Source organism: Salvia splendens, chromosome 6, assembly GCF_004379255.2.
Source record: "Salvia splendens isolate huo1 chromosome 6, SspV2, whole genome shotgun sequence".
NCBI classification, from domain to species: Eukaryota; Viridiplantae; Streptophyta; class Magnoliopsida; order Lamiales; family Lamiaceae; genus Salvia; species Salvia splendens.
In genome coordinates, this window is record NC_056037.1 from 6,925,858 (window position 1) to 7,041,022 (window position 115,165).

Below are 115,165 nucleotides of genomic sequence, written 5' to 3' on the forward strand. Positions count from 1 at the left end.
TCTCTCTTACTTTACCAAATTGTGCATTAAAACTTGTGTCATTTCAAATGTTTCTATTTTTAAAAAACGGAGGGAGTAGTATATTAAAATTGTCCAGAGACCTAAAATGTAGTACTGTTTACTATTTAAATAGGTTTATGTCTTGCTTTCATTTTAATTTTTAATTATGTTTTTTATATAAATTATTTAATGAAATTATTAATTTTTATTTTATTCGTAAATCTTAATTTTAATATTGGATAAAATATAAAAATAATAATAAATGCGAATAGGTGAAATGAGAAAACGAAGATGATGGCTAAGTACTTCAAATTTATATAATGTGTTATGTACTGGTATGTGCATGCTCATAGAGTAATTCAATAAAATCCTTGACCAATTCTTACGAATAGTTTTTACTTTGGACATTTAAACTTGGCAACAAAATCAACACTCTCCTAATAAATCTGAATTAAATTTCAACCCAAAATTAACCTTTAATCAAATCGGAGCGTCTGATGTAGCCGTTTCCCATCCCACGGCCACGATGGAGCGGACTACTCAATAACGTTTATTTCAATCCCCAACGGTCGAAAATCCAATAATAAACAACAAATATTCCGCTCATACTGTACTGCATTTCCCCCAATTCCTAATCATCGATTCCTCTCAAGAGATAAAAATCCCCAAAAATCAAGATTCTGATCCCAATTCCATCTCTGATCAATAGAAGCCTATTTGAGAAAGAAAGCAAAATGAGCGTGGCGCAGCTCCCAGACGCCATGGATTCTTCCGAAGATGTACAGATATGGAACAACGCCACCTTCGATTCCGAAGAGTTGGCGGCGAGCAAGCAGTCTTGGGGCTCTCTGGAATCGATTTTCGGAAATCCTAAATCGTCTTTCGATTCTGTTTCGGGTAAAGAAAATCAGGGTTTCGCTTCGGAGAATCAAAATCAAATTCCCGCTCTTTCGCCTTTTCCCCAATCCGCCACAACGACGCCGTTTAAGCAGCTCAACGCTGTCGAATCAGTTCAGAAATCGAAAATCAGAGGTTTCGAGAAAATTCGAGTCTTCAAGATCGACGAGGAGATTGAAGAAATCGAAACACAAATTGCGCGATTGAATTCAAGGTTGGAGGTTTTGAAGGTGGAGAAGGCGAGTGTTAGTGCTGTGGAGAAGAAAGGGCGAGTCATCGCGGCAAAGTTCATGGAGCATAAACAGAGTGTCAAGAATGACGAGATTTCGAATTTGAACGCAAGAACAAAGCCTAGCAGAAGAGGGATTAGTTTAGGTCCAGCAGAAATCCTCTCCGCAGGGCGTAGAGGGATGAGTTTGGGGCCTTCGGAGATTTTTGGGGGGGCGAAGTCGAGGCAGATGATGATCAACAGCACCCCTCTGCAGAGTAGAAGGCAATCTTGCATGTTGAAGTTGCAGGGGATTGATGAGGAGAAGGTGAAGAGCTGCAGTTTGAGCCCGAAATCGAGGAGAGTTGCTGCAAAATCTAGGCAAGCTGCGACCACCATTGGATCAAGAAAGACTGTAAAGAAAGAAGATGCTGTTTTGAGCTCGGTTCAGCCCAAGAAGCTGTTTAGAGATGGCGAGAAATCCGCCCCAACAAAGAAGGCGATGAGGCAGGGGAGGGTGGTGGCGAGTAGGTATAATCAGGGTGCGTCTCAGGCTTCAGCGGTGAGGAAGAGATCTCTGCCGGAGAATGATGGTGATGCAGGGAAAAGGGTTGAGAAGAAACGGTCTTTATCCATTGGGAAGACGAGGGCTAATGAGGGAGAGGGGCGGGTGAAGAAGAGGTGGGAGATTCCGAGTGAGATTGTAGTTCACAGCAGCAGTGTGGAGGGAGAGAAGTCACCAGAGTGTGTTGTGGTGGCGCCTTGCCTGCTTCCGAGGCTTAGGATTGCCCGTTGCAACGAGAGCCCACGTGGCTCGGGGCCTGCAAAGAAGGTTGCGGAGCTGGTTGGGAGGAAGTCATACTTTGCTAGTGATGATGGTGTGTGTCAAGCTCTTAGTTATTGTGAAGAGGAGGAAGAAGAAGAAGATGATGATGAATGATGAGTGCTGGGTTTTGGTTGGATTGTGTTTTTTGCCTAGTTATGGTAAATAGAGAATAAGGAGTAAAGTATACTTGTGCCTTTTTCTTGACTAGAGTGGTGCATGTTCCTGTGGCTTCATCTGTGCACGTCATGTGTGTACAGTGTATTAATGACGACGGCTTTTCTATCATTTGAGTAATGAGATTAAATGTTGTTAAATTTGAATGAAAGCATATACTAGTACCTTTTAAATATTGTGTCCAACTAGCAACGTCAATTCACACACACTAAAAATTAGAGATGCAAAAAACGATTAACCTTGAGTCTTTGTGCACCTAAGAGCATCCACATCGGCGAGCACAAGCTCGTCCGTCCGTCCTTATCAGCGGCGCGGATGAGCTGTCCGCCGCTGAGCTCTTGCCGCTGGCACGGCGCTCCTCGATACATCGAGCACTTCCGTGCCAGCGAGAAGGCGACGTGCAGATTCCTATTAGCCGTTGGCAATTTAAATATTTTTTTTAAAAAAAATGGATTTTAATTAAAAAAATCCGATTAAAAATAAAAAAATATTTTCTCACTTTCCAAAAAATTATATCCGTTTCTACCGACTTTTAATTTATTCTTCAATTTTTTTCCCCCAAAATACACATTTTCATCTATAAATACCCTCACTTCCACACCAAAAATTCACATCATACTACACAATTCTCATCTAAATTCCCTCATTTCCATTCTCAATTCTCAATTCTCAATCTTTCTTTCACTCTTACTCTTACAACAAAACAATGTCCGGCCACGGCGATCACCCCCCGGCTCCCACAGTTGGAACCCCGATTGGTTCGGTTCACAACCGTTTCCTAGTCCGGAAACGGAATATTCAGCCCCTCCTCAAATCCAAGGTTCGGAAGTTCCGGGTGGCTACCGGCCTTACCCAATCGACGATCAAGATGCCTCCGAAGGGCAATACGGGTGGACACCCGAGCCTAGAGCGAGGTCGAGCGCCCCCTCCCAAACTCCGACTCCTCCTACTCGCGGTGTCCGCACACCGTACACTCCGGCGGAGATGGAGCAATTGTTCAAAGCGTTCTTGTCAATCTCCGAAGATCCGGAGGTTGGCACGATCCAATCCGGCGATCATTATTGGTGGCGCATCTGTCGCCGGTACAATGAAAACCGGCCGGCTGAAACAATCGAGCGCAACGAGAGTATGATGCGCAACGCCATATACAAAGCCAACGAAAAAATCCAAAAGTTCCAGGGGTATTACCTCCAGGAAGAGCGGTCGGCGAAAAGCGGCCGGAGCGAGGTTGACATCATCAGTTCTGCCTTGTCGACCTACCAATCCATGAACTACAAGCCGTTCAAGTACCTCAACATTTGGTAGGAGAAGCGGTCGCATCCGAAGTATAGGGGAGGCGTAACATCCTCCTCTAGCGGCTCATCCAAACGGTCAAGGTCGGTATCCCTATCTGACGCCGGCTCCGAAGACGTGGCTAGCCAACTTGCCGGAGCTAACTTCGGTAGCCCCGACACCGGCACGAGCGGTTCCCAACGCCGACCGCAAGGAAGGAAGAAGGCGGCCACCCGCCGTCGCGCCGCGACTCCATCCGCCCCCGCTCCCGCTCCCTATGTGCCACCTCAACCCCCCACCAACTCGTTGTGGCGGGTTTTGGCCCAACTCAATTTGGCCGATAGGTCAAATATGACCCCCGAGCAACTTCGATCACATGTGGCGATGATACGGGGTCTCCAAAGAACGTTGGGGGTATTGCTGGATGATGACTAGTCTTCCACGCTTAAATTACATAATTTTTATTTTATAGGAGTTTAATTATGTAATTTTTATTTTTTAGGATTTTAAGTATATAATTTTTAGTTTTTAGTATTTTAATTATGTAATTTTCATTTTTTAGGAATTTAATTATGTAATTTTTAATTTTTTTGTAGTTTGTAATATTATTACGAGTATTTTTAACGTATTTTAATTTTGTGAAAAATATTTTTATTTAAATTGAATAATGGAATAGTGGGACCTTGTGCTCGTCCTTGCGGAAGAGCACTGATGTGGGTGTTCTGCTCTTGCCTAAGAGCAGGCAGAAAAAGTGGAGCCAAGTCCACATCCGTGCTCGTTGGCAAGAGCACGGATATGGATGCTCTAAAGCTCAAGTGCTCAACAAATAAATCTTATTCTAAAAACATACTAATACGTAATGTCACAAATCATTTTCTAAATATACATATATATATATATATATATTCAGAGTTGTGATCATATGATAACCCCTAAATCACGTAATAACCCTATAACCAAATCTGAACCACACATATTTTCTAATCTTGTGGTTGAGATTCAAACTTAGATTTACTTCATAAAAAAAAGGGCGGGGGTAAATATGTCATTTCCCTCATTTAATTTCTGAATTTCGCCAAATATCACGTAAAATGATAAAATGATATATGTTAGGTTTATTGCATAGAATGATAGTTTTGCCGGATAGAATGATACTCTGAGTTGATAAAATGATAATTTTGACTGACTGATAAAATGATAAAATGATATATGTTAGGTTTATTGCATAGAATGATAGTTTTGCCAGATAGAATGATACTCTGAGTTGATAAAATGATAAAATGATATATGTTAGGTTTATTGCATACAATGATAGTTTTGCCGGATAGAATGATACTCTGAGTTGATAAAATGATACTTTTGACTGGCAAAATGATAAAATGATATATGTTAGGTTTATTGCATAGAATGATAGTTTTGCCGAATAGAATGATACTCTCAGTTGATAAAATGATACTTTTGACTGACTGATAAAATGATAAAATGATAGTATATGTTAGGTTTATTGCATAGAATGGTAGTTTTGCCGGATAGAATGATACTCTGAGTTGATAAAATGATACTTTTGACTGATAAAATGATATATGTTAGGTTTATTGCATAGAATGATAGTTTTGTCGGATAAAATGATACTCTGAGTTGATAAAATGATACTTTTGAATGATAAAATGATACTTAAATAAGATTTTACGTATTTAAATGAGCGAAATTTGTATATCATGGGAAATAAGATTTTACGTATAACTGAACCTCATACATACGTGTAACTGAACCTCATACATCTGTATATCATGGGAAATAAGACTTTACGTATTTAAATGAGCGAAATTTGGATACGTAAATTTTATCATGAGCGAAATTCAAAAATTAAATAAGCGAAATGACATATTTACCATCTGCGCTTTTTTTATGAAGAAAAGCTAAGTTTGAATCTAAACCACGTGATTTTAAAAATGTGTGGTCTAGATTTAGTTATAGGGTTATTCCGGAAATTGAGGTTATCATTATAATGCACCCCTATATATATATATATATATATAGGTAGATGATCAAAATAAAAAAGCATTTAAATCCAGAAATGCAGCTCAAATCTTGGCCCTAGGATTAGATGATGTAATGATCAATAATTAACCAAAAACACGAAAGATCATAAGTAAGCAATTTTAAGTCATATTATAATATTTTGTTTTAATGTCATGCTAAGATCATTTTAGGTCATGCTTTGTTAGCATGACCTAAAAATTAACTAACTATGACCTAAGAGCATCTCCAATGGCGGACGTCCGGTCGGACGTGCGCGACGGGCGACTGGGACGTCCGCCATCATGGCAGGGGGGGTCGGATACAGACGTCCCGTGAGGACGTCGGGTGTCCTCGGACGTTGGCGCGACGGGCGGGCGGACGTCCGCCATTGTGGCGTGGGTCGGACGTCCGATTTTTAATTTTTTTTAATTTTTTTTAAACTCTATATATACGGCTCGTTGAATTTTATTTCATTCGCACCACTTGTGTTAACAAGTTTCTCTCTTTACATCTCTAATTTCAAGTATATCTAGAATGTCTAGTGACAGTGATAGCGAGAATGAATTGGAGGTCGCTGTGGAAGGTGCGATAGATAGGCTGCTACAGCAGAGGGCGCAGCGGCAGCAGGCTGCGGTACCTCGGCCGATCCATCGTCGAACTACAGTACCCCGTGACCACATTGATGCACATATTCGGTTGCATGCAGACTACTTCGCTCCGCAACCGCGTTTTGGGGAAGCCTTATTCCGGCGACGCTTTAGGATGCATCGTCCGCTGTTTCTGCACATCGTGGGTGCTTTAGAGAGAAGATACTTGTATTTTAGGATCAGGGAGGATGCAGCTGGCAAACCCGGACTCACGCCCTTGCAGAAGTGCAATGTCGCAATCAGACAACTGGCATACGGAGGCGCGGCCGACATGTTCGACGAGTACCTCCACATTGGCGAGTCGACAGCCGTCGAGTGTTTGCAGAATTTTTGCGCGGGCGTGAGAGCGATATTCGGTGAGCGGTATCTTCGGAGTCCGAGCCCCGAAGACTGTCAGAGTCTGGTAGATATGCATGGGTCGGTGCACGGGTTCCCTGGGATGTTGGGCAGCATAGATTGTATGCATTGGGAGTGGAAGAACTGCCCCGCCGCCTGGAAGGGGATGTACACTACTGGCTTTAAAGCCAAGCATCCCACGATGATCCTAGAAGCTGTAGCTGACTACCGGCTGTGGATATGGCATGCTTATTTTGGAGTTGCCGGGTCGAACAACGACATCAACGTTCTCCAGTCGTCGCCCCTGTTCAATGCTCAGTGCAATGGCGTTGGTCCCGCCATCAGTTTCATCGCCAACGGCAACCAGCACAATATGGGATACTATTTGGCGGATGAGATATACCCAAACTGGCCGGTCTTTGTGAAGACAATCAAGCATCCGCTCGGACAAAAGAAGTCATACTTTGCGAGCCGTCAGAAGCAGCGCGCAAGGATGTGGAGCGGGCATTTGGTGTGCTCCAGAGTCGATGGGCGGTAGTCAAGGGTCCTCCACGGCAGTGGCATATTCTTGTACGCATGTATCATAATGCACAACATGATTGTCGAAAATGAAGGTGCGGAACTGACTGAGTGGACCAATGAATATGATACAGGTGCAGGTCCAAGTCACGGCGTGGCCACCGCGAATGTAAATATGGGGGTACCTCATGCAGAGGCCGAGCGGATGCGTGCATTTGCTGACATGCAGCAAACAGATGCCCATGTTCGACTTCAGAACGATATTATCGAAGAGGTTTGGACGCGGAAGGGTTGACGTTGATGTTAGTACTTTTTTTTGTTTTGTTACTATGTAATTTTTTTTTCAAATCATGTATGTTTTTTTTTAAATGAAGTTGTTAATTTTTCATGTTTGTATTAGTGTTGAAATTTTATTTCCGTAAACGTAAATTGTTTTATTTGTGAATTTGTGATTTTTTTATTGCGGGAAGTCCTAGTGGGAAGGGCGATGGGAAGGGCGGATTGTGAAGGGGATGTCCTAGTGACGTGGCAGTGGGATGGGAAGTCCTAGTGACGTGGCGGGAGGTATTTTCGGGATGTCCTAGTGGATGTCCGAGTAGGACATCCGCCCACTAGAGATGCTCTATAAGTGTTATAATATTGTTCTGCATTTCTATATTTAAATCTAATTTTGCTTAGATAATATATATAAGTCATTCATTCAAATGCATATTTTCTTCTTCGCGTCAAAACTTGATAAACTCATTACAAGGAACAAAGAATTTTAGGCAAAATATGTCCTTGGTCAAAGTAGCAATTCTAGTTGAAAGTTTAAACGAAAATCTATTCAAATGTATTATTTCAATTCTCAACCTTTGTTTTTTCGAATTTGTATACTGAGGTGGTATTCAAAACTTTAGGCATAAAACGTAATGCTTGCAGAAAAGTAGAAATTTTTAATATAAACTGTGAACTTAGTTTGGTGTTCATTTCAGGGTAAAATTTCATATTTATTTGAGAACTACAATTGATCAGAAATCCAAAATTTTAGTATTGAATAAAGATTATTCCCAAATCTGGAGTTCTAATGACAAATGGTGATCCATCAATATGTAGAAGCAATCAAAAACTGAAAAGGAGTATTAGATTAACTAACGATATTGGCACAAAGAGGAAATGTTGTAAACGAAAAAACTGGTTCTGAGGGACAGGAAGTTAGCAACTATAAATTGAGCCTGTGACTAATTTAATTGGGCTACAACTCTAAAGAAATTCAACAATTTGAAAAACTTCAAAAACAATTTGAGAAACTTCAAAAACAATTTGAGAAACTTCAATCTTTTATACAAATTAAGATTTCCACAAAAATAATAGAATTAACATTGAAAATAAAGGAATTAATCAAAGATTGTTGTGCTGTGATTTAACTCCAGTCTCGTAGAAAAATCGAGAGAAGAAGCTGATAAACAACACATTTGATATATGAGTTTTTCAGACCGTCGGCCAAAAAGGTTTCAAAAACATGGCAAAAAGTATAGTAGAAGTGTAGAACACTAAAACTCAATATAAAAACAACTCAAAAATTCACAAAGATTAAACTTTTACCAAAAAAATTATTAGCCTCAGCATGTTAATTATAATCAATAGCAACGTAGATCAACCGAGAGGTTCCCCTGCATAAGCAGGACTCGGCTTCACTACATCTGATATACTATCCAACAACCATCACAGGCAATAAATTTAATCCAAAATGAATATTAGAAAATTCTCAGTTATTTCCAAAGTTTCATGGCAAGATGAAGCAATATCAAGGGGTTCTCCCTTTACAGGGTCTCAATATCACAACACCTCAAAAATGGAAGTTTCATCATTGATTAAAAACCTAAAGAGCTGTGAAAAAGATCGAATTAGGGTAAATGAAAAACAAATTGAAGAATCAGTGAGGTTCAGATAATTATACAGCTCTATCGATCATAATTTTCTGAAGCAGAACTGGCGTTAAGCTGATAAATGATCATCACAACCATAAATTAAACAGTAGAAAAACAAATTAAGAAATTTTGGCTCATATTAAGAAATTCAACCATCATTATCAATCTACTTCATCGATTGGAAACCTCGGAAGCGCGGATAATTGTTTAATCATAGCCAAAAACCTAATTATTTTAAAAAAAGGTTAAAATTTGGGTGGCTTTTTTTTAAATTTAGCGGGCATTTTTAGAGGTACAACAATGGATAGTGTAAACCCCCACGTGAAAGCCGCTGATTCTTTGCCCCTATGACTAGCTCTATTTTTCAATGAAAATCAGAAAACAAGCTAAAGGTGTGGTGAGGCAATCGGATTTGGAAAAAAAATTAAATAATGAGAATGTTGCCGTTTTTTTGACACAAATAAGCCGTGAAGAAGGTACAGCGGCATACCTGCAACACTAAACGGCATCGTTCTGGCACGAGCTTTGGGACTTGTTTCTTCATTGGAGAATTTCAGAGGAGCCCGGGTTGCTACATGCGTAAAATGCAAAGGATTTTATCAAATTCGAGCAAATTGATGAAAAAAGGAAGAAAACGATACATGAGGATTTCTGAAATTGAGATCTGAGTGAGGAAGAGTTGAGATGACCATGGTTTTATAGAGAAACCCTAATCACAATTGGGTGGGCCGTAGAGGCAAGATTTCAGAGGGCCGGACAATATTGTGGAATTATGAATTTTGAGATGTAAACTATTTTCCCAAACCGTTTTACAAATAAATGAAAATATTTGCATTTTCAATAAGTGTGATTTCAGATTTTCGACCGACAAATTAGAGCGACGAATCCACAAATGTGTTGGTTTCTGGATTACAAGATAGCAAAACCGGGCGTAATATAACCCAAAATAAGGAATACAAAAGAGGAAACTGAACTAGAATGAGATTACAAATGCAAAAACGAAACAGTAACCGTGAATAATGTTTAAGCCGAGTCGAGGAGGCCTCTTCCCGCAAGACGAGATACGCCCCGGTAGTGCTCTTCGGTTTGGCGTGTCGTCCCCAAAGGTAAAACGATTACGTCTCTATTGATGCAGCACCGCAATCAGCAGAGCTCCGGCGAACTGGATGGAGGAGAGGGCAGAGCTTCGACAGAAAGACAATGCAGAGAGGGAGAGAGCTTATGTTGTAATGCTTGTGAATGATGTAGTAGCTAATGCAGTGGAATGACTAGCCTATTTATAGGCCGAGCCACCATGCAGGGTCAACCAAGCCATGAAGGCTCATCATGGTAGATCCGTAACCGCCGACGATTACGAGCGTGTGGCAGGAGTGTGCCATTCGTGTGTGGAGCGTGTGGATTTCTCACGTGGCAGCCGTGACTGTGCCTCGCTTGACGACGTGTCAAGCCACTTGGATTGCTGACTCACCTAAAGACCACCCAAAGACCAAGTCCAAGTCCAAGTCCAAGATCGAGATCGGGCTCGGGCCCTAGGCCCGAGACCCGCGGCCGCGACCACGGGCACGGGCACGGGCTCGGGCTCGGGAGGGCGGTGGCGCGCGTGTGGGCTCTTTCACCCATCTTGGTCCACTATAATTATTAAGTAACATAAAGTCACTTAATTTATACACATTAAAAGATGTGTTAATCCTCCAATGTGGGATAATTAACACTAGTTAATTATTCCCTAAGCTCCAACTTCAAGCTTTAATTAAAAGCTAATTATGCCCAACTTTAATCCACTATTTCTCACTCACCGGAAATCGGATTTGAGAAAGTGAATATACTACATTTATCTACGTAAAATGTAGATCGACGATATGTCATTTAATTTCACAAAATTAAATGTCTCGTCACATTTATTATTTGGTCAAAATTCATTGACCGGACATATTTTAATACATGATTTTTTACAATCATGTGTATAAACCTCCAATGTGGGATAATTAACACTAGTTAATTATTCCCTAAGCTCCAACTCCAAGCTTTAATTAAAAGCTAATTATGCCCAACTTTAATCCACTATTTCTCACTCACCGGAAATCGGATTTGAGAAAGTGAATATACTACATTTATCTACGTAAAATGTAGATCGACGATATGTCATTTAATTTCATAAAATTAAATGTCTCGTCACATTTATTATTTGGTCAAAATCCATTGACCGGGCATATTTTAATCCATGATTTTTTACAAAATGTTTATCCACTCTTGCTATCTTGGTGACCATACTGATAAATAGAGGAAGGGTCTCTTTTTAATATACATATATTATTTTTTGAATTTTGATTCTTTATGTGGTTTTCTAGAAAAACAATTTATATTTTCCATAGTACCATTATCTCTTTAGGGGGAAACTCAACTTATTTGGTTTATGCAATTTGCACACAAGTTGCAAATTGGTATTTTGATCAAAGTTTATTTTCTACAAATAGATACTAAAAGTTACTTGCTGAAAAATTGTACCAATTCCTTTTATCAACAACTCTGTAATGGTGCAATAAGATTTTTCATTTGCTAATCTACGTATCAATTTCGGGCTTAAACGAATTTCGGGCTTAAACGAGAAGAGTGTTTTTATTCGGTATCAGATTCCTATTTTTCAAGGAGATAAATTCTGTAAGAGATGAATATGTTGAATTAGAATGGAGGGGAAGGAAGTGTATTTATGGAATTTGATTTTTTTTTAATAATTGCAATTCCAACCCATCCCCGAAAACTAGCTCCTACCCCGTTCGCAGTCCCCCCCCCCCCCCCCCCCCCCCCAAAACAACGGGGTCGTACGGCACTCGTCGCGACCCCTCCCCAAACATCAAGCCAGTCTCGCCCGCCCGTCCCGAACCCCTCACAACGGAGGGGGCCTAGCGTGTTGCAACTCTTCCTCTACTTACCCAATACAAATGCTCTAACTGTATCTTCACCTAGTTGTAATATTAATTGAAAATGATAACTTGATTCGAAATAAATATGGGTAATTGTCCTTTTGCTTTTCACCCCTATTGCTATATCTCCAAATGTACCATCACCTAATTGTAACATTAATTAGGAAAGAACTTGATTTACCTGAAATGAATATGGGTAATTGTCCTTTTACTATTCACCTCAACATATGTTTGTGGAAGTTCAGAGAGCTTCCCAGTTGGCAGTTGCAACGACATTATGGACGTAGAGTAATCTTAATGCAACAGACAGTCAACCATACCACGTCAGCGAGCCGACATCGAGTGGGAGCCATCCGATCCGACGAGCCCTAAAGCATAAGGCCATCCACAACGCTGTCTCTATACCGTCTCTTAAACAGTCTCTTAACTACTATTTGAGCACTATTTGAGGGCCACACTGTCCTTTTTTCCTCCATCTCTTAACTAAGAGACGGAACCTGCAACGCTCCGTCTCTTAACCGTCTCTATACCGTCTCTTAATTACTATTCATTCAATTTAATTTATAATTTTTTTTTAAAACCCAATTCAATTTAAACAAACACACTTTATTAAAATTAAAACAACATTACAACTTAACATTAAAAAACGAAGACATAATTAAAATTCTAAAAAAATAAAAATGACATAATTTAATCTTCTCCGCCAAAATTTTCCCAAATGTGCTCAATTAGATCCTCTTGGAGTTGGGTGTGGGCGCTAGAGTCGCGTGTCCTTGCCCGAATAGCCAACCGTTCTTGTATAGATGGATGCGCTCCACTTCGCGGCGGACTACTTGCGGTTGAGCTTCCGGGGGATTCGGGGTCGAACCAATTTCCGGCATCGGGTCCTTCGTCTCGGACAATCATGTTGTGCAAGATTATGCACGTATACATGATGTCGACCATGCTCTCCATGAACCACGAACGAGCCGGGGCTTTGATGATGTTGAAGCGCGCTTGGAGAACCCCGAACGCCCTCTCCACATCCTTGCGCGCAGCCTCCTGCTTCTGCGCAAAAAGGGCCTGCTTTGGGTTCGCTGGCCTGCCGCACGTCTTCACGAAGGTCGGCCACTTCGGGTAGATGCCGTCGGCGAGATAGTACCCCATTTTATACCGCCGGTTGTTGGCGACGAAGTTGATGGCCGGCGCTTTACCATCCAAAACTTCGGTAAAGAGGTCGGACTGTTGGAGCACGTTTACATCGTTGTTCGAGCCAGGGACCCCGAAGTACGCGTGCCAGATCCAAAGTCGGTAGTCGGCAACGGCCTAGGGTACAACGGTTGGGTGGGTGCCTTTGTGGCCGCTCGTGTAGGAACCCCTCCAAGCCACCGGGCAATTCTTCCATTGCCAGTGCATGCAATCGACACTGCCAAGCATCCCGGGGAATCCGTGCACTTGTTCGTGCAGGTTGAGGAGGAACTGACAATTCTCCGTGGTTGGCCTCCGGAGAAATTCGTCACTGAAGGCTGCCCGGACGCCTCTGCAGAAGTTGAGCAAGCACAAGCGCCTAGTGCTGTCTCCGATGTGCAGGTATTCGTCGAATATGTCGGCCGTTTGTCCAGTCGCAAGCTGCCGGATGGCTGCAGTACATTTCTGCAGCGTCGTGTGGCTGGGACGACCGACCGCGTCGAACCCTTCTCGGAAGAACTCCTCCCTGGCCGCCAAAGTATTCGCTATGTGGAGAAATAGCGGTTTCCGCATGCGGAAACGGCGACGGAAATAGGTATCTCCCCAAATCGGGTTATCGCAGAAGTAGTCGAGTACTAACCGTGCGGCGGCTTCCTCCCGGTTCCGATTGATGTACTTCCGGGAGCGTCGTGGGGGTGGTGCGGCTTCCTCCGCCTCTCGTCGTCGATCTTCTTCGAGTGATTGTTCCATTAATTGACGCATTTGCTCAAAATGATCCATTTGTTTGAGTTGATTGAAGATGGAAATTGGAGTGATAGAGATGATTTGAGAGGAATAGATGTGTGTTTGTGTTTGAAATGAGTATGAAATAGAATTATTTATAGAGTAAAAAAATTAAAAAATTTAAAAAATGAAAATAAAAATTTAACGGTAATATTACCGTTTGAAAAAAAAAATTTTAATTAAAAATCGTTTTTTTTTAAAAAAAAACGAATTATTGGGTCATCAGTGACGACGCCCACTCGCGCCAGCGAGTGGGCGTCACGCACGCATGAGGACGTGCCACGTGTCCCTGGCGCGTGACGAGCCATCTCGTCTCGTGTCTCGCCGAGACGAGCTACGCGACGAGACGGGCGCGAGATAGAGACGAGATGGGCGCTGCAATGCGTCTCGCGGGGGTCTCGTCTCTCCGAGACGAGACGCGAGCCCGGCGCGAGACGCATTGTGGATGGTCTAAGGCGAAAGGGGGCTCTCCAACGAGTTTCCAAGTTGTCCTCGGAATTGGATTATATGTGTGAAGTAATTTTAATCGATATCTACTACAAAGCATTGTCCAAATATGACCGGACCCAACAACTTGATTACACAAACTTTATTGAAATACTTTGATACGAATTAAAATTTAAGTTATTTGTAGTTTTATTATTTCATTACGTAGATATTTTTAAATTGAGATTTTATTCAGGGATTTTCAATATTTCAATTATATAAATTTTTTTATTTAAATTATATAAATTTGAATGGTTAGTTGTGTAATTATTGACATCTTAACTATATTTTATATTAAAAAAATAAATTATTTGATTATATCCTTGACAATTGATATAAAGAAATATGGTTTCATAAAATAATTAAGCATGTTCATAATTATGTCGCTGTATTGGCTCCCTCACTAATCAAATCAAATCAAATCAAATCAAATCATCCGCATCCATCCTCATTCCTCCAGTCTTCAATTCAAACGTCTTCTCTCCCACCGCGATACGAAGAGGAAACCGAATCTACATGAGCTTCGAATTCCACCGATCGAAATCAACCAAATTTCCAATCGGAGTCAGCTGAGTTCGAATTGATGCTGCTGAGAACCGTCAATTCAGGTTATTATCATCTCCTAATTTGGCTCGCCGGCGAATATTCGACGCCTATATGGGCAGTTTTGATCGCCGGAACGTTTGTCGTCGTCACTCTCACCCTCTCCATCTACCTCATGTTCGAGCATCTTTCCGCCTACAAGAATCCCGAGGTCCATTTCAGACAATTAGGAGTTTTTCCGAACTTTCAGTTGTTGGGGATTTTGTTAATTTTGATGGCGATTTAATGATTGCAGGAGCAAAAGTTTTTGTTAGGAGTGATACTAATGGTGCCATGCTATGCTGTTGAATCAGTAAGCCTTTTGATGTTTTTTTTGTCCTTTTCTGTTTGGTTGAGCTGATGAAGGAGAATGATCGTGAGCTGTTTTTGTTGATTTTGGTTGGTGGTTGTGTTACATGAGTTGAAATATAGTGTGTTGGAATATGTTTAGGTTTAATTGAGTTTGTGTTTAGTTGAAACGAGGAGCTAAGAGAACATATATGGTGAAAGATGAGATGGTGTAGCAGTGTTATTTCTTAATTCATTGTTCACATTTGGTGAAAATTTTAGACGTTATTGAGTTTGAGAAGTTTCTATCCATATTATGGTTACTGTGTGGTGACTGGTGAATCACCTGAGATTAGTAGATGATTCTCATGTCGAAGCACCATGTTGCAACAAGCTATAGTGTATGTGTATCAGTATTTATGCCAATAGTAGCATTGGGAATTTATTCACCATTTTTTCGAAATGTATGTGTATGTAGCACCTTTGTCAAATTTTTGGTGTTTGGGAAGCTTGTGGAGTGTCCTATAATTTGATGTTTTCGTTGACCATTTATTATCACATCTCTGTAGTGGAACTGACATCGGAGCTTAGGTTCTTTATTGTTTTCAGCACTCAAGTCACTCTGTAAACTTCTTAAAATCCACATATGTAAACTTAAAAACTGTGGAATTTAATGGTCAGATGAGAGCGTGTTTTTAGCATATAATTCAAATATTCAGTAGATCTCCATATTGGTTGTCATGTAATGCTTATAATATTCAACTCTTGAAGGTTTTATCTATTTTCTTTTTTCACTTGTGCGGTCTCTTCCCATATTGATTCATCTTATTTATGTTCTTATTTTTTTGTGTGAATGATGCTGATTCTGTTAATTTGCTTTCCTTAAGACAACATTTCTCATGGGATCACTTCTACTACAGTTTGGTAGACAGATTAATGACTGATGATATCAATTAATTTCATGGGATACTTCTATATAAAGTACATCTTCCTGACTGATAGCTTGAATCGCATCACATTAGAAATCTGTTTGGCTTCATTCTTTACTAAGATTTTGTGGTGATGAAGGTTGCATATGAAAAGTTTAATAAAAAAATCCCTTATTTTACTTCTTCTCAAGCATGGTCCTCTGTTTGCAGTTTGTCTCAATGGTACACCCAGCAATTAGTGTTTATGTTGGGATTGCACGTGATTTCTACGAGTCCTTTGCCATGTATTGCTTTTGGAGGTATCTAATTGCTTGTTTAGGTATATCATCAAGCTTACCCCTTTTAATATCAAAGTTCTTTAGTTAGAGTCCGTTATTGCACACTTTATCCTTTTTTCTCACATAAATTAGTAGATTAATAAAGGCTTCTGAAGAATTTGTATAAGATTAAGCTAGTTGATGTCACCCCTGGTCATCAATTTTTTGCTAAACTAGAGTAACTAACTAGTTTGTCAGAACAAATTCATCCTATTTTCACATGGTGGATTAGGCGGAGAAGAGGGGGCAATTGAGTTTATGAGAAGGGAAGGACGAGCAGGTATGAAAGCACCCCTACTAGATGATCATGGTCATGAAAGGGGAATCGTAAAGCATCCTTTTCCACTGAATTATATCTTGAAGCCTTGGAAACTTGATCAGTGGGTTTATCAGGTTATGAGGATTGGAATTGTTCAGTATGTAAGTTCCATCCTCTGTGAAATCCTTTAGTATGTTTTGTCACCAACTATTCATACTCTTTAATCTCGCTATGCCTGACCAAGTTTGGTATACTTCCATGACAGATGATAATAAAAGCATTTACCGCTATTTCAGCAGTAATTCTCGAAGCTTTTGATGTGTATTGTGAAGGCGACTTCAAATGGAACTGTGGGTGCGTTACTTCCTTTGAATATTTTTATTAGCTATCTTGGAACTTGTTTAGGATTAGCTGTAGCTCTTCAGGACTTGTAGGAGGTATTTCAAACAGGAAGGTGGTAAGCTGAAATAAATGGAACATAGTAACAGTAGGCAATCATGTTTTTCTTGGTATATGCTAGTCGCTAGAGCGAAAAACTTATGCTACGTTTTGGTGAACCACTCATTAAAGTGAAATTATACTTACAAGCTAGTGGGGTGATTCAACTTGTTTTAATGACTTTGTACTCCTTTGTGTCCTATTTATTGAAAAATTATTCCATTCATAATCTGCATACACAGTACACAATATGCTACTTCTGTTTAATCTCGATTCATTTGAAATTTTTTCTGTAAGATTTATTTCAAAGTGAAACTTTGAGTACTATTTGAGTGGCTTAAATGGATGTATGAGAAGCCTAATTATTCTTACACTTCTTTGTTTTATAGGTACCCTTATATGGCCGTGGTTTTAAATTTCAGTCAATCGTGGGCTTTGTATTGCTTGGTTCATTTTTATGCCATCACAAAAACTGAATTGGCACACATTAAACCACTGTATAAGTTTTTGACATTCAAGTCAATTGTGTTCTTAACTTGGTGGCAAGGTGTGGCAATTGCTCTATTCTACACTGTTGGCTTATTTAAAAGTCCGATAGCTGAGTCATTGGAATTTAAATCAAGTGTTCAGGACTTCATCATCTGCATAGAGGTAATTGTTTTAAGTTGACTTATTATTTGTTTTGACAGCAAGAAAGAATCTTGATGGGGCTTCCATTGCTGATTACAGTTATCTAGATTTTGATAGATACACAATCGCTTCAATAGTAAATTTCATTTCGTATTCTAGTTTGATGTGTTCTGTGCAGATAATATATTGTGTTATTAATGTTTGCATATTCATCCAGGACAGATGGGTCTTGCTTCTGCAGTTCACCTTTATGTTTTTCCGGCAAAGCCTTATGAGTTAATGGGAGATCTCTTTTCTGGAAGTGTTGCAGTCCTAGGAGATTATGCATCCGTGGATTGTCAGCTGGACCCTGATGAGGTTAGGGATAGCCAACGTCCCACAAAGCTGCGCCTTCCTCAACCCGACTATGAAGCCAGGAGTGGAATGACCATCAGAGAGAGCGTTAAGGATGTCTTACTCGGTGGTGGTGAATATGTAAGTTCTTCCCTCTTAATTTAATACACAACTACTGCCCAATATCGAAATTATTAATAAATGTGCGTATCTAGTTGGATTGTTGGAGACTAAATATATAATATATATTCATAAACCTATGCTTCCTCCCAAGTTCTGTGACAATTATAGGGCTTGATAAGGTGTCGTTACTTTCGCCTGCTGTCCGATCCCTGCTGGATGTATTAAAATAGGCTTTCTGCCCTTTGCTCTGCAGATTGTGAATGATGTGAAGTTCACAGTCACTCAAGCAGTAGAGCCAGTAGAGAAAGGAATCACTAAAATCAACCAAAAGTGGCATAAGATCTCCGAGAACATAAAGAAGGAAAGGACAACCAAGGACGACACCTGCATTTCCTCGTTGGCACAGCCAGTGATCCGTGGAATCGACGATCCCCTCCTAATTGGGAGCTTCAGTGACAGCAGTAGTAGCTCAAGGAAGAAGAAGCACCGAAACAAATCCGGGTACACCAGCGCAGAGAGTGGCAACGAAAGCATCATCGACACTACGTTTGGTGGTTACAAGACTCACGGCCGTCGCTGGCTTGTCAAAGATTAGTGAACGAGGATTAGACCGATTGAATTTTCGGTGAGCCAGCAACGTACCACCACAACAATTGTAGTTCTGATGGCTGGGACGATGCTGTTTTGTATCTGGTGCTTGATGATCAGAGCATCTATTGCAAAAAGGCAGTAGATTTTCTCCTATGTTTGAAATTATTGTATAGACAAGAAAAAAATGAAAAACCTCTTCTATTTGCCACTCTACATAGAGAAGAAACCATTGTTTGGTCATGAAAATTTTAATTTCTTTGTACAATAAGTAGAATAAGTAATTCCATATGGGTGACGTAATGATCCTATTTTTCATGAGGAAATTATGTGTTCTACTTGTAAATTTGATCATGTCTTCAGTGTATTAATAATCAACTCAGTATGATTTACTAACGTTTCTGCTTTTCATATATTCGAAACTCGAATACTATAACTTAGTTGTGGTGTGCCCATGCGCTTCGTGAGATACTCGAAAAGTTAAGTGTAATTGAGATATTAATTTTTCTTTTTTCATACTCCTCTTACTTAAAAATTTTTGTCACTCTAAAATTTATCTACCAATTTTTTTAATTTAACTTTATTAGTAACTTTTTAATAAGTACTAGTACTAATTTATATTTGGCTTTTAATAAATGTAAACAATATAAGTGATTAAAATAAAGTGTTTTTGCATATGCATGATTGCGAGTAGTAGATATAGTTATATATGCACTTAAATAGGGAGTGCTAGTGTTCAAGATTTTATTATGATGTGGATGTCTGTCAAAAATTTAGTAGTACTATGGAATTCCACTTTTATACTTTTATAAATAAAGTGGTGCCAAGAAATAGTCGATTGGTTTAAAATAAACGAACATTGTCCCAATTTTGGTTTTGGCAAATAGGAGTGAGTAGCTATTAAATTTTGTTCACAAATACGCATACGCTAAATTGTTTAATCTTACTCTTAATTTATTTTTTTAATATAACTGACTCGACGATTTAAATAGCCAGTTGTATACAAGGCTCCCTATGCCAAATGGTAGTTTTATTTTATGGAATTAACAAAGTCGTTTTTGTATTTCAAGACATTCAATTATTTTTCAAGTCAATTTCAGCTTCACCAAAAAGTGAAACTGGGAGAGTATTCCACACAATGTAAAGTCTGTGTTTGAAAATAAGATTTCTAAATTACGTGCTGAATAAAAAACAGAGCAAAGTAAATGTATGGTAAATCAAAATCAATTCTTAAAAAAGAGATAAAAAATAATTAAACTATAATTGATTTTACGTTGTTCCTTGTTTTTTTCATGTAGATATGATACTCGATGAAAATTTACATTGTATGTGTTTAATTTATTCTTTATTTTTTAGATTATACTTACTAGTACAAGATAATATGATCATGAGATGAAATGGGAAAGTAATTCAAAGTAAAATCTTGAGAATCTTAAGGGATTACTCTCACTAACAAGCATTTGAGTCTCTAGATTACATAGTATTTCCGTATCTCACGAAGATTTACGAAATCTCAATTTTCTGAAATGGAAATATTTTTAAAATATGGAGTATAAGTTTAGATACAGTTCAAACTTCAATGTATTCGAGATAATGAATATAAGGTAAAATAGTATTTCGTATAATAAAATAACTCAGTGAAATTGAATGTGTCAAAACAATCAGATTCAAATTTGGACATTTTAGAGCAGTTACCGATTACCCAACACTATATTAATTTTTTTATTTAATTTACTCGATGAATTGAAAAAAAATTAAAATCTCCTGCATATCGCCAGTTGCCATGAAATCAGTAGCTTTAAACTTAAATACTACACCAAATGAAAATGTTGATAGAGTAAGAGCCAAAACGTTTAATATAACTACTTCGCTCAAATCAAGGTTAACTCTTGGCAAATTCCCATTAACCCGAGATTAACTGATTAAATCACACTTAATATACTCATATATTCTCAAACTAAAAAGAATTTTAAAAATCCCCACTTAAATCTGCTGCCGGCTAAGCTAAACAACTAAATCCTCAAACGACACTCGTCTCTCCACATATATATAAAAATACATCAAATTTGAATAAATAAATCACAAAGTGTCATTGTTATTAGTACCATCTCTTACTTCTAATTGACTCAGTTACCTTCTAACCAGTAAAAAAACATGGATTCCCTAAACTACCCCTCGAATCAATCCAATCCAATCCAACCCAACCCATCCTTTATTACCCCTAATATATGGCCCAAATTTCTTCATCTCACGAATAAATTATGTAAATGAAAATCCAATCCATCCCATCCTTTGTTACCTCATATGGAAAAATTTTCAAATTCAAAAACAGAAAAAAAAACCATATAATTACTCCATTTTCCATGCAAGGGCATTCCCGTCATTTCATATATCGTCAACTACTATATAAAACTCGCCGGCTTCCGAATCTATATTGCCGCCACTTTTATAGCAACGTTTGTTTTACTTCTCTTCACAAAAGAAGAAGAAGAAGAAGAAAACTCTCACCCTCACTGCGTGTTACGATATGCAGAGCCACGGTGGCGGCGACTCCACTTTGAAGAAGGCGAAATCGAGAGAAGTGAGCCCGAGATACCTCTCACCGGCTTCTTCTTCATCTTCATCAACGATCGATTATTACCGCGGCACCCATGAATCCCCAAATAGCATTCTCTCTCCAACAAAACAGAAGCCTGATCAATCGCGAAAGCCTAAAACCCTAGATAAAAAATCATCAGGCTTTCTCCGCGGGCTTTGGCCCTCATCGTCGGCGCCGTCACCGTCCAAGGCGAAGAAGAAGAAGGCCGAAATGCTCGCCGATCTCATCAGCGACGAGAGGCTCCAAGAGTCGAAGCATCGGAGTAGTAAACCAAAAAATGAGCGGAATCCGCCACTGGCTCTCGGCCGGCAGCGGAGCTGCACCGAATTCAGTCGGTTCGGGAGTCAGAGGGAGAGTTCGAAGGAGAATCGCAACCCAATTTTGGGCGGATCGATGCGATATTTGGGGAAATTCAAATTTTCCGGTACATCGCAGTCGTCGGAGGAAGACGAAAATATCATGCCGGGAAGATTATCTGTTGATGAGGTGGCGGTGAGAAAGAATTCTTTTCCAAAACACCCCGAATATTGCGATTCGGGCTCGGAATCCAGTGACACCGGCCCGAGTTTTGATTTCTCGCCGGCTTCGTATATGGCCCCGACCGTCAGCTCAAGAAAGCACGGGATCAATGTGCCGTCTCGATTCATGCAGGATCGGTCGCGGTCCCGGCGATGGAGTGACGGCAGCAAATATTCGTCGGAAAATATTTATAACGAAAATAATAATATTAATAATTCTCCGAAGATTTTAAATATGAAGAAGGGGAGTGGAGGTTGGGCCGGCTCACCGGGCTCGGTGAGAGGTCCGTTAGGTGACAATAAGGGGAAGGTGGCGGAGAAGCCGCCGGTTAGCCCCTCGAGGGGGAAAGGAGTGAGGAATATTTTGGATTTGGGGATTGAATTGGTGACGGGGAGGAAATCGTCGCCAAGTTCGTCGGTGCTTGGGCCGGGCTCGGCCGAGAATGTGCATCAATTGAGGTTGCTACATAGTGGCTTGGCTCAATGGAGGTTTAGCAATGCAAGAAGTGATGTTGCTAATGAGAATTATGTCAAAGAATGTGAGGTATACCAATATTTCAATCTTGTATTTTATTTCATAATTGTCTTTGTTGGTAATTTAATTGTTGATTTGTGGTTGTTGATTGTTAATTTGTGATGTTATCTTTTTTTGTAGGAAAAGTCCGGACATGTTCAAATTGCCCTTCACAAGCTTCAACAATCAATCATACAAAAGAAATTTCAGCTACAAAAGGAGAAGTTGGAGATGAAATTGGATTACATAATACGCTCTCAGGTAAATTATATAGTGTATATAATTTCATTAAACCGTTAATATATAAGTTTATGTATGTGACCTATTTTGAAATTATATTACTTATATGAAATAAAAGAATTCAACAGATTAAGGCATTGGAGGCTTGGGCAAATATGGAAATACAACATTCAACAGCAGTGTCAAATACAACAAATTGTTTGCATTCTGTTGTTTGCAAATTACCCCTCGTTGATGGAGCAAAGGTTATATTTTTTTATTTCTAAATAAAAACATGATACTATGAAATAGGATATTGAAACTATGAATAATTTGCAGGTTGAACCACAGATGACTTCAGTTGCTATGTGTCATGCATCAAATATTGCAACAAAAATCAACATGACGGTTGCTACTTTTCAACCTACGGTAATTAATTAAGTTTCTATTAGTTTTTGTGTATGTGAATTTATGTTTAGAAAAAATTAACTTTTTATTGTTTTAGGTTGAGAAAACGGTGGGAGTTGTAGCTGAGTTAGCAATGGTGGCTATACAAGAGGCGCAACTGTTGGAAGAATGTTTGGAGCTTTTCAAATTCATTTCTGCATTGGAGGTAATTAAGACATTTCTATATAATAATTAGTTGTTATTACTACACATAGTTAAAACTAGTAGTAATTTTTTGTACGACGTTATTTTTGAATTTGATTGCAGTTGGAAGAGAGGCATTTGAGGGGTAGCATGATGCAGTTAAGGTTGATGGAGCAGCAACAGCTAGGGGATGTTGGCGTAACATCTTGTTACACACACTAGTAGATTTAGTTAAATTTGTAAAAGTGATGAAATTTCGTTTTAGAAGAATTTGTATTTTCTATTAGAACGTTAACATGCATACAAATTCATAGATAAATTAATTCGAAATCTGCAAATTCAACACAAATTATATCGGAATCCGGCAATAGAATGTAGATTCATTCATCCTCAACCAAAGTTACAAAATCCAAATCCAACAATTACTTGCTAAACAACAAAATTCTCATCTTTCGGAACGCTATCAAAATTCGATCATTTTGAAGCTACCAAAAAAGGGAAAGGAAAAACCATAACCTATATGAATATATATATAGGGAGATGATCAAAATAAGTATGTGTTTAAATCCAGAAATGCAGACCAAATCTTGGCCCTAGGATTAGATGATCTAATGGTCAATAATTAACCAAAAACACGAAAGGTCATAATTAAGCAATTTTAGGTCATATTATAATATTTAGGTTTAATGTCATGCTAAGATCGTTTTAGGTCATGCTTTGTTAGCATGACCTAAAAATTACCTAATTATGACCTAAAAGTGACCTAATTATGATATTGTTCTGCGTTTCTGTATTTAAATCTAGTTTTGCATAGATCAAAACCCTTATATATATATATATATATATATATATATATATATCTTACACGATTAATTAAATTACACACAAAAATCACAATTAATTTCTATATCAATTTCGCCATCACAAGATTAGACCATAGCGGGAATGTTACAAATATAATGAGGATTATAACTAGCAAAACGGCGTAGTAATACCACTTTCGTGACTCCTTTTGGATCTCACGTGCGTCCTGCAGCTGCTCCGTCCCCCGCCGCACAAACGAGCTCGCGTGCGCCACGTGGCTCTCGATGTCGTTCAGTTGCTGCCCCTGCGCCTCCACGAGCTCCGCCATGTCGAGGAAGATCTGGTGGAGCTCGATTAGATTCTTCTCGATCTCCTTCACAGCATCGTGCCACTCCTGGATCTCTGAAATTGCGTCCATTATTTGGCATCGCCCTTGCTCTTGGATCACCTTTTGCATGAATGACTCGCTCTCGCCGCTTGAGATTAGGTTCTCGATAAGATCTTCATCGGCCTTTTGGCCGGTGACGGTGAAGTACCGCCGCCCAACGGTCTCCTTGTACTCCTCATTCATGCGTGCCCGGAGGCCTTGAAAGTCGTCCATCATGGTCTTCAGCTTTTTCCCCAGTCCGTTGACCACTCAAGTCAGGGGCGAATCTACATTATGCCTAGGTGGGGCATTTGCCCCTCCTCATTTTCCAACACATGTATATATATTACCTATTATAAATTTTATTTCATTCAATCTCTTACTAAATGCCCCTCCTCAAAAATACTTAAAATTCCTTCGTATAAAAATTTGCCCCCCTCTCTACAAATTTCTAGCTCCGCCCCTGACTGAAGTCCGCGTCCTGCCAGCTGATGACCCTGGGCCACAGCCTGGGACCCCTAAACCTATCTTGCTAATCAAGCAAGATAATTAAAATAAAAGATTACAAAAGATATGGAAAATAACTAAAGATAACTAACAAAAATAAGAGATGCTAAATCAAAAAAGATATGCCATGTATTGTTGAGGAGATATGGCTGAAGATATTTGGTGATGAATAAGGCAACGTGAGATCCCTATCAACTCTCCCATCGTTGAAAACCACCTTGCCCTCAAGGTGGAAGTCAAAACAAGAATAGGAGTGTCCCGCCTCATTACATTGATTGCATCGTGTTGCCCCGTTTTCTTTCTCCGTCACCATCACCTCCTTATGAACCATCAATCCTACTGCGGCAGCCTCTTTAGAATGTTGATCTGCAACGTATAGAGCCAAAGATGATTTAGCAAAGTTAGCATGAAGTTGAACCTCCTGCAGCCCACGACAATCAACGTTACTATCATCTCCTTTGCAATTTGGGACTTGCAACTCAACATCTATGCCCAAATATCCTAATTCAGAGTATGACTTTGAATTATTGACACAAAGGAAGAAATCAACATCATTTATCTTCCGCATCTCCAAGGCAACAACTAATGTCCAATAATCAATCGCAATAATAACAACAATATATCCATTAGTCGCGTTCTTGACAGTTCGGGCCAGCAGAGGATACCTTCTACACATCAGTGCTCTTCGGGTGCGTGTCGGGAGGTCAAGTATGCAATGTGTACGCGCGCCACGACTGTCCAAGGCACCATCACCTGAGATCAACAAGGTTTGCAGCTGCCAGTGCATCGTCTCCACCGCTGAAATCATGGCATACACCTCCTTGATCTTTGTATCGAAAGTAGAAGATACCAAACCAATGTGAATGTCGACTCCCACACCCGAAAACCGTTGTCGAACAGCAATCCAAGTAATGTTGCAAAGCATACAACGGATTTTATTATAATCAGCATTCACATATATGCAAGAATTGTTCCCCAAAAATCTGCTCCGACACTCATCTACCCACCGAGAAGCGAGCTGGTGTGCAGAATCCAGCACCTTAATAAACAGAAGCCTAATAAATTCTTCTCCTTGAGTTCCACCAGTTGCATATTGCCAGTTATATCCAGAATCCTTATCTTCTTTGTCAACAAGCTCGAACGCTCTCCCACAGGAGCCTATAGTTGAAGCCCGAATATCACAGCCCCAAAACGGTATACAAGTCCCATAAACATCACACTCATTGGAAGTAGCTAACCAAGTAACGTCCCAACTCATCTGTTCATCAGTCACCAACTTCACTGTGCAATTCCAGAGTTGGAATTCCACATCCACACCCATTACTAAGACAATAGATGGTTGCTCATATTCAAATGCCATAATTGTAGCAATATTTCTTGCTTTAGATGCGTCCTTGCTCCGATCAACATCTTCACAAGAGGAGTGCACGTGTCGAAGTCTACTTGAGTTCTCACCAACGGAACTATCACCTGGCTCAAAAGCTCCTGGATCAAATACGTGAACTCCATTGTTTGCACCAAATTGAAGGGATGCACGGCTCCAATCGCAATCTCCACACAAGGATGCTTCCATCGTCTTGGAATGCATCAAATCCAAGAAGCAACCCTCTACCCCAAGGGCGAGATGCGGCTGCTAGATCGATGTGTCAATACTCTCACTCAATTGACTTGGACAAGACATCATATCATCACTATAAGATAGCGTAGGAGTTGCCCCATCTACGTAAATTCTGACATCACTTCCATGGGTGACCACTTCGCTATGAGCATTCACAAAAAGTGAGCCTGTTACAAGTTTCGATGCAACAGAAAGAACAACTACATCGTCGGGAGCGCTCGGTGGTATAGTGCGAGCATCACCACATCGATCAAGAAGGCCCGCTGCATCTCCGAAATCCCCTCGAATGTGACGTGCCCGAACCTGCAAAATACAATCATTCACTCTACAGTTTTGGAATTGCAGCCCATCTTCCACACTCAAACATTCAAATTTCGAATATAAGTGTGAAGTATCAACGCATAGGAAAGAATCAACAACATTTGCTGCATCCATCTCAAAAGTAACATCTGGTTGCTTGACATCAAATTCAGAATTGACTATGATATCTCCAACTACATCATGCATAATTATTTCTGAATTCTCACAACAACTCAGTGTACCAAAACCAATTCAATTAGAAACAATATTGTTGGTCGATTCCATAATTGGAGTCCGATCAACCAAGTGATTATCATCAACAACATGTGAAACATCATCCTCGGTTAATTCCGGAGCAAAGCAGTGGTAGACCGCCAATAGAAAATCGTCCCAACCTTTTTCGACATTATTATCAGCCATCCATTCCGACGTCGGGTGATCGAACAAGTATTGAGTAAGGTGCAGCCGATCAGATAGAGGTGTATAGTGGTGGTTGTAATAATTCTGCATATTACAAATCCACTCGACTGAATTCTCTCCGTCAAAACGGGGAGGAACGACTCTTAGGCACGACAAGGCTGCCTGTGCTACGCCGGGAGGTGCCCGCGTAAGCGACGGCGGTAGTTGCCATCCCCGTTCCATGGTCACCGCTGGTGGAGGGTCGGGTGGCTCCTTCGTAGCCATAAAGCCGGCTGCTGCAAGTTTGGCCAAGGCTTCATCTAGCCTCCGATTCAGCGCATCATGTTTCCGTGCGAAGGACTCCTGCTCAAGCCTGTGTGCCTAGAACTTTTCATCCTAGTTGGCGAATTGGATGTTCATATCGAACATCTGACTGGTGTCGTAGAGAAAATATGTGATGGGAGAAGAGTAGATCAATGAAGCACCAATTGATAGGATTTTGTATCCTATCGATCAGCAATAGAGCACTCGAACGATTACGAAGAACAAGATAAACCCTAGTTGAGGTGCTAGAGCCGATTTTCGCCAGAACCGGGAATGAGAACAAGTAATTAACTTTATTTCTCAATTGAAGAATTCTATAATTTATAGAATTCTAAACCCTAAACCTATCTTGCTAATCAAGCAAGATAATTAAAATAAAAGATTACAAAATATATGGAAAATAACTAAAGATAACTAACAAAAATAAGAGTTATGCTAAATCAAAAAAAGATATGCCATGTATTGTTGAGGAGATATGGCTGAAGATATTTGGTGATGAATAAGGCAACGTGAGATCCCTATCAGACCCACCTGTTGGTGGCATTGGACTTTTCCAATGCCTCCAACTTACCTTTAATGAGTTTGACCCGCTTCAAAACCTGTGCCACGTCAGCATCCATGCGGGCACGCAGGTCCTTCATGGTCTTGGCATTATGGACCGTTTTGCACGCAGGTCTTTCTTGACATTCTCGACATCGTCAAAGAATTTATCGAGGTTAACGCCCTCGACGCGGCTATCACCACCAGCCTCGAGGTCGTTGCCTGGGCCTTTTTGAAAGAATTTGAGAAGAGATCGTTCATCTTGGCTGCCTATTGGGAAAGCCGATCAAGCACGGTGGTTCGTGAGTGCTTGTTGCGGTTGCGGTGGCGTTGGAGAAAAGTCAAGATTTCATGTGGAAATTATTAATAAGTGGATTTGTATTTTTTTACTATTTCAGTAATAAATTAGGGAAAACTTATTTTAGTGGTGTTGAGATGGTAAGGGTCCACTATGGTTAGGCGCGGCTATAGCCGCAGGTTGGGGCGACGGAGGGGCGGTTTATAGTGTGTGCGACGTCTGCCCCGAGGCGGACGAACTTTCCGGGGCGGACGGCCATCCGGCATCTTCGGGGCGAGGACGCGCCGGTCCGGCGGGGGCGGGGCGGAAGCGGGGCAGCCTATAGTGGGGGGCGGGGCGGACGTTCTTCATTTTTTTTGTATTTTTTTGTAATTCAATTTAATTTACCTATAAATACACCTCATTTCACTCATTATTTTTACATCATTCCAATTCTTCACTCATACTTTCTCTCACTCAAATTTTTGGATTCCATTTGTATTTAAAATGGACGATTTCTGGAACGACGCGTGGAATTTCCAGCACTTTAATACGACGAAAATGTAGTGTTTAATTTTAATTTCTTCACGTATAGCCTTTTTCTTCTAATTATATATAGTACGATAAATTTAATTATAATTGAATTAACATAAATGAAAAAAAAATTGGGGCTATTGGAAGTGTCCACCATAGCGGCGGAAATAAATTTTTGGGGCTGTGGACAATAAATTTGGGGCTATGGATAAAAAAATGGGCTGGGCTATTGGAGTGTCCGCCTAAAGTAGATAGTCTAATGGACACGGGACACCCTAATGTTTAGGTCTATATTGTAGGAGAAGGATGTGATTGTTTTCCTTTTTTTCATTTGGTTTCTTGCATTTCAAATGGGTATAAAAATAGCATTAGGTGTGGTATTAAAATTCTTGCATTTCAAAGGCTTATAAAAATAGCATTAGGTGTTGTAAAAATTACTCTAGTAAATTCTTAAATATGTACACTGCTTTATAAAATCGATAGTAGTACAAAAAAAGTGTAATAGGAGTAGATCATATTCCACTTTATGTGTGCTACGACGTCGTTCCTTCTGAAACCCTTTTCCATACTCAGTCGCATCACAAATCTGTCTCCTTTCAACATTCTCAGTTGTGAAAACTGAAAACCTTCGATCTCCGCAAAAACTAGACGCGGTAACAAGCAATGGCCACCTCAATTGCCGCCATGACGGCTCGCAGAGCTGCTACTCTTGCTCGGCTCTCACCATCCACTCGACCCGCTTCCCTCGTTTCCCGCCGCGGCCTCGCCGGCACTGCTGGTACTGTTCTGAAATCTTTACGCTGATTTGTTCGTTAGTGTTAGTCTTGCGATTGGTGATTGTGTAATTTGATTTCGAATCTGTTTGGGGTAAATTAGTAGTTTTTTTTTGTGACGATGTTTTCGAATTTCAGACCTCCATGGGCCACCGAAGATTAATATTTGGGAAGACCCGATGAGTCCGTCAAAGTGGAAGGAAGAACATGTAAGTGAATGCATATACCCGCATACATTTTGTACCTGTTTTTTTTGCCAAAATTGTCAACCAACTATGTAATTAGGGTTTCTGGGTTTTTCTTTTTGATTTAAGATGGATGATTGTATGCTAAAATGAATGTACATATGGAGATTGGAAACCATAGGTTGTGCTTGGATTGATTGAATTAAGACTGTTATAGAAGAGTTATGGAGGATCAGTAATTGAGTAGTGTTGCTTGCTAATGTCTGAATTGTGTGATGGAAATTGGTAGTTACTCTTTGCTAGCTGCAGTTTTTATTGTGTTTTACGAATTAATTGTGGAAGCTTCAGTGTCTTGATAATCTGTGCTTGACAGAATGATGGAAATAGTAGCAAAGATGTGCAATTTACATATCTAGGCACAGAATATTGAACAGCATTGAATTTTCAATTCATCAGGACTAAGTGATATTCTTCATTAACCAGAAGTGTGAAAAGTAGGATTGCACCGTTGGCTTACACTCTGAAATTCAGCATTTCCTGAACAATGATAAAATACGTTTTCATGAAAAGGGTCAACGGATAAGAGAATAAGTCTTTAAGTTAGTAAATGCACATAGCACACTCCTGAACAGTGATATCAGCCCTTATCTGGATGATAATTGATTTTTGGGACTGATTGTAGGTTTATGCTAGGAAGTTCTTATTAATTTAGAGGAATAGGAATGTGCTGGTTCTTTATCATTGACCAAGATCCTGTAATTATGATGTGCTAAGTCCTGATTCCAAACTCTTATGAACTCTCTGGTCATTCCAAAGGCCACCTTGCTGGTTGACCCCCCTCAGTTTATGGATTCTTTCACAAAAATATTGAGTTCAACAGTTATCGTGCAGACTAGTCCACACAAAGTGCAGGTTATTGTTTCACGCGGATAACTTGTCAAGTTTTTGCCTTTTGACTTTATGTCAAGATCACAATTCACAAGTATCTTGTCTCATGAACATGAGTAGTGTTTACTAGTAGGTTTCATTGAGTCTCTGACCTCTGTCTGCTCATGTCAAGTTTGGCTTTGGAAATGTTTTAGTTTTTGTACTCGCAACCCGGGTCTGTAACTTTCTAAGTTTGCTGCTTAAAGATTCGTTATATATTTACATGTCCTTCTGATTTGTAGTTTGTGATTGCCTCTTTAACTGGGTGGTTTACCCTTTTCTACGGAGCTTACAAGGCTTTTAGTGGAGGCAAGGACAAAGGAGAGGTATGTTTCTTCTTCTAAAATTATTAGATATTGCAGCGTTTAATCGGAACAAAGCATGTTTATGTATAATGTTATATGTGTGTGTGTGTGCGCGCGCACACGCATCTACTTCGTCATAAGTATAACTCATGTTTCTCCCCTGTTTTGATTTTTTTTTCCTGACTTGCCTGCAAATATAATACATTGATTTTCATGTACTCTGCAGAAAGTAGCAGAAACAGCCCAATAGGCCAGCGGTTCAAGTTGCTGTTTTTTTTTCTTCTAATAATATGCGCTTCAACTTATTGTTTGTGTGAAGAAAGTTCATCTCCACCTGATTTCTATAATGATCATTAAGAATATTCAGCCAATGAATTTCTCGATGCGTTTGTTTTTTGGTGGAAGAATGGGTCTCCTCTCATACCCTAGTCGTTATCTACTTATCTTGTTCCGGCTACATCTTCCAGTTGCTTGTGAAATTTTCTGATAATAATGAAAACCATAAGTTTGATTTATCATTGCTAGTTTATCACTCTTTTTTGTATGTTTTACTACTACAAATTTAGGTGTGAAATTGGATAAGTGAGGCCAGGTTCGAGATTTTTTTTATCTTTAGACATCTAATTTCTTTATGGTATCATGTCAAAAAAATTTCTAAAATGATTGAAGTTTGTTAGATACTAATATTTTCGGAAAAATTGCTGTACTTGGGCTTTCAGAATGCCGGAAGTATTCTGCCATCATATGACTCTAGATTCAAGAAATGGTGATTCAAATTGGACTAATGCAACATGAAATTCTAAGAACAATGATGAACCAAATGTGTAACTTGATCAGTAATTTGTCTCTGAATCTCGAAACTTTGTACTAATAAATTAATAAATGCCTAGAAATATATCTTTCAGACACTATTTCTACTTCAATATTTGTCCAAGAGTTTTCATACAATAAATTAATAATTGAGACAATCAGACAATTAAGTAAATACTAGTTCCATTTTGCGACATGTTCATCCCAACTAAAAGAAAAAACAAATTCTCTTTTAAGTTCATGATCTAAATTCTTGTGAAAATTTATGCTGCATGGCAAAAGGTGTAAATAAAATATGGATTAGTTGGAGCAAAACTTGAAAATTTGTGGAGAGTAAAGCTCACATGAACCAAAAAGGTGTACATAAAACATGATTACATATTATACAACATGTAACTACAATAAATAAAAGGTTCGCAAAGGGAAGAACAAAAAATTGACAGAATAACTGGGATAAAGTATTTCTCACGAATGCCTGCCCCTGCCACCACCATTACGCCCTCGGCCCCTGTGATGATGTCTTCTTCCACCACCACGCCCTCCATTGAAACTCATGGACGGAGGCGGTGGCTGCAAACCTAAACTATCTTGGGATCCCTGAGACTGGACTGCTTGCTCTCCGCCACCATTCAGCGTCTGTGGTGGACCTTGCTGGCCTTGCACTCCAAACTGAGGCGGTGGTGGATCTTGCTGGCCCTGCACTCCAAACATAGGCGGCGGTGTCCCTTGCTGGCCCTGCATTCCAAACTGCGATGCATTCTGATCCATAGGCCAAGGTGGAATCATCCCACCAATATTTTGTACTCCAACCATTGGATTAAAGTTTGGTGGCATCCCGGTGATCATACCAATTTGCTGTTGAAATGGTGCACCTGCTGGGAACAGGTAAGGTATGTTTTGTTGCATCCACAGCATCCCGTTTGGCGGCAACCCAGCAAGAAGGTTTGCATTTAGTTGCAGATGTTGCGGAAACCCATTGTTCCAACTTCCAGTCGGAGCAGGAAAGACCGGTGCTTGAGGGCTTTGCTGGAATGGAGGAGGAATGGCACTTTGATCACCAAAACCCTGCCTAGAGCCCGATGAACCCTGGTGATGACTGTCTTGGTTTATTGGTGTTCCAACACGAGGAGCATAATGTTGGTCTTCGCCACCTGGATGAGTTTGTGCAGTAGAATTGCGGTTATTGTTCCAGCTCCCGTTCCCTTTCTGATTATTCTGCTGACGTTTCTCCTTCCTCTTGTTTCCGGGCTTGGAATCGTTTGTTCCCCTTTTCTTCATCTTCATCATTCTCTTGAACTCAGCCTCTTTCTCGTCATCCGAGAATTCAGCATCCTCAGACAGCTCTTCGTCGTTCTCATTAGACGCATCATACCCTTTCTGGTAGAGATTCTTGTTATTTAGTACATGATCTGCAAACTCTGCAACGAACGAGATCAAGGTGCCTTGTTGGATACCAGTTGCAACTTCCTCCTCGGAGTTGTATCTCACAATGTAGTAAGGGTTCTTCACAGGCCCAAAGATTTCATCAACAATCCCCAGCGGTGATCTGCTATCAGTAATCCAAAGAATTGAGCCTTCATTGAGAGGATTGTGTTTCTCGACACCTTCCACAATCACTTGGGCGCCAATCATCTGTTCAATGTTAATAATACTACTCAATCCAAGAAAACCAAATCAAGAAAACATTATCATTTAATGCAACATAGCAAAGATGTTTTACCGACAAAACTGTTCCAACTGGAAGGGTTTGATGATGTGGTTCCAAGGTCACATCAACAGAAGGAACAGGAGGGAGATCCTGCATAATAAGAAAGAAAGAGTAGAACAACATAAGCTTTGTTTCACATTAGGAGCAAATCTGACTACAGATTACCGAAAGCAAAACCATGAAAATGCATCCATCATAAGATAACTATGAGCAGTCATCTGTTGACAAATGACTGATATTGAATGAATTGTTGGTTTCAAAACAACTCGTTGCATGGTAAAGGTCCTTGCAGAACTTAGACTTCCATTAGAGCTTTGTAGCTATATAATTCCTCCTCATTTTTGCTCGAACATAGGGCATGGCAACTTTCGTTGCACAAAATGAAGGTATTGCACATAACACAGATATCAAGCATCAAAGGGCACAAACAATACCTTAATTACCAAATGATCCTTTTCTTAGTTCAAATCTAACTCAAATATTTTGACATTTTCTAAAACTTGAAGACTAAAATACATTCAACAGTTCCCTCGTACTCAAATTATCAATGTTTCATAAGTTAAGCAGAGCATTACAACGCCAAATTGCACACATTAGATGGAATTCATGCATGATTTACAGATATAGCAAGTGTTTAAATAACATATTAAAGACACAAATCACAAACCTTGAGCTCATTATTAGATTTGATCGGGCCACCTCCAGCACCACCACCATCCTCATCTTCAACATCACTCCACGAAACCATCTCTTCTAACTCGGACAACATAATCTCACCATCTTCCATCTCAGTCTCCTTATCACTACTACCCTCTCCATTCTTGCCTGTATTCTCGCCATCATCATCGTTTTCACTAGAACTAGAGGATGATGAGGAAGACGAAGAAGATGATGAATCAGACGAGCTCTCATCGTCACTCTCACTCTCACTCCCATCTCCATCATCCACACTCTCATCAGCCTTATTCTCATTTTTACCAAGTCCCACCACATCACTATCACTCTTCATACCATCACAACTACCAATTCCCATTTTCACATTCTTGGAGCTGTCATCTGCTACATCTTCTTGAACACCACTATTCTCATAGTTCAATGAAGCAACAACTGGAACAGCACATAGATTTTTTTCTGCTGCACCATCTAAGCTCACTTTCCCAAGCTGCTCCTCAACCAAACACCCTAAATCCTTCAAGTTTCTCTCATTGCCCTTTTCAACACATTCCTCAACAACACCCTCAATTTCTCCCTCTTCCAGCTCAAAACCACACAAAGGTTCTGCCTTGACACTCGAACCCTCCAAAGTGTTCCCCAAAACGTCAAATTCCTTCCTACTATCAACTAATTGATATCTCATGGATTCAAAATCAACCACTTCTTCCCCTAAATCAGGCATCTTCACACCGACGCCTTCCATGAACCAGCTGCGGGGGGAGTTCAAAATCGAGAAATGAATCACAAAACGACAAGGGGAAATCTTCAAGCTGGAACGAAGAGGTCACTTGGTTTCTAGGTGAGGCGTTCGTCCTCTTATGGATTCGCTCCTTCAGCGGCGGGAGTCTGCAAGAAACCAATCATAATTGAGTACTTGGACAACGCAAAACAGAAAAACAATTAATTCACAAAAAAAAGAGAGTGAAAAAACACTCTTTTACCTCGATATTGTCCTGAAATATCTTCAAATCGCGCCTCAGACCTCAGAATCATTCATTCTCCCGTCGAATTCTCACTTATTGCTCAAATTGGCCCTAAACCCTGCCGTAGATCCCAATCTTAAGCTCGATTAGGCGCTAATTTCAATCAAATTGCGATTTTTTGGAGGAATTTTCACACAGTCAAACGGTGATATTCACCTGGAACTTGCTTCAAAATCACAGAATTGTAGCAGAAGGATCAGCAGCAATAATTTACCACATATTCCTTAAACCCTAGGGTTTATTGCACGGTATTTGACTATTTGTACCAATATTATTTTGCCTTTTCCATATTTTTGTTTTTTTTTAGTGTCGGCCCGATTTAGATTTAAAAATTCCGACCTAGCATTATAGTATAACTATTCCAATCTATTTTGATATTGACTTTTGGACCTATTATAAACACGAGTGAATTTCATGATTAATCCAAAAAATGGGATTTGCAGCTTTTAAGTTTTTGGAGTAGGAAAATTAAGTTTAAGGATCATGAAAACTATATATGGTGTATGAGTTTTTTTTATCTCCATTATTTCTTTATGATACATTGATCTAGTAACGAATAGATGTCAAATTTCTTGATGATTGCAATGAATTTTTTTTTTCACTTAATTTACACACCATAAAACGTGAAAGTATAAATGTTTTTTCAAGTTATTCAAGTGCTAAGATTCCTACGTATGATTTAATTCATACCATCTTTTTTTAACCTACTCAAAATTAAATACATATGCATAAAATAAAGGGTAAATTGCTTCAAAAGTCGTCAACTTTGCAAATAGTTTGGTATTTCCCGTAAACTTTAAAAGTTGCATGAAAAGTCATGAACTTTACCAGGTGTTGCAAATTTCCCGTACGACCCGACCCGATACATTTCCGGCAAAAACTAATCCTACGTGGCTCGCCGGAGGCGTGACATGGCAAAATCTCCGGCAGAACAATAAAACGACGTTGTTTTTTAGTTTCAATTAAATTAAAATGTATATCAATTTAGGGTTTATGTCTCTTCTCTCTGTGACAGAAATCTCAATTCCCGTCGAGATTTCAACTCTTTCTTCTCCATTGCTACACGTAACTGGTCGCGATTCGTCAATCTACAGTCTCATCGTGTTTCCTCCATATGTAGGGTTCAACTCTTTCTTCTCCATTGCCGGAATACCTGACACGGGAAATCGGCACCCAAATGTAAAGTTCATGACTTTTCATGCAACTTTTAAAGTTTACGGGAAATATCAAACTATTTGCAAAGTTGACGACTTTTGAAGTAATTTACCCTAAAATAAAAATCAAACTAATAGTCTTCAATGAAAGTCACATTTGAAAGGATATAGGTAAAAAACACCACGCAAAAAGAGTTTTCGTGAGTTTTTATCTAGTTAATGGTTGACACAATTGGATGCACAAGAGCTCGTCGTCAAGTTTCTATAAAGCAAGAATAAATTTTATAATCGTGTAAATTTTTCAATATGTTGTGTCAATTGTTATACAAAAGTTTTTATCATAAACAACCATAGGAAAGAATGATAAAAATCACACAGTACTATGAAAGTTATTCTTTCAACATTTTAAACTCAAAATTTGAAAATACAATCATTGCACAATACAACAATACAATCATTACACACTACAGCAAATGAAAACCGTTAAAGACATTTTTCAATCCAATTAAGAGCACTAATTCGCGTGTGTAAATATACCACCAACATTTCAAAAAACGTCCTTATTGTTAGTGTTTAAACTAAAATTAAAGACCGCAAATGGAAGCGTTCAAAAAAAGCAAAAGATTAAATTAATTTGTCCCTCATTTAGAAAATGTTTTTTTTTTGTGTGGCCTAATTTATTGTCATGTTTTAAAGTTTTCTAACATATATAATTGCGTCTTAATTTTTGTGTCCCTAACAGATAAATTTTTTTTGTAGTGGTAAAAAAAGAAAATTGTGTCTGCCCTGATTCTAGAACAATGGAGTACTATTATTCCTTATGTATACATACACTGATACACTAAAGCTAAACAAGTAGTATACATATAGTTATATAGATGGCACATAACATACTTAGTGGTGCACCATTAAATTAATTGATGTTTTGATAAATGCAAAACGAATATACGAAGGCGAATAAAAGGAAAACCAAAATGAATGGCGACCCATAACTTAATTTTGGCGGTCAACAGAGGAGAGTTTAAATGCAGAGACCAACTATCACTCATCAATGGCGGAAATATGTTGCCATGCATGTATGTTTATGCCAACTCAACTATTAACCATAGTAATAATTTCCAGCATAGATATATAGATGATTAGTTTCCAATTTCCATATTCGTACACGTGGCATTGCAATTAATGTATACACTAGATATTTCCTCACCAAAATTCAATACTTGGTTAGTTGCAAAACATACTTTCTCTTTTGGCATGTATAGTGGTTTAGGTGGGTCCATATTATTAGTAAGAGAGGAGTTATTGAAAAATTACTTTTTTTAAATGTGCTTTATTTTTCATGGACAATAAAAAATGGGAAATGTGCTCTATTTTTCGTGGACAGAGGGAGTACTATTTACTTATAATTACATAAGTACTACATTTTATTTATTTTGTCATATGTAAGCTAATCCATACTATTTCAAACTGATTAGCACCATATCGGTCCGAACCAATTAAACAATGAACTGAGATCTTCTCAAATTAGTTTGCTTACTCATCTGATTCTTAGAACATTGGTTAGTAGGAACTACTATTAGCTGGTATATACTTCTTTTTTTAAATCGGATGTAGTAGCATTTATTTAACAACAAAATTGTAAACAATTTAAATCAAATATAGACGAACGAGTTGATCGGCGATTCAGAGGAAAACAGTTGAGCAAAAAAAAAGGAGTACTAGTACTCTCTACTTATACTAATTACTGATTTCTTCCATTTTATACAACCAACAATGAAGTTAGTACATATATCATCCAAATCTAGATAATTAAGTATACAAAATAAAAATAAAATCTATAAACCGCGTAGCTAAACGATTTGACGATCTCGAAAATAAATGGAGCAGTTTAGTTTAGTTTAGTTTAGTTTATATCTTGATTAGCCATATCTCTCAACTCAATTACCTATACGACTTGAGAATAGAGCCGCAAAAGGTGCAGACGATAGCTCTCCAGGTCTTCCAGTAGAAGGGGACGTAGCAGAATCTGGTGGCCGTCTTCATGTCCGCCACACTCGCTCCGCCGCCGCATCGCCAGCATATTCCTGCCGCCGGCTTCTGCTTCCTCACCTTTCTCGTCTGATCAACCAGGAAGCAGAACCAAACCATTGTTTTTACGATTTTATTACAATTACAATTGTTTCAATTGTGTAAGTTTTGAGTGATGATTTTAGTAGTAAAAGGATTTGATGAGTATTTATAGGAGCCGGAGGTGTATGGTATGGGGTGTGCACCTCGCAATCATGATTCGACGTTGACTTTTTCTATTTTCCTTTTTTTTTCTTTTCAATGTACTTGGCCAATTTGTGACTTTTAATCATTTATTTATTTCTGCTACTGGCCTGTATAGTTGGTCCGAGTTCCCAGCAATATAAAGTCAAACGGTTATTTAATATTGTTGTTATTTTAATTTTTTTTATTTAGTTTTCAATTTCCTGATTTCCGCGTGACAGGAAATGCTTTCATTTGACAATATTAATCGAATCTAATTTGGAAGTGGAAAATTTTGGAAATGTTCATTTATGTGAATGAAAAACTAATGGTTAGTTAAAATGATTAAAAAATCAGTGCCAAACATTAAAAATTCAATTACATAGTACTACTATATTTAATTGATACGCGAGGGTATATATCATTTGAGGACACGTATACATTTGATTATATTTTCACATACATCTGGTTGGATTATTTAATGAGGACAGTTAACATGTTCAGAAATTTTTGACCATTTAATTAATATCAATATACAATTCGTTTTAAATATAGTGCTGCAACCTATTTCCAAGAATAGAATTAACAAAAATAAAATCCCTTGAGTTGGTCGAAAGTATTTTCAAGTATTCGGTGCCGCCAAACCATACTCAAGTAGTATGTTTTAGAATTACTATATGTTAAAGCCCCTAACATATAAATTCATCAAGTTCAGAGACTTTTCATAATTTTTTCGAAATTGCAAATGTATAAACCTCAAACTTTATACTAGATTATCGATGTAATTCACTCTTATTTATTTGAGTTTGTGACTAATGAGTAATGAAAGATCGATAACCAAATGAATATGATTGGCTGATAGATATATAATCGGATATTTATTTTATTGTGAATTATAACGAAAAGTATGAATATAATAATAAATATGTGACCAAATTGATATCCCAATTAACAAACTCTACGGATATACATACACTACCGATACCGATCAATATCATCATTATCGTACAATATGATAGTACATTTGAATCTTTATCAAAATAATTTGACTAGTCGATCGAATTAATTATTTTTATCATGCAAGTGTTTTGCACAATTAATATGGTTTTGTGACTTTTGTCGATTTGCATGAATGCATTTGCCGACGTCTAAGCCCTATTTTATCTGTTCATCATTTTGTGGTACAATGATTTTGTTATTTTTAAGGGGGAGTAATGGAACCTTTCCCTAGACCTTAATGATTATTTCCTATTTTATGTTTCTCATATTAGAATTTAATGTATAGATAAGATATTGTTTGTAATAAATTCGTGTTCAACTGTCCTACTAGTACCGGTTATGTAATTTATGATTCGAAAATTGAGATTTTTAAAAAAATTACCTTACATTTATTTAATTTTAAAATTTATGAATTTTAAATCTGTAACTCTACTTTTCAATTATTTCGTTCTAGATTCCCGAAAATTGATTTAATTTCCTAATGTCGGATTGGCCATGTTAGCAATATATAAAATTTGAATATATGCTAGTACCCTTTTGTTTGGTATATTAATAGTAGTATATAAACTTTGATTTCATTTGTCCAAATTTATTTCTAATTTGAAAAAGGGATTACAATGACTTATTTTTAAAATTTTAGCTAGTTCCCTATATATAATGAGTTAATATGATACAGTATAAGTGTAATGGGACGAATGAAGTACTATTTCGCATTTTACATTCCTCTCATTGATCATATAAAGAAAATAAATTTTACAGCTATGTGGAGGATTGTGTTGGAGGGGCCTTATTATATTAGCCACACACGTAATAGTAGGCGTTGCAGGCAGGCACTCTCAATATCTGGGCCATACCAACACATTTCATGCAATTATTATTTCAATGTACATGTGTTATTTATATAAATGTTTTTAAATAAAATATTATTGCCAGAGTTTCAGAAGATAGTTTGGAAATTAAATAGACAAGGAATAAGAGAAGAAGTTATCATTGATTGAAAAAGCTTGGAGTATATATATATAGGGATGTATTCATTTCCTTTTCCCATATTTTCTCTTATTTCCTTCTTGATCTTAGCCGTTGATTTCCTGTATCCAATGGCCTATATTAGTGTGTTTAATCATTTAATTTAATGATTAAAAAAACGAAAAGGGCTGAATTGGTAATCAATAATTTGGTTGGTTATGGCAACTTCCTAAATTTACTCTAACTCAATCTTCACAGTTATTATTCCTTGCCAAACGCCACTGGCGTGAATTTCTCCATTACATCTGTGCTTTATGAGAGGCAGCGACGGGGAACAGGGGTTGATGTGACGTCGGCTCTGGGCTGGATCGCGCACAGCCACGGCGGGAGGAAAACAACAATATCCATTCAACGGCGACCCTAGTGGCGGCAGCGGTGGCTGATCAACAGCGATGATGGAGAGTCGCGGCTGCGCGAATCACAGCGACGATGAGAGAAGAAGATAGGCGGAGAGCTGAGCTTTCGAGCTCGCCGACGGTGACGACGGAGTACAGATCGGAGGGCAGAGAAAGCGAGGTTGGGAACAGGGGCAGTAGCTGCGCGAAGGACAGCAGCCGCGCAACAGTTCAGCGACGGAACACCGACGAATGAGGGAGAGCAGACCTAGACAATGGCTGACGGCGACGGAGAATTTCTAAGAGAGAGGGAGCGCTGCGTGAAAGGAGATGCGATACTTTGTTGAATTCTGATCTGTAGAGTATAATGGGCAGTTTAGTTTTTGTAATGCATTATATGTGATATGTAATGAACATTTATCTTGACCCGATTAATTTAACTTATGCAGTGTTTCGATGTTTGGTTCATGTTTCTTGTTTTCCCTAAGGGTTTAACAAGCCTAGGGGCTAGGGTGTAGTACGTTCTAAGTCTAAATAACGTTGTCCAAATACACGAGCTGCAGTAATTCATCTGGGGTCGCACATTCATAGCGCGTAGGTTTTTTTTTTACTGATATACATAATGTACATATTATATAGTATAATTCGCATTTTAGTTTCTGTAATGCATTATTTATGATATGTAATGAACATTTATCCTGATCCGTTTAATTTAAGTTGTGCCGTGTTTCTATGTTTGGTTCACGTTTCTTATTTTCCCTAAGGGTTTAACAAGCCTAGGGGCTACGGTGTAGTACGTTCTAAGTCTAAATAACGTTGTCCAAATACACGAGCTGCAGTAATTCATCTGGGGTCGCACATTCATAGCGCGTAGTTTTTTTTTTACTTATATACATAATGTACATATTATATAGTATAATGCGCATTTTAGTTTCTGTAATGCATTGTTTGTGATATGTAATGAACATTTATCCTGATCCGTTTAATTTAAGTTTTGTCGTGTTTCTATGTTTGGTTCACGTTTCTTGTTTTCCCTAAGGGTTTAACAAGCCTAGGGGCTACGGTGTAGTACGTTCTAAGTCTACATAACGTTGTCAAAATACACGAGCTGCAGTAATTCGTCTGGGGTTGCACATTCATAGCGCGTAGACATTTTTAAAGCAGATGTACGTAATGTACATTTTTTGTAGAGTATAATGCGTAGTTTAGTTTCTGTGATGCATGTTTTGTGATTTGTAATTCACATTTATCCTGCCCCGTTTAATTTAAGTTGGGCGTGTTTAGATGTTTGGCGCACGTTTCTTGTTTTCCCTAAGGGTTTAACAAGCCCAGGGGCTAGGGTCTAGTATGTACACATTAATAACAACGTTAACAAAGACCATTAGTTTGATTTATAAAACTAGTGTTTATTTATAATCGCGGATATGCACTCATTTTGACTGATTTACATAATGTACATATTATGTAAGAGACTAGGGCCCTTTATTCCTCTACGGCTCTTCGGCTCACCCTGATCTCCAGCTGTACTTGGGCCACCTCGGCGAATCTATCCCTGAATCTTTTCGCAAGTGCTACCGGAATTACATTGTCGATCGCTTCGTCGATGTCGAGTCTTAGCCGCTTCTCTGATATGGAACAAACAACATAAAACATTAGAAAATTATCATTAAAACAGAATACAACATGATATGCGCACTTTGAATCTTCACTGAGTTGATTAACCCATATACAAAATACATCTCATAATGCCTAATATACTCCAAATAATGACAATAACCTGCTACATAATGCACTGCCTAAACCAAATAATGCACATATGTAACCTTCACTGAGTTGACTAACCCATATACACAATATCTCTCATAATGCATAATGCACTGCACATAATGACAATTAGATAATACATAATGCACTGCCTAAACCAAATAATGTCCATATGTAACCTTGACTGAGTTGATTAACCCATATACACAAAATCCTCATGCATAATGTACTGCACATAATGACAATTAGATACTACATAATGCACTGCCTAAACCAAATAATGCACATATGTAATCTTCACTGTGTTGATTAACCCATATACACAATATCTCTTATAATGCATAATATACTGCACATAATGACAATTAAATACTACATAATGCACTGTCTAAACCAAATAATGCACATATGTAATCTTCACTGAGTTGATTAACTCATATACACAATATCTCTCATAATGCATAATATACTGCATATAATGACAATTACTTACTACATAATGCAATGTCTAAACCAATTAATGCACATATGTAATCTTCACTGCGTTGATTAACCCATACACACAATACCTCTAATAATGCATAATATACTCAGATAACGACAATTAACAGCTACATAATGCACTACCTAAACCAAATAATGCACATACGTATCTTCCAATAACCACAAATAATACCATGAATAATGCTTAATATACTGAACATAATGCATACATCATTGTACATAATGCTCAGTCCAGTTTAAATAATGCACATAATTTTTTTTTTTGAGTTTAGTATCTAAAACAAACAATACCCTACACATGGCCCTAAAATGCATGATATACTGCAAATTATGCCAGTATACAGCTACATAATGCACTGCATATTCAAAAGACTACATGAATTGAGAGCAATGAGGATTAATATATATACCACAACAAATAATGTACCAGTCAGAACAAGTAATGCATAAAACTTGCTCCATAATGCATAAGACAAAGCAAATACCCTGTGTAATACAAAATTTGGTAACCATAGCCTATATAAATTATGCTCCAAAATGAAAACGTACATGTGTGACACACACAATGTATTAAACTGTATAAATAATGCAGCCATTACTACAAAAAAATGCATGATTACAGTTCCACAATGCATTCAATAGATATGCACTTATGAACTCTTTCGTGTGTGTAGTCACCACACCACACAACATGGATAATGCGGATTCAACAGAGTTGCTAATATCCTTTCACACAATCGACAAATAAGATACTGAATTGTTTAAGTCCGATGCAATTTTTACCTGCGGCCTCTGATGCTTGAGAGAGCGGTCGACCCCTCTTAGTCATTTTGGATCTGCAGACACCAAAAAAAACATAAGATACCGGAATTGATGTTTATTGAACCGAAAATATCTACACTACAGATTCAGAGAAAAACATAAACAAAGAACAAGCTATTTCAGAAATTTCTGCACCTCCGCATACTAAAAGTTTCAATTTTAACAATTCGGGTGTGCTAAATCGCGGAAAAAACATGCCCACATCCCTTTTGAAACATACCTTGTCGATAGGAGTCGGTGTTTAGGAGCAGCTGTTAACGCCGGTAGCTTGTTGTCACAGAAATTTTGGTGCACTGCTGCTATTTCTTCGAACGCTGCGGCAGGGAGTGAAAACTAGGGTTTGCGATAGTGGAGTGGATGGAGTGGTTTTGGTTGTGTGCGTGATGAATGAGGAAAGAAGAAGAGGCGGATGTTTTCAAATCCCGTAAAATTCGCATATACCAAAATATGGCGGTTCATGTTTCCGTCAAATGTCTACATTACCCCTGTAATGCATATAACCACCATCTATAATGCAACACGGATATAGATTTGTAGAATCAATCTGATCCGTTAATACATTAGATATAACGGATAATATTAAGAAGAAAATAGGATCTAATAGATGAAAAGGAGATTAATGTTTCCCTATATAGGGATGTATTCATTTCCTTTTCCTATATTTCCTCATTTTTCCTTCTTAATATCAGCCATTAGATTAGAGAAATGGATGGTCAATATCAACATTGGGTAATTAATCCCGTGTTGCATTATTTGTCCTATTTTGTGCATTATGAGGGTACAATAGTAATCTAATAATGGCTGGAAACCGCTACGAATAATGCACCACATGGTCACGAGTAATGCATATAATTGCCTATATAATGCACAATATGTGAACTGCAATGCATACGAACAAGATGTGTTGTGTTATGATGTTTGACACACGTTTCTTGTTTCCCCTAAGGGTTTAATAAGCTTAGGGGCTAGGGTATAGTACGTAGACATGTATGTAATCTTCACATGGTAACGAGTAATGGATATATTTGACTATATAATGCACAATTTGTGAACTGCAATGCATACGAACAAGATGTGCTGTGTTATGATGTTTGACACACGTTTCTTGTTTCCCCTAAGGGTTTAATAAGCTTAGGGGCTAGGGTATAGTACGTACGCATTAATAACAAATTATAAAACGATACGAACAATTCACCAAATTGTCACGAGTAATGGATATTATTAACTATATAATGCACAATATGTGAACTGCAATGCATACGAATAAGATGTACCATGTTATGATGTTTGACACACGTTTCTTGTTTCCCCTAAGGGTTTAATAAGCTTAGGGGCTAGGGTATAGTACGTAGACATTACTAACAAATTGTTGTTATTGGAATATATGTATGTGCATTATTTGATTTAGGTAGTGCATTATGTAGCTGTTAATTGTCATTATCTCAGTATATTATGCATTATTAGAGGTATTGTGTATATGGGTTAATCAACGGATTGAAGATTACATACGTGCATTTAGTAATGTCTACGTACTATACCCTAGCCCCTAAGCTTATTAAACCCTTAGGGGAAACAAGAAACGTGTGTCAAATATCATAACATGATATATCTTATTCGTATGCATTGCAGTTCACATATTGTGCATTATATAGTTAATAACATCCATTACTCGTGACAATTTGGTGAATTGTTCGTATCGTTTTATAATTTGTTATTAATGCGTACGTACTATACCCTAGCCCCTAAGCTTATTAAACCCTTAGGGGAAACAAGAAACGTGTGTCAAACATCATAACACAGCACATCTTGTTCGTATGCATTGCAGTTCACAAATTGTGCATTATATAGTCAATTATATCCATTACTCGTTACCATGTGAAGATTACATACGTGTCTACGTACTATACCCTAGCCCCTAAGCTTATTAAACCCTTAGAGGAAACAAGAAACGTGTGTCCAAACATCATAACATGGTACATCTTATTCGTATGCATTGCAGTTCACATATTGTGCATTATATAGTCAATTATATGCATTACTCGTGACCATGTGGTGCATTATTCGCAGATACCAAAATGTGGCAGTTACTTTTCCGTCAAATGTCAATAATAACCCTGTAATGCATACAACCACCTTCTATAATGCAACACGGAACCAGTTTTATAGAATCAGTCTGATCCGTTGATGCCTTAGATCTAATGCATAATATTAAGAAGGAAAAAGGATCTAAGATGTGAAAAGGAGAATAACGCTCCCCTATATATATATATATTCAACAAGTTGATGAGCCATATATCTAATTTAGATAATTTATCTTGGTTTTATTGTCTGCAAGAAATTAGGCACTTCCTCTCACAAAAAACAAAATTGTAATTAAGTATTAATAGCATAAATGTAGGGATTAACCAACATGGGGATGTAGCTCAAATGGTAGAGCGCTCGCTTTGCATGCGAGAGGCACGGGGTTCGATCCCCCGCATCTCCACTTTTGTTTATCATTATTATTTTATCCAATTTTTTCACATTTCTTATTTTGTCCAATTTACTTTTTTTTTTCTGTTATAATTTGTTTTTGTAGCGCAAAAGAGTAAGAAAATTCTGATCTACGTAAGAATGAATTGAAGTCATTTTCTGATTACTTAATGTAACTAAAGCTCAATATTATACCAAGTCCATTTTAAATTACTTTTTTATTCAATCAACTGATGATTTAGTGAGAGAAAAGGAATATTTACTTGAAGATAAAATTCTGATGTTTTATTCGTAAAAGATTCTTTAATTGAATGTAAATAAAACTTACTCAAAAATGGTTTTTATTAGAGAAAACAAAACCATGTTTTTTATTTTACAAAAAATATTAACAAAAATATATTTATAAATTGAGAAAATATTCATTTAAATAAAAGTTTTATTTGTTATATATAAGTTTACACTGGTTTTATTAAAAATATACGAGAAAGCGTAATTATAAATTGTGAACAAAATATTCCAATTTAATAATAATTCTTATTTTATTTAACCAAAAACAGTATGACAGCGCATTTATAAATTGTGAAAAATATATTTTATTTTCGTAAAAAGTTTTATTAGTTTTAATGAAAATATATCTGAGTTTAGTCATTGTCGTCGTTTTATTCTCTGATTTTTCACGAGTGTTAATATGACAAGTCAATGTGGAAAAATTAGATTCGGTGAGGGACTAAGGTTAGGATTTTATTTTTTCATCCATACAGAAACAACATGGTAAATTTAACAATGATGTCAAATAAAGATCATCAATCGAATCCACATTTGATGCTTATTATTCATCTCTCTCCAAATCGAATCAATCAATTGCCACCCTATCTTGACTAATTGAGTGTTTTTCCTTTCCAATACTCTTTATTGTGTGTTTATGTCTTACTACTTGTTTATGCTATAGAATTAACGTCTATATATATAGTTGGTGAAATTGATTAGGGTTATAATCATATTAATATACTCCCTCCGTCCGACATTAGGAGATCCGGTTTACTATTTTAGTTCGTCCGCCATTAGGAGTCTCGATTCACTTTTTCTATAAATGGTAGGTAGACTTCATTTTCCACTAATTGATTTTACTCATAATTTATTATAAAATCAATATATAAAAATGAAATCCGCATTTCACTATCTTTTCTAACCCATGAGACTCCAAATGACGAACAAGGTGAGTACATTTTTGAAGTGAATATTGCATTTCAACATTATTTGTGACTTTGATGTGAAATGGAGTATTGCTAAATTTGTTTTCTACATCCCAATCGACATGAATCAAACCCTGTTAGGGCCCTTTTATAATTTTTTTCGTTTTATTCCATTTTTTCCCCTATTTTTTCATTTTAACTAAATTTAATTTGGATATGAATTTGAACTTTAAATAATTTCGTATTATGTAAATATTTAGATTTTAATAAACTTTGTATTTAAATAAAATTGTAGATATATTTTAGTTAGAAAATAGTTAGATAAACTGAAAAAAGTGAAATCTATGAATTGTTAAGTAAAATGAATGGTGGGTTGTGAATGATACAGGAGTATTTTTTAGAGTTAACTACAAATTAAGTCCTTCAAAAATAAGAATTGTACCTTTTACATCCCTGAACACGAAAGAATATTACTACATATTTCAAAAAATCATTTATCAATAATCACATTTCAGGAACCTTTTTATTTTTTCATTTTACGTCTGAACCTTTTAAATGCATGATTAGTCTAAATTCGTTAGTACATATAAACTTTAAATGTTATATTTACTATTCGTACAAATGTATTTAGGTCAACTATGTATCAAAGTGATTCTAAGGTGGAAAGAAAAAAAATTGAAAATGATGACCTGAAATGCAATTAATGATTTTTTAAAAACATATAATGATATTCTTTCAAATTTATACACCTTAAAGATACAAACACCATTTTCAATGGATCTAATTTGTAGTTCACTCTATTTTTCAAAATAAGATATGAGGTAAAATGTAACGCGAGTACTTGAATAGTTAAGATAATTGATGATTAACGAAATGGATTGTAAATGCTCTTAGCCCTTTAAACAATTGGTTGATGGGTGTTTGGCTAAACGTTTATTCAAAGAGTCAAGAGCTTATAGAAAACACTTGCAAGTTGTCAAAACGTTTGGATCATCAGACTTATAAGCTAGGAAGACTGGAAGAGAATTGCAGTGAGAGAGAAAAAAAAACATATTTAGAGATAATCTAAGAAAGAATAATTTGGAATGAAATATGTCTACAATAATATAAACCCAAAAGTATAACTAATTTTATAAATTGGTTACATTGTACATATAAGATTATGAATAAATAACTAGGGATTGAGAAGCTTATTTTTCAATAAACTTATAAACCCTTGGATCTTATTTTATTATCTAATACAGTAAGATATTTAGGTGCTTATTTTGCACACATTTGAAGGGCTCATGTCCTAAACAGCTTATGTGTTGTTTTATACGAACATGAATCAGAGTGTATGCAAATTCAAAGGTCTGGAATTGGAGATTTCAGGGAATAAAGAGCAAGTTTTCAATGAATAGAAGAGCTAGAGGGCTAGGGTATAGTTATTCGAAAATGAAGAACAACATGACCAATTTCCAGAATTAAGCGCAACAACCATAACAAACAGATTTAAGTTTCATATGCAGATAATTTTTGTAAGTTAACACAGGAGTTATAGAAGAAAATGAGGAATGACAGCTAAAGATACTAACTCCTGTCTCTCCCTCATGCAATTGGTACATCGGCCATCTCCTGCTCCACCGTGGTCGGCTCCACGGGATAGTATGAATAGTGCATCTCCCCGACATCATCACCAGAGAGCTTTTTCCATCCACTTGGGCCAACATGGTATACTGAGAACAAAATCCAAGTTACAACAGGAGAGAGAAATGAATATTGCAATGCCGAGAGGGGGTAGACACACAGAAGGGAATTTACCACTGGCAACACCACCACTGGCTCCGTCACGGAATGTAGCATGATAGATTGATCTTCTAGCCAGCTCTGCAGCCTCCTCAACAGATAAATCAAAGCGGTATCTGCATCACGAGCCAGGAAGTTATCTAGCTAAAACTAAAGGGCAATCATTAAGTGATGACATGACCTCCAAATTCAAAGTTTTTGAAATTTTAGTTCGTCAAGATAGCACATATACATCCAAGAAACATCTAAAAGTTCGCAGAAATATTATATAACCAACATCCAATGAATTTCGAGCAGCTGCAACAAGATGTTTTCTTTGGAATCACCCAATAACAATGAAAAATGGAAGTGAATTTGAGAAGTTAATAAGAGAATGTGAATGCTAACTCACCCACTGTCCAAAACACCATAAGCATATGGAGAACCAGAACCAACCGAAAATCTGGTGCCTTTAAGCCGACCACCTTCACTGTCAACATAATAGAGGCCAGGGCCCTACCAAAAAGCAGATGTATTAGGTGATATCTACAAAATCAAAACAGCTTGGGAAAATGCAATATTACGTTTTCATCCCATCCAGCTATCATAGTTCCAACAGACAAACCCATTCCTCGATAGGAATACAAGATATTTGCCAACAATTTTGAAGCTCCAGCAACGGAGATTCTCCTCTTATTTGCCAGTTCATGTAAGCGGCACTGAAACATGAATGAGAATTACTAACTTTCAAGCATTTATTAGGAAACACTACTGCAAAAAAAAGGGGCTTTCCTCCATAGAACCAACACACTGACACACACATGAGCATGCAATCATCTGTCAGTGCCGTATAGAACCAATAAGCCAGACATGAAGCAGTCTTTGAAAGGATAAACAGGTTATAATATATCAAATTCATTTCTCAACCGCCAAATAGTTTTGAATAATAGTATCAACGTATTTTCTAGAATAGGAGTTGTTAATTTCTGGCAAGTAATATAGCTGGAAACTAACCTCATAGTTTGGAAGCAGAGCTCCATTGTTATGTATTATAGTGTGTTTCCTTCGAAGTAATAGCTTTGATAGATAAAGCTTATACAGACCGATCAACATATATTATACATTTTGATTTGATCATAGAATTCTTTGAATACTCTATTGTATGTATCAATCAAATATAAAATGGAAGATATTCTGTCAATAAAACATATGAAAGTCATACATAATAAATTTTATTATGTAGAATAACAACAAAACAGTTAGTCACGATAGAAAGTGAGAACGCGCCATATTTCTAATGTCACTAAGTTGTCATCATTCATCTTATACATTCACTGTGAGTGTCAATGTTTGTAATAAAATTAGGTGTAGCTCTAAATTACAGGTTATTTACACCATCCAAATTTATGTATCTTTTCACTGTACACCATTCTTTCCTCGCTTTACACATAGGTTATATCAAATTTATTTCGTCTTTGAAAGGATAATCAGGTTATGTCCATAATGCTGCCTCAAGAAAACCTAGGTTTTGAATAAGATTAGCCAATGCACTTCAAGTTCACCAGAAAGGAGACGAGTCCTTGAAACATCAACAACACAATCCGTGTGCCTTCTCAAAGACAAATCATAGCGGGATAATATCAAGGAAAGTGCGCTGACCTTGATTCCGAGATTTCTGTGCCAGAACTGGCAGTCAGCAGCTCCTCCAGCCATTGTCCCAAGCATGTAGGGATTGATTTCAATGATTTTCTTGACAGATTGTGAAGCTGCAAAGTTCAGAAGAATCTTATATAGACAGTTCCATAACTCGTATGGCACTGATCAAATAAACAAAGTAATAAGAAGCTGAGAGTTGTAAGTACACATGAAGCAGGGATTCCATATCTTCTGCCCAGGTAAATTTCAGTAATCTAATTGACATTAGTCCACAAAGAAAATCGATTTTAACAATTATTTATGGGACAATCGTTGAATATAATCTAAAGCGTGGATACTCCCATTTCCTTTCAAAGAATAAGAGATTCGACTAAGTATTAAACATTACTTATAAACCAAAAAACATTTACTAATTGATGCCTGAGAAACACGCATGCAAAATAAATTGCACACTAACAAAGCATGAATGAGGTGAGAGAGAAATTACCATGCATGCAAATAGAGTAGTTTTGGCAATCAATAAGCATATATCAAGAAGAAAGTCTGATTTATGCATCCAAAATGCAAAAAAAACTACATATTACATCCTACTTCAACACCAGTATCAAGGTGAAAAGCCATAATACTATAGTATTAGAAATAAACAATAAACATGGCCTTACAAATATATCCTCCCATGCTCGCACGGGAATCAGCAGCGACCATGACACCATGTTTGAATATAAAAGCCAGAGTTGTCGTTCCCTTTGCCGGCTTCACCATCTGTACTGCTGCTTTCTGAAACCCATCAAACTAAAGAAAACAAAGACAAAAAAGAAATTACTCCGAGAGGATATTGATAACCAAAAAAAAAAGGAAACATAACACAAAACGAAGCTTACATCAACAGTGACGGGAAGTTTAAACGATGGCGCAGCCAAAATCTCGTATTCCAAATCCTCCGCATTTCCCTTAACCGGCAAGGAGGGATCAAGCCCACTGAAATCGATCTTCATCATGGTTCCCTTCACTAAAATAGAAATAATCAACAAATCAAGTTTTATAGTACAAAACAATAAATTCTATCTTGAAAAAAAACTACACTGAACAAGAGCAAAACATTTCAGGTAAACACATCATAGTTCTCCAATTTAGTCGATTAAATTAAATACATAATCAGAAATGGAAACGTCCACATATGACAGATCCGATACTACATGAAGTTAAACCCTAACCGCAATGAATGAAACATTAATCAGTTTACAGGAACAATATCATCAGCTCAGTTGTCAAATTACCTGATTTTTATCGAATGAGAATTGAGTTGCAGATGCAGAGAAATAATTCTAGAAATTGTTATGAGGAAATCAGTTGCGAATTCAGGAAAATTGAGCTTTTCATCTTCGTCTTGGGAGATTTCTTGTGCTGCAATACACGATTGGTATTCAAACAATTGGGCCATCAATTGATCAATTGTAAAGTACAAGCCCATGTTTAGGCCCAACCTTCAAACCGAACCGACAATTTGTTTTTTACTTGAAACCCAAATGAACTTGGGTTCAATATGGTTTCCTGTTTATTAACCGAAATTAGGCATATTAACTCAATTTTATTCGATAACACTATATAAATTTAAATAAAACACATAATAACATGATACTCCACAAATTTGCATAAAATATTGACCAACTGATAATGCACAATCCAACTACACTATGTGATGCCATAAATCAAATAACTGCACAAACCTTTGAACGTATGCAGTTTGTCATGAGTCAAGTCAATACACAATAAAAAAAATGATCGATTCCAACATGATCTAATTGAAGAAATTTGGCATGCTTCGGTCCCCTCAGTTTTAATTTTATTCCAATTATGTATTTCGTTTATATCCAATCATGTACTTTTAATTGTTTTAAACTAATAAGTAATTATTTATGATAAATCAGCTCAGTTGAAATTATATAACTAAAACGAAAAAAAATGATAAGAAATGAGAAAAATAGGTGGGACATAAAAATAATGCAAATGACGCAATTTTTGATGCTTATGATTTTCTCTTAGTAAGTTCCACCCAATTACACTTGGAAGATTTTCTAATTCTACCTCTCCAATATAATGTGAAAAAACATTGACCAAGAAACTGCAACAAGAACAGAAGATGCCAAAAGAGCAAAGGGAATGCATTCCTCTCCACACATCAAAAAAACCAAATCTGTTTATTATAGCCATTTGGTAACACATAATGGAATCAAATGGAAGAACGAGTAAACTTTTGAACAGAAGAGCCAATGAATCAAAGAGTTCAAATGTCTACTCTTTTCGTGTTATAATGCCATCATCCTAGCCTCCTTCTTCATTTCTGCAGCTTTTCCAGTTCCTCTGAAGTACATGTATACTTGCTGCACATGATTTCGACATGGATAAACACAGTTTTCAAACAGCCAAGAATCGATAGATTGTAAACGAAACGTGTCAGCAAGTTTCTCACCTGAATCACCCATACGCTGATCAATGTCTCGATGCAGAAGAATACAAATCCAATGAGGTAAAATATCTGCACAAAGTATACTAAAATCAACATACTATTTTTTTATTTGCAGAGTGCATTTTATGGCAAAAGTTACATAAGCAAAAGCAACGCTTTCTTTGTATTAGTAATAGATACCATAAGTCCTTTTTCTCGGGTCAGTATGTTGCCTAAAGGGAAAAAGATAACACTATACTGCATATAGCATGTATTCAAACTTCATAAAAGCAGCCATTGATAGCAATAGGCACATCTCCAAGAAAACTCAAATAAATTGTGAAGTTGCCTTACCCCAACCAGAGCATTCCAAGTTAAAAGGTCAATTGCAGGCAAGATTCCACTGCCAATAAAACAAATTGGGCTAATATTAGTCCACAGTACAATAAAAATGTCAAGGAATAGAGCAAATCTTATGACTATACTTTTCTAATAAGTGCACCGATAGATTCATGTGCTTTCCTTGTGTACAGTTTTCATTTTCTAGCGCTGGCTCAAACTATAAGTAATGGCAATTGAAGAAGGAACATAGTCTTGGAAGAGAAACATACGTCAAAGATTTCCCTCTGAATATTATTGGAGGAGCAACACAAGCAAAGGCGCAGAAGCCAATATGGAACTGCACAAACAGAACGATTAAGACAAATTTATTGAATACCTTAAACTTTGAGAGTGATTGGATGGACGAAATAATAAGCTCACTGAATAAGTTAAGAAGAACCACCCGAATTTCAGAGCACTCTCTGTCCTGGAAAATACAAAGTGTGTTTACTAATGCTAAAACAGCAAAAGAACCCGAAGAAATACACAAAGAAGAATGTGTAATATGCAGATAATAACACACGTTTTCGCGTATAGTATTTGTTTGTTCAGCAAATAAAGTAAGACTAATAAGAAGATACTCCTATGCCTATGATGCCAACAAATATGCATTTCTCAATTAACTAGACTGAGAAAAAATACGCCCAAGTTTAATACTATATCACATACTAATAATACAATAGTATTACATGTACATTACTACAATACTATCAAAGAGATATTCTTGATAAGAAACTTTGAACCAAGTGACAGATACAAAAGGCAGAAGGGGATAAGACGACAAGAGAGCTTTTTTGGGTACCTCATTGCACGATAAAGAGGACGATACCATAACACATAGGAGCCTGGGACACCGAATATGAAATATATGATAGCAAGAAACCAAATGGTTGGACCTACATGCGTGAAACATCAGAAACCTGATAACTTAATTTAAAGACCATCAATTCAAGAAGGCCATAAAATACTATGTCCACCACCAACCTTCCCCGTTGGCCCAAGCTAAGGTGGTGGCTACAACATTCCACAAAAGGCATATTGCAATACCTGCAACACACTTGTAGTGTATCAAGCCATTATAAAATAAACTAATATATAGAACCACCCACACTGATTAACAGATTATTGAGCCACTGACAATAAATCTTTAAGGAAGCTAAATTTTGTCATACCCAAAAATGTCGTGAATGCAACATATTGTAACTTTTGTAGATGGACTGGGATTTCATTTCTGATGTCATGGTGAATTACGGGGAAAATTGGCGGCCAGTTTATATCCTCAACGACAATTCCAGCTGAAAAATATGAAGAATATACAATCAGTTTTTGCATTATGAAATAAAGATATGATAAGTAGATTGCACGAAGGCAACGAAATCACTTTGGGCAACGGTATCTTCCCTTCTTTTCAGCTCCTACACAGCACAACACATAGCGAATCGGTTATTATTAGAAAAAATATGACTGAGATGACAAGTAAGTATACAATTACTGAGATTCAGCAGAAATGCAAATCTAAGTAACCATAACGGACAAGCAAAGTTCAGATTGGCATTGTTATACGTATACAAGAGATAAATAGTGAACAAGGAGATATTAGGCAGGTCGAGATATCTCAAAATACCAAAAGGCATAGTTAAGAATCAGTTTCATCCTCTGCAAAACTAAGGTGTGGTGGATGTCACAGAGAAGTACCTGAAAAATAATTAAACAAGAACTACAAACTATGGGCATTCGCAATATCGACTTGAGCTAAACGAAGAGGCAAAAATAACACTAGTAGAGATCACCTGTTCCTTCTTATTCAGTTCAGCCTCTCTGGCTTGAAGTTCCTGTTCTCTCTTTCTTAAATCCTTTGGAGGTTTAGAGCATGGAAAAGAAAGCCTCCATTAACACCTCCTCATAAATTCTAAAAAAAATTAACAGATTTGAAATGTATTGGTATACCATGGAACCATCAAGAGGAATATTAACTGTAGCCCCACGATCGTAGTCAGCAGGTTCATGAGGAAGAGGAGACATCTTTGAGTTTGCAGATGAGTTCTGATATTTTCAGAAATAAAATTTTGCATTAGCTAAAGAAAGCCACATAAAGGTTGTACATGCATTATTCCAATAACCGATAATCCAATGTGAAACCAGGAAATGTTTTTTTCAGGCATGCCACTTCAGCAATACATGGGAAGGCATCAATGCAACTAAGATAAACGGAATTGAGAAACTGCACATTGTTCCTTAACAAGCAAACTCTACGACCAAAACATGTTTCCTTTGAAATTTGCTTTACCTACTATCATTCCAATTTCCAAGATATAAGCAATAATGAAGAACATAGTGAAGAAAAAACAAAATTCTCAACAAAGTTGTTGTCAGTGCAATTTCAGATTGGTAGCAACCTCCCTAGCATTTGCTAATGGATGAGATTCTTTGAGTCAACAAATTATCCTGAACTAATACGAATAAAAGTTCAACATTACTTATCCTAAGCAACATTTCACAGATTCATCTCTCACTAGGTGAAAAACTGGTCCAGATCTCATACTTTCTCAAAATCAAGCTAGTTGGCTCTGAGAAAAGTTCTACTTAACAAATCAAATTCTAAGATATTGAATTCGAATTTATGAACATTAATGTGTGCAAATTATTGTTGAGGATTTACCCACCCACACACACAGAGAGAAAAGAATCCTGAAGTAGTTTCTCGAAAACTTAGTGATTGGAAGATTGACTTTTCTTCTCACCCCAATGTATTAGACTCACGTGCTCGTCAAAATCCCCAAAAAGAATGCAATAGAAAATCGATGGAATTACAGCATGTTAAAAGCAGATCTCTTATTATGAGCGGCAAACAGTCACCGATACTGTGTATGATCCCAATCTCATTTCACTCAAAATCAAATTCCATAAATTGTGGCAAATAACACACAGTGCATGAAAAATGAAATCAACAACATTGAAACAAATGCGAATTATACTGCGAAAGGATTCACTTCTCCATCAGCCATTCCACCTCACGCTCTATATAGTAAATCAAATAGTATTTCACGAATGCACATAAAAATGACGATTCCGATTTCCAAATTCAGAGCTATCTAAATTCTAATTGAATGCAAAAGAAATCCCGAGCTGGATTGTGCCGGAAAATTTATAATAACGGTGAAGAATTGATTTTAATAAGTAAAAAAAATGTTGCATGGAGATAGCGTGGAGAGAGGAATTTTTTTCTCTTTTACTGAGTCGCGCGCTTTACATGTGACAGTTGTTTAGTGAAAAATAAGTGTTGTGAATTAGTATTCTTTTCTAGATTTTAGATCTTTGTATTAGTGAATTCCTGCGTTACTATTTCTGTTTATTCTATTCTTACTGCATTAAAGAATTGAAGGAGTTTTACCAACGACTTCTAAGCACCTTATGATTCATGAATTAATAATTTTATGTAACTTAAAATACATGTACAAGACTTCTCCTACATTTATCAAATACAAATGCAATTTTATCACGATTATAACGAAATCATAATTGCATGTGTTCACACGAAGAAAAGTTGCACTAAAACGTTAAATTGTAAGTGTCTTTGTAATTAAACTTGTGTTATAATGTGGTTTATTGTTGTGCTATAATAACCTAGCTAATGTTAATGTGCAACTTCTACATTTGAATATAATATCAAGGGTTCTCTCAAATTCTATATGGAAATCAATTTCTTTTTCCTTTTAAATTACATGTAACTTTTTTAATTTAAATTATTTTTTTACAAAATATATACTATCAAATCTAACTATTCTAACGGAATCCTAATTGCATGGTATCATATCAAAAGCTAAAAAATGATACTAGTATAATAACAATGATGTTTTTTTGGTGTGATGATAATATTAGTATATTTCTTAATAAAATGATACCGAGTTCGATACATAATTATTAATTCAATAGAGAAAATGATACTAATTAGTTTGATATAAAATGATATTAAATATAAGTAAGAATGATATCGCTCATCAATATTGAAAATGAATCAAATGATAAGGAATCCAATACAAAATAATGTAAATACAAGTAAGAATATATTGTTCAATAAAGAAAATAATATTGATTATTGAAAAGTAACAATGATACTACTCAATAGAAAAAATTGATACTTAGTTCGATACAAAATAATATTGAATGTAAGTACGAATGATAATCTTCAATATGAAAAATGATACTGAGTTGAGTGTAGAACTAATTTTAAATGTAGAACACAGGAATTATAATACGAAAGTCATTATTCGATATCACTGCTAGGATCTTTTAGAGAGAATGAGAGCTAGAATGTGGTTATTTTCAAAATAAGAAAGAAAATTTGAATGAGGCTCCTTTTCATTCAAAAAATTGAAAATCGACTATATTTTGAAGAAACAAATTTTAATGAGGGGGCGATTTTTTTCTTTTCACATAATATCCAAATGGAAATAAGAGACGAATTGAAACAACCTCCAAACTTTGGACAAGGGTTCTGCCAAATATCTCGAAACTTTTTAAAGACATTCAAAAAAATAAATTGTTATAGACATCACATATATATAACCATAAAATTGCTAGAAAGAGAGGTAACAGCAAGATAAAACAAAATTATGTAACTTTGCACAATGCAATCAGAAACTCCTCCAAACAAAAGAATTATACAAATTTCAACACTAACAATGAACATTCACTATCCAATAATAAATTTGGGTAAGCATTTCTCGGCCAATTTCAGTCAAGATTGCAGAGGACAACCGACACTTGGGACTCAAAAGGGCACGTCTTCTCTGCCGATGCAAGAGGCGAAGACCGGCTGTGTTAGGTAGCGGTCGAGGAGTTCATCGTACATTTCCACCTTCAAGCCATTATCCGATGATTGATCCACGATCCTTGTTCCCTAGACAGAGGCTTGCGTTTTAAGATAGTTGTCTTCTGATCTTTGTGGCGATTCCCTCCGAATCAGCTGCATTATATCTTGCACAACTTCAGACATTGGTGGCCGGAACTCCGGCTCCACCTGCAGACGGAGAAGAAACGTGTTATGGATGCGACATAGATTAGTAAGAGACGTGTTATCAATATAACCACAAGACTTATATGAGATGCTGCACAATGCTGCAATAACTGCATAAATTCTAAAGAAAATGGCTAAACAAGACGACGAGAAAAACGCAAACCCACCAGAATACAACGGGAGATTATGTCGGCAAAGTGCGAAATTGACTTCACAGGGTATCTACCGGTCAGAGCATGATCAACCATATTCGACAAGGCATCTATGTCATGAAGCTGAGGAATGGCCCATCTAACGAGAAATTGTTCCCCTCGAGCACGTGAGCTGATCATTATTCTAAGAATGAGAAGCAACATGACCAGACACCGACACAACATCAAAAATCAACTTCATGCCCTAATATATTACCTGTCGTACGACATTCTTCCGGTCAAGAGTTCTAGCATCACCACTCCAAAGCTGTATACGTCACTCTTTGTAGTGTATACACCCGATTCAAACTCAGGGGCACCATAGCCGTAGGTAGTGAGAAGCTGTCCCGACAACTGAACAGTAAGAGAAAAAGTCAATAGCAAGCAAGGTAAACTGAATTTTAAGATAATAAAGGAATTCAATTCTACAAGGAAAGCAAAACAAGATTTGACAAGGATAATTGGCAGTTGACAAATTGGTCAGGCCACGTCGTCATTTGTCAAAAAATGGAGAAGGGAAACAAATGCAAATTCACTTGGTAAGGCAATCAAACACCAAGAGTTGTTATTACCTGACTTACAGCTCCGGATAGAATCAACGGAGCCAAACCACAATCAGAGACGAGGACAGCAAGTTCGTCATCCAGGAGCACATTAGCAGACTTGAAATTTCTGTGAATTATGGGTGGTTCACAGACCTCGTGCAGATACCTACAAACATAAGTCACAAAGTTCCGAGTTCACATTTTATCCGTTAAAATAATAACAAAATCTGCATTTAAATCACATACTCTAATGCTCGCGCAGCCCCGAGAGCCATCCTGATGCGAGTGTTCCACGAGAGTTTACTCTTGAATTCGTCTTCTGAGTGCAAAGCGTCATGCAGAGTTCCACTAGCACAATACTCGTAAATGAGCAGTCGTTGTCCGTGCTCGGAGCAGTAACCCATGAGCTCGACCACATTAGCATGGCGGATCCTATCAAGACTGTTAACCAGCTCAATAAATTGCTCATCCTTCAGTTGGTTCGCCACTCTCTTGTCCAGTTTTTTTATTGCAAGCAACTACAGAAACACAAACACACGAAGCATTAGTGGCCTATTTCTGAGTAACAGACAAGAATGTATAAATGAGTTATCCGAAATCATACCCTTCCATCAGGTAGTTCTGCCCTGTAAACATTTCCCAGCATTCCACTCCCGATAAGATTTTCTTGTGAAAAGCTACTTGTGTACTGCTGAAGAACTGCTATTGAATAAACCCTGACAGATGTTGTGGGAAATAGCCCGGTCGAAGGCCTGATTTCGTTTGCTTGAGGTGGATTAACAATGACTTTCTCTGAAGGAGGTGCAGGAGGCGGAGGCGGAGGTGGGGGTGGTGGGGGTGGCGGTGGCGGTGGAGGAATGTCAATGTCAAATCTGCTCAGGTCTATATCATAAGGATTCCTTGCCGGTGGTTCGCTACTCATTGCTTTCTTATTCACCTCTTCTTCAGCTCGTGGTTTGGGTATCGCGCCGACTGCTCGTTGCGGCTGATTTTCCTCCTTTTTCCTCACAGGAGCAATCAATGGAGCGACAGGGGGAGCTGTTTGTAATTAAAAAAAACTGTCATTTGTCATCACAAAAAAGGCAATTCGGGAGATCAGAAAAGAGTGTGAAAGACCCCCCACCTTTCTCCACATCGTGGCTCGGTAGGATCAACGGACCACTGTCTCTCGGATTCTCCCGGGCGCCCGAGTACGGAGCTATTTCGTGCCTCTTCCGTGATCGGTACGTTTCTTGTCTTTCCCTGATGCACCTCGGCATGAGAAGCAGGACTGCTAATAGCAATATTATGAATGAGAGCACGGCAGCAATGGATATCCATACGATTCTCTTTGTGCTCGAAGACTTTTTGGAGCCTCCCGAGTTTAAATCTCTCGAAGACGGGCCATCAGCCTGCTTCGTTGGTCGTTGCCCAGATGTGGGAGGCGGCTTCTGGTCAGAATCTGGCCCGGGAAAAAATGGAAGTGCCGACGGCGATGGTGTCCCTGAGGTTGTCGTCGGAGGAGACAACGGAGCGGTACTTGAATTGAATGGATTTCCATCACCCCTGCATGTCAAAAAGAAAATCAGCAAGCTCATGTATCAATCTAAAATATATACTCTAATAAGTTGTAGAAAGAGAGAATTTGCAATTTCAACGCTGCAATACGTTTCATATAAGAAAAAACTATACCAAAGCATAGTAATATGCATCAATAAAGCTCGAAAAAACACAAGTGTGTATGATATAACAAAGATAAGACAGAAAGAAAACTAGAAAATTTTGGACCTACCTGAAAGTGGGCAAGTTCAACAGCTTTGGTGGTATAGGTCCAGAAAAAGAATTGTTTTGTACATTTCTGAGAGTGAGAGAGAAATCAGAAGGTGAAATTGATTAAAACATAAAACTAGCATAAATGACAAGGTTGAGGATAGTACAAATCTCTAAGGGGAAGATCCTGCAAAACATCAAGAGTTCCGGAGAGCTGATTTTGCTGCAAATGACTGTCAATGCAATGTCAGTTTCCTTCACTTGAAATAAAAAGACAGGCATTCTACTGAGGCAACTTACAGAGTAGTCAGAAGTGACAAATTACTCATTGAAGGCGGCAGCTCCCCGCTCAAACTGTTAGAGGACATGTCTCTGCACAAACGACGAATGTTACTATGAGCTATCAACATCATGATACTACTATAACATCGGTACAAAATCATGGCAATTGGATCCATACAAATTAACCAAAACTGTAAGGCCTGCAAATGCATCGGGGATTTCTCCGCTTAGTTGGTTGTTGTTAAGGGACCTGAAATAGATAGCGAATAAATAAGCACTGAAAAGCTTATTTAAGAATCAAGAGTCAATTCACAAAACAAGGCAGTGGAGACAGGAGAGAAATGCATACATAGCTGACAGTTGACTCAGGGACGACAAAGAACTCGGTATGCTTCCTGTTAGCTTATTATCTGAAAGAAAACTGCCAAAGGTAAAGAGAGAGCATCATGTCTCGGTTAAATATGCTTCTTGAATAAACCATACGAGACAAGTTATTGTAAATTAAGTTCGACTAATTCATACATCGTAACCAGTGTAGGGGGTAACTCAGGAATGCTACCACCAATAAGGTTGTTGCTCAGTGTTCTGCCATAACATAAAGCCAGTGTTATTCCAAAAGTCGAGAGAGACCGAGGTATAGAATCTAGTACATTTGATAGTCTTTGAGTGATAAACTTACATAGATTTTAGAGAAGTAAATCCTCCAAGGGTATCCCCCAACTCTCCGTTCAAGCCAGCCCCAGTCAGTGTTCTACAAAAGATGGTATGCGTATTTAGTTCGATGAAAAAACACAATCATTCAATTTCAAGAAAATGTCCATACATTGAACTTATGGAGGATGTGTCGTCACAGGTGACACCTTGCCACTGTAAGCCACCACCGCAAGGGTCTCCACCACTAGCAACCCATCCTGGGAGACGGGGTGATCCCAACGCAACGTAGAAGCCATTGATAGCAGCAACTGTCACAGTATATCACAAACACATTAATCATCTCCAACTCACACTAAAGAGAGAAGAAAACAATGCAGCTCTAGCAATCAAAAGATGGAAGAAACAACACTTCATACGATTAAAAAAACAAGCTAAGATAAGACAATAACAGCTTATTCATCCAACCTCAAGGCAAAACTGTTAAAGTAGATTACAAACACATTAAACATCTCCCACTCACAGGAAAACGAGACAAAAAAATGCAACTCTACTGACAAGAGAACACCAGCTCATTTATCCAACCTCAAGAAAGTGCACTTTCAAGCAGCATCCCCCATTAAAACCAACTGCAATTAAATCTTTCAGTTACTAAAAAAGGTGATTAAACACTTCAAATCCAAGTTTCCGATAAAAGCTTCCCACAGCCGAAAACCAAATTGCTAGAAATGCAACATTTTCAAGCAGCATCTCTCATTAAAGCCAACTGCAATTAAATCTTTCAGTTACAAAAAAAGGTGATTAAACACTTCAAATCCAAGTTTCCGATAAAAGCTTCCCACAGCCAAAACCAAATTGCTAGAAATGCAACACTTTCAAGCAGCATCTCTCATTAAAACCAAATGTAATCAAATCTGAAGTTATCAAAAAAAAGGTAAACACAACAATCAATTCCCCCAATCCAACATTCTCACACAAACAAAAGCATTTAATAAACGCAGAAAAAACTTTATTTTCCGACTCACCATCACTAGGATTGGTGTACCCCTGAGAAGTCCAGATCGCGAAAACGAGAGCAAATCCCACCACGATCTCGAAACTGAAACAACTCACAACAGATCTGTTTTTCCCAACCATTGATCCAAAACACCACCCCTCTTCGTCAATCTACTCTTCCTCAAGATTATTACTCTGCATAGCCAATACATAAAACACCTCCGAATCTGCAACGATAACAAAAACCCAATTAAAAAAAGAAGCCCCAGAATCAGAGCGAAAAAATGCAGCTCACATAAACCACCACGAAATCAAACAGAAAACGCCCAAAAAAGAGGAAGCAATTTCCACAGCATTCTAGAAAAGTTTGAGAGATGTGATTAGTTGATTATGCTTAAGCTGATACGAAAACATCAGCTGGAATAATGATGACCGAATTAACTCCAAAGGAAAAAAACAATCATTTCTATTACTGAAAAACGTTTTAATTTTTTTAACTGCATGTGGGCATTAAGAAAAACTCAAGTACCACCAATTCAAGAATTCTGCAAAGCTCGTTTGTCACCAAAAAGAAATGGGACGAATTGGGCGTGAGTAAGTCAAGAGAGAAAGCAAGGCCGGACCTTTACAATTGCTGGAAATGTGGGAGAAAAGAGCTAAAAATGCATAAAAAGTGAGAGAGATGGAGATATAGAAACGCATCAAATCTCCTCACTTTTTTTCCCTCTCTCTAGAAAAATAAAGTGGAGTAGCAGAAGAAGAACCAGCTGCAAGATGAGGAGAGAGAGATAGTGAGGGTTAGAGGTCAGTGAAGTCGTGAGTAGACACACATAATTATGCACATCTACCACCACGCGCGCTTTGAAGCGCATGAAGTGCATGTGTTATTACACTGACAGATGACATGTTAGTTTGATGCATTAGCGGCTAATTGAGAGGATGGTGGAGCTCACGCGGTGATACAGCGCGTGATTTAAATTGTGGAGAAAAATGAGTATAAAATAGCCGCCATTGTAATAATTAGGGGTAAAAGGGCATTTCACACGAGAAATAGTTATCCTGCCTGTAGCCTACGCTAACACCCATATGCACTGAGTTTCCGTGTGTGCAGTTTTTAATATTAAAATATTCCTTTTATTGTTTATTTATTGGAGGAAATTTCGTACTACTATAATTTGTTTTATTATTCCTTCTCTATGAAATATCAGTATTTTCAATTTTTGAATAAATTGTGAGTTCAATTTCGGCGGCTCTTAATCATAGTAATGTGACATTATTGACCCTCAATGGCTGATTGCAAATGTTCGAATGAAACAGATGTGAATTTAGTTTTGATAAAGTATGTATTAGTTGTATAATTGGCATAAATGTGATACATATGAATGTTATTTATATTGAATATGAATTGGCGATTGGGCTAAATCCGTGATTCCGAAAAAGACGTAGCACTGAAAGAGGGCATCCGCAACGCGTCTCGTTGCGGTCCATATCTCGTCCCGGAGAGACGAAACGGTAGCGAGACAGCGTTGCGGGCTCCGTCTCATCCCCATCCCGTCCCGTAACTCGTCGCGGAGAGACACTTGGCGAGCTGTCTCGCCACGCGCGTTGGAGACGTGGCGAGCTGCGGTTCGTCCGTGACGCCCACTCGCCGGCCCGCGAGTGGGCGTCGTTTATTTCCGTTGAAAATGTATTTTTTATTATTTTTTTAAATTCAAAAAAAATTCAAAAAAAAATCCCAGAATTATACTAGTCGTTTATAGCCGTTTTTTACAAAAATTTATTTTTTTTTAATTTTTTTAAGCCCCCAATCACTTCTATAAATATCAAATCATTCTCACAGATTAATCCACAAAAAAACTCTCTATTCTCACTCAAACAATCTACATTCTTCATCTCAAAACATTATTCTTCTCCCAAATTAATCCATTCATGGATCCATTTGAGCAAATGCTTCGAATAATGGAAGAATCGCTAGCAGAAAATCGACGTCGGGAGGAGGAGGAAGCCGCGGGGCTAAATTTGGCAACTAGTAGACGCACGTGATCGCCATTAGAGGAGTTTTGAGATTTTGAATTTAGAGAGAGTGTGCGGAAGATTTTAAATTATGTACTCCCTCTGTCCCGCTTTAGGAGTCCCGGTTAAGTTGGGCACATGTTTTAAGAAAGTGTTTGAGTGTGCAATAAATAAATATTGTAGTGGATGTTGGGACCCACTTTTAATTGAGTGTGTAATAAATAAATGTTGTAATGAATGTTGGGACCCACTTTTAATTGAGTGTGTAATAAATAAATGTTGTAATGGATATTGTGACCCACTTTTAACATTTTTTTACTTACTTTGTAGACATTTTTTATATCCCAACTAGGACTCCTAAAGTGAGACGTCCGAAATTGATCAAACGGGACTCCTAAAGCGGGACAGGGGGAGTATTTTTTATTTTTTTTAGGATTTTATTATTGTGGTTTTTTTTTTAGAATTTTAAGTTGTAGTTTTATTTTATTTAATGAAGTATGTTTTTATTAATTGAATTTGTTGGAAATAAAAATAAAAAATGAAATTGAATGAATAGTTAAGGGATGGGATGATTAAGAGATGGAAGGTTGCAGGTGTTGTCTCTTAGTTAAGAGATTGGATGAAAAGTACAGTGGGGCTCATGAATAGTGAAGAGATGGGACAGTTAAGAGATGGATAAGAGACAGCGTTGCGGATGGCCTAAAACATTAATTAAAAATAAAATAAAAATATATTAGAATACAAAAACGAGTTTCAACTAATAAATCTAAGGCAAATAGATGGGGGGAATTCACAAAAAATGTGTTTCTATAAATCAATCATCCTAATAAAGAAATACTGAGTAAAAATTTAAAACAAGGAATTAATTAATTAATTAAAATAATAATGATAATATTATTAGGTTATTTTATTCGACACACGGATCTAAAAATTATCATGTCTCTATTGAGTCAACTTGACGAAGACACCAATAAGATAAAAATAGACCCAAGACAATTATTAGTAAAAAAACACGCCAAAACACTTAGGGCACCCGCAATGGGCGCCCGATGGCATGCCCGATGGCGTCCATCGTCCTCGGGTGCGGACGATGCTCATATTGTGGGTGCCCGCCATCGTTCCGCGCCCTACGTCGCGGACGATGGCGCGGACGATAGGCCTTCGTCCGCGACATCGGGCGCCCCATTGCGGGATCGGCGGACGATGGTCGCGGACGATGACACGCGTTTTTTTATTTTTTGTATAAATACCCCTACCCCACCTTCATTTGTAACGTTTCATTTCACGATTTCACTCTCGAAACTCACATTTTTATTATTACTATGAAATGGATTCAAGTCCCAAGAGTCCGATGTTTGGGGAGGCGCGTTGGCCGGGCACAGAACCCACCGAATATCGGCCGTTCGACGCCAACACGCAGTACGATCCCGAATTCAGCACGGAATCGTACGGTTTGTCTGACATGGAGCCGTCACCAAACCGACCCGTCGCCCCCTCCCGCCGCGCCGCCGAGGGCGAATATCTCCGGGGGTTGATCGATGAGCTGCGCCGGAAGTTGGGAATTGCGTAGATTAGCCAACTTGAACTGTGTAACTTTTATTTAATGAATGCAAACTTCGCCTGTTTTTAGTTAATCGTTGTGTTTTTTAATTTAGTTTGCATTACATATTTGAAAACATTTAAATTAATTAACAAAACAACAGTATAACATATAGGGCGCGCCTTAGAGCACCCCATTGCAGGTGGGGGTATGAGGATAAAACTGATGACGTGGCGCGCCTTAGGGCGCCCCATTGCTAATTGCCTTATATAGATTTAACTATAAATCTAATTTGAACAGTTATTTAAAATATAAAACAATATTTTTCTTGTAGTAAAAAAATCTAGCTAACTGTGGTAATTAGTCTCGAAACCAATAATATGAATTATTTATATATGAGTAAAAGGCACTTCCACTATGTCAATAAGGATAGGAAAAGGAATTTATTCCCTCTTTCAAGATTAAAAAGCTTTTCTTTTCAAAAGAGTCTTATATTTTTAACTTTACCATCTGCTAAGTCAAGGAAAGTAACATGGGATTTAGCTGTCTCTTTAAGACTTTAACCACCATAATTTTGGTCACAGTTAGTTGATGGGGATTGGAATCAACTTTAAACTTTAATTTCATATAAAATCCACTTTTCTCTTTTCTTATTTGTCAAATCCGACATTTTTAATAGTAGTTTTCTTGTTTTAGTTTGAGGTAATAGGATGTCGATTAACAATGACAGTCGGTTTAAATATTTATAATAGAGGCATATCTAAATCATTGTCAAAGTGAAATATGTAGTAAACTATGTGTCTATAAAATATCTAGTACTCTATATTTCTTTATGGGACCAACTACAATATGTTGACCTTAATTTCTACAATATGTGAAGTACAAGTTGTTTATGAAATCTATCTCATTGTATAATTTTATGGATAAATTTAATAAGTATCAACAACATTATTGGATCCAATCACAACAAATCTGATTTAATTCGTCATAACTTTTTCTGTTGAAGATTGACACACACTTATACGAGTCTTATACTATTATTATTTAGTTTAGATATATTAGGGATTTGCATATCTTTTTCTATATCTTTGTTTTTCTTGTTCATTAAGTCAGTAGCATTATAAATAGGAGTTATTGTTATCACTTTATTCAGTCAATCAATATATGAAATTATCATTCTTTTGGCTCAATTGAGTAGCACACAAGAACCATCTCCTAAGGTTGCCGACGAGGCTGATCTCGCGCTCAACCGCCCCATTTTGCCGTCCAAGTCACGACCCAACGTTGGGCGCTCGACAACGACGCAATCTCGTTTCTTGATTTTGTGTGGAAATCGACGTTAAGGAATTAGGTTCTTAACAACTGGTTTTGCTTCGTGGTTCCCACCTTGAGGACAAGGTGGATTTTAACCGTGGGGGAGTTGATACGAACCTTTATTATTATTATTTAGTTTAGATATTATAGGGATTTAGCATATCTTTTTCTATATCTTTATTTTATTGTTCATTAAGTCAGTAGCATTATAAATAGGATAGACTGTTATCTTTTTTATTCATTCAATCAATATATGAAATTATCATTCTTTTGGCTCAATTGAGTAGCAAACAAGAAACATCTCCTAAGGTTGCCGACGAGGCTAATCTCGCGCTCAACCGCCCATTTTTGTCGTCCAAGTCACGACCCAACGTTGGGCGCTCGACAACGACGACATCTCGTTTCTTGATTTTGTGTGGAAATCGACGTTAAGGAATTAGGTTCTTAACAACTGGTGCTTTCATCCCGTGCTCCTCCTTCGTCTTCGTCATCCATATTCCCTAAATAAATCACCAATATCAAAAAAAAAATCAGTCACAATACCTGCCCGATCACCTCCCACTGTCGAGCTTCACCGCCGCCGTTCAACGTCATCATGTTACGCAACTACACCGAAGTGGGGCGTTATGAACAACTATTCGATCAATTGGATGCCGCTATGTCCAGGTTGGAAACACGTTGTGACAAAATCGAACGGCGTAGGACAAACTTGCTTGCGTCTAAAGCAACGTATGCACAACAGTCGTGCTACGATTCCCGCAAAGAGATTCGTGCGCCTCCGCGGCCGGAGCCACCGCCTCATCAACCGCTAGACCCGATGTACTCACAGCTAACCACCCGCTATCCTCCCCACAGTCAGTCGCGGCCTAGAACACCTCCTTACACCTCTGGGTCGTCATCGTATTTCAGCCTAGATATGTACGGCCTGCAGCCGTATTCTTGTTCAGACCGGGAACAACCTGGAGTGCTCAGCGACTACTACGACCTGCCGCACGAGCGCTCTAATTCTAGCCGGTATTCCGTCCGACGGAATGCCTACCGGCCACCTGGAGAGCTCAACGACTACTACGAGCCGCCGCATGCACGCTCTAATTCCAGCTGGTATTCTGCCCGACAGAATGTCTACCGGCCTCCGCGCAACGCCTTCACCTCTAGGGATCAGTTCGCGGAGCAGGAACGACCACTCCGACAGCCACATTGCGCTCGCCAAAGCCCGAACTCGGGTTGGTCTTCACCAGAATCGCCCCAGCAGCCGTTTCTGCATGCGAAAAATCAGACTTGCTGGGATCTGCCCTCCCAAACGTCCGGTCGCCGTGTTGGAAAGATTCGCGCTCCCCCGTTGCCAGAACATCCGCCACAGCTGACTCCCCCAAACCTGTTGTGCCAGCAGCCCCAAAACCGGAACCAGCGCCCCACGTTCCCAAGCTCTCGTACCCCCACACGCCCGCAGCTCGTGCTCGACCAGAAGCCACCGCTATGGTCAGATCATCAGCTACAGCAGCCAAGTACAACATCGACTATTGAGCTTCCACCCTACGCCGCACCGAGCCCTTGCCGGCCCTTGTTATCGATGTCCGTAAAAGCTCCATTATGCGCCTCTCCTCGTCAACCGCAAGCCGGTGTCTCAAGCTCAAGGAAAAAGGAGTGGAAAATTGATTCGCACGATGGTGAAGAGAAGAGGGACGAGATGTTGATAGTACTTAATAATGTGTGGAATCAGAAAGAGATAAGGAATGAGAATGACTCTATTACCAAAAGAGAAGATGAGGTCAACAACACCTTTCTGAGGCTGATCGAGAAAGAGATGACACCTAAAGCTCTTGATTCTAGTTTGGAGTCGAAAGAAAAGGATTTACCTATGCATCCTGAAAAGCAGAGCAAAATCGCGAGGATGGACAATGCTGCTTTTGAGATACAAAAGTACAACCTTGAAGAGGAAAGGGAAGAGAAGAGGAGGTTATTTGAGGATGAGATTAGAGTCAAGACTGTAAAATTGGTTACGAAGAAGACCGCAATCCGCAACACAAAGAAAATATTGAAAAAGAGAGGGCAGTCTCGTGCGTTTGATCCAGGAGCCGTTGCCTCGCCGAAGCTTCTGCTTTCAACTCTCGTCCTTGGTTCGTGGTTCCCACCTTGAGGACAATGTGGATTTTAACCGTGGGAGAGTTGATACGAGTCTTATACTATTATTATTTAGTTTAGATATATTAGGGATTTGCATATCTTTTTCTATATCTTTGTTTTTCTTGTTCATTAAGTCAGTAGCATTATAAATAGGAGTTATTGTTATCACTTTATTCAGTCAATCAATATATGAAATTATCATTCTTTTGGCTCAATTGAGTAGCAAACAAGAAACATCTCCTAAGGTTGCCGACGAGGCTGATCTCGCGCTCAACCGCCCCTTTTTGCCGTCCAAGTCACGACCCAACGTTGGGCGCTCGACAACGACGCAATCTCATTTCTTGATTTTGTGTGGAAATTGACGTTAAGGAATTAGGTTCTTAACACACACACAGAATATGGAGTATTGATATGCCACATGTTTGTGACTTGTGAGGATCTATCAATTATAATTACCCGTCTCGTTTTCTCTTGTGCATTTCTCATTTTTTTTAAAGATCATTTTTCCTTTTATAATCGCTGTCACGTATTATTAAAATATTTTCTTGAAATAATTTCCTCTTATTTAAATAAATCAAATATGTTCTTAGTAACAATTTATAATATACAAATATAATTTCTTTTAAACAAATAAACATGATTGACGAACTGGTCGTAATGATAACCACATATTTTTATAGTTCTTAAGCTCAATCACTGAAGAGACTATTTTCGAGTCTCCATCCTTTTTAAAATGGGATCCCCTCAATGCAACAATCGTTTTCTATTGAGAGGTGAAATTCGAGTATCTTCTGCTGAGTTATTTCTTTTTTTCATTTATAAGAATAGTCGTAGACATAGTAGGTATATATTCATAGTAGGTATTTGTAAATGACGTTCAAATCCTTCGATTATGTATATATCTCACTCAATCACATTAACTAAACCAAATAGAGAAATAAAATACAAATGGGTTCAATACTTTTTTCTATGCGAATCGATCATGCTATAGGTTTTCAAATTAAATTTAGGGGTTCTATAGTTTTTCCTATGCAAATCGATCACGCTATAAGTTTTTAAATAAAAATTTTAAAATAAGACAAACTATCCAAATTAGCCATTGGTCTAAAGTTATTAGTACAATAGTACTCTCTTTTAACCACAAATCAATTGCTATATAGGAGTAGTAGTACATATTATTATTGTTTGGTTCTTCTAGAAAAAGGAAAGTGATCATTTTCCAATTATAATAATAGGATAAGTCTTACTCTGCTGACACGCCAATTTCATGTTCTTTATACTGTGTCGTTGATTTGTTTGGACAGAGGAGTAACTATTTTTGTAATCTATTCTTAATATTGTAACGACTAGAAACATGCATTCCAACGGTAAGTCACTATTTTTATTTCAGTAGAGACAAAAATAAAAAAACTAAAGTCTTCGTAATGGAATTGATTCGTGTAATTGTAGGCCCATTGCATGTGACAAATGAGATATGCTGTACCACTATTTTTGAACTTTTTCTTGCTGTAAATTCATTGACTACTCCCTTCGTCCCTATGTAGTACGTGCATTTCATTTTGAACACTCATTTTTAAAAAAATATAATAAATAATTAAAGTGGAAAGAAAGTAAACTAAAAATAAGAATAATATAGTTAAGAGTATTCTCTGTATTATTCTTTCTCTTATTTTATATTTTCTCTATTTTAATTATTTATTATCATTTTTTCGAAATGAGTGCTGAAAATGAAACGCCTCTGCTACAAAGAGACGGAGGGATTACTATTTAGTTAAGCATTTACCATGTTGCCCTTTTATAAGAATTATTCTATCAATCATATTTAATTATGAAGACGAATTTATTGCATGTTTTAATGTTAGTCCAAATCACCCTCAAATTATAAAAACAATTAGTTTACAATGTACAATCGGACCAAATATGTTGATTGTGATGTTAACATTTTTCTCCATGAAAATAATAAAATGATGTTAATATTGTCTTTATCCTAGTCACGCATTGTGTAGGAGGCCCCCCACCGCATTTATCTGGCTTTCCAAGTAGTATAATAAACCAATCTATTCCAAGACTAATCCAATACATGATGGGACATCAATAACTATGATTTGACTAAAGAGGTTTAGCAATTACCATTTCATGCGTTTATTGTGATAGGTTTTCAAACATTGTGATGCTCTTTTTCTTAGAGCAACTCCAGTGGGCGGACATCCCACTATGACATCCACTAGAACATCTCAAAAACACCTCCTGCCACGTCACTAGGACTTCCCATCCCACTGCCACGTCACTAGGACATCCCCTGCACAATCCGCCCTTCCCATCACACTAGGACATCCCGCAATTAAAAAAAATCATACATTAACAAATAAAACAATTAACATTTACGGAAATAAAATTTGACCGAGAATACGAACGGGAAAAATTAACAACTTCATCGGAAAAAACATACATGATTCGAAAAAAAAAATTACATACTAATAAAAAAAAACTTCATACATTATCACGTCAACCCCTCCGAGTCCAAACCTCTTCGATGATATCCTGCTGAAGTCGAACATGGGCATCTGTTTGCCGCATGTCGGCAAATGCACGCAGCCGCGCGACCCCTCCATGAGGTACCCCCATATTCACATTCGCGGTGGCCACGCCGTGACCTGGACCTGCACCCGTATCATCTTCGTTGGTCCACTGAGTCAGTTCCGCAGCTTCATTTTCGACAATCATGTTGTGCATTATGATACATGCGTACATGATATCGCCGATGTTGGGAATATACCACTGCCGTGCAGGACCCTTCACAACCGCCCACCGACTCTGGAGCACACCAAATGCCCGTTCCACATCCTTGCGCGCTGCTTCCTGGCGGCTCGCAAAGTATGTCTTCTTTTGTCCGAACGGATGCTTGATTGACTTCACAAAGACGGGCCAGTTTGGGTATATCCCATCCGCCAAATAGTACCCCATATTATGCTGGTTGCCGTTGGCGACGAAACTGATGGCGGGACCAACGCCATTGCACTGAGCGTTGAACAGAGGCGACGACTGGAGAACGTTGATGTCGTTGTTGGACCCGGCGACTCCAAAATAAGCATGCCATATCCACAGCCGGTAGTCAGCTACAACTTCAAGGATCATCGTGGGATGCTTGGCTTTGAAGCCGGTAGTGTACATCCCATTCCAGGCGGCGGGGCAGTTCTTCCACTTCCAATGCATACAATCTATGCTGCCCAACATCCCAGGGAACCCGTGCACCGACCCATGCATATCTATCAGCATCTGGCAGTCTTCGGGGCTCGGACTCCGAAGATACCGCTCCCCGAATATCGCTCTCACTCCCGCGCAAAAATTCTGCAGACACTCGACGGCTGTCGACTCGCCAATGTGGAGGTACTCGTCAAACATGTCGGCCGCGCCTCCATACGCCAGTTGTCTGATTGCGACAGTGCACTTCTGCAAGGGCGTGAGTCCGGGTTTGCCAGCTGCATCCTCTCTGATCCTAAAATACAGGTATCTTCTCTCTAAAGCACCCACGATGTGCAGAAACAGCTGACGATGCATCCTAAAGCGTCGCCGGAATAAGGCTTCCCCAAAATGCGGTTGCGGAGCGAAGTAGTCCGCATACAACCGAATATGTGCAGCAATGTGGTCACGGGGTACTTGAGTTCGACGATGGATCGGCCGAGGTACCGCCGCCTGCTGCCGCCGCTGCGACCTCTGTTGTAGCAGCCTCTCTATCGCACCTTCAACAGCGACCTCCAACTCATTCTCGCTATCACTTTCACTAGACATTCTAGATATACTTGAAATTAGAGATGTAGAGAGAGAAACTTGTTAACACAAGTGGTGCGAATGAAATAAAATTCAACGAGCCGTATATATAGAGTTTTTAAAAAAAAAATTTAAAAACCGGACGTCCGACTGGGAGCCACAATGGCGGACGTCCGCCCTCCCGTCGCGCCGACGTCCGAGGACACCCGACGTCCTCACGGGACGTCCGTATCCGACCCTAAACGCCACAATGGCGGACGTCCCGGTCGCCCGTCGCGACGTCTGACCGGATGTCCGACCGGACGTCCGCCATTGGAGATGCTCTTAATGACAGTTGTATGTATCATATTCAATAGTCCAAATTGATTTATTTAGTAACTTTATCAGGAGTACTATATTTATAATTCATCAATTTGTGGTTTTGGCCTATCCCCTACATTATCAATTCGTGGTTAATAGGCCTATCAAATCGGGTATCCGCGGATACCCGATCTATAAATTTTGGATACCCGATCCCGAATTTCTAAAAATCTAATATCCGATACCTGATCTGAAAATGATTTCGGGTACCCAGGTACCCGACTCGGGTATCCAGTCCCGAAAAATCAGGTATCCAGTCCCGATTGTGGATTTTTTAATTTTTTAATTTTTTAAGAAATTAACTACAAAATTTTAGAAATACAAAGTTGTTGTTCGAATTTGATATAAATTTAAAGTAGTTCGAGCTTAAGATAAAAAAAACTACTACAAATTATTAGAAATAAAGCTTAAGAGTAAATGATTTCGAAAGTACATTTATATTTTTTAAATAATAAAATAAATACATAATTTATTAAATTTTAAAAAATGAAAAAAAACGGGTAATTTGGGTATACCCAATCGGGTATCGGGTTACCAATAATCCAAAAATCCTATACCCGAACTTGATCCCTCAACCCGAAAAATCGAGTTTTGGGTATCCAATTACCTGATATTTCTGGTTCGGATATCGGGTATCCAATTCCCGATATCCATTTTGACTGGCCTAGTGGTCAAGCATTACTAAATTCATGCATATCCAACCAATTACACCCAAATTCATTTTTAATATATCATATCAAGAAACTTACTTTAACCACTTAAATCACACTTATTTTTTATTACCTTCGTCTTTTAAAATTAATTTTTATACCTTTAAAAATAAAAACTTTATTTTAAGAATTTTTTTTCTCTCTAATAAGGTGAGAATCATTCTCTAGTAACAATATTTCAATCACTTTTCTTTCTATTTCCTTCTCAATTTACCAATGTATATTAAAATTTGTGCCATTTCAAAAGTTTTTATTTTTAAAAGGCGAAGATAGTATAACTTTTAATCATACATAAAATAAAATAAACTCCACAACACTTCATTAATAATTTATACTATAAAATTAAATAATGTAATAAAATTTACTGTTAATATATTTATACATATTACTTATTGAATAAAATACACCACTTGAAAAATAAAATATACTGTATTAATTATACTGCGATAACATTCAAAGTTAAAATTAAAAGATATTTAAAAACATTGAAACCACATAGTAAAACATAACACAACTAAACACATACCATCATTGTCCCATACCATTGAAACTGCAATGAAAATTGTAATTAAAATATAATTTCAGGATGTCTTTTTGAACAATATTGGAATTATTTTATATTACGATGGTCAATTTTAATTGAATATAATGATAAAAGTTAAAATATTAAAAAATCACAACAAATTTCATCATAATTTTAATCGCATGAACAAATTACAAAATGTACAAAAATTTTATAAGTATTCCGTTTAATTCGATAGTTTAAAAGTATGAGGGTGACTAGAAATTAGTCAATAGTGTATGATTTAAATGAGTATTTTATATAGATCAAAATCCTAGATAAAAAAATTAATGAGTAAGTTGGGATAGAGAAAAATAAAATTTTACTTATATTTTGGTTGCCAGGATTCTGTCTGGGAATGTAATCTGATTCCTTAAATTTTAAATTCCAGTGTTTGTTTCGATTTTTAATCAAACTGGGAAAGTAATCAGAATCTTGAGAATAAGGAAAGTTAATACAACTTTCCAGGATTCTGAATCATAACTTTTCTTAGGTATTCTTTTTCCCAATTTTAGGATTCTTACATATTTAATGCAATATATTATTATTATTATTATTATTAATTACAATATTTTAAAAATGATTTAAATTATACATCATACTTAATTTCAATATAATAAATAACTATAATTAAAACTATCATAATTAGAACCATGTTATTATAATATTTATATATAATTGTTATTATCATAATAATAATTAATAATTTATTAAATATTTAAAATATAATTATATAATATAAATTACTATATAATAGTAATAAATACTAATTACTATTTTATAAATTAATAATTAATTAATAAAGTCGTAGTAAAATTGTATATTATAAAATTTATTTAATTATAATATCTGTAAGTATAATAATAATAATAATAATAATAATAATAATATATTTATTATTATATTACTCCATGTAACTATAATTATAATTGTATTATTATATACTGTGATGAATAATCCATATTTAAACTATATATTGTAATAATAAATATAATAATATAATAATTAATTTTAATTTTAATTAATAGTTTATTATTATTATTTTATTATTATTGTTCTTTATAAATAAAATATAATAAGTATATTTTCAGTTTGATGTTTCAATCAAATATAAAATTTAAAATCTTGATATTTTCTGAATACAGCAAAATAAAGTTATTGGGAATCATTTTCTCGGGATTCATTTTCCCAGAAATCATTTTATCTACCAACTTTACTTTCCCAAACATGACCTAAAATGAAAAATAAAGAAAAGCCATCTTCCATATTCAACAACCCAATAAGGGAGACAGAGCTGGGAGCAAAATGAATTCGATCGCAAATCGAGCCCTCAAATCCAAATCTACCAACTTCGCGTTCTCTCGATTCACCCAATTTCTGTCTACGATTGCAGCTCCGCCATCTCCGCCGCAATCCGATTTCCAAAAATACCCGCACACCCTCGATGGCTTGCGCCGCAGGCTCGACGACGAATCGCCATCTCTGGGCGACTTCATCAAGCTTCAATCCGACAACAGCTACTCGGTTGAGGTAGGCACCAAGAAGAAGCCGTTGCCAAAGCCTAAGTGGATGAAGGAATCGATTCCCGGTGGTGACAAGTACACGCACATTAAGAAGAAATTGAGGGAATTGAAATTGCACACTGTTTGTGAGGAGGCCAAGTGCCCTAATTTGGGCGAATGCTGGTCTGGGGGCGAAACGGGGACGGCTACTGCCACGATTATGATTCTCGGTGATACTTGTACTCGTGGATGCAGGTGATTAATCAATTTGATTTTGTTTTTGGCTTCTTATTGCAAATTGCACATTGATTTTTATGGGGGAAATGATTGATTTTGTGTTGATTGCACTGAGTTTTACTTTTGTGCGCTGGATGAATGCTGCGAGCTTGTAAATTGGCATTAGGTTTTATGACTGACATTGTGTATAAATAGGGTTTTAGCTTTCTGTGTTAGCACTCTAGGAAAAGAAACAAACATTTTGAACTGTTCAATGAATTCAAATCAAGATAGATGGGAATCTGTCCAATCATGTACCATTAGCTGTCTAGAATCTCTTATAGGTAGTTTGTTCAGCGTGTTGGCTTTTGGGATAACACGATTAAAATAATCAATGTCACTGAACAAAATAAGGAGTATATAAGATCATGTGATCTAAACTAAATTAAGTGGAACAATGTTAGTTTCATTTTACAGATCAGTATGGAAATAATGACCCAGAGCTTGTGTATTGTGTGGTTGCAATTTGAAAAGAATTTGAGTGTTGTTTGTTCATACTTTCAGGTTTTGCAATGTAAAGACATCGAGCACTCCGCCTCCTCCTGACCCTAATGAACCCCAAAATGTGGCCGAGGCAATAGCTTCGTGGGGTTTGGAATATGTGGTGATTACTAGTGTTGACCGGGATGATTTGCCTGATCAAGGAAGTGGCCATTTTGCAGAGACAGTGCAAAAGTTGAAGATTCTGAAGCCATCAATGCTTATAGAAGCGTTGGGTAATAGATTTTCATACAGAGTTTGATGCAGTTGAATAATTTTTCTTGAAAAAAGAACCTAAGTTACCACAGTGATTTGTGACAGCTATAAAATTGCACTTTTTTTGTTGATTACATTGCTCTCAAACTGCAGTTCCTGATTTTCGAGGAGACGCAGGCTGTGTAGAGAGAGTCGCCACATCAGGATTGGATGTATTTGCACACAACATTGAAACTGTGGAGGAGCTCCAGAGTGCAGTTCGTGATCACCGTGCGAACTTTAAGCAATCTCTCGATGTTCTGGTTAAGGCAAAACAATATGCACCACCGGGTACTCTCACAAAGACTTCTGTAATGTTAGGGTGCGGAGAAACACCTGACCAAGTAGTGACAACCATGGAGAAAGTGAGGGCAGCTGGCGTTGATGTCATGACATTCGGTCAATACATGAGACCATCAAAGCGGCACATGGCAGTATCGGAGTATATAACACCTGAAGCTTTTGAGAAGTATCGACTCCTGGGCATGGAAATGGTTTGTTGCTCATCTGTATTTTTGACCAAAAATGGTTTGTTTTCTTATGATGACATGAATGCTAACATGCTACTTCAAATTGCTATCTTTCAGTTCATGTATTTGATTAACATCCACCTTATATTTGTTTGTGATCGAATTGTGTTCATTAGGACAGAGAAGTACTCATACTTGACCTTATTGTTAATCCTCACCCCTTTTAGTTGTGATTCCTTCAATCCCTTGTCCTAGGCAGCCGTTTATTTGAATGCCAATGCTCAACTCTATTCACGTACTCGAAACGAATTGATTATATAACCCTTGTCTGATTTAGTATCCTGCACTAGGCTAACAATGGGAAAAAAATTACAAGAAAGCGAAATCATCCTAGATGAAGAATTAGTTGATATTTGATTGAAGCTCTAGCCTCTAAAGACAATGTGATACTACTATATTGTGACAATACATTGATGTTTGTTGGCTGTGGCAGGGATTCCGATATGTGGCATCTGGCCCCATGGTTAGGTCCTCATACAAGGCAGGAGAATTCTACATCAAATCCATGATAGAATCTGATCGAGCTGCTTCTTCCTAATACTGCTGGACATCTCTGATGATTGTTCTTGACCAGACTCATGCCTCAGTTTTAAGATCTTGATAAGTTTTTACTGTGTCGGGAGAGATCTTAAGGGCCGTCACGCTTCCTTTAATCCTGGAACAAGGTTAGGTGCATGAGGTTCTGCTATCTTTTCGTTTGGTCGATTGGAATGTTTGAATTGTATATCCATCCTTTTTTTTATAGTATGTAAATTAGCATATACGCAAAACCCCATTTACTTTACCCGATGATATATTCATTCAGGGATAAACTGCAGTTTTTTTTATCTGGATATGAAGATTTTGAAAATGTGACATCTTTGACTTTTGAGCATTTAAATGAATATTTGCATCAAGATGGAATGCGAAATCTAGTTAAAAATGTGGTGTAAATTAGAGTCGTTCTAATCCCCAGTTTCAGTACTAGTAGTATATACTTTGTGAGCAGGGCAGGGAAATAAAAATTTAAGTTGTTTGTATATATATGAAGAAATAAATCAGTGAATCTATTATTGGTAAAATTACAGTTATGTTATCATTACAAGATAACACCCAAATTATTGTAGCCATGTTAAAACACCATGTATATGAAATGAAATAATGTGTTTTAAATGATTGAGGGATGTGGGCTACATATGAACATGCAAATTCATCAAAAAAGTTAAAGTGCTTAATATGCACACGCGAGAACACCACCAGTCTCTATCTCTCTGTCACAAGCCATCGCCATTGCTCTCACTCACTACCTCTCTCTCTCTCTCTCTCCTCAGTCCAAGTTTGGCTGCTTTTTCTTGTAGCTTTCCCTCTCTACACCGAAATGGGCAGCTGTCTCAGCGCCGGAAACCACAATAAAGAGACGGACAACCGCCTGTCCATCGAAGGAGAGCCGCCTATGTCTCCCCGCAGAATTCTCCAAGTAGAAACTGTTAAAGAGGTATTGCTAGAGACTACCGTTGCTCCTAAACCCCGAGCCGAGAAGTTCAAACCAATGTTGCAAGAATGGAAGACAGAAGTCCGGAAGCCGCCTTCAATCGCCGGAAAAGACAGCGGCAAGAACGCAGAGTGTGGCAAGAGTTTGTCGACTGTGGCGGCGATAAAGCGGAGTGCCGCCGTCGACGACACTGTGGTTGATCAGCGGCCTTCGCCGAGGAAACGGAGGGCGAATGGCGAGGGGAGGGCGGCTGCCAGGAGACTGGCGGTACCCCAGCCGGAGAAGAGGGGTCAGGTGGCATCAATGAGGCCGGTGAGAGGGGAGGAGGTGGCGCCGCCCCGGAAGGAGTTTAATCGGAAGAGTCCGGCGGCGGGGGAAGCTGAGACGCTTGAAAATCCTTTTGTCTCGTTAGAATGCTTTATATTTTTATGAGGGAGTTTTTTCATTTTTACCAATAAAATTTGTTAGAAGAATGATAGTGCTATATATATAGGATATGTGAGAACCATGTTTAACATTGTTCATTTTGTTTTATGCATTTTATTTGATTTTAATACATTAAAAAATGTTATTAATATTTTAATTTTATAATTTTCACAAATATCAAAGCTCAATTGATAGTTAATATACGGTAAACAGAATCGAGAGTGTAGTAAAGAGAACAAAATGAATACGGTAAACCACAGATGGTTAATTATCATAATATTTTATAACAAGGTTTTAAATACTAGTACTATGAATTAAAAAATGAGGAAAGTGTGATATGTATTTATGAATTAACCAACGTAAAATTAGAAAAAAGGATATCCAAGCCCAACCGGTTGTGGGCCTCTTTGGACCAAACAAATGGTTAAAAGACAAGAACTATTGACCAAAAAGAAAATACACTATCGACTTATTATAGAACTACTGAGATTTGTGATTTATTAGACAAAAGCATTGGAAGCTACTTATTTTTCTTATAAACAATGTTCAAATTTTAAGACTTTAATTTAGGACCAAATCACAAACATCATACTAAGATTCATAACTACATGTCGGATTTAAGAACCCATGTATCACTGCAAGAACAATTTATTCTCATTCAATCCTCGTATTTTAATGATTTCAATTGACTCTAGACATTGTTCGACGTTATAATTTCAAACACGAAAGAAGAATACAGGATTTCATGCACTTGTTCCGTTGTTCGTGAAATCATAAAACTAAAAATCGTGGTTAAACACCAAGAAAGCATTCCAAGGATGATTTCAACTTGAGATAAGAACTATATACATAGTACTACAATAAACAAGAACTTCCACAACCCATGGCGTAGTCTTTATGCATCTAAAAATCACCTCAAAAAGAACACTTTCTTCACTTATTCATCATGATTCATAAGGCTGTGCTCGGAAATATCTAGGACAACGTATAGGTGGGCCGGGAGACACATTCGGGAGGGCATGGTGCAGGCGCCGGTTGAGCGATGAAAGTAGGCAACCTTTCACCTGGCATCAACACTGAAATTTCCTTTGCGTATACACCCATCTGCAGATTCAAATTCATTATTCAAACGAGTAGGGCTCTAGGTAAGAATGTAACCACATTCAACTTTCAATGACAAGCAACAGAACAAAGAACTGTGTTCCTAAGAACAGGGAACACGCATGAATGAGGACTCAATGCTCGAAAAAGCAATCAAACGAGCATTCAAGCGCCTTCAACATTAAGGGGCCCATAAAGTTTTGCATTGCATCATTTCCAACTTGTTCAACATGTAGGAGACAACAAATGAAGTAATTCATGAGCCCAAATCTCTCCCTTCTCCTTGTCGGGTTCTCACTTCCCATGGTTGCTACACCTAATTGATCCCCCTTTCTATTTTATGTGCATGGCTCTATTAGTGTAAAAAAGTTATGAATTAATGTTGTGATCAAGATTTTAAGAATTATAGGAAAACTAAAGATACTATGATTGTTTGAGGTACCAATTTTCCTTGGACAAAATCAGATGCTAGTAACAAATAAGGGTCCCGTATGGGCTATAATGTCTCATGCTAGTTTCACTTTACAATTTAACAAATACCAAAGCATAAAAATCGAATCTTTACACCAAGATCACAATGCAGTTGAACCATAAAACGAAAAGAGACATTCTCAAGAAAATCACAATATTCTTCTACCATTGCAACGGGTAAAGTCGATATACAGCTTGAGGTGTGATAGAAATTTAAATTTTTTGAGATAATCATGTTCTTCCACATCAAGATAAAACCCATCATTTGCCATCATCCAAGAGAGTTCTTATTCAAGCTAGGATCATTGCAGTGGGTGTGATGATAATTAACCTCAAAAGTTCTAAAAAATATGATGTAAAGTTGAAATTCCATAGCTCTATAAGACCTATATGTATAATATATTTGTAAATAAAATTTGATATAACTTCATTTGCACATCATGTGTAGAGCCAACATGAAGGCGATTTATATGGCTTTTTAATATGAGTAGAGAATAAAAAATGGCCATTGTAATAACAATCTTGTCTAACTTTTGTTTTGATCTTCACAACGGAATCCCTTATATAAAGGTGAAATCTTTTTTAACTTTACCATTCAATAATACTAAACAACATAATTACTCGAGAATAAACAACACAAGTTGAGAAAAAACACTATTTTTTGAAAATATAGGAAACAATATTTAAACTAGTTCAACTTTTACAAATAATAACTTGCAAGAGGGAAAAAAATTAACTGCCTTCTGCGAATTCAACTGATTGTAAAGCAACCATTTTTATGTCTCATTTCATGATTTTTAGTCTCGAGTGCGAAAGGATCGGCATAGTAGTTTGCTGGATATTTGATTTCTTGATCAAAATGCACAGATAATTTCAAGAAATGTATTTTTTTTTGCATGAACAAGGGAGAAAAAGGTTGCACCTTTAGACAAGGATAGTCCATCTTTCTCAAATTTCCGACACCGCCGTCAAGGCTGGCGGCGGCGGCAGCGTCCGACGACGGTGGCCGGAGAAACCTCTCAAAAATAGCCATCACAAGAAACATGGAGATGAGAATAGCGGTGGCAACGAATCCAAACGACACCGCACTCACAGAGTTGTCGAAGCTCCTCCAATAGTCCTCCCTCTCCACTCCGCCGCTCACTGCCGCAGCCGGCGCCGCCGCAAAACTCGGCCTCCCCATTGCAGAATACTAAATCTCTCAAACCGAAACAATCTCTCATCACCAACTCAGAAAATTCGAGAAAAAAATTAAACACACAAACCACATTTCCAAGATGCGATTTTTCAAGATGCGATTTTTATGAATTCAACGATGAAAAACTAATGGGGAATTTGGGTTTCTTGGATGCTAGAAGTAGAAAACAAGAAACAGGGAAAGCTCCAGTTTTGGTTAATGGAAAAGAATTTAGCATTTAGCATATAAATGCATTTGGGATTCGAGGGAAAATGGAGTAGTTGATGAGAAAAATGATGGTGGAAAAGGTGAGCTTCAAATTTCGAGGAATTATAAGATTATTCTTATTTTCAATTGCGCTAAATTCCAAAGGGGTTCGGCCTTTTCTTCTCACTCACGGAGTTCGAAAATTGATCGACAGAGAGAAGTTTGAGTGAGCTCTGTTGACGGAAACCAAGGTGGTCAGGTGGCCTCACAATTCAGACGACATGATTTCACAGTTTATATAAAATTCTCCAACCATTTAGCTTAAATGAATTAATACCTATTTCTGTGTAAATATCATATCAAATGATTTTATTCTGATAATTTATTCTAAATTCAAATTTAAAATATTTTTTATATTATACTTTTTTTAACTTACAAAATTTGAAAACAAAATTATTTAATTTTAGTGTAAACCTGCAAATAGATAAAGTACTAATATTTTTTCTCAAAAATAAAAAGTAAGATTGATTTTGGAGTAATATTGAAACTAATTATCTATCTCATTTTAAGTTTTAATATATCATTGGAGATGGTCGAAAATATGATGTAATATTTTTTTACTATTAAAATTATTATGTTTTTTAAAATACTCCCTCTGTCTTATAAAAATATGGGCAATAGGTATGACACGAGAATTAAGATAAAATTGATAAAGTAAGAGAGAAGAGGAGAAATGTATGATAAAGTAAGAGAGAGAAGGATAATGATAGTTAAAGTAGAGTCCGTGGAAAGTGTAACCTACATTATTTAATTGATATAACTTTTTAAAAATAAAATGCATATATTTTTGTGGGAATTGATGAAAATAAAAGTGCACATATTTTATGGGTCTCAGAGAGAGTATTTTTTTGAGAAAAATGAATATTTTGCGTCCTTGGGTTTAATAAAGTGGAGTAGAACTAAGGCCATCCACAACGCTGTTCCTATACCGTTCCTAAACCGTTCCTTAAACTACTATTTGCGGGCCCCACTGTACTTTTTTACTCCATTCCTTAACTAAGGAACGGAACCTGCAACCCTCCGTTCCTTAACCGTTCCTTAACCGTTCCTTAAATTACTATTCATTCAGTTTCATTTTTTATTTTTATTTCCAACTCAATTCAATTAAAACAAACACACTTTAATAAAATTAAAATAACATTACAACTTAAAATTCAAAAAAATAGAAAAAGACATAATTAAAATCCTAAAAAAATAAAAATTGACATAATTTAAAATACAATTTTATAGAGACAACCAAGAATAAGTTTGTCCCACATCGAAAGTGGAACATAAAACATTCAAGGATGTCTCTATAAAATAGAGACAACCAAGAATGAGTTTGTCCCACATCGAAAGTGGAACATAAAATATTCAAGGTTGTCTCTATAAAAGAGAGACAACCAAGAATGAGTTTCATAAATTCGCAAGCCCATCAAATATATATGGGCTAATACGAATTTCTAGTATTCATTTATTTGTAAAAATTGTTTTTAAATATAAAAAACAATTTTTATAAATAAAAATATTTTTTTTATTAAATTCGATTTTTAATAAAAAAAATCGAATTATTGCGTCACCGTGACGACGCCCACTCGCGGGGCAGCGAGTGGGCGTCACGCGTCGAATGGGAGGCCGCCACGTCTCCTCGGCGCGTGGCGGAACGTGTCGTGCCGCGTCTCGCGGGAACGGCACCCGGCACGGCACCGGCACGGAATGGCGACGACACGGGCGGCTGCAACGCGTGCCGCCGCGGTTCCGTTCCTCCGGAACGAAATAAGGCACCGCAACGGCACGCGTTGCGGATGCTCTAAAACTGTCCCGTGAGTCGTGACCTTTTATTTTATAGTACTAGTAGTACTATAAAAGATGATTCTTGTGTCCTTGATAAGATATGGTCAATTATTTTCGATATTACGAACGTTGAATTCTTGCATGTAGGGTGCTAATCAAGTCAGTCTAATGAGTTTTGGATTAATCATATTGTGTATGTTGATCAGGCGCAGAGTAATTGGATTATAATTTTATCAAGTTCAAAATTTTTAAATTTAACTAAAATATTTAGATTTCAAGCTAGCTCAAAGGACTATTTGAATAGTTAGCTACTCCTTCCATCCCACAAGAACATGCAGGGATGCATGGAGTAATATAAGAGCATTCACTATAGGGGCGGCGCGCCGGCCGCCCCCGAACCGCCGTCGCCGCGCCTACCTATAGTGTGGGAAGCGTCCGCCCTGAGGCGGACGCATTTTTTTGGGCGGAAGGCCCATCGGCGAGAAGGCGCCGAGGACGCGCTGAGTGTGCTTCGCCGCGCTGATAGGCGCGCCGGCAGAGGCCTGACACTTTTTTTTAATTATTTTCAAAAATTTTATTATAAATGCCACTCATCCACACACATCTTCACACACTTCACACTCCATCCATTCATCCACTCTCAAAATTTTCACTCTCTAAAAATGCACGGTGGAAACGACGAATCACCCGGTTCTGACGAATATTTGGTCCCAATACATTTTTTTAATTATTTACATTCCGATAATTTTAATTAGAATTGAATTAAAATATACAAAAAATAAAATAAAATGAAAAGTGGCTAAAAAAATGTCCACTATTGCTGCGGACACTTTTTTTGTGGGCGCGGACAAATAAGAAGTGGTTGTGGACAAAAAAAGTGGCGATGCTATTGGAAGTGTCCACCTTACAGTGGATGCTCTAAAAGTCATCATTGAAGTATCAAATCAGTTGTCAATAGAAAGATAATAGTGCACCTAGGTCCAACTCATGTAGCTACCCCCATTACGTTTTAGGTTAGAGCATCCGCTATAGGCGGCCTTCCCCAATAGCCCTGCCCCTTTTTTTTTTTTTATCTACAGCCCTAATTTTTTGTCCACGACCTCAATTTTTTGTTTCCGCCACTATAGGCGGACACTTCCAATAGCCCCAAAATTTTATAACCAATTTTTATTTTATTTTTTTCATTTCGTTTTTAAATCAGAGGAATTGAAATAATTATAAAACGAGGTAATTTGGACCGAATATTCGTTGTATTGACAAAGGTAAAATTATACAACGAACGTCCAAAAAAAATACAAATAAAAACGCTGCCACCGTCTAATCGGTGGCGGAGTCCGATTCCTCCTATAAAAAATACAAATAAAAAAATGGTGAAAATGGATGGTGGGGGAGTGGTATTTATAGGAGAAATTTTCGAAAAAAATAAAAATTAAATTCGAGGGGGCTAATGCGCGCCGGCCGTCGCCCCACTATAGCCGGCGCGCCTATCCCCCACCGCCCCGTCCTCGCCCCCTTCCTGTCGCTACCCTCGTCCGCCCCCTCGTCGCCCCCTCCGAGCCGTCCGCCCCCTTTCACCTATAGTGGATGCTCTTAATCCTACTCAGATTATAGTTATATCCGGCCAGAAATTCACAACTCTAATCTTATAAATTAGTGGCCTAATCAGAACGTGCCACAAGTTTTGGATTGCATTGCCATCCCAACCTACTTGCACCTTTACATGCATGATCATTGGCAAAAAACAAAATTCTCAAGCCAAAAATAACGAGCTAGCAATACAAAAATGGTTCATAATCAAAATATATATAAAAAAATTGATTTATCAATGTAACAACCACTACAACAAAAAAGGTCAAGGACATTTTTTAATGCAATTAAAGACGCTAATTTGTGTTTCTAAATATACCACCAATGCTTTAAAAGCATCCTTACTAACTAAAATTAGAGAATGCTAATAAAAGCGTCATAAAAATGCAAAGATTAAGTTAACTTGTCCTCCATTTAAAAACGCTTTTTTTTGCATCCTAAACTATTATTCTTTTTAAAAAAATTTCACCACAAATAATTACGTCTCAATTTTTATGTCTATATAAAAACAAGGTTTTTTTTTGTAGTGAACGAAACGAGCCTTCTGTCTGTATGAAAACATAAACAAACGGGAACACACATTTCTCAATATCTGTCATATAGTAGTGATCTAGCTCATTGCAATTCTATTTACACTGAATGAAAAGTTCCAAACTGATCTCAAAACAAATACTCTCTTTGTCCACAAAAAATAGACCACTTTTGTCATTTTTGGTTGGCCACGAAAAATAGAGCATATTTAAAAAAAATAAAAGTTTTCAACAACTTCTCTCTTATTTTACCAATTCCACATTAAAATCGGTGTCATTCACAATATGCCATATTTTTCATGGACCGAGGGAGTATATCATGTGTCCGATATTCAAGCATAATATACGACCACGTGTATCTATATTCACTGTTGCGACTTGAAAAAATATAATAAATTATATTCATAAATAGATCGATTGGTTATCATCAACTGCTTCATGGTTTTTTTTCTTGTAATTATCGATATTAATCAATTAATAAGACGATTCACGTAGTAGTTCATTTATCTACTATAGAAACAAGGATGCGTCAACATCTTTAATTGATGATCAAGCTGTTTAATATCAACAATAATTTTAGCATGTGAAATGAATATTTTTGCTATAATAGAAGACACACGAGTCACGATTAGAAGGATCACATATTCCTACCACCGTTTCTCGTTTGTACCTATTATTTTTGGGGCACCTATTCTATAAATAAGGGACATTTGAATGTATCTTCATGTTTGAATAAAGCAATTCTTTTAAGATGATGTACACGTAATTTTAATACTTACGATTGTGTCTATATAGGTCAAATGATTTAATAATCTTGACATGACATCTGATAGATTAAATGAATAGAGATGTTTGCTTGAACAATGATGATTTGATTTGTGATAGATTAAATGAATAGCGAAGTTTTATTCATTTTTGTAATGAAGGGCATTATAATTACTATGAATTATGGCTAAATTTTGGTATTGTATATGAACTCCGGCGGCCTCTTACTCCGCCGCTTGAGTCGGTTCCATCGGCGGCCTCTCTTTCTGACCTTTTAATCTCTATTTTTGTGGCAATTGAATGGGTATTAAGCAAAAACTGACTTGTCTAGTACTCCCTCCGTCCGCCATTAGGAGTCTTATTCCTAGGAGACACGAGTTTTAAGAAATATTTAAAAAAATGGGTGAAAAAAAGTTAGTGGAATAGAGATCCTACTTGTGTATATTAGTTTTAAATGAAATGTGAGTGGAATGCGTTTGTAGAAGGTGGAACCCTATTACCATTTACGGTAAAAGTGAACCGGAACTCCTATTCGCGGACATACTAAAATGAAAAAACAGAACTCCTATTTGCGGACTGAGGGAGTATTACACAATTTTGAATCAAAATCAGCAACATCCCTATATATTACAATTTGTTAGCATATTAAATTCTTAGTTTATGAATTTTATTGAAGGGTTAGTTTACACATTCTTAATTCTTTTATTATATTTCTTTCTTTCTTAGAGCATTTAATTAAATAAATGAACAAGTTATTGTTGAATCATAATTTTTTTTTATTTAGGCAAAATAATTTATGTAGTGGAGTAGTAAGTTATTGTAATACCGTATCATCATAGTACTATTTTTATATGATTGGTGATTTCATCTCTTTTTATTTCAGATTCTCAAATATTCTCGATTCATATTTCTTTTTGGATTTCATTATGCGCATTTTATATTGGTATATTTTTATTAGTACGGGCTTTTAATGGATTTAAGAGTGAAATTTAAAAAGAACTGGTAATATTTTTATTTTTCAAGGATTTATGAGTTTTCAAATTTCAGAAATTTTAAAGGTGTAGATTCCATTTTCATTTTTCACGGACTAATGTGAAGTTGAGGTAAATTTCGAGCTAATTACTGTTGTAATTATAGATTATAAACTTTATAAGACTAAGAAATACGTAATAAAATTAATTTAGAGTAGAAATAGAAAAATAATGTTTATCCATCAATTCAGCATTTTGGGTTAGAATAGGGATTATCCTCTCTCTCTCTCTGCAATGGCGAATGTGCTGGAAGCTTTCACCGTTTTCAATTCTTCAATCTCCATATTTTCCGGTCGCCGGCGTCTGCGGCTCGTCTGCGAGGCTGCTCCACAAACATCCCCTCGAAAAGGTTACTTTCTACTCCACTCGCTGCTGAGCATGATTTCACTGCCGTTAATTCACTAAATTATGATGAAAATCTGCTTTGAAATTTGGAGTTGATTGTGATACTGTTGTTACATTTTATTGCGAAAATCAGCCGATTAAAACACAAACACATGTATATATGTATGTATGGAAATCAGGTGGTTGAAATTTGAAGTTTGACGATATTTTGAAGTACACACACACACATGTATGTATATTATTGAGCAGGAATGATGAAATTAGGCTGCATTATATGAGGCAGCACATATGACTTGAGAATTTGGCTAAGCTTATTTTAGAGAGCTTATAAGATGTTCAAGAGCTTACAAGATGTAATGTCAAAAAAGCTCGTAAGTTTACTAAGTGTTTGGATAATGTAGCTTATAATCTTAAGAAATAATTGTGAGTTAGAGAGAGGAAATTAGAAGATATATATTGTAAATAACCAGCCATATAAGCTGTGGCTGATAAACTTATTTTTTGGGAGCTTACAAGTTGATTAGGTGCTTATTTTGTTTAAACCTTATCAATATTTTATAAGCTCATAGAAAATTTATATAAACTATTTTAAGGAGCTTTACCCTCCGCACTTTATAGTTTGTCCAATGTGCTTACTGTGTTTTTTCCAAATGTTAAACTTTGGTTGTTACTTGCATTTGTAATTTGACTGTGCAGCCGGCGTTGGGGGCACTAGCAGAAGTTTTGGGAGACTAAAAGTGCAGAGAGTAAAAGATCTAGTCAAAGAAAGCTATAGGAAAAAGATACAAGGAGATGATCAGAGAGAAAACATTAGCCAAGACGAGGTATATAATGATCCTGATCTAATGGAACAACGAGAGTCTATGAGTGATGAGGAAGATACTTCAGAAGCACTCAGCTCTAGTGTCAAATCCATTGGACGAGGTGTTTCTTCATCGGGTTTTCCTGTTTTAGCCCCAAAAAGATGGGGTGGTGTAGAAGCAGCTGACAGCTATAGAAGATATAGACCGGATGATCTCTCAAAGAAAGAGTTGAAGTTGAAGGCCAATAGTGACTTTTTTAGTAGAAAGTCGTTTACTGAGTTGGGATGTAGTGACATCATTGTTGAGTCTTTGAGGAAGATGCAGTATGTTCGCCCTTCACATATCCAGGTCTGCTAGTTATAACTTTCAGTCTCGAATACTTCGGAGTTTAAGATCTGATTGAGCTTCACTTTCTTCAAATCGGAGTAATTTTTGTTTCGTATTTGTGATACCTCGTTCAAAATATTAAATCTGCTTGACCTGTTGGTGGTTTATGTTGTAATTAGATTTTATTCTCATCTTTGATTAATGACCGTTTTCTCGTGATGTCAATCTGAGTTTTCCATATTTCTACTTGTTTTATTTACCTTTCTTCTTTTATTGCTTATCCCTGTACTTCTGCTTGCTTGGTCTTTTAGTCTGGTCGGTGTATATGATTATCCTATTGAGTTAATAGGATAAATATACTCCGACCAGAATGGTATTTACATTTTTTGGACCTAAAGTCCAAACATTGGTCTTTCTTGTTCTTGAGGGGATACATTGACTAATCAAAGACCTGCTTCAACTTGCTGTCATTGGCTCACTCTTCTGGTCGTTGAACTTTCATTTGATTTGTATGGGAATGTAACAAATGGTTGCAGAGAGTGTATCACACAAATAAAATGATACGGTTTCAATTTCTGTTTGAAGATGATGTTTAATATTGTGTTCTGCATTCGTTTGAATTTTAAAATGTCTTTACAATTTGAGATAACGGTATTGCAGGCAATGGCATTTGATTCGGTCATAGGTGGGAAGAGTTGTATAATATCTGATCAGAGTGGATCTGGTAAAACTTTGTCATATCTGATACCACTAGTGCAGCGACTTAGACAAGAAGAAATTGAAGGACTTAGCAAATCAAAGTTACAAAATCCCCGAGTTGTAATACTGGTCCCTACTGCTGAATTGGCTTCTCAGGTATGACAATATTGATAACAGTAGAAGATTTATCCTGCTCTATGGATGGTTTTTTCACATGAAGGGTACATTTTTAGGTTTTGAATGTTTGTCGCTCACTCTCAAAAGTTGGTGTCCCTTTCCGATCTATGGTTGCCACTGGTGGTTTTCGGCAGAAAACTCAACTGGAAAGTCTTAAACAGGGAATAGATGTTATGATTGCTACTCCTGGACGCTTCTTGTTTCTAGTAAATGAGGGCCACCTGCAATTGTCTGATATTAAAAGGTTCGACTTTTCTACTGATTGCACAATACCTCTAAAAATAATTTATAACTGGAATTTGAGTTGAGTGAGTTTTATGGGAAATTTGAATTCATTTCTTTTTTGGGTTCTCCAGTGCCATATTAGATGAGGTAGATATACTCTACAATGATGAAGATTTTGAGCTTGCATTACAAACTTTGGTTGACTTGGCACCTGTCACTGCCCAATATCTATTTGTAACCGCAACCTTACCTGTGGAAATATACAACAAACTGGTTGAGGTTTTCCCTGATTGCGAGGTTATAATGGGTCCTGGTGTGCATCGCACCAGCTCCAGACTGGAGGAGGTACCGAAATATTTTTTTTTTCCTTCATGTTAATACGTTGTAAATCAGGCTGAGAACTCAAAGCTTAAGATGTATTAATCTGCTATATTACTCGGAACTTTCACCTGTTTTTGAACTACTCTGATTAAATTTTTGTGTTCAGTTCCTCGTAGATTGCAGCGGAGATGAAACAGCTGAAAAAAATCCTGATACAGCTTTTCTCAACAAGAAAAATGCTCTTCTTCAACTTGTGGGAGAAAGTCCGGTGACAAAGACAATTGTGTTCTGCAACAAGGTAGATTCAAGATCTCATTGGCAATAGCAACATCCAATAGTACTTTCTTTATTGTAGTATGAAAAAGTTGTTTCTTATGCGATATGCAGATCGAGACATGTAGAAAAGTTGAAAATGCATTGAAACGTTTTGATCGTAAAGAAATTCATGTGAAGGTCTTACCCTTCCACGCTGCTTTAGACCAAGAAACAAGACTTGCAAATATAGAGGAATTTCGTCGCACCCCATCGAAGAATATGTCCTTGTTCTTGGTTTGCACAGATAGGTTGGAACTTTTTTTTAACTTGTGGCTTTGATTGATGAGAATACTAGAAGAAGCGACTGACTCATTCTGTCTTCCAGAGCATCCCGAGGAATCGACTTTGCTGGGGTCGATCATGTAGTACTCTTTGATTTCCCCCGGGATCCAAGTGAATACGTGCGCCGTGTGGGACGAACAGCACGTGGTGCTGGAGGTGTGGGAAAAGCCTTTATTTTCGCTGTTGGTAAGCAGGTCTCTCTCGCAAGGAGGATTATCGAAAGAAATCTCAAGGGGCACCCGTTGCATGATGTCCCGTCTGCTTATGAGGTGATGAGGTAGACCATCTTCATCAAGCTGTAACCTGTAAGTCTGATATTCTCTTATTATGAGATTTCGTTTTTAGTTTTTCATCCATGGCTTGCATCATATAACAGAGTCAAAAACACTTTTGTGTAGAAACTATGTATATGAGACGAGGAAAATGGTTATATCGGCTTCCTTGTAGCTTCACGACAACACGAACGCCTGTGTGGCGCAGTCACTTGTCTTGGAGGGGAGAAGGTCGAAACTCACTCTCTCCTACTATTGATTACGGTTCTAAATTTAGTGAGATTCGAAATTGTAACCTTCCGTTGGTGTAAGGAGATGCAAGAGTACCATATTACAGGAACATACAAGTAAAATTTTCAATTTCTGTTTTGACTCTCATATATGTTGATTTAATGGAGTATATTTTAAGAAAATGGCACCATCATGAATCAAACGCTTGCAAATCAACCAAGAAATCTTCTACCTCTCAACCAAATTTCGAAATTTCACTCGTTTCTTGACACTTTTTACCCTATCATACCCTATTCCAATCTTGCTATGCATCAACTTCATAGCCAAATCTGCATTTCCCGCCTTCCTCAAAGCGTTGATCATCACAGTCCTAACCCTCCCCGGAATCTCCCGGCCACGATCCACCACCCCGTCGGCCAGCCTGCACGCCTCCACCACCCGCCCCACCTTACACAACACATTGATCATATCCTCGAAAGCACTGTCCAACACGACCCCCATCGGCGCCAGCTCGTCCAAGATCTTGCACGCCCTCGCCACCTTCCCTGACAAACACAGCCCTGTTGCTAGCGCCCTAAATGAGGCGGCTGTGGGTGTGATCCCCTTCTCGATCATTGCCTCCCACACCCTCAAACCTTCCTCGTTCTTGTGTTGCTTAAACAAGCCATCGATCAAGATGGTGTACGTGTACACGGTTGGATCACACCCCTCCTCCTCCATCCTCTCGAACAACACCACCGCCTCCTCCACCTTCCCCTTCTTCGCCAGCGCATCAATGAGCGCGTTATAGCAATAGGAGTCTCTAGGGCAGCCCCTCCCGGTCATCTCCTCAAACAGCCTCCCCGCCTCCTCAACACGCCCCGCCTTCCCAAGGCCATCAATGAGGCTCGAATACAACATGGAATTAACAGCCACACCCTCCCGTTTGCAATACTCGAACCACTCCATTGCCTCCTCCAACCTCCCATTCTTGCACAAGCCATTCACAATCACACCATAAGTTACCTCATCTGCGACAAGACCCTCCCTCTGCATACTCCTAAACAGCTCCATCGCCACGTCCAAGTTCCCATTCTTCGCGTACGCATCAATCAAGGCAGTGTACACAGTCATATTCACCTCACAGCCCGCCCCAATCATGCTCTCAAACACGGCGTGCCCCTCCATCGCCTTCCCCTCCCTGCAGAGCCCTCCGATCACCAAGCGATACGCGTGGGGAGGGATCTCAACCTGTTTATCCCGCATCTCGTTGTAAAGCCTCGAGCACAGATGATAATCCCCCTTTGCATAACAAGCTTGCATCAGAGTCAAGAAAGTGATCTTATCAGGAGCCACATTTTTCACCTCCATAGCTTCAAACTCATCAATGGCCTTCCTCAGATTCCCTGATTTACAGTAGCCTTTGATCATGGTGTTGTACGTCACGACATCGGGCTTCACCCTCCCCTTCTTCATCACCTCCAAAACCCTCTCTGCAGACTCAATATACATACAATTCACAAGGCCATTCATCAAGAAATTGTATGTATACAATGAGGGTTCAATCCCACTATCCTTCATTCTCTTCCACACCCACAGAAGCTCCTCCACCATTCCCCCATTGCCAAAGCTTCTAATTAGGGAATTGGCAGCCACTGGATTCATCAAAAAGCCCCTAATTTTCATCTCATCGAAAGCTGACCTAGCCCTCACGAAATCGCCCTCCAAACACAAAATTTCGATCAATTGAACGAAGCATTCGAGATTGTGAGAGTACCCTTTCTGCTCACCGGCCCAATTGAAGAACCGGAATGCGATCTCGGCCCGGTTCGGGAGCTGGCTGAAGGTCTTGAGAATGTGGGCGGTGAAAGGGGGCGGGAGTCTGATTAGGTATTTATCGCAGAAGATGGTTAAATCCTGCTCGAAATTGGTGGTGTTTTGCAAAAGTTGGTGGATCTTGGGGACCCACGGGGAGGTTTTGCGGTCGGCGGCAGAGATGACGTCGGAGAGGTCGGTGAAGGGGTGCACCCATTCTGGCGGCGGTAGAGGAGTGGATGAGGATGAGAATTTGAGGGAGGATACAATTGGGGATGTGTGGATTTTGAAGAAGGCGGCGGAATAGGGTTTAAAGAGGGCTTTTCTCATCTGCGCAGCTAGAAATGGTTGATACAGTATCTTCGATAGCCATATTGTTGAAGAAGAAGAACGTTAAAATTATGTATATATACGTTTAATATGGTATAGGAAACAACAAGGTCCCATGGTCTAGTGGTTAGGACATTGGACTCTGAATCCAGTAACCCGAGTTCAAGTCTCGGTGGGACCTTATATTATTTTACTCTTATTTTTTTAGGATTTATGCTTTGTTAGTTAAAATAAAATAAATCGTAAATTCACCAACAGAGTACATCGGAATCAATGGCGAAGATTGAAGAGCAAGAGCCGACATTGCAGCATCAAACAAAGACGAAAACTGCCGCCAAAAGAAGCCACGGATCCACATTGTTTTTCATCTTCGTAGACTACCTTTTTTTGGGCATTTTCTTTCTTTTCCTCAGCTACATCGTCTATAAAATGGTCGGGTTTTGATTTATAAAGGTGACTTTTATTGTGTTTTGTTGTGATGTTGCCGTTTCTTGAAAAAGTAATTTGTGAGCTTTTTATGTATGCGTTGATGTTGTTAGGAAATAGATTGGTGGGCATTGATGGAAACTTGTGATCAATGAATTCTTGAAATAAAAATTGAATCTTTATTTGCGGAGGTAGAAGTTTGTGAAGAAATCAAGAGTGATCTGATTGGGTTTTTATGAATGTGTTAATGCCTATTGGCGCATGAAATAGATTGATGGGCATTGATTGAAAATTTTGATAAATGCATTGTTGAAATAAAAATTGAATAGTCTAGTATTAATCTTTGGAGGTAGGACCGTAGAAGTGTGGGAAGAAATGTTTTGATTTGGGGTTTTTGTGAGATTTTATGAAACCTGGTTTTGCCAAAACTACAAATTGAGTGGGAGCATTCGGCATTCAGCATTCAGTAGATTTCATTGGTTGAAGTATTTATGATAGATTTTGTTGTTGTTGGAACTGTAATTTTGAGGTTTCACTTTCACACTCCAATGTTAAAATTAAATGAGAATTAGTCAGTTTGTGTGGTGGTAAAGGTTGGTTGGCTTACTACAATTGGTAGCTAAGTGATGATTTTAATGTGGGAGATGAATTCTGTTGTTTCTTACCTTCCAGCTCTCCTCCATCACCTTGGCCAACAAAATTGAAAGTACTTGATTTGAACAATAATCTTGCCTTCCAAATAAATAGCTTAGCTCATTGTTCCACCCATTTACGTAGGATGATTAATCGTGCGAAGTGAGAAGTGATTCGTAGAGTGCCAAGAGTTATAGGCTCGAAAGGAGTTCCTCGGTTGGTGGTCTTGCTGTTTTGTGGTTGTATGAATCCATCGCCTCATCATTCATTTTGTTGATTGATGGGGTGCGTACTAAACAAGCCCAACAGCAATGACGGCCCATCAGCCCAAAGCCCAAGGAAGAGTATGAGTTCGGCATTACCAAAGAGTTCGGCCTCAGCCCACAGCTCGGTAAAAGCCAACCAATCAAGCTCTGCTCTCAGGTCGGCATCAAGCTCTACTCTCAGATCGGCAACCAAAGCAGTTCGGTCTCAGCATTCGACCGAACAAGGAGTTAGCGCAAGCTCTACTCTCAGATCGGCAACCAAAGCAGTTCGGTCTCAGCATTCGACCGAACAAGGAGTTAGTGGACCCATACAGGATTTCCACAACTTCCAACACACCCACTACCACGTGGTGTCAACTCAGGCCACGATCGTAGGCCATGACCTACGCTACATCCACGATCTTAGGCCATGACCTCCACGACATCCACAACCATCATTAGTGGTGATGCAAGCCACGATCTTAGTTCAATGTATAAATAGAACTTAGATCAGATAGAAAAAGGTTAAGCTCTCTAGAGATAAAATAGCATATAGCAAGTCTGTGTTGTAAGCTGTAATCCCAGATCAAGCAATACAATCTTGCCCTCCCTTTCTTCCCGTGGACGTAGATTTACTTCAGTAAATCGAACCACGTAAATTCATTGTGTCGTAGTCTTTATTCTCTACCAGCATTTACTAACATCAGAAATTCGCGGATCCATCACTGGCGCCGTCTGTGGGAAACAGAGAACAAAATTTGTGATAAAGCGAATTTTTGACCCTTTTTCCACCCCAAAAAAATGCATACCAGATCACATACTACCCGTAATACCGTTCGTGAAAACCATGAGGAAGCTAGTCCAGCCCGCAGGTCCGGAAAACAGCCTCGGGAGACATCTACTTCCAGTTTTCACGATGAAGAAACAAGCCGCTCAAAAGGTCCACACACCGAGTCTTCCCAGCAGCCTGATTTGAATGAGGCTGTCAAGCTGTTCTTGGCTGAGAAGCAGGATGAGTTCTTAGCCTTCCTGCAAAAGAGCCAAGAGCCGAAGACGAAAACGGTGGATTCTCCTTCCTCATCCAGACATGAAAGTCACTACCGCAGTAGTGCCGTGTCTTCCAGGAAGAAGAATCCTCAACCCCGACATGTTCCTGTTCCTCCTCGGTACCGGAATCACAGGAGATCTCCATATCCTCCATACCGAAGAGATGTCGGGTTCGCCATGTACGGAGCATTGAAGACTCCGTTCTCGGACGATATCACCCGAACTCCCCTTCCACAGAACTACCGAACTCCGTCGATGACTTATGACGGGTTGGTGGATCCTCATGACTTCCTGGGACGCTATCAGTATAACATGGCGAACCAGGGTCTCAATGAGGTCCACATGTGCAAGCTGTTCCCCGAGCTGCTTATCGGGAACGCGAGAAGGTGGTTCGATAGCCTCCCCCAAGGCAGCATTAGATCTTACCGAGATCTAATGGATGCTTTCCACAGGAGGTTCTTTCAGAAAGCGGAAGCCCGGATCACTTCGGCTCAGCTGCTTTCTATACGTCAAGGTCGCGACGAAAGGATCAGCGACTTCATGACGAGATTCCACAAGGAATGTCTACAAGTAGATGATCTCAACGATCTACTTGTCATTTCGGCATTCCAAAATGGAATCCTGCCCGGAGCTCTCTACAGAAAGCTCGTGGAATGCAGTCCGCAATCAGCTCAAGAGATGTGGGACATTGCGGACCAGTTCTCCCGTGCCGATGAGGCTGACCGTCGCAAACGGTCTTTAGACAGCTCATCCCGAGGAGACAGGAGGAAGCCCGATCATAGCGATCAGGGACATCCTCGCCGAACTCCTTTTGGCGATCAGGGACATCCTCGCCGAACTCCTTTTGAAAGGATTCAAAGGACTCCGGTGCAAGACAGATTGGGACCCCGTCTCAATCCCGAGAAGCCGTCCGCTCAGTTCGTACCGCTGAACAAGCCGAGAGCGGAAATTTTCGAACTGCACTCTGACCTGTTCGAAAAGCCAAAGCGGATGACGAAATCAGCCGCGCGCCGACCCCAGGATAACTACTGCTCCTACCATCAAGACCACGGTCACGATACCGAGGAGTGCAGAAACTTGGCTGCAGGTATCGATGTTCTTGTGAGGGCAGGGACATTGAAAAAATACCAAAGCAAGCAGTCAAAGAAGAATAAGAAGCAGAGAGGTGCGAACTGCGCTCCTCAGGATCCGAAAAGGCAGCCGGATCCCGAAGACGATGACGAGCCGCAATATGATGGAGTAATCCTGACTATTGACGCTCTCCCTGCCGGGAAGACCAAGTCGTCCCTGAAGTCAGAGCGCAGAGGCTCCAATCGAGAGGAGCCAACGCATAAAAGGCTGAAGCAGGATGAAGTGATTACGTTCTCGGATGCTGATCCCGTCCCGGCCATCTCTCCTCACCAAGACGCCATTGTCATCCAAGCCGGAGTGGCAAACAAACTGATCCACAGGGTGTTTGTGGATACAGGAGCGTCAGTCAGCATTCTTTTTAAAGAGTGCTTCGACAAACTAGAAGTGGACCCAGCTCGGCTCAGTCCGGCTCCGCTTCCCCTGAAGAGCTTCGCCCAGGAGGACACCCGCCCTGAAGGTATTATCAGCCTTCCGATCACGGTGGGGAAAGCGCCTACTAGCTCCAGTACGATGATTGAGTTTTTCGTGGTGAAAGCTCGGTCCCCGTACAACGTCATCCTGGGAAGAGACTGGCTCAACACAGTTCGGGCCATTTGCTCCACTTATCACCTCACCATCAAGATCCCTACTAAAGGAGGGATAGCGGTCATCCGAGGTGACCAAAAGAGAGCAAAGGAATGTCTGCAAATTGCGCTTAGAAGTGCCGAGCAGTCAGATCGGCACCACCAAGCATAGCAATCACAGCAGCCGGAGTCAGAGGCAATGACCGAAGTCATACCGGAGCCGAATTCGATGACAGTTCAGCTGTACGAAGACGATCCATCCAGAACGGTTAAGATCGGCTTCGCGGGAACGCCTCTACTTCGGGAAAAAACCATCCAGCTCCTCAAGGAGTATAAAGACGTCTTTGCATGGTCTCCGTTGGACATGACCGGAGTGCCCCCCGAGGTAATCACTCATCGGTTAAATATTGATCCTTCGGTCCGGCCGATAAAACAGAAGCAAAGACTCTTTGCGGCAGAACGAAGTCAAGTCATCCATGACGAAGTCCGTCAATTATTGAAGGCGGATGTGTTATTCGAAGTGAAGTATCCTTCGTGGGTGGCCAATCCTGTCATGATCAAGAAAAAGGAAGGAGGATGGCGGATGTGCATAGATTTCACCGATCTAAATAAGCACTGTCCCAAAGATTGCTATCCCCTTCCGAACATAGATAAAAAAGTAGAGCTTTGATAGGCTTTGAAATTTTTTGTTTTCTTGATCTATACAAAGGATACCATCAAGTTTTAATGGATGAGATTGACGCTTCAAAAACGGCCTTCATTACTGATTTCGGCATTTTCGCTTATAAAAAGATGCCATTCGGTTTAAAGAATGCCGGAGCCACTTATCAAAGGATGGTAGACAAGCTTTTTCGGCACCTGATTGGAAAGGAGGTCGAAGTGTATGTTGACGATATAGTCGTCAAAAGCAAAAGCACTTCGGAGTACGAGCACAACCTCAAGTCCACTCTCAACGTGCTCAAGAAAGCCAACCTCAAACTTAATCCCCAAAAGTGTACCTTTTTGGTAGATTCGGGAAAGTTTCTGGGTTGTTGGGTTTCAAAGGACGGACTCAAGGCAAACCCCTCAAAAGTTCAAGTCGTTCAGAACGTGGCAATGCCGAAGTCCATACATGACGTGCAAAGGCTAACCGGATGTCTAGCCGCACTGAATCGATTCCTTTCCCAAGCAGCCGAAAAGCAACTGCCGTTCTTCAAGGTGTTGAAAAAGGCACCAAAGTTCGAGTGGGGAGCCGAGCAGAAAAAAGCCTTTGACGAGCTCAAAAGTTATCTAGCCGAGCTTCCTATTCTCTCTGCTCCAACCGAAGCCGAAGTAATATTCTTATACTTAGCGGCATCGGATCAAACCATCAGCGCGGTGCTTGTACGAGAAGAAGGCCTAAAGCAGCTTCCCATCTATTTTACAAGCCGAGCATTAAGAGGTCCAGAAACCAGGTATCAACCTCTGGAAAAGATTGCTCTAGCATTAGTAAGTGCAGCAAGGAGACTGCGGCCATACTTCTATGCTCACAAGGTATGCGTCTTAACTGATCTGCCACTTCGGCAAGTGTTGACCAAACCAGAAGCATCAGGCAGAATCGCCAAGTGGGCTATAGAGTTGGGAGAGCACACAATTGAATATCTACCTCGGAAAGCCATCAAGGGGCAAGCCTTGGCAGATTTTCTTGCAGAAGCAAAGTTCGATCAAGCAATTCCTGTTATTGCCGAACAGAAGAATTCTGCCAATGCCGAACTAGCACAGCCCTTGGAATCCGAAGTAGAGCCGCCGGACTGCTGGAGCGGATTCGTAGATGGAGCTTCAAACAAGATGGGAAGTGGAGCTGGTATTCTACTTGTCGCTCCCGACGGACACGAGGTAACCTACTCACTTCGGTTCCTATTCCCCACTACTAATAATGAAGCCGAGTACGAAGCCCTCCTGGCCGGACTCCAGTTAGCGCAAAGTCTGCTCGTCAAATCTCTCAAAGTCCATTGTGATTCACAAGTCATAGTAAATCACATGTTGGGTACAAGTGAAGCTCGTGACGAGAGAATGAAGAAGTATTTGGACAAAGCGCAAAGCATCAGCCGAAGTTTCTCCTATTTTCGGATAATCCGCATTCCCAGAGCGGAAAATAGCCGAGCAGATACCTTAAGTAAGTTGGCCTCAGATCCGAGCTCAAAGGCGGAAGAATTAATGCATCGAAGCATTGATGAAGCCGAGGTACATTCAGTATCCAGCTCGCCGAACTGGATGACGCCGATCTTGCAGTATCTGGATCAAGGACAATTGCCCGAGGATAAGAGAGAAGCTCGGAAGATCACGTGCCGAGCACTTCGGTACGAACTTCATGAAGGAGTCCTCTTTAGAAAGTCTTACCTCCAGCCGTTATTGCGGTGCGTAGGACCAGAAGAGACGGACTACATCCTCAGAGAAGTTCATGAAGGATCGTGCGGTAGCCACATCGGAGCCAGAGCTTTAGCTAAAAAAGTTCTGAGATGGGGATATTATTGGCCAACCATGGTACAAGAGGCAGTGCAGCTCGTCAAGAAGTGTACGAAGTGCCAAATTCATGCAAATGTCCCAAGGATGCCGCAGACCGATCTATACACTATGCAAAGCCCTTGGCCTTTCATGCAATGGGGCATAGACATAGTGGGACCACTTCCTCAAGCTCCTCGGCAAATGAAATTCCTTATCGTTGCCGTGGACTACTTCACGAAGTGGGTGGAGGCTGAACCATTAGCTACGATAACGAGCTCAAAGGCATTGGACTTCGTCTGGAAGAACATAGTGTGCCGATTTGGCATACCCCACATCCTCATCTCGGATAATGGGACTCAGTTCACCGACAAGACGTTCAAGAATTGGTGCCAAGAGCTGAACATTCAACAGCGGTTCACTTCGGTCTCCCATCCCCAAGCAAACGGACAAACGGAAGTAACGAACCGGATTCTGGTGAAAGGGTTAAAAGCTCGGTTAGAACAAGCCAAAGGACAATGGGTAGAAAATCTCCCTCAAGTCCTATGGTCCTACCGAACTACACCCAAAACCTCCAACGGTGAAACTCCGTATAGCCTGGTGTACGGCACTGAAGCCGTAATTCCGGTGGAGATCGGCGTACCCAGTCCCCGAACTCTAAATTTCTCCTCAGAAATGAATGACGACGGACTGAGAGCAGAACTAGATCTCGCCGAAGAAAGAAGAGAATTGGCGTGCATAAAAGCAGCCAAGTATAAGGAGCAAGTAGCCCGGTATTATAACCAAAGGGTGAAAAAGCTTCAATTTCAAGTGGGAGATCTCGTCTTGAGAAACAACGAAGTAAGCCGAGCAGAAAAGCTGGGCAAACTCGAACCCACATGGGAGGGTCCATATCGGGTGTCAGAAGTCCTCGGCAAAGGGTCTTATAAATTGACTCACATGTCAGGAGAACAAGTACCCCGAACATGGCACGTCTCCAACCTCAAGAAGTTCCACTTGTAAGAGACAAAAGTCCGGTCAGTCCGTCTCGTGTCTAGTTCGGTCATAGGGGTATGTGTTTTTATTTGTTTGTTTCTTACTTGTACCTTTTACTTGTTGTTTTTTAAAAAAAAAGAAAGTTTAAAGTTTTTTTTCCTTCATCTTTTTCATTTTTTCTCTATGTGTTCTGTCTCTATGTGCTTGTCGTCTCTTACAAATGGTACCAAGGTATATCGTTCTTTAAAGACTGATCCCCTTTTTAGATCGATTATTAAAGACTATTGTGAGTCCAAGCTTCTAAGGAGGATATAAGACCACAATTCAGCTTAACAAGCAGTCCGTCTGAAACGAACTGCAATAAGCCAACGATTGTGAGTCCAAGCTTCCAAGGAGGATACAAGACCGCAATTCAGCTTAATAAGCACTTCGTCTGAAACGAACTGCAATAAGGGAAAGTCCGATCCACGCGATAAACCTCGCCGAATTAGGACGACCAAGTTCGGTCAAAGAAGTTTACCTCATAAGACCGGGGACGACCATGTCTAGTCAAAGAGGTTTACTGCATGAGACCACTTCGGTTAACAGGGAAAGTCCGATCCACGCGATAAAACTCGCCGAATTAGGACAAGGGAAAGTCCGATCCCCAAATTAGGACAACGGAAAGTCCGATCCGAGCGATAAAACTCGCCAAATTAGGACACAAACCAAGTCCGGTCAAAGATGTTTATTTCATCAGACCAAAGACGAGTCCGGTCAAAGATGTTTATTTCATCAGACCAAAGACGAGTCCGGTCAAAGATGTTTATTTCATCAGACCAAAGACGAGTCCGGTCAAAGATGTTTATTTCATCAGACCAAAGACGAGTCCGGTCAAAGATGTTTATTTCATCAGACCAAAGACGAGTCCGGTCAAAGATGTTTATTTCATCAGACCAAGGACCAAGTCCGGTCAAAGAAGTTTACTTCATAAGACCAAGGACCAAGTCCGGTCAAAGAAGTTTACTTCATAAGACCGAGGACAAGTACGATGAAATTTTTTCGCTAAGCTGTAAATACAGTGTTAGAAGCGAAAACAAAATTTCATTTTTCAAATCTTGTTCGGCATACAACTCAGCTACCCTACAAAATGGCGTTACGCTATTACAAAGGACTATTCTACTGTCCAGGGTTGCTGAAGTTAAGCCACCTATCTGCAAAATCCTCTGGAAGCCGAGTTCGGTTGTTCCGAGCAGATGAAGAATAAGCAGGTCGACGAGATGCTATCCTCGACCCAACACCTCTTCCGCGAGCCCCAGAAGCTCTAACCCCTCGGCGATGAAGAGTCTCTGCAATAAGCATCTGCTGATCTTGCTCGCTCATAGTCACAACTCCTCGGCGAATTTCAGTCCGTCCCTGTCTTGACGATTCCGGTTGCTCCTGAGCCCTTTCTCGTCTTGACGTTTCCGGCTGTTCCGGAGTTCGTTGTTGACTTGGAGTAGGATTTTGAACAAGGGAACCAGAGGCTTGATCTGGAGTGCGAGCATCTGTTGGCGGGAAATGCCTAAGGAATCTCTCGATTGCGGGACGCCGGGAAAGAATGATGTCGTACCGAGAAGCCCAGCGCCGTAATGATTTCACAACTTGTTGGCAAGCCGAGCTCTCCAGCGCATTGTTCCTCCGGAGTACATGATATTCCTCCCACAGTTCGTCAACTCGACTCTGAACATCTGATATGGTCACTCCCCCGCGCACACGGATGTAATCCTCGTACGCAGTCCTCTCAGCAATGGTCGTATTCAGCTCGGCCTCCAGGTCCTTCTTATCGGACTCTAAGTCCTTATTATCGGCCTCCAGCTTCACTAAACGAGCCAGAAGCTCGTCATTCTTCGTCTGATCGGCTATAGCTCTTTTCTCAGCTTCGTCTAAAGCCGAAGAGTACAGCCGTTTCCAGTGAAGTATCTCCATCTCCTTGAGTACAAAGCAGCTATATTAGTTCGGCAGCTGTACCGAGCAGATAGTAAAATACAACAGGAATAAAGGCGAGTACGAAAAGCTATACGAAGACAAGTGTAGAGAATTTTTCATTCACAAGGAAAATTTTTTACACTAGGAGGGCTTCAAGGCCATTTTACAAGGAAGAAACTAGACTAAGAGAAGGGAGACGAAATCATACTCCGCCAGCTTCGTCTCCGGATCCTCGGTCTGGTTCAGCTTCTTTCTCCTGAGCTACCTCAGCCTCGGCCTCGCATCCTGCCGGCCTCGCCTCCGCCTCCTGATCGGCTTCCTTCTCCGGATGCCCGGCCCGCTCGACTTCGGCCTCCAGCTCCAGCGGCTCGGCCTCACCCTCTCCGTTGTAAGTCGAAGCGGGTGAAACGGGTCCCACGGAGGCAAAGATAGCCTCCAGGTTCTCGTCCCGATCAGCTCGACAACTCCGGACTCGGTCTGCAGAAAGCAGGACCGAGGATGAAGCGAGCTCCTCAAGGAGCGGCAGATTCTGAAGCCGAGCTGCTATCTCTCGGCTGTACAGAGGCAACACGACGTCGGCCCCCTGCTCGCCCTTATCGGTAATTAGCCTTACCAGACTACCGACAAAGGCCGAGAACTGGCTGCTCAAAAAGAGTTTCTCCGTGTAAACACGGAGAGCCTCCCCCTGGGCAGCCACGGCGGCAGCCTCCTTCTGAGCCTCCCGGTGCTTCGTCTGCTCTTGCAGGATGATGAGCTGGTTTTTGGCTGACCGGGCTTCATCCTGAGCCGAGATCCTAGCAGCTCGGGCCCTCTCAAATTTGGCCTCAGCCTGTTCGGCCAGACTACGAGCAAGATGCAACTTCTTCTGCATCTCCTCGTAGTCGTGGGATGCTTTGGAGAGCTCCACGGAGACGAGCTTGGCTCTCTGAAGATGAACAAGGAAAAAACTCAACAGAATGGCCATCAAAAAATGTGGAAAAGAAGCCAAGTCAGAAAGCTTACCTCCACAAAATTCGTCGGCCATTGAAAAGGCTCAGGGACGTGTTCCGGGATGTCTGCAACCACCTCGGAGATGACCAGGTCTTTCCCCGGCACTCTTGGGGACTCATGAAATTTCCCCCTCCCTTTAGCCGAACACGGCTCCGGCTCTTTCGGATCCGAAGAAGAGGTTCTTTGCCTCTTCGGATTCTTCTCGGCTTCAGACGCCGAGCGAGGGGCTCTCTGCCTCTCCGGCTCCACAAGCTCGGAGGACTTTCGGATAGCCTTGTTCAGCATATACACTGCCAAAAAGCAAGAAAGCAAGGTTAGTTTTCTTCGTTAAAGCAGTAGAGCATAAAGATAAAGAGAAATCCTCACCCTCGGCCTCTTCGTCCGAAGACGAGATGTCGAACACGACGTCGCCCTTGACGAGCTCAGACTCCGTGTATTGTTTCCTAACTATGGGAATCTTGTTGAGCTCGCCATCGAGCTCGTCCAACGGTTCAGGCCGAGGATGACGGATAACGGACTTCGGCCCTCTCCAGGGAAAACTAGGAGCCGCGGTCCTATCATAGTAGAAGAAGCGGTTTTGCCACTTCGGCCACTTCGTTTTACAAAAGGCCCTAAAGGGCTGTACAGGGATCAAGTAAAACCAAGACCCCTTCCTCTTAAATTGAAAGAATTTAAGGATCGCCTTCAAAGACAAATCCCTTCCTAACTTGCGGAGTTCGGCAGCGAAGGCCGACAAGTGCCTCCAAGAGTTCGGAGTCACCTGGCCTAAAGGAAGCTGAAAAAAATCTAGTAAATCTATAAAGGCAGAAGGGAGGGGGAAACGAAGCCCGCATTCTAAGCAGGCCTCGTACACGGTGGCGTAACCCTCCGGCGGGGTGTCAGCCCTATGATCACCGTCAGGTACCACCGCCTTCCCCCCAGGAAAAAAGTATTTTTCGGGTAGGGATATCACAGTATCCTTACTCAAAATACTATGGAAATACTCTACGGTCTTCTCCCCGGACTCTTTCCGGCCAGAAGACCCCTTACCGCCTCTCCTACCGATACCCGACTCCGAAGAAGAAGAAGAAGACATTTTTCTTACTTTTTGAAGGTGAAGAAAGTCTGAAGAAATTCTTGAAAGCGGAGAGAGAATTTTCGCAAAAAAGAGAGAGTGCAGAAGAAGCAGTCGCAAAAGTGCTTCAATGATGAAGAAAGGAGGTATTTATCAGATTCGGCGAAGATTTCAAAATCGTCGCACCGTTTCGAATCCCACCTTTTCAGGATTCAACGGCCGGATTTTACTGTCGCATTTAATGCAAGGCACGTCCCCTGACATCAGCCTCCCCCTTGCCTTTATCCAGAATGCCGAAGTGACTCACTTCGCCGAAGTGATTCACTTCGCCCTTCGGGGGGGGTAGTGATGGGGTGCGTACTAAACAAGCCCAACAGCAATGACGGCCCATCAGCCCAAAGCCCAAGGAAGAGTATGAGTTCGGCATTACCAAAGAGTTCGGCCTCAGCCCACAGCTCGGTAAAAGCCAACCAATCAAGCTCTGCTCTCAGGTCGGCATCAAGCTCTACTCTCAGATCGGCAACCAAAGCAGTTCGGTCTCAGCATTCGACCGAACAAGGAGTTAGCGCAAGCTCTACTCTCAGATCGGCAACCAAAGCAGTTCGGTCTCAGCATTCGACCGAACAAGGAGTTAGTGGACCCATACAGGATTTCCACAACTTCCAACACACCCACTACCACGTGGTGTCAACTCAGGCCACGATCGTAGGCCATGACCTACGCTACATCCACGATCTTAGGCCATGACCTCCACGACATCCACAACCATCATTAGTGGTGATGCAAGCCACGATCTTAGTTCAATGTATAAATAGAACTTAGATCAGATAGAAAAAGGTTAAGCTCTCTAGAGATAAAATAGCATATAGCAAGTCTGTGTTGTAAGCTGTAATCCCAGATCAAGCAATACAATCTTGCCCTCCCTTTCTTCCCGTGGACGTAGATTTACTTCAGTAAATCGAACCACGTAAATTCATTGTGTCGTAGTCTTTATTCTCTACCAGCATTTACTAACATCAGAAATTCGCGGATCCATCACTGATCTATTAGCATTTGCATGTGGTGCTGATTTCACTTTATTTCATCTTCACTAGTGTTGTGTCTGAATGTCTGATGAATAATAGTACTAGTATAATACAGCCAATTTGATACACTTCATATTTCCTTCTCTGTACGATGGAATGAAATTATAATTTTTTTTCATTTTCATTCCATTCTCACCTTCATCACTTTAGCCACTATGAGAGGGACCCTATCCTAGCTTTGCTCTAATGAGGAGGGTTTTATGGTATAATTAACTGTTTCGTGCTCATGTGTTCTTACAATTATCTAGTGTTTGAGTCGTGTTGGCTAGATGTTGATGCATATTGTTCTAGGTTAGTGATGAATGAGGTTGCTGCTGCTTATTGCTCGACTTTTCATCATCTAAAACTCGCTGTCGGAACATAACAAACTTTTTATTGGCTGCAAACTTGGTAAAGCTACAACGTTGAAAAACATAGAACTAAAATGCAAGAAAAGAAAAGAAAAGAAAGGAAAAGAGAAAAAACACAAAATATAGGTAAAACACCATGCCCATATATAATGTTTGGACTAAAGGCTCATTTTGGTCATCAACATATTGCGATTTTTTGATTTTGGTCCAAAACATTATCTTTTGAATTATTCAGTCCCTCACAAATAAAAATGGGTCACATTTGGTCCATTTTGGGCGGTTCCGTCAAAAATTTGACGGTCAACGAATTTTAATTTGATTTTGACCGGATTAAGAGTTAATAATTATATTTTATTAATGTCTAATATGTAATTGTCCTAAACCTCCCTCACCACCTCCGCCACGACATCCACCTTCCATCATCCCTCAGCCTCACCCACCGTCGTCACCGTCTCATCCCTCAGCCTCACCCCCTCCTTACATCATCTCCCTCACCACCTCCGCCACGGCGTCCACCTTCCTTGCCTCGCTCAACTCAACAATCAATCCCCGTAGCTGTCGCAATCGGGGACGCATCCCGCCCTCCCTATCCCTTTCAACACCTTCACCGCTTCCCCAAATTGACCGATTTTTTAAAGAGTCAGAAACAGGTAATTGCAGGTTCCGCAATCTGGGGTGTATCCGATCGATTTCATCTTCGGCAAAATTAGCGACGATGACGCCTTCCGGTGTTGCCGCAACCACGATTTGAGAGGAGGGGGTGGAACTGCGGCGGGGGGAAGCAGCCGTAGTGGAGAGTGTCTGGACGACGGCGAGGGCGAGGGGGAGGTGGTCGATGGAGGGGTAAAGGGTGAGGGAAAGGGAGAGGAGGCGAGACGACGACTTGACGGTGAGTAGCAGTGGCAGAACACTGGGAGTCGGAAGCCGGCATGTCCGAGGAGAAATGAGGATGCCGCGAAATCGATTCTGAGGCAGAGGGGGATGACACCGAGAAGACATTGTTTCAATTTGAAACTTCTAATTGAAAAGAAAAGAGCGAGAGGACATGAGAGAGATAGAAAGAGGGAGGAGGAGGAGGACCGAAGGTGATGGTACGGCGGAGCTTGGCGGCGGAGATGCTGGAGGGGGGAACCGTCAAATTTTTGACGGAACCGTCCAAAATGGACCAAATGTGACATGTTTTTATTTGTGAAGGACCGAATAATTCAAAAGATAATGTTTTGGACCAAAAAAAAAATTACAATATGTTAAAAACCAAAATGAGCATTTAGTCTAATATTTGTACTATTATCAGCTAAAGAAATTCTCATGAAAAAATAACAGATAAATTTCAACTTTTCAAAATATATGCAAGAACCATAAATAAGATTTGATCAAATCTTATAGTAGAAAAAAAACAATATATCTTGGATTTTTCCGACAACGCTACTACTAAGACGATCAATCAAGACGACGTCGCTAAGGCCTCGGCCTTTCTTCGGAGAATCTGGGAAGTTGAACAAGAGAGTTCACTCTCGTCACGCCTTCCAAACCCGACCAGTTCTGATCCTCGCCGTCGCCTGCGTTGTCCACCCCAACCGGCACCCTGCTGTTGTGCTCGTTGTCCTCCGAAGACCTGACGGTGAAGTTCCGCTGCAGGCACGGCTCGGAGTGCTGGCCGTCGTCTGATTCCACGACGTTGCCCGAGTGGTTGCTCTGGAGGGTCGCCGATGAGAAGCTCTGCTCCTCATTGTCGGACTCAGTATCCATCTTCCCATCTAGGAATAAGCAGACCACAGCGCAGTCATCCATCTTTGATGTCGGATACTTGGCTTTCCATTCACGGGCAGCATGCTCAACTAGGATCCGAGCAGCGGCAGACCTTGTTGGGGACGATGATACTATCTCAACCACTTCCTCGTTGCTCAGGACGTCCCATACCTGCACACGGGAAAGAGATTTACATAAGAGGGCATTTACTTTGAGTGATAGATTAGACGGACAATACATGTATTACGACCAAACAAGCTCAAAATTGTTCAATAAATCAAAGTAATCCAATCTTACAAGAACAATAAGCTAAAAAACGAAAATGAGTAAGCATCTTTTCTCCCTAAGATTCATCATTTGGAAAGAAAGTTCAAACCAAGCAATCGAATAGAAGAATCTATATCGAGAAGAATTCTTGGCAAATTTAAACAACCACTGATGCAGAGCATTTTTTACATCAATGAATCCACAGGCAAGGTAACAACGTGAAGGTCTAGAGTCAAAGTTTATTTTATTTTATAAGTATTAAAGAAATAAAAGAAACATATTGTATATATTAAAAGGTAGGTCTGCTCGGTTCTAACCAAAAAAAATATTTGAAAATGAATCGGACGTTTAGTTTCTATAGCATTTAAAACCGAACCAAACCAACTATGGCTAAAACCGACCAAAATCCAACAGTTCAGTTCAATTATTCGGTTTCGGTTCAGTTATGCAACGACTTATATGGTCCTTGTCTAGTTAATATCACTGATTCAAGAAACAATACCTAGGCCATGCCCTAATTTGCATAAGCATGGCTGCTTTTTATTTCTCGTTGCTTCATTTATTTCTATGCAGGAAACCATCCCCTGTTGCAGTACCAAACTCTAGAGTAGAAACTTAGGTGTTTTCGTCTAATTCAACTCTCAAAACTGGTTTTGCAGCCAATAATCACTAACGAGGGGGCTTATAAATAAAGTGGCTCGGCTCTCTAGCACGCGGTGCTCAGTGCGCATAAATAAAGCTGCAATCTCGATCTCTAGATGGGCACTGACGCTTATGTTATGGAACATTTTGCCGAAGGTGATGATAAGGCATCTAAAGGCGAAAATTTGTAGACACATTTCAACAAATTCTATGTTTCATAGCTTAAGGAATAGTAGACTCACCCCATCTGATGCAAGAACGACAAATTTGTCTCGGTCACTGAGAGTCCAATGGGAGAATTCAGGGATGGATATAACTCCATATTCCTTTAAGCAAAAATCTCCAAATGCTCGAGCCATTGCTAAACCAGGAGCATCATCAAATGGAAGCCAAACTCGTTGCACTTCAGGCTCATCTTGTAAAGCAAAGACTCGACCTTTACACCTCTTTATCCTTTCTGCTTCCTCTGTTTCAAGAAATAGCAACCATAAGCTCATCTCATTAGTATAGCTAAGACGACTTCTCAAAACCATATAAACTAAACAAACAAGAACATACTGGGAAGATCAGGCTTTAGATCGACTGTTAATTGGATTGCCACGATCGAATCGTTGCTATCTTTAGATCCCAATATAGCTCTCGAATCACCAATATTTCCAATGAAAAGATTCTGACCCTTCAATAGTTCAAGGGAAGCTCAACACAAGTGGGATTCAAATCTTGATGTAAAAGAAGTCAACAAAGCTATAACATTTACCTGTTTTATAACCGACACGGCCGTACTGCCACTGCAGAAGCAATCTAAATTAGGATGAGACCTCAACTCTTTGTCCATCGACTTGTATGCTTTCAGAAAAGCTTCTCTCCACGAAGACTCCACTCCCTCCTCAACAGGTACATCCTTCACGGGATCTACCACATCTGATTTCACATTCCCGTTGCAGCAATTCACACTTGAACCACTCGTCATCGGCTCAGAGGAGTTCATAAAAGAGGATATCTTTAGCGGCAGCATTTCCCTAACTTTACGAGCCACCATATGTCCATGGGGCCCGTGGCCATCGAAGACGCCACAAAAAGTAATATCTTCTCCCATAAAATCCTGTACATCCACAAGATTTAAAATAACATTACCTTCTGAAACAGACGAGGATGACCCCAACAAAAACAACAAAGAAAAGGGACTTACTTCCCATACGATCATAGCATCCTGGTTTATGCCTTTCCGGCCTTGCTGAGTGAATATGCAAGAACTGCTGCTCTTCCCATTGGTGATCATCCGGTTAGGGATAGAGGAGAGATGCTGCAAAGTGGTGACATGGTCGGAAAACGTCCTCCTACTTCTCTTGCGCCTAAGCATATCTATGCACAAACAAGATGGAGACATCCTCTCTCCATTACTCCTGCTACTACAAGTGCTCTGACAACTAACTGAGACACAACCCCCCATTATCTCAGAATGGTAAACAACAGACCATCTGAATTAAATCAAAGAACGACCCTCTTCTTCTTGACATACAAGAATCAATTTTTACAGATCAGATAGTATTTCACCAAGCAAAGACAGTTAGAAGGCGTCACAAGATTTTGAATATAGGTCCCTTTTTCTCAAAGTCAAATATCAAGCTCGTTGAACACGCCGAGGACCGGTAACCAAGCCAGCTAGGAAAAAAGACGTTCAATCAGTGGAGATTGCTCATATAGCATTTCAGTGTATGTATAGAAATATGGAAATAGCTGCAAGAAAGTAAACTCCAAAATCAACAACACTAAAATTTAAAGATTTAGCATGTGAAAGTGTGAATTAAAAAATTATCACAAGGCTACTTGTCCTTTGACAGGAATCTCTCATTATTTTAATAAAGGTTGAAAGATTTCATGCTATCACAATTTACAACCCAGGCATACAATATAATATTTGATGACAGAAGCATAGGGTAATCTTGAAATTGTTGCAACATTTCCCACCACAAAACACAAGCATAAAACAAGATAAGCCTTTAAGCAATCCTAATTAGTTGACCATTTTGATTTTCTAATGTATTTTTTGCTATCACAAACTCCATTCTATCAACAAGCTCAGTTGACTGATAAGGGGAATTACCTCTCTAATCAAATTAAAGGATAATGCTTTACAACTAAACATCTACTATTGTGGGATTTTCTTGGCAACCATAGATCTAAAATAGGATAAAATATACTACTCCATAAAGCAAGCACATTCAAACACACAAGATCTATAAGGAAAGAAACAAGCATGTACATTGGAGTATTTGCTTTGCTAAACTAAACTAGAAATAAAGAAAAGAAAAAATGGAAAAGGGTAAGAAAAGATGCATTCGTTCAAACTTGAAAATTTCATTCTCTTGACTTGATGGTTAAAAATACAAAAGCATAAATCACAAAAAAGGGAGTTCACACAATGAGGCAAATCGTCAAACAGAGAATTCTAAAACGTTGAATTCCAATGCGCAAAAGCTTAAAAACAGCAGAGGAATAAACTCCATTTCAAGAAAAAGCGAATAAAAAGGGATTCCAAGCTCAAAGCTGCCCATCTATGACCAAATTCAAGAAAAAGATGATAAATTTCCAAAAACCCTTTTTGACAACTCTGCAAACTGAAGATAAAGATCGAAATTTAGCAGCCCAGAAGGGAAATAATCATCTGGAGAGATAAACAAGAGTAGGGCCTTACCTTGTTAATGAAGAAATGTTAGCAGCAGTGTTCTTTAAATTTGAGGAGGAGGGAGAAGGTTGTTGGGGTGAAGATGAAGGTGCATTAATTACAATTTGCAAATGTATGAAAAGTGAGTGTGTGTGAGTAAGGGAGATGGGGGAGAATGAGTTGGCGATAGAGAGGGGGTTTGAAATATAGCAAAGTGCCCGGCTAAAATGATGATGGTAGAGGTAGACATGGACATTTCTTCTTTTCTGCTGCCCTTTTTTTGCTTTTACAATCATCTTTCATAAAGGGCCTCACGCTCCTTTTTGTGCGCGTTGCCTCTACGTTTAGGAATATTCATTTAATAGTACTCCCTCCGTCCCATGTTACTTGCACGGTTATTTTTCGGCTCGTCACAAGCTCCTTACACTATTTATAGTTTAAGTTAGAATTAATGCATTTAATTAATATGCTAGTTTAAGTTAAGATCTCATGTCTCATTACACTTAAAATTCTAATTTAATTATATTAAATAAATCAATCTCAAATTTACAGCCTAAAATGAAAAGTGCGAGTAACATGAGACGGAAGGAGTACATTGCTCGAGCTCGATTCGATACTAAACACTAAACAAGTCGAGATCGAGTTCAAACTAGAATACAACATTATTGAGTAACTTATAAGCCAAGCTCGTACAAGAGATGGGAAAGATGAAGTATTTTTTTTTATCGTATTAAAACTGGAAATATTGTATGAATATAACCATTACAAAATTATTATATACTTATCTGAGTTAATCGTGATAAAATACATTAAATAATTTTCTAATCAATTTATATATCATTATCATATAAAAGTACGAGCTTTCAATACTATTTTGGTTTTAATAGACTATAATAATCCTTTAACAATTCATATTTAAATAATTAGATAGTAGAAAAACAAACTTTTTTTTAATAAATTTGTTACCACGGAATCTATCACCATACCATACTCACAATACGTCTCCCTTCCCACGAGTTCACAGCCTTTGTTAAAATAGGCGTTGTGACACTTGTCACCCACAACCAAGATGACAACAATGGCATTGGCACCAAGAGTAATAGGTCACGAGAATGCCATTCGTCCACCAACCGTTGCTTCGGGTTAGTACAAGTTTGAAATTGCTGTGTATTTTAATTTATGATGGTTTTGAATTCGTGGATGTTTGAAATTGTTGTGAGTAGCAATGTTTATATGCCTGACTATAGTGACAATCACCACGATGAGTGAGCTACCAAAAACACGATGGTTTTATCATGATGGTGGAATCATTGAGAATGAGCCACTGTGACCTGGTGGATACCAGGATGGTTTTATTATGATAATGGAACAATATGAATGAGCAACTCTACAGGTTATCTATCTTCTTTTCTAT

General features: G+C 38.9%; 14 protein-coding genes, 1 long non-coding RNA gene and 6 other non-coding genes across 28 annotated transcripts; 8 read left to right on the forward strand and 13 right to left on the reverse strand.

Moving 5' to 3' along the window:
* Positions 1 to 734: 734 nt before the first annotated feature.
* On the forward strand, positions 735 to 2,045 carry LOC121808700. Its single transcript, XM_042209293.1, has one exon. The coding sequence runs from the start codon at positions 735 to 737 to the stop codon at positions 2,043 to 2,045; it is 1,311 nt and encodes a 436-aa protein (XP_042065227.1).
* Positions 2,046 to 7,858: 5,813 nt separating this feature from the next.
* LOC121807081 lies at positions 7,859 to 9,563 on the reverse strand. The gene is made up of 2 exons (XR_006051747.1): positions 9,302 to 9,563; positions 7,859 to 8,770 (listed from the first exon to the last, which is right to left on the reverse strand). It is a non-coding gene; the product is annotated as an uncharacterized LOC121807081 (long non-coding RNA).
* Positions 8,287 to 8,396, reverse strand: LOC121810101. The gene has a single exon (XR_006052363.1). It is a non-coding gene; the product is annotated as a small nucleolar RNA snoR97 (small nucleolar RNA).
* LOC121810161 lies at positions 8,820 to 8,909 on the reverse strand. Its single transcript, XR_006052418.1, has one exon. It is a non-coding gene; the product is annotated as a small nucleolar RNA Z223 (small nucleolar RNA).
* Positions 8,942 to 9,031, reverse strand: LOC121810105. The gene has a single exon (XR_006052367.1). It is a non-coding gene; the product is annotated as a small nucleolar RNA U36a (small nucleolar RNA).
* Positions 9,247 to 9,392, reverse strand: LOC121810115. Its single transcript, XR_006052376.1, has one exon. It is a non-coding gene; the product is annotated as a small nucleolar RNA snoR134 (small nucleolar RNA).
* Positions 9,564 to 14,569: 5,006 nt separating the features above from the next.
* On the forward strand, positions 14,570 to 19,051 carry LOC121807177 (protein LAZ1-like). 2 transcript variants are annotated; one of them, XM_042207383.1, is made up of 8 exons: positions 14,570 to 14,922; positions 15,007 to 15,063; positions 16,178 to 16,286; positions 16,517 to 16,704; positions 16,809 to 16,897; positions 17,371 to 17,632; positions 17,834 to 18,085; positions 18,321 to 19,051. In XM_042207383.1, the coding sequence occupies exons 1-8, from the start codon at positions 14,752 to 14,754 to the stop codon at positions 18,660 to 18,662; spliced, it is 1,470 nt and encodes a 489-aa protein (XP_042063317.1). In that variant the 5' UTR covers positions 14,570 to 14,751; the 3' UTR covers positions 18,663 to 19,051. The 2 variants fall into 2 exon arrangements, with proteins under 2 accessions (XP_042063317.1, XP_042063318.1); XM_042207384.1 differs by having other exon boundaries at positions 14,781 to 14,922; positions 16,178 to 16,266.
* A 2,131-nt stretch (positions 19,052 to 21,182) lies between these two features.
* On the forward strand, positions 21,183 to 23,318 carry LOC121808701 (QWRF motif-containing protein 3-like). The gene is made up of 6 exons (XM_042209294.1): positions 21,183 to 22,316; positions 22,428 to 22,547; positions 22,655 to 22,771; positions 22,845 to 22,934; positions 23,011 to 23,118; positions 23,220 to 23,318. The coding sequence occupies exons 1-6, from the start codon at positions 21,183 to 21,185 to the stop codon at positions 23,316 to 23,318; spliced, it is 1,668 nt and encodes a 555-aa protein (XP_042065228.1).
* A 682-nt stretch (positions 23,319 to 24,000) lies between these two features.
* Positions 24,001 to 24,501, reverse strand: LOC121808702 (syntaxin-125-like). The gene has a single exon (XM_042209295.1). The coding sequence runs from the start codon at positions 24,499 to 24,501 to the stop codon at positions 24,001 to 24,003; it is 501 nt and encodes a 166-aa protein (XP_042065229.1).
* A 4,780-nt stretch (positions 24,502 to 29,281) lies between these two features.
* Positions 29,282 to 31,474, forward strand: LOC121806240. Its single transcript, XM_042206217.1, has 4 exons — positions 29,282 to 29,544; positions 29,678 to 29,748; positions 30,894 to 30,977; positions 31,183 to 31,474. Exons 1-4 carry the CDS (start codon positions 29,430 to 29,432, stop codon positions 31,204 to 31,206), a joined length of 294 nt encoding a protein of 97 aa, XP_042062151.1. The 5' UTR covers positions 29,282 to 29,429; the 3' UTR covers positions 31,207 to 31,474.
* A 608-nt stretch (positions 31,475 to 32,082) lies between these two features.
* Positions 32,083 to 35,447, reverse strand: LOC121809315 (H/ACA ribonucleoprotein complex non-core subunit NAF1-like). Its single transcript, XM_042209875.1, has 5 exons — positions 35,328 to 35,447; positions 35,130 to 35,222; positions 34,142 to 35,034; positions 33,487 to 33,564; positions 32,083 to 33,398 (listed from the first exon to the last, which is right to left on the reverse strand). The coding sequence occupies exons 3-5, from the start codon at positions 34,889 to 34,891 to the stop codon at positions 32,232 to 32,234; spliced, it is 1,995 nt and encodes a 664-aa protein (XP_042065809.1). The 5' UTR covers positions 34,892 to 35,034; positions 35,130 to 35,222; positions 35,328 to 35,447; the 3' UTR covers positions 32,083 to 32,231.
* Positions 35,448 to 46,437: 10,990 nt separating this feature from the next.
* On the forward strand, positions 46,438 to 46,510 carry TRNAA-UGC. The gene has a single exon. It is a non-coding gene; the product is annotated as a tRNA-Ala (tRNA).
* A 2,659-nt stretch (positions 46,511 to 49,169) lies between these two features.
* LOC121807299 (proteasome subunit beta type-5-B-like) lies at positions 49,170 to 52,525 on the reverse strand. Its single transcript, XM_042207514.1, has 8 exons — positions 52,388 to 52,525; positions 51,992 to 52,119; positions 51,773 to 51,902; positions 51,114 to 51,220; positions 50,039 to 50,173; positions 49,867 to 49,970; positions 49,491 to 49,591; positions 49,170 to 49,405 (listed from the first exon to the last, which is right to left on the reverse strand). The coding sequence occupies exons 2-8, from the start codon at positions 52,106 to 52,108 to the stop codon at positions 49,278 to 49,280; spliced, it is 822 nt and encodes a 273-aa protein (XP_042063448.1). The 5' UTR covers positions 52,109 to 52,119; positions 52,388 to 52,525; the 3' UTR covers positions 49,170 to 49,277.
* Positions 52,526 to 53,168: 643 nt separating this feature from the next.
* On the reverse strand, positions 53,169 to 57,029 carry LOC121806552 (secretory carrier-associated membrane protein 1). Of its 3 annotated transcripts, XM_042206643.1 has the most exons (12): positions 56,913 to 57,029; positions 55,885 to 55,980; positions 55,728 to 55,790; positions 55,319 to 55,352; positions 55,110 to 55,232; positions 54,922 to 54,984; positions 54,740 to 54,833; positions 54,319 to 54,364; positions 54,168 to 54,235; positions 53,911 to 53,959; positions 53,581 to 53,646; positions 53,169 to 53,491 (listed from the first exon to the last, which is right to left on the reverse strand). In XM_042206643.1, the coding sequence occupies exons 1-12, from the start codon at positions 56,940 to 56,942 to the stop codon at positions 53,417 to 53,419; spliced, it is 807 nt and encodes a 268-aa protein (XP_042062577.1). In that variant the 5' UTR covers positions 56,943 to 57,029; the 3' UTR covers positions 53,169 to 53,416. The 3 variants fall into 3 exon arrangements, with proteins under 3 accessions (XP_042062577.1, XP_042062575.1, XP_042062576.1); XM_042206641.1 differs by having other exon boundaries at positions 53,169 to 53,646; XM_042206642.1 differs by lacking the exon at positions 56,913 to 57,029 and adding an exon at positions 56,601 to 56,900 and having other exon boundaries at positions 53,169 to 53,646.
* Positions 57,030 to 58,538: 1,509 nt separating this feature from the next.
* Positions 58,539 to 64,155, reverse strand: LOC121809473 (protein STRUBBELIG-RECEPTOR FAMILY 3-like). Of its 4 annotated transcripts, none has more exons than XM_042210117.1 (17): positions 63,992 to 64,155; positions 63,398 to 63,595; positions 62,545 to 62,683; positions 62,401 to 62,472; positions 62,244 to 62,306; positions 62,071 to 62,142; positions 61,900 to 61,971; positions 61,740 to 61,811; positions 61,607 to 61,672; positions 61,462 to 61,527; positions 60,814 to 61,235; positions 60,295 to 60,728; positions 59,937 to 60,208; positions 59,718 to 59,856; positions 59,363 to 59,499; positions 59,122 to 59,245; positions 58,539 to 58,957 (listed from the first exon to the last, which is right to left on the reverse strand). In XM_042210117.1, the coding sequence occupies exons 2-17, from the start codon at positions 63,507 to 63,509 to the stop codon at positions 58,838 to 58,840; spliced, it is 2,382 nt and encodes a 793-aa protein (XP_042066051.1). In that variant the 5' UTR covers positions 63,510 to 63,595; positions 63,992 to 64,155; the 3' UTR covers positions 58,539 to 58,837. The 4 variants fall into 4 exon arrangements, with proteins under 4 accessions (XP_042066051.1, XP_042066048.1, XP_042066049.1 ...); XM_042210114.1 differs by having other exon boundaries at positions 59,122 to 59,290; XM_042210115.1 differs by having other exon boundaries at positions 59,122 to 59,290; positions 63,898 to 64,155.
* A 12,845-nt stretch (positions 64,156 to 77,000) lies between these two features.
* LOC121806938 (lipoyl synthase 2, mitochondrial-like) lies at positions 77,001 to 79,657 on the forward strand. Its single transcript, XM_042207115.1, has 4 exons — positions 77,001 to 77,516; positions 78,042 to 78,253; positions 78,387 to 78,766; positions 79,236 to 79,657. The coding sequence occupies exons 1-4, from the start codon at positions 77,065 to 77,067 to the stop codon at positions 79,338 to 79,340; spliced, it is 1,149 nt and encodes a 382-aa protein (XP_042063049.1). The 5' UTR covers positions 77,001 to 77,064; the 3' UTR covers positions 79,341 to 79,657.
* A 1,831-nt stretch (positions 79,658 to 81,488) lies between these two features.
* On the reverse strand, positions 81,489 to 83,909 carry LOC121807506. The gene is made up of 2 exons (XM_042207747.1): positions 83,194 to 83,909; positions 81,489 to 81,803 (listed from the first exon to the last, which is right to left on the reverse strand). The coding sequence occupies exons 1-2, from the start codon at positions 83,452 to 83,454 to the stop codon at positions 81,675 to 81,677; spliced, it is 390 nt and encodes a 129-aa protein (XP_042063681.1). The 5' UTR covers positions 83,455 to 83,909; the 3' UTR covers positions 81,489 to 81,674.
* Positions 83,910 to 89,577: 5,668 nt separating this feature from the next.
* On the forward strand, positions 89,578 to 93,545 carry LOC121809355 (DEAD-box ATP-dependent RNA helicase 50-like). The gene is made up of 9 exons (XM_042209932.1): positions 89,578 to 89,750; positions 90,443 to 90,897; positions 91,537 to 91,731; positions 91,809 to 91,996; positions 92,109 to 92,322; positions 92,465 to 92,596; positions 92,686 to 92,861; positions 92,939 to 93,200; positions 93,294 to 93,545. The coding sequence occupies exons 1-8, from the start codon at positions 89,636 to 89,638 to the stop codon at positions 93,174 to 93,176; spliced, it is 1,713 nt and encodes a 570-aa protein (XP_042065866.1). The 5' UTR covers positions 89,578 to 89,635; the 3' UTR covers positions 93,177 to 93,200; positions 93,294 to 93,545.
* A 46-nt stretch (positions 93,546 to 93,591) lies between these two features.
* On the reverse strand, positions 93,592 to 95,551 carry LOC121809354 (pentatricopeptide repeat-containing protein At1g03560, mitochondrial-like). Its single transcript, XM_042209931.1, has one exon. It carries the CDS (start codon positions 95,520 to 95,522, stop codon positions 93,627 to 93,629), a length of 1,896 nt encoding a protein of 631 aa, XP_042065865.1. The 5' UTR covers positions 95,523 to 95,551; the 3' UTR covers positions 93,592 to 93,626.
* An 80-nt stretch (positions 95,552 to 95,631) lies between these two features.
* TRNAQ-CUG lies at positions 95,632 to 95,703 on the forward strand. Its single transcript has one exon. It is a non-coding gene; the product is annotated as a tRNA-Gln (tRNA).
* A 14,042-nt stretch (positions 95,704 to 109,745) lies between these two features.
* On the reverse strand, positions 109,746 to 113,984 carry LOC121806263 (probable protein phosphatase 2C 52). Of its 2 annotated transcripts, none has more exons than XM_042206247.1 (6): positions 113,782 to 113,984; positions 112,276 to 112,748; positions 111,844 to 112,188; positions 111,645 to 111,762; positions 111,329 to 111,552; positions 109,746 to 110,348 (listed from the first exon to the last, which is right to left on the reverse strand). In XM_042206247.1, exons 2-6 carry the CDS (start codon positions 112,534 to 112,536, stop codon positions 109,887 to 109,889), a joined length of 1,410 nt encoding a protein of 469 aa, XP_042062181.1. In that variant the 5' UTR covers positions 112,537 to 112,748; positions 113,782 to 113,984; the 3' UTR covers positions 109,746 to 109,886. The 2 variants fall into 2 exon arrangements, with proteins under 2 accessions (XP_042062181.1, XP_042062180.1); XM_042206246.1 differs by having other exon boundaries at positions 112,276 to 112,823.
* Positions 113,985 to 115,165: the final 1,181 nt, after the last annotated feature.

Coding starts and splice junctions, on each gene's coding strand:
- LOC121806240 (XM_042206217.1), top strand. CDS start 29,430: ATGGCCACCTCAATTGCCGCCATGACGGCTCGCAGAGCTGCTACTCTT. Junction 29,545..29,677: donor CGGCCTCGCCGGCACTGCTG/GTACTGTTCTGA, acceptor TTCGAATTTCAG/ACCTCCATGGGCCACCGAAG. Junction 29,749..30,893: donor CAAAGTGGAAGGAAGAACAT/GTAAGTGAATGC, acceptor TCTGATTTGTAG/TTTGTGATTGCCTCTTTAAC.
- LOC121809315 (XM_042209875.1), bottom strand. CDS start 34,891: ATGGAAGGCGTCGGTGTGAAGATGCCTGATTTAGGGGAAGAAGTGGTT. Junction 33,565..34,141: donor AATCTAATAATGAGCTCAAG/GTTTGTGATTTG, acceptor CTTATTATGCAG/GATCTCCCTCCTGTTCCTTC. Junction 33,399..33,486: donor CAGTTGGAACAGTTTTGTCG/GTAAAACATCTT, acceptor AACATTGAACAG/ATGATTGGCGCCCAAGTGAT.
- LOC121809473 (XM_042210114.1), bottom strand. CDS start 63,509: ATGGTTGGGAAAAACAGATCTGTTGTGAGTTGTTTCAGTTTCGAGATC. Junction 59,291..59,362: donor GGAAGAATGTCGTACGACAG/GTAATATATTAG, acceptor TCTCATTCTTAG/AATAATGATCAGCTCACGTG. Junction 58,958..59,121: donor TAATCTCCCGTTGTATTCTG/GTGGGTTTGCGT, acceptor CTCCGTCTGCAG/GTGGAGCCGGAGTTCCGGCC.
- LOC121808702 (XM_042209295.1), bottom strand. CDS start 24,501: ATGGACGACTTTCAAGGCCTCCGGGCACGCATGAATGAGGAGTACAAG.
- LOC121807177 (XM_042207383.1), top strand. CDS start 14,752: ATGCTGCTGAGAACCGTCAATTCAGGTTATTATCATCTCCTAATTTGG. Junction 16,287..16,516: donor GTATCTAATTGCTTGTTTAG/GTATATCATCAA, acceptor ATGGTGGATTAG/GCGGAGAAGAGGGGGCAATT. Junction 16,705..16,808: donor GGATTGGAATTGTTCAGTAT/GTAAGTTCCATC, acceptor CTTCCATGACAG/ATGATAATAAAAGCATTTAC.
- LOC121807299 (XM_042207514.1), bottom strand. CDS start 52,108: ATGATGAAGATCGATTTCAGTGGGCTTGATCCCTCCTTGCCGGTTAAG. Junction 51,903..51,991: donor AACTTCCCGTCACTGTTGAT/GTAAGCTTCGTT, acceptor TGTTTTCTTTAG/TTTGATGGGTTTCAGAAAGC. Junction 49,406..49,490: donor CAGTGGTGGTGTTGCCAGTG/GTAAATTCCCTT, acceptor TTTTGTTCTCAG/TATACCATGTTGGCCCAAGT.
- LOC121806938 (XM_042207115.1), top strand. CDS start 77,065: ATGAATTCGATCGCAAATCGAGCCCTCAAATCCAAATCTACCAACTTC. Junction 77,517..78,041: donor ACTTGTACTCGTGGATGCAG/GTGATTAATCAA, acceptor TCATACTTTCAG/GTTTTGCAATGTAAAGACAT. Junction 78,767..79,235: donor GACTCCTGGGCATGGAAATG/GTTTGTTGCTCA, acceptor TGGCTGTGGCAG/GGATTCCGATATGTGGCATC.
- LOC121809355 (XM_042209932.1), top strand. CDS start 89,636: ATGGCGAATGTGCTGGAAGCTTTCACCGTTTTCAATTCTTCAATCTCC. Junction 91,732..91,808: donor CTGCTGAATTGGCTTCTCAG/GTATGACAATAT, acceptor GTACATTTTTAG/GTTTTGAATGTTTGTCGCTC. Junction 91,997..92,108: donor CAATTGTCTGATATTAAAAG/GTTCGACTTTTC, acceptor TGGGTTCTCCAG/TGCCATATTAGATGAGGTAG.
- LOC121807506 (XM_042207747.1), bottom strand. CDS start 83,454: ATGGGGAGGCCGAGTTTTGCGGCGGCGCCGGCTGCGGCAGTGAGCGGC. Junction 81,804..83,193: donor TGGACTATCCTTGTCTAAAG/GTGCAACCTTTT, acceptor TTGAATCTGCAG/ATGGGTGTATACGCAAAGGA.
- LOC121806552 (XM_042206641.1), bottom strand. CDS start 56,942: ATGGCTGATGGAGAAGTGAATCCTTTCGCA. Junction 55,353..55,727: donor AACTGAATAAGAAGGAACAG/GTGATCTCTACT, acceptor TGTGCTGTGTAG/GAGCTGAAAAGAAGGGAAGA. Junction 54,365..54,739: donor CCTCTTTATCGTGCAATGAG/GTACCCAAAAAA, acceptor TGTATTTTCCAG/GACAGAGAGTGCTCTGAAAT.
- LOC121809354 (XM_042209931.1), bottom strand. CDS start 95,522: ATGAGAAAAGCCCTCTTTAAACCCTATTCCGCCGCCTTCTTCAAAATC.
- LOC121808700 (XM_042209293.1), top strand. CDS start 735: ATGAGCGTGGCGCAGCTCCCAGACGCCATGGATTCTTCCGAAGATGTA.
- LOC121806263 (XM_042206247.1), bottom strand. CDS start 112,536: ATGGGGGGTTGTGTCTCAGTTAGTTGTCAGAGCACTTGTAGTAGCAGG. Junction 111,553..111,644: donor TCTAAAGCCTGATCTTCCCA/GTATGTTCTTGT, acceptor TTCTTGAAACAG/AGGAAGCAGAAAGGATAAAG. Junction 110,349..111,328: donor TCGTTCTTGCATCAGATGGG/GTGAGTCTACTA, acceptor TCCCGTGTGCAG/GTATGGGACGTCCTGAGCAA.
- LOC121808701 (XM_042209294.1), top strand. CDS start 21,183: ATGCAGAGCCACGGTGGCGGCGACTCCACTTTGAAGAAGGCGAAATCG. Junction 22,772..22,844: donor CCCTCGTTGATGGAGCAAAG/GTTATATTTTTT, acceptor AATAATTTGCAG/GTTGAACCACAGATGACTTC. Junction 23,119..23,219: donor AATTCATTTCTGCATTGGAG/GTAATTAAGACA, acceptor ATTTGATTGCAG/TTGGAAGAGAGGCATTTGAG.